This window comes from Vanellus vanellus (genome assembly GCF_965231255.1).
Source record: "Vanellus vanellus genome assembly, chromosome: 22".
NCBI lineage: Eukaryota > Metazoa > Chordata > Aves > Charadriiformes > Charadriidae > Vanellus > Vanellus vanellus.
This window is the reverse complement of record NC_138927.1, coordinates 2,067,566-2,207,403: the sequence shown is the minus strand read 5'-3', so window position 1 is coordinate 2,207,403 and position 139,838 is coordinate 2,067,566. Positions and strand designations below refer to the sequence as shown.

General features: G+C 56.3%; 7 protein-coding genes across 8 annotated transcripts in view; 2 read left to right on the top strand and 5 right to left on the bottom strand.

Moving 5' to 3' along the window:
• Positions 1–6,988, bottom strand: part of PUM1 (pumilio RNA binding family member 1) — an 84,116-nt gene extending 77,128 nt beyond the window's left edge. Inside the window, exons 1-2 of one of the 2 annotated variants that reach the window (XM_082494355.1) lie at positions 6,898–6,988; positions 2,199–2,572 (exon numbers count right to left, since the gene is read on the bottom strand). In XM_082494355.1, coding sequence (XP_082350481.1) covers positions 2,199–2,561 — 363 coding nt within the window. In that variant the 5' untranslated portion in view covers positions 2,562–2,572; positions 6,898–6,988. The remainder of the gene's footprint in view (positions 1–2,198; positions 2,573–6,897) is intronic. The other variant, XM_082494356.1, reaches the window with a different exon arrangement.
• A 23,107-nt stretch (positions 6,989–30,095) lies between these two features.
• On the bottom strand, positions 30,096–62,840 carry NKAIN1 (sodium/potassium transporting ATPase interacting 1; the record flags this gene model as incomplete). The annotated part of the gene is made up of 6 exons (XM_082494034.1): positions 30,096–30,181; positions 32,896–32,956; positions 33,738–33,935; positions 36,176–36,256; positions 36,461–36,598; positions 62,787–62,840. The coding sequence occupies 6 exons, from the start codon at positions 62,838–62,840 to the stop codon at positions 30,096–30,098; spliced, it is 618 nt and encodes a 205-aa protein (XP_082350160.1).
• Positions 62,841–72,592: 9,752 nt separating this feature from the next.
• SNRNP40 (small nuclear ribonucleoprotein U5 subunit 40) lies at positions 72,593–83,607 on the bottom strand (the record flags this gene model as incomplete). Its single annotated transcript, XM_082494192.1, has 10 exons — positions 72,593–73,201; positions 74,977–75,080; positions 78,361–78,422; positions 78,853–78,935; positions 79,691–79,811; positions 80,811–80,933; positions 81,429–81,594; positions 82,208–82,301; positions 82,887–83,016; positions 83,383–83,607. 10 exons carry the CDS (start codon positions 83,605–83,607, stop codon positions 73,152–73,154), a joined length of 1,158 nt encoding a protein of 385 aa, XP_082350318.1. The 3' UTR covers positions 72,593–73,151.
• A 352-nt stretch (positions 83,608–83,959) lies between these two features.
• Positions 83,960–100,493, top strand: ZCCHC17 (zinc finger CCHC-type containing 17). Its single transcript, XM_082494354.1, has 8 exons — positions 83,960–84,136; positions 84,321–84,425; positions 84,977–85,034; positions 86,478–86,578; positions 88,228–88,319; positions 89,086–89,186; positions 90,456–90,604; positions 99,673–100,493. Exons 2-8 carry the CDS (start codon positions 84,384–84,386, stop codon positions 99,850–99,852), a joined length of 723 nt encoding a protein of 240 aa, XP_082350480.1. The 5' UTR covers positions 83,960–84,136; positions 84,321–84,383; the 3' UTR covers positions 99,853–100,493.
• Positions 100,494–101,499: 1,006 nt separating this feature from the next.
• FABP3 (fatty acid binding protein 3) lies at positions 101,500–105,310 on the bottom strand. Its single transcript, XM_082494207.1, has 4 exons — positions 105,122–105,310; positions 104,224–104,396; positions 101,937–102,038; positions 101,500–101,817 (listed from the first exon to the last, which is right to left on the bottom strand). The coding sequence occupies exons 1-4, from the start codon at positions 105,192–105,194 to the stop codon at positions 101,764–101,766; spliced, it is 402 nt and encodes a 133-aa protein (XP_082350333.1). The 5' UTR covers positions 105,195–105,310; the 3' UTR covers positions 101,500–101,763.
• A 4,946-nt stretch (positions 105,311–110,256) lies between these two features.
• On the bottom strand, positions 110,257–110,563 carry LOC309680546 (cAMP-dependent protein kinase inhibitor beta-like; the record flags this gene model as incomplete). The annotated part of the gene is made up of 2 exons (XM_082494191.1): positions 110,257–110,339; positions 110,419–110,563. The coding sequence occupies 2 exons, from the start codon at positions 110,561–110,563 to the stop codon at positions 110,257–110,259; spliced, it is 228 nt and encodes a 75-aa protein (XP_082350317.1).
• A 25,834-nt stretch (positions 110,564–136,397) lies between these two features.
• The window catches only part of SERINC2 (serine incorporator 2), an 11,354-nt gene continuing 7,913 nt past the window's right edge, over positions 136,398–139,838 (top strand). Inside the window, exon 1 of the mRNA XM_082494305.1 lies at positions 136,398–136,493. Within this exon, the coding sequence (XP_082350431.1) occupies positions 136,455–136,493 (39 nt within the window). The 5' untranslated portion in view covers positions 136,398–136,454. The remainder of the gene's footprint in view (positions 136,494–139,838) is intronic.

The window sequence follows — 139,838 nt, the reverse complement described above, 5'->3', positions numbered from 1 at the left end:
TACGGTATCAAAGAAGACACACGAGAAAAGGGTTACTGCCCCATCTCAGATTTGACTTTGAAGAAATTAAATGCAAAGATTTGTTTAAAGATGCATGCTGAACATAAAACATCAGAACTATGCGACAAATACATTACAGCCGATGTGAAAACCAGCAGGAAGGAGACCAGATAAGTTCCCAATGTTAATTATATTATAGCGAGTATTTCTTGAGCTTCAGATCACAGGACACATGGGAGAAAAAACAGAGAAAGCATCACACAGAACCTTGTGAGCTTAATCCTGCAGGTATATTTTGTCCATTCTCAGAAGTGTTCTGCCTCCATAGAATACATGCATTATTTTTTAAAAGTTCATTTAAACAAGTGTAAGCTAATGAGCTTTTCTTTCATTAAGTGGTACATTTATTAGCATCATTTTGTTCAAGAAGTTACTGAAGAAAATCAAGCTGAGCAAGAGCACCACATCTACCAACATCCGGTCAAGTCTCTGTAAGAGGTCGGATTCTTTCTTCGACTGAAAGTTTAAACCTTCTGGTTATTAAAGAATGCAGTAAAAGAAGTTCAATACCGGTGCAATTTTTAATGACTGCAGGATTTGAGTGCTCCGTCCCTGCCCCCTCCCCATCTCCAGTGAGTTTTGTTGTCTTTGCTTTTAGGGATGTTCAGAGAAAGGAAGATGAAAGTATGAGTGGGAAGCAAAAGAAAAAAAAAATAAATCAAGAATTTTATGACGTTCATTTTAATTCATGAAGTCATTCTTCCACAAAATGTCCAAACAAGAGCAGTTCCAGCCTAAACACCTTCACACCAGACCGCATGACGGCTTTTATTTGAAAAACCTGAAAGTTTCAGCATTTCAGGAAGAAGATTTGCTTATTGTTTCTTACACAACTTAAAGTACATTAAGATCCCTTCCATCAATGTCTCTTGAAATAAGTTTTGCATTTTGTGACTGAAAACTTGGATAGTTAACAGAAAAATTGCATCCCATTTCAATGCAGTTACTTCCTTTAAAGTGATAACTAAATAGTATGTTTCCACATAAGGGAATAACAGTATTCCTCTAGCTGCTTAGTTCATATTGCCGTATTTTATGCGATTTTTCTTCCAGAATAAATGAACAGGGCACTTGGGTTTACTTCTTTGTTGATGTACACACTGACTTCAGTGAGGTTGCAAAATTCACTGCAATGTTTGCTTTTAAATGGTCCGGATGGCAACACATCCCCTGGGGAGGCACAGCAGAGGAACAAGCCCTTGTTCGCTTTTATTTGAAAAACTAGAGGCAGGAGTTACTCATAAAGGTTGGAAAAGCTTTCTGTCTGCTGCTCTGACAATATTTGCGGAAACCATTTGTTTTTAAAATGCGCTTACGCTTAAGTCCTGCTCCCTTAGCAGAGGAAGCACATCTTCTTTGACGAGTTACTTACAGGTCACAGACAGAAAGGTAGCGTGAGTCATGCGCTCATTTAACTCGCAGCACATCTGACAATGCAACTACTGAAAAGACTTCTAGTAAACACTATTCCCAAGACACATTTTGGCCCATTACCCTTTTAGAACCGTTGAGTCGCTGTAAGAAGTTAGCCGTGTTTCTAAAGCCACTGTTTCATGACATTCTTAAAGCTGTTCTCTTCTCAGTTCAGCTAAGCACATTAATAGCACCTTCCCCTCCCAATTATAACCAGAAAAGCTCAAACTCAAAACCCCAAACCAAACAAGCAAAGAAACGCAGGAAAACACATTGCCAGCAACTTCCTGAACTGTGTTTTTGAATATTGGGAATGGTAAAAGCTCAACCTACATGCATTGGCAGTTTTGTAATACCATTACATAAGAATTATTTAACTACAGCAACAGATTTGAAAAGCAGCAGCAGTGACTGCTCCGCTGGTTCACACATCCAAAAAAAAAAAAAAAAAATCAATGAAGAGAATGATAAATTTTGCAAACATGCATTTGACTGTCACAGAGAGTGGATCGGGGATTTCAACACCCTCAAGAGCAGAAATGTTTCAGCTTATGGCTACCAAGGCACTGCGATCCTGAAAAGAGAAAACAAAAGGTACAACTGTCGCCATTCCAACCACACAATAACCAGGGTAAGCTTTAAAAAACGTCATTAAAAGCATCTATCATAAGCCCGATGCGTTCACGTGTTTTGAGTTTGGAAACATTGAACTTTTTTTTTTTTACCTGATGTTCTGCATGAATGTTATCCCCAGTAGGCCAGCGATGTTTGCTGTTATTATAGCCGCCTCCACCACTTCCTCCTCCCCCAAGCTGCTCACCATGCTGCCTCTGGAAGAAGTAATCCACCATAGCGTCGTCCTGAGAGCGGCCTGCAACTCCTATGGATCCGGGAACAGGACTGGAGTGTGTCCCTGCTGCAAGTGCCTGATTTGCAGCCGGCTGTTGCTGAGCCTGGGACCCTGTTCCAGATGTCAATACAACAGGCATGTTGGGATTAGCTGTATCTTGAGTGTGCTGTTTCAGGTGGGGGCTGAACGAGTCCTGCCAGAGTACTGCTTTTCTCTTCAAAACACACGCAACGCTCATTCCACCAACACCTACGGGGGGGTGAGGGGGGGGGGGGGGGGGGGGGAGAGACGGCGAGAAAGAGAGAAGGGAAAGAAAACATGAAATCCTTACAGCTTCAGCTTTACCTATGAAATAACACACCCATCTTGCGACTGGCAGGGAGACATCACGATGCCAAATCTGACTTCTTTTAGCACAGTTATTTGCTCCATTCACCTAGTGACTAAAATATGGTATGAAAATGAACGCTAGCCAAAAATCCCACATTTTCTGCTGCAAAGTGTTATCAGTATACGCAAGCTTCACGTAAGGTGCCCATTACACCAAAATCAGAATGCCAATTTATGCAATGGACAAAACGCCAACTGGAGTGCTGCCACAGAAGACTGCTAGAAAAAAGCCCCCGAAAAACCCGGTGGAACGCAAATTACACCATCAGTGCCTGCCGTGCTTGTTTACACCCGACAAATTACGAGGTAGATCTTCAATCAATACACGAGTCCCACCGTATCACGATGTGTTCAGTCAGTCATACAAAACATCAAGGCAACAGTGGGTTGGCTTTTTTTTTTTTTTCCCCCAAATGCAAACTTAAAATGCTGAATTTCTGCTTATACAGTTAATTAATTCCCAAACACAATGTGCACTCTGCCTGCAAACTCAGAAGCTGGCTTCAGTCATGAGTTGGTAAAACACACCGGCGTGTTTTATATGAGGTTCCCTGGAGAAAATGCAGCTAACCTCTCAGCGCCCGGGATCTCGGGAGAACCTTCCAGAGCCGGAGCAGCCTGCAGCACTGGTCCTGCTCTCACCAGCACAAGGGGAAAGCTGGACGAGTCACAGAAACCATCCAACACTGAAAATACCCCAAACACTTTGCATACACCCAAAATCATCTGCGTGCAGGAGGAAAAGAAGCAGACTAGGCTGAGAGCAACTCACTAATTTACTATCCCCCCCAAATATTTTGACAGCATCCCAGCAACACAAAACCGCACAAGTTTGTTATTTTGTTGAAGATAGTATTATCAGGTGATCCCGAGAGCAATAAAAACATTAATGTGTGAACAGAAAAGTGTTTTCCCTCATTACGTAACGCTAACCCAACACAGAGCAAAATCAAATTTGTTTCTAAAGGCACACTCTAGTCAGAATTATGATTATTATTTTTTAAAAAGATTGCTAGTTTATGACTTTGGTTACCTAAACGCAACCCCACAAATACCACAAAGAGTGGTAAGGATGAAACCAGAGGTGGAGCTGAGCCGGTACGGCCGCCCAGCACAGCTGCATAGCAGCACGAGAGCGCTTTTACTCTCGCACCTTGGTGGCTGTAAACCTTGGCCCTGATCCTGCCGGCAGCTCCAAGGGCCTGAAAGGCGGCTCTGTTTCCTCTCCGCTCATCATAGTAGTTTTGAACAACAGTCAACTACTACAGCAACTTCCAAGAACAATTTTTTAACAGCAGAGAGAGAAAGTTGTCACAAAAAAAAAAAAAAAAAAAAAAAAATCCAAGTCCTATCTCTGATCAAACTTACTCAGGTTTGTCCCACTAATTGAGAACAGTGTTAACATTTAGAAGAAAATGACTATAAGAATTGCGGAGATAAGATTTTTTTAATTGCACCGTCAACACACATTTGTTGACACACACACACACCCCCCGAGCCACCACGGCCACGTAAACAAGCAACCCTGCAAGGCTTTTTATACATTCAAAGACCTTCACAACTTAAATACCAGTAAGGTTTAACAGAACTCCTCTGTCTTTCAAAAAGTCTGGAAATCACTACCTTCCCCAAATACTTCATAAAACACTGTGACAACGCCTGGTATTGCTAAACCTTCACTGATTTTTAAGAACACAATACTACCATTTAATGGCATTTTCCTCGCTTTCCTTTAATAAACACTCTCAAAACCCTCCAGTAACATGAAATGAAGCAATAAAGCTCCTCTATGCAAAAAAAAAAAAAAAAAAAAAATTACTGGTAAGAAATTCACATATCGCCAAGTTCGGGTGTATATTCATTGCACACAATGAAATCAGTCCCTGTGAAAAGGGGGTTACAAGTTAGCTCAGGGCACACTTTAAAAAAAAAAAATATAGGAAGATACTATGAATCCACACGGAGTTTCAGGTATCTATATAGTGGGACAAGCCCCGGTTACCAGTGGAAATACCACAAGGTACAAAGTTGAGAGTGGAAATCTGCATAGCCACAACGTTACTTTCCTCCCTCAAAAGGCAGCAGGGCTGCGAGGTCCCTCCGTTCTGGTTTAATTTGCACGCAAATCATTAATAATCACGTTACTATAAACACTTGGGGGGGTTCTGAGAATAGAAAATCTCTGTCAAGGTACTATGAAGATCTGCACAAGTACCTCCTGCTCCCAGCCGCTTCCTCTTTCGTCTAACAGAGGAGGCAGCTCCAAACACGAGAGGAAAAAACTTGGCAAAGGCGACATTTTGAAAGGGAGCAAAGGGGAAAGGAGCATTCTGGGTAGTTCAAGTTTAGTTCTAAGCCGTGTTTTTATAGAAATGCCGTGTTAAATGTAGCGGACAGCTGAATCCTGTCATTCAAAGCATACGGAGCATCAGAAATATGTGAAGTCACCTACACAACGCGCATTCATTAGCTAACCGGCAGCTGCAAGGCTCATCGCTGCTAATGGCTCCAAGGACCCTTCTCAGTCCCAAACTCCACGTAAAAATATATAATAAACTTTTCCCAGATAAACCATTCGCTGGGAAAAGTTACGTATTTACACACAAAGGCTCCTACACTGCTACCATGCGCTCCAAGCGGACAATCTTCCTTCTCCCTTGATAAAAACACAGCATGTAAATAAACCGCTCTGTGTTATCATTACAAGCAAAATACTTTAGATTATGGGATGTTCCACAAGCAACAAAAACTTCGGAGCCATCCCCAAGCAAGTTTTAAGCCCAAGTGGCGATGACGCTGAATCAGGCAGCTTTAATCCGCGGAGAGCACAGCTACGCGTTCAGAGCTCTACCGCTCTTGCTCAATATTCCTCTAAAAATAACAGACGATATTAAAAAAAATTAAGTCCGTGGAAGATGCACGTGTCAAAAAGTCCAATCGTGAACTAGAAGAGAGTTTGCGTTGGGTGGGTTTTTTGGTTTGGGTTTGTTGTGTGTTTGTTTTTTTTTTTTTTTTTCCTTTGGAAAGTTAGCCTGGAAATTCAAGCACAGCCATTGTTCGAGAGCTGTGTGGCCTACCCGAACTTTTTAACGTTTAAACCTTGTGTTTTCCTGAAAACCTGGGAAGACGCAGCAGGAAGCAGGTAAATTGATCACCGACCGGATTGCTGAACCCAGCATTAAACCACGGTAAGATAAATGCGACCTCATAGCCCACCTCCCTCCAGCTTAATAAAGGAAATTCCTTACTCATGATCTGCCTGATTAAAAAAAAAAAAATCTCTGCTCAGAACAAAGTTATTAAACATTGGAAAAAAAAAAATCGAGTATTTCTCAGGTTGGGGCAAGAGACAGACTCTTAAAATTACAAGTTTGCAATTAAAAAAGGCCAAACCCTGTTACTCAGAGGAAAAAAAAATTAAAAAAAAAAAAAGAGGGGTACCAAAAAAAACCCCACCCCACCCCCCCAAAAAAAAACCCAAAGCAACACAAACACAACCCCCCCAGGGTCACCCAGCACATCAAAAAGTATTGTCTGCATTTTCCTTCCCTCCCCCTGCCCGGGCCCCCTCCCTCCCCTCTGCCGGAGACACCGAGCCTCCCTCAGCCCCACCGAAGCCCCCCCCCAAAGCCGGGAGGGGGTCGGAACGGACGGACGGACGACGACCCAACCATCCCCCACCACACACACACTGCGGGCCAGCGCCGGGCCGGGCCCCCCGGGGCAACAAAGCGGGGCCTCGGCCCTCCCCGGCAGACCGGGCTGAGTCCCCCCCGGCGAAAAGGGGGAGCCCTGGAGGGGTCCCCAGCGGCGGGCCGGGCCCTCGGGGTGGGGGGGAAGCAAGCGGGGGGCGCTGCCGCCCGGCCGGGATGGGCCCCCGGGCCCCCCCCAACAATACCACCCCCCTCCCTGCCCGGGCGCGGCGGCGAGCGGCCGCGGAGCCGCTGACGGGAGGCGGGGGCCCGCCGCGCCCCCCCTTTCCCCGGTAACAATAGGGGCCAGGCCCCGGCCCCCGAGCGCCGACAAGGAGCCGGGCGGGAGAACCGGGCGCAGCGCCCCCGCCGCCGCTCGCCTTCGGGTCGGCCTAGCGCCGCTCCGCCTGCCCCCCCTACCAATATGGCCCCACCGGCGGCTCCGCTGAGGTGCGCGGCGCGGCGGGGGCCCGGTCCGGTGCCGATACTCACGGGCGGAGCGGTAGGATGAAGACGGATCTCGGCCCCCCCCCCGGCCGCTCGCCGCCTGCCTCTCCCCCTGCCTTTCACTCCGACAACATGGCGGCCCGGCGGGGACGGGCGCCGCGCTGCACGCCGGGAAGGCGAGGCCGCTCCAAGCGGCGCCGGGCCGGCGCTCCCCTGGCCGGGCCGGGCCGGGCCCTGCCCGCCCCAAACCCGCACCGCCCCGGCCCCGCTGAGTGCCTTGGGAGGGGGACAGGCCGTGCCCGGCGCGGCCCTTCGCGGGTGTCGCCGCTCCCCGGGCCGGCTTGCGGCCAGGCCAGGCCCAGGTTGAGGCCAGGCCCGGGCCGGGGGCCTCAGGCTTAATCGCGGCCCCTTCCCCGGCTGCGGGGCACTAGGCCGTACTCGGCCCCAGGCTGCCGCCACCAACGCTCCCTCTGCTACCGGGGCTGTGGTTGAGCCCCTCCACGGCCACTCCGCCCGGCCTTGGGTACCCCCCTTGGGCCACCAGCCCCCCTGCCCGAGCCATCAGCCATCCACCCCGCGGCCTGCTCCCACAAAGGCGATGAAGAACCGCACCAGAGGCACCAAGCGTGGCCAGGGAGAGCGGCTCTTGCTCACCCTGCGCCCTCACAGGCCCAGCACCAGCAGCCAAAGCACAATTTTGGGGGGGGGTGGTTGCCTTCATGTCCCCCCTCCCTTCCCCACAAAGCCAGGGCTGGGGGGGGAACTACACACCCCAGCCTGCGCCGCTCCGGCGCCAGCCAGGCTCGCAGTCTGGACATTAAAACAAAGCGCTGTACTCTGGGAGCGGTAGTTTCTGCAATAACTCCTCCATGTTAAAGGGACAGCTCGTTCGGGAGCGGCCACTATTGGTTTTGTGGCACCCTCCTGCATCGGGGTGTTGGGCTCATATGTTTTAGGGGGGATTTAGCGCCTGCACCAGACGCTTAGATGTAATATTTTCTCTCCCTCTTGACCAGGCAGGAGAAGCACGCACGAAAAAACGGGAGGAAACTGCCGTGGCAAGGCAGCGGCTCAGGGCATGCCCTCACACGCACGCAGAGAGCAAACAAACAGCGGCTGCAGCGTTCCAAAGGATTTTGGCAGGCAACGGGGTCCCGCAGACTGCACGGGGCTCCGCAAGAGATTTCCCTGAAGTCTGAGCTTTTGCGGGCGAAGCAAGCGGGTTGTGGTTTCAGGTACAAGAAGTTACTTCAAGCCGGGTTTATCACAGTCACTAAAGCACAAGCAGGGCCGGATCCAGCTGAGATCTGGCTGTGTGGCTTGCATCTGTTTTCTCCCCAAAAGGGCTGCCGAGGTGATGGGTGTCTCCGCTGCCATGCTGCCTTTTCCAGGCACCCGCGCCGCAACGGAGCGTGCAGCCCAGCGAGCCAGGACTTGCGGGACAGCGGGGACTCACCTCGGCCGCCCCCCAAAACCCTGGGGAAATGCAGCTCGTGGCTGCAGCCTGGGAGGTGCTGAGTACCCGAGGCCGAGCACGACAGGGTATCTTCAGGATAAAGAGTTAGCAAAGGCTTTCTCTGTTGATGCTGCTTTTTAAGCCAAGCCTTGAACAGCCACTCAAAGCTTTCTTTGGCCAGCGCCGGCGTGGCTTATTTGACCTGGCAAAACCCCGCCGTGATAAACTCAGCTCTGCTGGGTTCAGCTGCCCGCGCCGCAGGAGAGTGTTGCCCAAACGCGTGCGTGGCACTTGGCATGGACCCCCCCTGCCCTGCTACCGCTCAGCCCTGCCAGGCCCTGAGCACCCCAGGAATGGCTGTGATGTGGATCCTGTGCAACGAGTAGCTCCTGTTAGCGAGGCCTGGCCACCCCCAGGCTCTTCACTGGAATAGGAACATCAGCAGGTTCTTCTGGCGAGCGTCCCTAACGAAGATGCAGCTTATTCTGCCGAGCTGCGCTGCCCTGTTACAAGGAAACTGCCTCGGTGACGCAGTTAGCCCATCAGAAGCACGTTTCTGAGGTGAGGCCAAATTAATTCTCCACCTTCCAGCTGGTAGAGCCCTTAACCTGGCTCTGCCATGCCATGGTGGACCATACAACATCCCCCAAACACCGCTGGTGTGAGCAAGGCCAACCTCTTGGTGTAGCAGAGACGTGAATAGTGAAACTGTGTCATCTTGGCACTAGAGCAAATAAATTTGTCCTGTCACCCTTCTCCTTCGGTTGAGTTCTGCAACATCTCCTGAACGTCCTGGGCTGGTACAAGGCATCAGCACTGACTCTTGGGTGACGAATATTTAGGCTGCGAAGCGTGAGAGGTCAGGAGCTCTTTCCCACACCGTGTCCTCACTGTGGAGCCTGGGGGTAGGAGGGCTGGCAGGTCCCTACCTGCTTCTGCTAGCCAAGTTTTGGGGTGCTGTGCTTGCAAACTGGCAACCTCAGTGCCCCACCTTGCTGGTGGGGCCGCCTGGCCCCAAGCTATCGTGCTGGCGGTACCACAGAGGTCCTCAAGCTGCGCTGACCCTCTGCTGTGAGCCAGAGATAACAGCTACGCCGTGGCAAGTTCCAGCACACACCCAGGCTGCTTGCTGACACTAGAAACATGGTTTCTGTTAATTATACATGGGATAATTACATTTATACCAGTATAATGAGAGGGGGAGGGAAGGAGTCCTGCTGTGGATGAAGTATTAGTGGTTAAAAGCCGCTTATGCCAGTTAGTTTATTCAGTTTAGGAAGAAAGGCGCAGAGAAATGGCACGTGGGGACACGCAGACCCGTGGCTACGGGGCTGAGTCGGAGTTTGAGTCTCACCTCCAGCAACTCCGTCCCTCCCACAGCCTCTTCTGCCTCCCACTGCTGCCGTCCTCACTCTTGCCCCTCAGACCTTGCCCAAGCTCCTGGCTGTCCTGGGCTTTGTCTTCAGTCTACAAAGAGAAAAAGGTGCCTCCAGAAGGTGGTTGATGTCCTCCTAACCTCCAAATGACTCACTAGAAGTACCTTTCTCCGTCTTGACTACAGAAGGGGCTTCAGTCAACTGCGCTCTTCATTAAACATCAAAGCTACACATCCAAAGCCAAATGCCCAAATCCAGACTCTCCATCCACGCTCTGCCCAGACTCTGTTCCTGGTGGCACAATGCCCAACAAGGCAGTATCTTCTCTTTGAAGGAGCCTTCTAGTCTAAGAGCAAATAAACCCAGCACTGCTGTGATTCATACTCCTCGGAGCAGAGCTTCCCACAGCTCAACAGAGAAGACACGTGCGCAGGACAGGGGATTCAGCTGGAGAAGAAAATAGATTGAGTGACTTCATAAATCAGAAATGAGTGGCTTCAGTACTGTCCCCCAGACGGACCTGGCCATCCCCAGCCTCAGGGAAGCATAGAGAGCTCCAGCACTTTTATTTCAATGACAACTTGATCTCTGAAATGAAAAGCCAGGTGGGATGAAAGGGTGTCTCCCCCCCCCCCCCCGCCCAGTGCCAAGTTCTTCAGTGAGGCAGCAAAATTTTGTTGGCCACCAGAAAAAAAATCCACTGAATTACTCGATTTTTTTCTAAACCAAGCCAAAACCCGCTGAGATTTTCACGCAGGATACTTTCAAAACGTGCAAGTTTGACCAAAAGGCTTCAAGAGCCAACTACATCATGCAGCTTCATCATTGAGACAGTGTTTCATCAAACCGTGTTGCCTTGAGACAAAATATAATGACCAGCCCCTGCAGCTGGACAGCTTTAATACTTGTTCTTGAATGTGGGCTGTGTGCTGACCCATCCATTGCTCCATCAGCTGCTTTGCAAGGATGGCCAGAGACCTAAAATTGTGGACCTTCCCCATGGGACCTTCCTCGTAAGAGCCCAGTTGCACATGCACACAGATTCAGGGCACGCACATGAACACTTTCCGGACTGGACTTGTCGTCATCAGTGGACCTAGACGGGAAACGTCCCTTCGTTTCTGCAGCAGCTTTCAGCGATCAGATAAAAACCGTGGTTTTCACCGACGTTTTTCGCCTCCGGGTTTCCACGCTCTTGTTGAGAAACCCAGCGCAGACATTTTCAGGAGGCAGCAGCCAAGTTTCTAAAAGCGGCTGGTGAAATGTTGCGGTTACGGCATGCTGAAGAAAATTCTGGCTGCGGACCCACCTCACAACAGTAAAGTCTGAAAGTTTAATTTTGGCTGGAAAGGCAATTTTTCTTGCAAAAATACACCCCCCTAAAATTAACATTTTTTAGCAACTCCCACCAGTCGCTTGTGCTCAGGGTTGTACCGAGCCCGAGACAGAGCCCCCGATCCTGGGTACAACGGCAGCTCTAGGTGATGTCCTGAGGGTCATTATCAACGAATCCCACTATTTCCTCTCTGCGTGCAGGAAGGCAGCTGGCAAAGCCATGCCACACCTCCCACGGTTAGAAAACAGCCGTTTCAATGCCTTCCTCTGCATCCCGGTGATGTCCTCTACTGTCCTCCCTCCGGTTTGTCACGGCTCACAGAGCCACCACAGAAGAAGACAGCCAGAAGCAGGCAGCGAAAAATGCCCTGGACAAGTGGAAGTAAATCCAGGATGGATTTATGGGATCCAAAGTGAGTTAAATCCAGCACGAGAAGAGACACACAGGACTTCTCACTCTTATGGGGGTCAAGAAGGTGTTTTCCCCAGTGACCAGGCAGCAAGAAATGTTTTTGGCAGGGTCACTAGCACACAGGCTGAGTGCCATTGGGAAGCACCCTTGGGTGTCCCTCTGCCACCCCGCTGATATAGTCTATTAACGAGAAGGTACTTGAGAAAACTACAGAAAAAACAGCCGCACAAAAAAAACTGGTAACAGCTATAAACCAGGAAAAAGGAAATTCTTGTTTGTTTTATATACCGCATGGGTTTTCCCCCTGGACCTCGCTGATGAGACATGTCACAGCAGTGAGGAGCGGGGCTGAGCCCTGCTCCACGTTCCTACCTTTCATCAGCTTCTTTAACCAGGTGCCAAACCCCGTAGGGACCCGGACACCAGAGCTGCAGAGAAAACAGGAGCTCTGATAGATGCTGGTGGAGAAAATAAATGAGCTTTTGGGGTATGAACAGCCTTTGCCCCCCCAAGAGCCTTGCAGGCAGGTAGGGCTGCGCTTTGCGGGGACAGCAGTTGGGTTGAGTGCAGCTCCAGGAGCTGATGCGATCCGAAAAATCCTACAGCTCAGCAAAGCAGCTGCAGGCAGGAGAGTTCAGGTGGTGGCATCTTCCTCCAGAGAGGGAGGTGGCAGTGGTGTCCCTGCTGAGCCCGGGCTGCTGGCCAGGGCTTGGTTGATACCCAGCTGGAAAGGAGCTGGCAGGCTCCAGGGCTGCTCTTGGCCAGTGCTTGCCAAGTCGTAACGGAGACTTGTCCCTGCTCAGGGTGTCCCACTCACAGTGGCTGTCCCTCCAAAGGTGTCCCAGGCCAGGCGCAGCCTGGGGAGTCATGGGATTGTACCTATATATGGTCTAGCTAGATCACCCCAAGATCCAAGCTAGATCCTCCCTACCTCCCTGCTCTGTGGGCCCCCAGGAGGGTGTGGACTGCCACCAGGACCAAGGGGATGGGGTACAGGGGTCCCTCTGCCAGTGCTGCCCCATCAGTTGGGCAGGTAAGCTCTCCCTGGGGACATTTGACGTCTGCTGGTGGCATGTTGTCCCCACATGCTGTCACTGGTAGGAGCAACACCACCTCCTTGGTGAGTGCTCATGAGGCTCCTCTTCTGGGGGATCATCCCCCACACCGTGTCTCATCCCGATTTCTAATCATTAGAGCTCCGAAGCAGGAGGCTGATTAAGCTTTCCAGCTTGTTTGTTATCATTAAATACATCAACGCTGGATTTTCTCGATGGGCAATTACATGACTAAGCCCTTTGGAAGCCTGCTACCTTCTCAGTCCGCATGACTTCTTCTTGCAGTCCCGTAGCCTGATTGCATTTTGCGGGGAGCGATTTCCTTCTCCCAGCTCCGCGTTTGCTATTTGCATTGCATCCGCTCTTGGTACTGGAAAACGAGCGGGAGGGATGCTCTGACTTTCTCCTGCCTCTCTAACATCTCCAGAGACAAGCTGGGCTGGAGCACAGCATCAAGACCGGCGTATCCTTTCATTAGAGACAGAGCTATTTATTGGAAAATATACATATATGAAAAATATATATTATTACTGGAAATGTACAGACTGCATATAAAGGCAGAGTCGTAGGGCGGCAATGCTCAAACAGGAACATGGGGATGAGCGGTGACTTTGCAGGGGGTCGGTCAGCCAGAAGGTTTTCCCAGTCCCCGACCCCACTTCTCCTTTGCTTCCAGCTTTCCCAGACTTTATTTCTTGGGGTTTAAGTTGTCCAATTTGCTCTTGTCCTTGTCATCCCTGAGAGGGTGACAACGTGCTGCTGCTGCCAGCCTGTCGTGGTGGCCTCCCGGGGCCCTCCCCAGGGCCCAGCTATCTGCATGCCGCACGTTCAAGATGTGTTTCCTGTTATGTTCCCAGTTAAGAAAAAACAACAACCCGATAAAATTGTCATGTTTAGAAGAACATCATCCCAGCTGCGGACTCATACACTCAAATTTAGGAAATACCAACGTTATGTTTGCCTGCGCAACCTTAATTCAGCCCCCTTAGGCACATGCTTTGTGATCCAGTCCTTAATTACAAGTTCACAGACGAGGTTTTTCCCACGACACCCGTGACCCAATTAGGGCTGGCACTGCCCCGGCGCATAGTGATGGGGGGGATATGGATGTGGGACCCCCGTGTCCCCTGCTGGGCAAGCTGGAAGGAGCGTGCGGTGCGAAGGACAGAGGTCTGATGCTTTAAATGCTTTTGCGTTTCCTCTTTCTCATAACCCAAGTAATTTTCCTAAAATCTGGGGTGCAGCAGGAGGGTTTGCTGAACAAGAAAAAGTGAAAGGTGAAAGTGGAACCTCTCCGCTCCCGGCTCCAAACCCCGCTGCCACCAGCATCCAGCATCCCCCCAGACCTCCTCGCCACCACCTCCCCGAGCTGCCCCGGGCTCCCTGGCTGCCTTCTCCCTCTCCTCCTCCTGCACAGACAGAGCCCTTCTGTCAAGCCAAGCTCCACGCCGTCCCTCCGCCCACGCACACCTTTCATTTGGACAGTGAGATGTGCCTGGGCGCTGGGTGGAGGCTGCTTTCGCTCCGATTTCCTCCTTGCAGAAGGCAGCCCGGAGGCTCTGGTGGCTCTGCCTAATTTGGGCAGCTGTTCCTCCTGCCTGCCCCAGCCCAGCCCGGCGTGACAGCCCAGGGACCTGGATGCCTCCTGCCTCGGCTTGCACGTCACCATTTGCCACAAAGCTCCACGAACCGCTTAACCCGGAGGCGAGGGTGCTTTGCACGGCAGGGAGCTGGCTGGGAAGCGATTTGGGACCCACGGCTTTGATGGTGGAACCTCCCAGCACGGCTCGTTTCGCACGGGGGAGGCCTGAGCTTTGCTGGGGGACCAGAAATGATGTTTCCCAAGTGCTGGTTAAACTCACCCCACCGGTGCCTTGTCTGAGCAGCACTTGGCTCCCATCTCCTCCATGCACCAGACCTTGCACAGCCAGCACCGTGCTTCCCGGCCGTGAGCTCCCAGCTCCTCCCCAGCACTCCCGGTCTGATCTTCATGGAGCAGACAGAGGCTCAGACGTACCCGGCAGACACCCAGCTTAGAAACCCCATTGCCCTTGGCATCATTTGGAGGCTGTGAGCCTCATTCACCCCCTGGACCTGCCCCTGCTCCTCCTGCGAGGCCAGCGGGAGCCGAGGGCAACGGAGCAGGTAAATTGATGGCAGGTGGTAAATTGATGAAGAAACACATTCTGGACCTTATTTTTCCCCCTCTGATGAGTGGTTCTCCAGTGGTCCCTGCCAGGCGGAAGACACAGTGGCATCCCCAAGGGACACCCTCCTCCTGGCGTCACATTGCCCAGCAGACCTGTGCCACGGTATGGGTGCGAGGCTCCCGAAATCCCTGGCTCCACGTCTCAAAAAAGATGCTCTTTTTGGTACTCCCATCACTTCAGGTCCCAGCTGGGGAGTGATCCATGGACGGGTGTCAGGCAACGGAGGTGCCGGATGTGGGTCACCCCAGGCTTCAGGGTAGTGGTGACCCCTTCCTCAGGGTGCCTGCTTGCAGACCAGGATTTACCTGAGCAAAGCTGCAACGGGTGTCAGCAGGAGCCGAGCTTTACACGCAAAGAGGGATGATGTGTTGCAGAGACCTCGGAGACGTCTGATTCAGAGGGTCCTGAGCATCGGCTGCACTTTCAGCCAACCCCAGGAGGTCGTTTGCCCGTTGTGCTCTGTTCTTGCACTCATCTTGACTGTAACTGCGTGGATTTACTCCAGATCACACCCAGGCATTGTGCTCGCGGTGACGAAGGGATGTGCATCCTTCTGCCAGCACTGGAGCCACCAGCCCTGAGACCTTTCCCACTCCCTGCATGGGAGGTGATGGTTACGGCTAGCTGCATCTCCATCGCTTTCACATGCAAAACCCCACTTTTCTGGCTGTGCAGCTCTGGTTGGAACCCAGAGGGGTGAACGGGGTCTGCGGGGGGGAGTTTGGGAAAGCGGCTCCACTGCATGCATGGATGAGGCCCTGGCGATGCAACCAAACCGCTCGGAGCAAGAGGCACGGGTGCCAGGAACAACACGGGCAGTCCCATGGCAACGGGGCAGGGAGGCAAGTTCGGGGAATGGTGTAACATGGCTGGCACCCACCCCGCTTGCAGGAGCGAAACGGAGCTTTATCCTGCCTGGCCAGCTGCCCACGCCGGCTCCCTCCTTCCCCCTGGACGCGTCCCCTCTCCTGCCTGCCGCTGCTTTGGGACCGGCGTGCTACTGGCAGCAGAGTGCCCCGGCACCAAATCCCTCGCAAGCTCCATCCTCATTGCCCCCACCGTGCCTTGGCTTTCCCCTATGTGTTTTCAACTCCAGCGCTGGCTCCCACGCACGCTCCAGCCCGTCCTCCACCCTTTCTTCATGCTCTGGAGCTCAAAGCCAGTTGAGTTGGAGCTGGTTCTGGTGCAGGACTGGAGTATGATGTTGCAAAGGCATCTTGGCTGCTCCCCTGGGGAGTGATGGGGCCAGTGGTCCATATATATATATATATATACGTATATACGTGCAGCATCTTTCAGGAGGAGCCGGGTCCCGGTGCAAGCAGGCAGGCTGCAGGGAACTCGTAATCTCTGCCTGGGATGAGCCATGTGTTGTGCATCCTGAACCAAAAATTGTGCATGTGCCCGCGGATGCGTTACAGGCGGCAGAGAAAGCCCTGGAGCTCCCATCGAAGCAGCCGTCACCTCCAGTTGACGTGCGTCTGGGCAAACACCCGCCCGTGGATCACCTCCCAGCTGGGACTGGAGGTAACGGGAGCACCGAAAAGAGCATCTTTTTAGGGACGTGGGGCCAGGGGTTTCGGGGTCCTCGCACCCAAACCGTGGCACAGGTCTGCTGGGCAATGTGACGCCAGGAGGAGGGTATCCCTTGGGGATGCCACTGTGTCTTCCGCCTGGCAGGGACCACTGGAAAACCACTCATCAGAAGGGGAAAAATAAGGCCCAGGATGTGTTTCTTCATCAATTTACCACCGAAAGCAAGCGATGAGCTTCCCTCCAGGCAGGAAAACATCCTTGTTCCCATTCACCCACCGCATCCTACCGGCCTCACTCCTGCTCCCGCTCCCATTGCCCTGGAACCGGCCGTATTTAACTCGGCACACCTAGGACTGCGGCAGCCGGATCTACACATCTCCTCAAGGCCCTGAAAAGCGTCTCTATGCCTTTGTTCGAGGTTGTGAAAGCGGCTTTTTTACTCCTTAACATCTGTGACTCGCCGGGGTCCCGCGGCTGCGGGAGGGAGCTGCCGTTTCTGCGCGGGGTAAATTAATCCTTTGTTGCTCCTCAGCCATTTCTTTGCTCGGGTTGGGATGGAAGAAAATCAACTCGTTTTTCTTCCTGCCCTTCCTGTTTACGGTGACACAGAGTTTCTTCACATGATAGCGGCAAGAGATGCTCGGACTCTGTAATTACATCTCAGCCGCGGGCAGGCAGGGGACGGTGGCTGTAAGGAGAGACTGGCTTGGCCCAGGGTGTACGGGGTTCAAAGCAAAGCCCCCCAACATCCCCCCTCGCCATGGCTGTGGGGAGCGGTGCGATGCCCCCGTTTAAATGCTTTTGAAATTTGAGGTGGCCTGAGAGCATCGCTGCGGGGGATGCTGCACCCGTGTCCCGGCTTCAGACTGGGGTTGGAGGAGGGGGAACATCTCATATCGGGGACGACCGGTGCCATCCAGGTGATCATTTATACCATTTTTATTTCGAAGAATTTCCCCTGCCGCTCTGAAAATCAAATAATGGCTGTAAAACCGTAGGAAGCTGGTGAGGGTGATAAACCCTTCGTCTCTGGGGACCTGGGGGAAAGGCACCCGCTCAAGTGCCGAGCATCCTCCCCGCTCGGCGAAGGATGCACCGCCTGAGAACCGGGAGGAGAAAGGAGTCGGGCTTTCCTGGGGAAGGCAGAAAGGCAGGAGATATTTTAATAGCCGTTTCCCAAGAGGAATGAGTGATTTGGGAACGTAACCTGCCCAAATAACAGAGTAGATGCGGTGATGCTCCCAGCCAAGGTGTTGCTGTTCGCTGTCCCCGTGAGTCACGCTGGGGTGGGAATTAAAGGTTGGATTATCGGATGCTTTCATCTCCTCCGCCGGGTGCGTGCCAGCACCCAGCCTTGCCCGAGGACCCCGGGATGGGTGCGCGGCACCCGGGTTCGGCTGGCAACCAGCAGCGATAACTGCCGCGGCAGGCTGGCTTTGCTGGGAGCCACCCAGTGATGCCGGTACCGCTGGTAGGATGCGGCTCCGGCATGGGAGATGCTGCTCGGGTTGCAGGGGAAAGGAGTTGGGACACCCCCAAAAAAATTCACAGTTTGATTTCCGGCAGCTGGTCCTAAGCTGGCTTTGCCGTTTCCAAACGATCCTGCTCAGACAACCCGGCTCTAAATTTGCAAATAGAAATTTGGAGGGGAATTCCTATGGGAAAAGGGGTGAAAAGGAAACAGAGAGAAGGGAAACGCCGGGAAGCGGATGGTTGGTTTTCCTCTATATCCTGAATTTTTCCTCTGTCTCGGTGTGGCGACGGCCGGGATGCTGTTGGCTTTGCCTTGGGGGGACACACATGGACCATCCTCCGAATTTCCAGGCCTAAACCCACGGGGTTTGTTACCTGCGAAGCAAATCTCAGCCCTCCCATCCTCCTGGGGCCGTCCCGCTGGCCACCAGCACTGAGCAAACAGCACAAAGCCTCCCCCGAAATGTGGTTTTCCCACACTCAGGTTGGGAAAAGCCTTTAAAACCAGTTTTTGCAGGCTGGCAATTGGGTTTAAAAAAGCTCCTGTCTTATAAGACCTTAAAATCTGAGTTGTTATAACTCCTGAAACCCCCCACGTACAGTTTTACCCTTTGTCTATGGATGCAGTTTCACGCTTTCCCTTTTACTTATTTATTTACTTTTTAAACTTACCTATTTATTTATTTACTTAATTTATTTACTTATAAATAAGTAAAAAAGTTACCATGAACTTTGCTTATAATAAATAAATAATTTTATTTACTATAAATAATTTAATATATTTACTTATAATAAATAATTTTTATTTCCTGTAAATAAATAAGTTAGTATATTTACTTATAATGAACAAACTATTTTATTTACTATAAATAAATACATCAGTTAATATGCTTACTTATAAGCAAATAAGTAAATCAGTAAGTTTTAAAAGTAAATAAATGTTATTTAAAAATAATTAACTAAATATTTAAATTTTAAGTAGGTGACCCCAGGCTGGACCAGCAAAACCCATTACCTTCCTCGCCCCGGAGCTGGAGGCAGGATTTCCGGAGGAGACGCGCTGCGGAGCGGTGCTGAGCCCCGTCTGCGGCCCCGCGGTGCGTGGAGCGGCTTCAGCTGCACCCAAGAGCGCCCACATCCCACATCCCGGTCGGGGATGCCCAGAAATAAGGCACTGCCCCCAGCCAGGATGGGATATTTCGTTTTGAAAGCAGCTTCGCAAGTATTTTTCTTTCTTTTTCTGTGCCGTGGGGATGCTTCGGAGCCGGGAAGTGTCTCCCTCGTGGTGGCCGCGGGTGGGTGACAGTGGCCGTGGCTGCTGGAAATAACCTCATCCCGGCGGTGCCGTGAGCCCAGGGCTGCGGGGAGCCGTCGCCTTGCTCTGACTGAGGGTCGGTTTAGTTACAGCAATAAATTCCCCCTCCCGGAGCCATCCCCTCGCATTTCCCAGTCCCACCAGTGCCACCTTCCCGGTGTGCCCAGATCCCTGCTGGGAGGCAGCTTACCAGCTGTGCCATGGCAGCACCTGCAGAAAAAAAAACCCCGACGCGTGATCCGGACCAGTTTCTGAATTATTTCCAGTTGCAGCCATTATCCAGCCAACACGGGCGGGTGCTGTGGGTTTATTTCCCTCACGTGGGTGACGTCTCGATCCGTGTCGGGTAAAGGACAATAAATTTTATAACCACAAACACTGTGCAATAAACTGGAAGATGCCTCCCCAGATTAAAGATTTTAATTGAAAAACACTTCAAGAACCCTATTTCAGCCTCCAGTTCGGCGCTTACCTCCCCTTACCAATCCCCTCCGAGGTACGGGAGGCAGAACAAGAGGCATGGTGAGGCCGAAGGCTGGAGCGCTGTTACTGCCGGAGGGTTTCCCGGCGTGCCCGGGCGGGCTGTCAGAGCCAGGACAGGGCTGGGCAGCAGGAGGGTGTTTTGCGAGAGGTAGATCAATGGGGGCGGGCAGGGAAACAGGGTTCCTCCTTCCTCCCCAGCTGGGGAGGAGGAGCGGCATCCCAGCTGTGGGATGCTCAGGCAGCACAGCCATGGATGCTCCATCAGCACGGCCACAGGATGCTCCGGCAGCATGGTCATGGAATGCTCAAACACCACATCTGTGAGATGCTCTGGCAGCATGGCTGTGGGATGCTCAAGCACCACAGGCATGAGATGCTCCAGCAGCACGGCAACGGATGCTCCAACAGCTCCACTGTGGGATGCTCCAGCAGCACAGCTGTGGGATGCTCCTGCAGCATGTCCATGGGATGCTCCATCAGCATGACCATGGGATGCTCCATCGGCATGGCCATGGGATACTCCAGCAGCGTGGCCATGGGATGCTCCTGCAGTGTGGCCGTGGGATGCTCCAGCAGTGTGGCCATGGGATGCTCCTACAGCGTGTCCATGTGATGCTCCATCAGCATGGCCATGGGATGCTCCAGCAGTGCGGCCATGAGATGCTCCAGCAGTACGGTGATGGATGCTCCAACAGCTCCACTGTGGGATGCTCCAGCAGCATGGCCGTGGGATGCTCCTGCAGCACGGCTGTGGGATGCTCCTGCAGCATGTCCATGGGATGCTCCATCAGCATGACCATGGGATGCTCCATCAGCACGGCCATGGGATACTCCAGCAGCGTGGCCATGGGATGCTCCTGCAGCATGGCCGTAGGATGCTCCAGCAGCATGTCCATGGGATGCTCCAGCAGCATGGCCGTGGGATGCTCCAGCAGCAAGTCCATGGGATGCTCCTGCAGCATGGCCATGGGATGCTCCTGCAGCATGGCCATGGGATGCTCCTGCAGCATGTCCATGTGATGCTCCAGCGGGACCGTGGGGATGCTGACCCACTTCTTCCCTGGTCCATGGGGTCCAACTGGCCTCACTGTTGTCACAGAAACAGGCCTCCATCCCTGCTCATCCCCCCAAAAAATAATCCTCACCCCTTCCCTGGTACCTGCCTACCAAGATACCTCTTGTTTGATCATGCTTCACCCAAACACACATCCTTACCCACGGTGGCAATGCTGTCCCCCCCCGCCCCAGCAGCTGCACACACACCAGAGGGTCCTTCGGGTCCCTTCCCTGGGGACTCACTTGAGGGTGGGGGCTGCCCACCTGCCCCCACGCACGGGGAAACCCCTGTGTCCCAGTGGGGGCCACCTGCACCAACCGCACCCACCGCTTTGGGGCAACACCCACCTGTCCCCGAGGTGCTGGGACACCCCACTGTCCCCATGGCCGGGGGTGTCCCCTGTGGCTTCTCCATCCCCAGACACCCCCCTAAAATCCATGGATTTTAGGTCTGGAAACCTGCTTTTAGTGTTTTCTAGTAAAGAGCAGATCCTGGGGATGGGGTCCCACAGCAGACCTGGGCCAGCAGGACCTGTGGGTGACCTAATGAGATATACTTGGGGCCAGCAGGACCCATGGGTGACCTGGTGACACATACCTGGGGCCACAAGGGCCGCCGGGAACGGCACCACCGTGCTCCAGTCTCTCCCCATGCCAGCTCCCGGCTGGGGACAGGAGGACCCTTACGTGGGTGAAGGCTCACTTCCCACAAGGACAGAGATTTGGGAACAAGTGGCAACAAGTCAAGTTGGGCACTGTGTCCCCAAAAAGCCGGTGACAAAACGCCATGGCAGGGAGTTACCGAGCAAAAGCATCACCGGGAGCTCAGCCCCGGGGTGGGGGGGAAGGGGCATCCAGCCTCTCTGGTCCCCGATGTCACCGAAGACACCGTATGTGTTGCCCTGGCCTCGCCACGCTTCCATTTTGATTTCAAAAATAAGGTTTAATTTAATGTCGCCGTCCCCCTCCTTCTCCCACTGAGCTGGAAAAGGCAGCCAAGGGGGAAAACCAAAGGCAGAGGATGGGAGCAGGAGGCGACCGCGTCTCGTCTGGAATCAATTAAAAACACAGCAACCGAAATGGCTTTGGATACTTCGAATGAAACCACGGATGAAGCAGACATCACCCCGAGGGGTGGCATCGAACTAAATTAAAATTGCTGCTCCGGTGATGGAAAAATGTGGAATATTTGGAGAGAAAAGGAAATTTTTCCCACAGGTCTGCAGCTGCGACCCGGCATCTCCCGCCAGGGAATCCCTACCCTCACTCCTCGCAGGGCTGGAAAACTTTATTTCAGGAGATCAACCTGAAAAAAACACCCTGGGAGGGGGAGGGGGGCAGTTCTTAATATTTTTCTTGGGGGTTTATTAATATTTCTTTGGGAATTTATTAATATTTCTCTTAGGGGAAGGGAAGCTGCAGAGTCCCCTGGCCGCCCCCGTGCACAGGGATGGGACGCACCGACCTCTACCCAGCCCGGAGGGTGCTGCTTTTCTGCATTTCTGGGGTTTTTTTTTTTATTATTATTATTATGATTATTATTTTCTATGATTTTACTACCAGGGAGGAAATTACCTGTGCAGGCAGTGAGGGAGGAGGCAAAATCTCAGCGGGGCATCATTAAAAAGAAGCGCTGGGTTATAAGGCAGCGGGAAGCTGGGTGATGCAGAGCCCACAGGAGTGAGCTGGCAGTATTAATATGGGGGAAAAAAAGCAAAAATAATAATAATAAAAAAAAAAAACCAAACCCACCACTTTTTAATCGATTCAACTGCACAAGGAAGGGAAAGACCCCAAAACCAGAACAGCCATCAGATGAAACTTTCCTTTGACTTTTATAATTACAGAATAGAAAAGAAATCCTCGGTTCACGTTACAAATACAGTCTTATATAAAAACAAGCCAACGGAAAAGAGAAGAAAAGAAAAAGGTGGCGGAGCACCGGTGCCTGACTCCTGCCGAGCTCCGGAGGGAGGGAAGCTCTTGCGAATGAGTTTTAAACGACGGCAAGCTTTTCCTTCTGCTTCTCGCCGGGTTTGAGAAGGGCTTTGAGCGGGCGGGTGTCTGCCCATCCCATCCCACCCCATCCCATCCCACCCCATCCCGCGGTGGGTCAGCGAGAGCATCCTTAGTCCTGGAGAGGCAAATCAACGCTGGCGATGCTTCTGTCCCCGGGGCTGGGCAGCGCTTGGGGATGGGGATGCGTTTTGGGAGCCGGGGGGGGGGATCTGTTATCTGAAAAACACTATTTTCTTTGGGGAGGGGGGGGGGGAAAGAGGGGCAAAGGGTGAAAAAATTATTGCCTGTAAAGTTTGCGGCTTGGCTGGAGGTGGCAGAAGGGCTGGTGGGGGGACGCAGCCCGTCCCCTGCCCGGGGTTGGGGCTCGGGCAGCGTCGGTTGTTGGCACTTCACGGCTGCTTGTGGGGAAGGACACCAAAAAAAAAAAATAATCACTCCGGGGTGTAAAAAAAAAACTAAAATAATCCCCAAATAATCCCCAGGACTGGAGGAAAAAAAAAAACAACTGGGAGGCAAAATACAGGTGACTCCCCCCCACCCCTCCCTGCTCCCAGATGGAAAGGGTGGGATGGGGCCAGATCCCGGGATCCAGGAGGAACCGCATCCCACCGGGAGGAAAAGGAGAACATGCACTGGGACGTGTTGGGAAATGACTTTTTTTCCTTCCAGCTTCTTCCGAGGCTTCCCAGCTCCTCTTCGTTTTGCAAAGCGCTCGCTGCCCAACGTACCGTGCACGTCCCCCCCCCCCAAAAAAAATTAAGCACTCCCCATGTGCCGACGTCACCCCTCTTCTGCCGCCGAGTCTGATGGATGGATTTGTCTCTGAGACCCCCCCTCCCCGATGGATGCAGGGGCTTTGGGGGGGTCACGGAGCTGCCCCTGGGGATGAGGGGTTGGGGGGTACCGGGGCAGCCGTGGGGTGGGCAGAGCGTTTCGGAAGGCACGATGTCAGCCTTGGGGGGGGTGGACGGGGGGGCCCGGCGCAGGCTCGCCAGGGGGGTCGTGCTCAGCCAGAGTCTACTCAGGCACTTTAAATTAAAAAAAAACAAAAAACACCAAACCAACCCAATAATAATAATAAAAAAAAAAAAAACAAAAACCCAATAAAATCAACCCAAAACATTCATTAGATTCATTAAAACAGCCGGAAAGGGGCTGTGTCGAAAGCAGCGTCAGTATTGCCAAAGTTGAGCAAGACCCCCCCTCCCAAAATGTGGCAGGGATGAGGAGGGGGCTCACGGGGGGATTTTGGGGGGCTCTGTCATGTCCCGTCCCACCCCCCCCTCCCCTCCTGCCATCCCCAGGTTTCAGGGGGGCAAGAAAAGATGCTGCCAGCCGGATCCAGCTCCTCGGAGCGAGGGGAACATCCCGCACCGAGCCCCTTCGACGCTGTTTCATCCAACTGGGGCAGGAAGGGGGGGGTTGGAAAATTCCTTTTGGGAACAAACCCCTCATTTTTGAGGCCAGCCCAACTCCCAAACCAGGTGTTTGGGGAAAATGTCCCGACCCCGCGGAGGACGAAGCTGCTCTCTGTGCCCTTCTGTCCCCAAAGTGGTGTTTATCCCCTATCCCAGTCCCAGTTTGCTCCAAACCAGCTGTTTTTTGCCCCAATCCCACTCCGGGCCCTCCCCCCCCCCAGCCGGGCACGCTGGGAAGGGCTCCGCTGCTCCAAGGAAAAACCAGGCTGGAAGAAACAGAAGAAAACGGTGTCCGGCGAGCGATGCCACCTCCCCACGTGTCCCCATTCCAGGAAGGGGGTGGGAGCCTGGGAGCGGGGGGAGGTGACACAGCTTGGGGGGGGGTCCCCCGTATCCAGCCCCCCCCTCGATCCCACTGTGGATGGGTGGTTTGGGCTTGGAGACATCCAGGGTGGGATGGATGCGCAGCTCCCGGCTCCGTTTTTGGGGTTCTTGCGGGATGTGGGGAGGCAGGAGGGGGACCGGGGTGGCTCAGTGTTGTGTGTCCCCCCTCACCGGGGGTCGTGTCATCAGGTGTGGGACAGTTCGCTCTTAGGGGGGTCCTGTGGCCTCTGGCCCCCACGCCGGGCCGGGGCCGGATCCAGGGCAGGAGGAGGTTACCCAGATCTGGGGAGAGAAGGGGAGAGGAGGCGTTAGGGGTGAGATCGGGGTCCAGGACATCATCCCCGCTATGTGGCCCCATGTGGGGACAAGGAGTCACGGCCATAAGCAGCCACAAGCTGCACATCCCGGGGGACAGGGACCTGCTGGGGTGACCCCGGGTGGCTCTCACATGGCCATCGCCCTCGTTTCACACACTCCCCCCCCCCCCCCCCCAAAATGTGAGAGACCAACTGGGGTCCTGCTGGGAAGCCCCAAAGGGGTTGATGTCCCCCACTACCATGGTGACATGGGGATCACCATTGGGGCTGCCCCACTCCCCCATCCCCGACTGCTTGTGAGCACCGAGGGGACATGGAGGGGACACAGAGGGGACACAGGACCCCCGACCACAGAGGGGTACATGCTGCCCGTCCCCCCAGTTTGCTGCCAGCCCCCTGTCCCCACAGGATGCTGGACATCTGGGGGATGCTGCACACACCGCTGCTCCCTGTGCATGTGCAGGCGTGTGCAGGCATGTGCAGAGGCATGTGCAGGCGTGTGCAGGTGTGTACAGGCATATGCACGTGCATGCAGGCATGTGCAGGTGTGTGCAGGTATGTACAGGCATGTGCATATGTGTGCAGGTGTGTGAAGGCATGTACAGGCATGTGCAGCTGTGTACAGGCATGTGCATGTGTGTGCAGGCGTGTGCAGGCGTGTGCAGGTGTGTGAAGGCATGTACAGGCATGTGCAGGTGTGTGCAGGTGTGTACAGGCATATGCATGTGCATGCAGGCATGTGCAGGCATGTGCAGGTGTGTGCAGGCATGTACAGGCATGTGCATATGTGTGCAGGTGTGTGAAGGCATGTACAGGCATGTGCAGCTGTGTACAGGCATGTGCATGTGTGTGCAGGCGTGTGCAGGCGTGTGCAGGTGTGTACAGGCATATGCATGTGCGTGCAGGCGTGTGCAGGCATGTGCAGGTGTGTGAAGGCATGTACAGGCATGTGCAGCTGTGTACAGGCATGTGCAGGTGTGTGCAGGTGTGTACAGGCATATGCATGTGCATGCAGGCATGTGCAGGCATGTGCAGGTGTGTGCAGGCATGTACAGGCATGTGCAGGTGTGTGCAGGTGTGTACAGGCATGTGCGTGCAGGTGTGTGCAGGCGTGTGCATGTCCATGCGTGTGTGTGCAGGCATGTGCGTGTGTGTACAAGTGTGTAGATGTGCATGTGTGTGCGCAGGTGGGTGCAGGAGTGTGTGTGGGCATGTGAGAGCGTGTCTGCACATGAGTGTGTGCGCAGGCAGGTCTGTGTGCGTGCACATGCGTGCACATGTGTGCACATGTGTGCATGCACGGGCATTGCTGCGCACCCCGGTGCGTACGTGTGCACCTTTGCAGTGCGTGGGGAGAGGCGGTGCCACGGGAGGCCGGACCCCGACCCCACCACACCGGGGGGGTCACACAGCCACACCGCACACAACCGCAGCATGGGGCACCCGCGCAGCCCCTGGAGAGAGGAACAACCCCCGTGTCCCCCAGGAGAGCGCATGGGGGGACCCTCTGCAGACCCTCTCCCCCTCACACTCCTGTCACAACTGCACCGGTCTCAGCTATGGGCTCCCAACCTGTGTTTCCCCCCTGCCTGTTGGAGGGATTTTGGAGGGGAGAGCCCCCGTCCTGGGGGGGGACGTGACACAGGTGGGGACCCAGTGCCACCCTGGCCGGGCAGGAGGGACCCACGGGGATGAGGAGCGGGTGCTGCCATGGCACATCCTCCTCCTTCCGCTGGGTGGAAACCCTCCCCTGCGCCTGCCGTTAATCCAATTATAGCTAATTACTAACTGCAGAATAAGCTTTAATTTCTCCGGCCAGGACAGCAGCGCCGCGTCCCTCCTGCCTGCGCTGTCCCCTGGGGACACGAGTGGCCGCATCCCCCCCACACTGAGCCGGGACAGCACCTCATACATCCTCTCACCAGTGAGGGGTGGCAGTGACCTCCCCTGTGTCCCCCCCGGGGGGGGGTTACCGCTGCCCCAGCACACCCCCAGGTCCTCCTGGGTGCCACCGTGGGACCCGGTGTCTCCCACCCCGGGGACAAGCTTCGTCCCTCTCGAATCCATGAGCCTGACCCGCCTCCGCTGTCGGGGTGGCGGAGGGGCCTTGATATAAATTAGAGCTGCATTAATTAGGTGGGGGGGTTACTAATGAGCTGCTGGAGTAGGACGGAGGGGGCTGCGGGCGGATGGGGAGCTGGCAGCGTGGTGGCAGGGTCCCAGTTGTGACATGTCCCCCCCAGGCCCTGCCTGCAGAGAGGCCCCACGGGTGTGGGCGGCCTGAGCGAGCTTGATTACTGCCGTCCAGAGGGACCTGGGCAGGCTGGAGAGGTGGGCCCGTGCCAACCTCATGAACTGCAACCAGGCCGAGGGCAGGGGCCTACAGCCGGGTCGGGGCAACCCCAAGCACAACCCCAGGCTGGGCAGGGAATGGCTGGAGAGCCGCCCTGAGGAGAAGGCCCTGGGGGTGCTGATGGACGAGAAGCTCACCATGAGCCGGCCATGAGAAGGCCGACCGCATCCTGGGCCACATCAGAAGGAGTGTGGCCAGCAGGGCGAGGGGGGGATTCTGCCCCTCTGCTCCGCTCTGGGGAGATCCCCCTGTAGTGCTGCCTCCAGCTCGGGGGTCCCAACAGCAGAAGGACACGGAGCTGTTGGAGCGGGGCCAGAGGAGGCCCCGGAGATGCTGGGAGGGCTGGAGCCCCTCTGCTGGGAGGACAGGCTGGGAGAGGTGGGGAGGGTCAGCCTGGAGCAGAAAAGGCTCCAGGGAGACCTCAGAGCCCCTTCCAGTGCCTAAAGGGGCTCCAGGAGAGCTGGGGAGGGACTCTGGATCAAGGAGGGGAGCAATGGGACAAGGGGGAATGGTTTTAAACTGAAAGAAGGGAGATTTAGATTAGATATGAGGAAGAAATTCTTTCCTGTGCGGGTGATGAGCCCCTGGCGCAGGTTGCCCTGAGAAGCTGTGGCTGCCCCATCCCTGGAGGTGTTCAAGGCCCGGTTGGACGGGGCTTGGAGCAACCTGAAAGATGCTCAAAAGATGTCCGTGCCCATGGCAGGGGGTGTGGATTAGATGATGTTTGAAAGTCCCTTCCAACCCAAACCCTTCTGTGATTCTATATTGGAAGTGTTCAAGGCCAGGTTGGACGGGGCTTTGAGCAACTTGGTCTAGCAGCAGATGTCCCTGCCCATGGCAGGGGGGTTGGAGTAGATGGTCTCTGGTGGTCTCTCCAACTGAACCCGTCCTGTGATCCTCTGATTGCAAGAGGGCAAAAATGGCAGCTGCTGGGCAAGATTTCTGGTGTAATACTGCAGCGGGTGGGAGGGTGTTGAGTCAGGGATGCTCTTCCTGGTGCCCAGTGCTGCCCAGCTGGGACGCAGGAGGGATTTCCAACCTCAAAATATCAAATCTGGTGAGGATGGGCCGTGAGGGAAAGTGCTCCCTGGTGTCTGTGCAATCCTCCCGGCTCAGCCGGAGCAGAATTCCTCTCCCATCTTTGTCACATGGATTAAAAAGGACTGGGCTGATGAGAGGTGTCCCTGCCCAGGGCAGGGGGATGGCACTCGATCATCTTCAGGGTCCCTTCCAACCCAAACCATTCTATGATTCTATGAATGAGGAAGCAATCTAATTACAAGGAGGGCAGCCCCCAGCACACGCTGCCCGCAAAGGGCTTTGGGGTTTGCCCACCCACGGGTTGTCGCAAGCACGGAGCGAGGCCGGAGGTGGGATCCGTGCTGGGGAGCCGGGCAGCACCGTCCGCAGCATCACCTCGGGACAGGATGCTCCGGTACCTGCCTGGCTTCACACAACCCACTCCCCTGCCGTGCAACCCCACACCCCCCCATCACCCCAAAACAGGTCCCAGGCAGCCGGGGGAGCGGGGCAGGGGGGGATGTTGGGTTTTGTAGAGGATACAGGGCTGGGTGAAACATCTCCCCAAAAGGGAGGAGAGGGATTTCCCCAGCACCTCTGCACCCCACTGAGGTATCTCACTGCCAAGTTTCTCTGCCATCAGCTTTTGGGGCCCCTGTATATCTAAAAGTGATATTCGCCCCCACCTAAAATTGATATTCCTGCCAATATCCCCAGTGGCTGCAGCTCTCAGCACTCATCCTGCAGCTGTCAGGGAGCACTGGGCCCACTTCATCCCCCCGGCAGCCCCCAAGAAGCCTCCTGTGCCCCCCGCACTGCTGGAGGCTGCAGGCAGGAGAGGGTCCCGTCGTCCCCCCCCGCCTTCCCCACTGCCCGTCTGTGCCACAGTGGCTTCGCCCTGTCCCACCAAGGCAGGTCTGAAGGTGTTCCCTGGGGGACACCATCCATGGGCCACGTCCCATCCATGGGACAACGCATTCCTGGGTCCCCCCCCCGAGGGTGGGCATCCCACTGGGGGAGGGGAGGACACCCACGCTGATCCCCAGGATGTGGGTGGTGGCACCGCTCCCACCCCGGGGTGACACTGCGGTGAAACGCCAGTGCCACCACCCGTGTCCCCATGCTGGGAAACTCCCGTCCCGCCATGCCCCACTCACACCCGGAAGGCTGGGGGGGCTCCTGGGGAAGAACCAGCTCGATGCAGGGGGGGCACAGCACCCACGGGTGCTCACCCACACCCATGCATCAGGGTGGGCACACGAGAGACTGTCTATGTCCGAACACCCAGGGAGGGCCGAGCAATGCCACAAATACATTTGTTCCACCGCAGCCCCCTCTTTGCATCTCTAATTGCGTGGCGTGCCCTTGAATTTGCATAGAAGGCTTAAAATATAATTAATTTTTGGCACCCGGCAAAGCCTGCACGAGGCTAATCCCTTTAGATTTTGCAGCCTTATCTTGTTTGAGCGTTTATCTAGTTAAGCTTAATGGGTAAGGGAGAGGGAAAAAAATAAAAGTCAGCTGCACTTATCTGAAGAGCTGCTGCTCCCCCCGGGCAGCCCCGGCGTGTCAAGGCGCAGCAAACAAAAAGCAGCAGAAAGCAAAACAAGGGCACGACCTCCCTAAAACTGCCCAGCCCCCGCCCTGCCAGAGCCTCTGGGCTCGATATTGAGGCCGAGCAGACTCATAGACCCAAATCTTTTGGGTTACGACTGTGCAATGAAGCACCTTGGAGGGGCTCCCGCAGCCCTGAGCATCCCCGAGCATCCCCAAGGACCCCCGAGCATCCCCGAGCATCTCTGACCATACCTGAGCTCCCCCAAGCACCCCTGAGCATCTCTGACCATCCCTGAGCATCCCCGAGCACCCCTGAGCACCCCTGAGCATCCCCGAGCATCTCTGACCACACCTGAGCATCCCTGAGCATCCCCAAGTACCCCCGAGCATCCCTAAGCATCCCTGAGCATCTCTGACCATCCCCGAGCACCCCTGAGCATCCCTGAGCATCCCTGGCCCAGCCCAGACTCACGTGTAGAGCGGCTGTAGCTGTAGGTGTGATGTCTTCTGTGGCGCCTGGTAGCCGTAGGAGTCAAACCCGCCGATGAAGTCAACTGGGGAGAGGGGGGAGAGCAGCGAGATGAGCTGGGGAGAGCAGTGGGGTGATTTCCCCGCCTCCTCCCACCCCGATGGCACCCACGGGTCGTGCAGCATCCCAGGTTGCAGCAGCACCTTGGGGAGGTGGAGCATCCCAAGTTGCCACAGTATCCCGGGGAAGTGCAGCATCCCAGGTTGCCGCAGCATCCTGGGGAAGTGCAGCATCCCAGGGAAATGCAACATGCCGGTATGCAGCAGCATCCTGGGACACCACAGCATCCCGGGTCACCACGGCATCCCAGGTCCCGGCAGCATCCTGGGGATGTGCAGCGTCCTAGGTCACTGCAGCATCCTGGGACACCGCAGCATCCCGGGATACTGCAGCATCGCAGGGAAATGCAGCATCCCGGGGAAGAACAGCATCCTGCGTCGCTGCGGCATCCCGGGTTGCAGTGATATCCCAGGGAAGTGCAGCATCCCAGGTCATGGCAGCATCCTGGATTCCTGCAACATCCCAGGTCACCGCAGCATCCTGGGTCACCGCAACATCCCATGAAAGCGCTTGTAAGAAACATAGGAAAGGAGCCGGACCAACCTGCAGAGATCCCTGCGGCTCCCTTCTCCTCACCACAACAGCCCTTGCGTTGCAGGCTGGACAAAGTGGGTAAAATTACCCTATTATTGTCTCCAGAGTGGGCATTTAAGAAGAATTATGGGGGAATTACATCTCGTTTAAAGCCTGTCATTTAGGAGAATTGCAGACACCAATATATCAGTTTTCACTGCTGCGCTTTCCAGCCCATCACCCACCCAACGACCACCCGGGCACTCGCTGGAGGGACGGCAGCGGCAGATCCCAGCCCTTCACCCCGGCTCGATGTAGCAGGAGCGATGGGTGTCTGGGAGCAGCCAAACTTCCCTGCGATCATCCCATGTGCCCCCACACCTGACCCCTCAACCGGCTGCTTGGCCAGCCCAGGACGGGCACCACGCACAGCCAAGCCAGGCTTTCCAAGCCACTACGGGAGCCGTAGCACAACCCATCTCCCCCAAACAAATATATTAATCCCCACGGAGTGGCAATCTGGGTGGGTTCGCACACGGGTGTCCGAGAAACAGTGGTGAGCTCGAGGGGGGAGCCCAGTTCTCCCAGCGTATTTATCTTCCTGACTTAATATTCAGCCAGCTCTCAATTTTGACGCCATCCATCCATTTCCAAATCTAATAAGATATTCCATTAAAAAAGATGCATTTGAATCTTGGGCTCCAGCAGCATTAATATTAAAAGTGTATTGAATGTGGGAGTTTGTTTGAATGCAAACACGCTTCAAAGCCGGCGGCGGTAGATAAACCCTTTTGCCAGCTCCCCGGCTACAGAAACAAGTTATTACCGCAGGCAGTGTCCAATTTCACACGGAGATTTTCCTTTTCCGCTACACCGGTTCCCGGCAGCGCAGGGATGGGGGAAAAAAAGGGGATGCTGAACCCCCCGGCATCTCCCGGGCTGGCCTGGACCCATTGCTGGGTCCATGGCACCGGCAGGGATGCCGACCCCGATGCTGCGGGGAAGGAGCCCGATGCTGAGCGCGTCTGGGTGGCTTTTGCCGCACCGGCGGTTATGGCACATCCCTGCCTGCGGTGGGCTGCCGGGAGCCGCCAGCTGGCGCGAATTAATTAATGGCAGATGAGCATTTAATGCAGTTGGATGGCTCCAGCCTTAACCGCCTGGTTAATTGGGGCCGGGGTGCTCAGCGCTTCTGGAGGGGGGTTTGCAGGGACCGTTGTCAAACTGGAAAGCGCAATAAAGATTGTATAAAAATTAGCCCATAACTTTGCTTAAATTGCTGGGTTTCCCCTTGATTTAGGGTGAAAAACCTCGAGACGGGGAGGAGGGCACTGCCACCCTGCTGTCCATGGGGATGCTAGCTGGGGGGGACGCAATATGTCCCATTTCATCATTCCCAAGCCCCAGGTGGCTGTCGGAAGGGGGAGGCGGGAGATGGCTGGCTCTGGGAGACGTGGACGGGAGGACGGCTCTCCCGTAGCCCCCATGGGGCCGGATCCGGACCAGGAGGAGCACTCACCATGAATTTATCGGGGTGTGGAGGTGACTTTTTACAGCAAAGGCGATTCTCCCTGGATCAGGGATATAGGGGAGATGTTCTGTCCCAGAGGAGATGCTCTGAATTCGGGTCAACAGGGAGCAGCCAGAGCAATGCCAGCCCCGAATCCGCCCCTGAGCAGCTGCGTGCGGGGATGAGCATCCCAACTTCAGCGGGAGCTGGACTTGGTGCCGTGATGGTGGTGTGGGGACTGGGGACCACCTCAACCTCTTTGTGGGCTCACAAGGGGACAAATCCCAACCCCATGGTTGAAACCGGTCCCGTTCCTGCACCCAGAGGTTGTGAGTGCTGCAGTCCCATGGGAGACGTGACAGCTCAGGGCTCACTGTCCCCGTCCCCCTCCTCTCCCAGCCCTGCCCAGGGTGCAGCACCCTCCCCGAGGCCAGCAGGGGGGTGGACTGCTGGTGATGTGTGATGTGCCACCCTGCCCCAGCGCATCTGCCTCCCTGGGGATGGAATAAAGGGGCAAAAACGCCAACTAAAGGGATCCCTTCACCCGCATCCCAGCATCGCTCCCCCATCCCCGGCGAGGCGCCGGCCGGCGTCAGCCGAGGCCATTTTGCAGCGCTGCGGCTCTCCCCCCCACGACTGATGGCGAAAGCACTTACAGCTGTCTTCTTCCTCCAGGAACACTTTGCTGACGTAGCAGGCGTAGACGAAGCCAAAGAGCTGTGAACAGGGCGGAGAGAAGTCGGTTATCGGGGTGATGGGCACTGGGACCGGTGCGGTGTCGGTGGGGGGGACGGAGGTGGGTGGGGGGAGGTGGATGCCTGGGAGCATCCCGGGGGAACCCTGGGCAGGATCAGGGCTGGCGGTGCTGGAGCCCATCTCCGGTGGCTGCTGGTTTGGGATGCAGTGAGGTCAGATGGCTTCAGCTGCACCGGGGGGACAAGGGTGGTGGCTCTTGGGGGTGGTGGGGGGGATGAGGTGGCACCATACTGGGATGGCAGTGCAGAGGGTGCTGAGCCCCCCACTGTGCCCCTTTGGCGGGTGCCTTGCAGCTGCTCTGGACCCCAATTCCCTTTAAAGCTTTATTCTCCTGCAGCCCCCTAAGGCTCCCCAGGGGCTTTGTTTGCATCCAGGTATGTCCCCTTCCCACCTCCGCATGGGGGTGACAGCCACAGGGAAGGGGGGACCCTCCCTTTGCAGTGGCTGATGCTCCAGCAATGCAGTGCCTGGGTGCGTGACACCGAGAATCCCCCATTCCTGCAGTCCCCAGCCCCCCGCCTGCCAGGTTTTGGGGTGGGCAGCAGCACCCCCGGGGTGCTGGCACGGGATCTGTCTGCACCCAACCCTGAGCCAATGCCACCCCTGATGCTATAAAATGGATGCGTGATGGTGGGACATCTCCAGCCGGACCACGGTGGCTCTGCCCACCCCGCTCCCTCCTCTCTCGCTTCACAATTTGGGATGAGGGATGAGGAAGAAAGGTGCCGGCAGCTGCCCTTACCGCCAGGAATATCTGCGTGGCGCTGCTCACTACCTCGATGTACTGGTAGTCAAGCAGGCAGCCGCTGACGGTGATGACGTGATGGTCCTCGGGCGCCAGGTTGGAGTTCATCACCGGTGTCACCAGGCAGCCCGGCCCGTTCTCCATCCACCACGAGCGATGCAGTGAGGTATTGAAGGTCATGATGAAGTCTCGGTCCTGCGGGAGGGGAGCAGAGGAGGAGGCACAGATTGTGGAGCTGAGTTTCGTTGCAGGGGAGGTGGACAGAAAACGGACTTTTTCAACCCAAGGATGCCCCGCGAGCATTGCAGCCAGCCAGACCATGTCAATGCAGCATCTCCCCGACCCGCAGCTGGCGTTCCCGGGGTTTGCGGCTTCCTCCCATGCCAATGGCACGGGCCATGTGGTCACGCAGCACCCAAGTGCGCCTCAGTGCCCAGGTGACATCACGGATGTCACAGAACGGTCACCAGTGCGGCAGCTTGGGCTTGAGGCGGGGAAGCAGCCACTCGCGATGCTGCCGGCCGCATCCTGCCATCCGAAAGACGGGACCACGGCATCATCCAGGGATGCAGAGCAGAGATGGCTTTGGGGTGTCACCCCCCCAGAGCCTTGCGGGGGCTCTGCTGACACGCGTCCCCCTCCTCGTAAGCCCGTTACCAGGCTGTGGGACTCTCCCTGTCTCATCTCCATCAGCTTTTCGGCGGCAGTGCAGTAGGCAGCAGCCTCCCCGCTGCGAGACACGGCTGCGGGCTGTCACCGGGGTGGCATAAAGGCACAGGGCTAATCCCCCAGTGCCCCCCACCTCCCCCCATAGCAGGCTCACGCGAGGCTAAGCTGGAATTTAATAAAAGCAGCAGGACGGGGTCTGGGCTCGATTCCAGGAGGCAGCATGGCACGGTCGATGCCGATGCCTCTGCCTACGGCTCTGGCGGGGAGATGGGGGTGGCGTGGGTCCGGATGCAGCCCCTGCACAGGGCTCTTGTGGGCTCCCCCATGGCTGGGGGAGCACCCCACCTCCTGGAGGGTCCTCCTGGCTCAGCTGGGTGAGCACCCACCTCATGGAGGGTCCTCTCAGCCCCTCTCTGCACCGCCGGCCCAGGGGCATGCAGGGGGGGGCTGGGAAACCCCCAGAACAGCCCTTGTAGGAAGTCACCGATCCGGGACGAAACGATTTTTGTGGGTGGGGGTGGAAAAAATAGAAAGAAAGTGGGTTTCGGCTTCTAAAACCGAAGGATGTGGGTTTAGGTGCTGGGAAACACAAAGAGGGGGTGTCCTGGCTATGCAGCGTCACTGCGAGATTGGGGATTTCCACCGAAAACGCTTGGTGGGAGTGAATCCTCCCCTGGCACATCCCCCGCGCCTGCTGCGCGTATGCGGCATTTCAGCTTTTTAGAAGAGCCTCAAGCGTCCTGTAGCAACACAGGAAGGTGGGTTCGTCCTTGGGAACCCCCCAGGAAGCCCTTCTCCCCGCTGCGGGCAGCCGCATAGAGAGCCAGAGCCTGGTGCCCTGGAGCCCTCCATGATGCTCCAGCGCAGGGAACAGCATCCTCCAGCGCAGGGCACGTCCTCAGCACGGGTACCCCGACCACGAGCTGAGGATGCTCGAATCATGTAGTGATGCACCATCACTACATTAAGTTTGGCTTTTTTTTGTGTAAGAGCTATAATGTAATAGCCCGGGATGGGGCGTAGAGATGCGGAGAGGCACAGCCCCGCTCCCATCCCCACCTCCATCACCACCAGGATGACTTCTCAAAGCCATTAATGATGTCCAGGTGCTGTCACGCGGCTGCCGGGTGCTCCGGGGCCAAGCAGCGCCTGCAGAGCCCCAGGACACCCCAGAAAATTGGGAATCTGCAGCGGGGGTGGGGGTGGGGTGGGGTGTCTCCTCCTCCCACCCCCTTGCCTTGCCCACCCCTGCCTGCACCGCGAGCTGAGCTGCAGGAGAACCTGTCCCACACCTTCCCGTCATTGCTCGCCCCCGTGTCCCTTCTCTGCTTTGTCCCCTCATCGGCGTGTTAGGAAACAATGCTCTCCGATTTCTGCACCCCATAAACCCCGGCAGCGCCGAGGCCCCACCGGTGCAATTCCGTGCAATTCCCAACTCATTGGCCTCATTAATTTTGCTCTCCTTCCAAGCCTCCCCCCCCGTCACCGCCACCGTCCGTCTGTCCGTCCCACGCGCGCTGGGGTGCTCGGTGCTGCAGCCAGGACCCCCCGGGGAGGCACCCCCAGCACTCAGGCGGGTGCTTTGCCACCAGGGTGGGGACACCCACAGGCTCTGGGTCCCTTTTTGGGGGGCAGAGCTGTGGGGCAGGGGAAGGAGGAGGAGGACGCAAGCGGCAGGAGAGCGGGAAGGATGGAAAGATGGAGGGGAGGAGGATGGAGGGAGGGAGGAAGAGGAGGCAGCCGGGGGTGCCGGGAGGGGTGGTTACCTGCGACAAGCGTCCGACCTCCAGGTAGAAGCAGATGATGAAGGCGTTCCAGCCGACCCACAGCACCAGCCATACCGCATACTGCCGAGAAAAGAGCCGGTCAGGGCATGCCATGCCCAACCGACCTTCCCCGCTCCATTCCTCCTCCGCCCGGCTCGCTGGATCCTGCTGGATCCGCAGGGATTGGGGTTTGGGTACGGGAGGGGACTTAGGGTTGAGCCATCCTTGGGGGGGTGACGATGCTGCACCCGGACGTGGGCAGCAAGCATCCGCAGCGGTACCTACCATCATGAGGTATTTGGATCTGTACTGGATGGTCCCAAAAATACCCAAAATAACAGCCATGATGTGTAAAAAATTCGCCAGGATGGGTGCCCACTGGTAGCCCAGGAAATCAAAGATCTGCCTCTCCAGCGCGGCTACCTGCAACAGAGCAAAGGAAGGGTCGGAGCATCGGTCACCGCAGCAGCTCCTGGGATGCTAAAGGCAAAGAGCAGCCGGTAATTAATGGTAAATCCTACGGATAATTAGTCGCAATAGGCTGAAACGTCTGCATGATGCATTGGGCGGCGGCGGGGGAATGCGCAGCGGCGAGCGAAGGGTTATTATGAACGTTTGGAGCAGAGAAGGGGGAGCAGGGAGATGTCAACTTGTCGCCCCTGCCTCAGTTTCCCCATCGCTCAGGTCTCGGGCACTGCTGAAAAATCACCCTCCAGGTTTGGTTTAGCCCTGAGCTCAGCTTATCCAGGGAAAACCTCCTGCTCAGGTCATGCACGGGGTCCCCCCATATTTTACAAGTGATTTTTCTGCTCGTCCTGTCCGACTCATCGCGTGCCTTCCCCTACTTAATGCCATTGGGGTTTGACCGCTGTTACCGTTTGTAATCCATAAATAAGGACGTGGTGCAGCTTAATAAATCGCACGGCACGCAAAATTAGGGATGGTAGCTGGTGTGATCCGCCTGTTATCCCAGCGCTTATTTATGGCTCTATTTGCTGGTGGCTCAGGGTCTATTACTCTTAATTACTGGATTAGCTTAAAGAAAGGTGGTAGAAAAGGGGAGGGAGGAGCGTGGAGCCTTCGCTGATGGGTTTAAGTTAAAATATGGAGATTTGACGAGGCTATGGTTCTTTAGGGGACTTTTAGGGAACTTTGGGGTGCATCGGACACTGCACTCCCCAAGGGGCGGGGACAGGGCTGCAGTGAGATGTGTCACCAGCGGCATCGCAAACCAAAAAACCTCTACGTTTCCCTTTCTGACAGCCCAACCCTGTCTCGTTGCTCTTTGAGGTGCCCCAGATTCGTCCAATAAACCCTGCGAACTCCTGGGCCCCGAGTCCTCCCCACGGCACCGTGCCTCAGTTTCCCTTCCTGCTGCAATGACTCTCCTCCTGGCAGAGAAGTGGGAGTTTATCCTGAAAATCGCAGGAGAAACCAAGCTGTACATCCCTCCCTGAAGCTCCCACGGGGGTTATGGCCGCGGGGCTGCCCCGGGGCCTCGCAGCGTCCCTGCCCATCCAGCCCAACTTAATGTGTCCTAATTACAGGGGGGGGGTTGGAGAGAAATGAGGTGGCAAAAGCCCTTCCCGAAGTGTTTCGCAAGGATGAGGCACGGCTAACGCATCTGTGCGGGCGCCTGCCAGCCGTGCCTCAGTTTCCCCATCCATCAAGCATCACCCCCTCACTTGAATTGGCTCAGCGAGGGCTTAAATCACCATCTTTTTCAGCCCAGCTCCATCCCGCCAGCGGGTGGAAAGCCAAAGGCAGAGCCGAGGATGGCGGTTATCCCAATCCCCTACCTCCTCCCTGTCATAGGAGCTGCTGGATCTGTGCCGGCAGGACCCCGGTTTCAATTAAAGGCAATGCAAAGCCCTGGAGCAGCCGAGCCCCCGGCAGCCCCCGGATCCGCAGGGTCGGGACCAAAGCTGTTTGCATTGAGGCTTAATTCACTTCCCTGCTATTTAAACTCTCCGAGGAAACAGCCTTTGGAATATACTTACAACCGGGCCGTAAATCTTTTAAATTGAGGAATGTAAATAATAAATGATACAAAGAGCGTGGTGCTCGGGGTTTTATAGCCATCCATCGATCTGGTGGCTGTTGACAGAGCTGCTTAGCAGGAGCCAGATGGGAAGGCTGTGAGTTTTGGGTACCGGTGAGTCTCCGAGCCAAGGGATGGGGCTGGGAAGAGGCTCCGAGAGCATCCCATCGAGCCGGAGCGATGGGCTTACACCCGGGGGCTGTGACACTGCACGGCTCCTTAAATCCAGTCCATCAAGCTGGGAGAGGAGCTGGGGAAAAGCCTGCTCAAACCCAATCCTTCTTCATCCCAAGGAGAGGCAAAATTAGGGGCAAACACCACGGTCTCCCTGAGGATGAGGGAAGGCTGCAAATCGCACCGAAAAGCTTTGCCGGAGCCACCCCGGCAGGTAAAATGCCGCTTTGTGCGCACCGTTATTCCAGTTTATCCCCTCCATGCGAAGAGCAAATCGTCTGTTTTTCAGCCTCGTCGGATCCCCTGTTTACGGTTCAGGAAAATACGGAGACACAACAGAAACACGGCGAGGCTTCAGCTCCCCCGGCACTTGCCGCCTGCGAAGCCCCAAGGGCATCCCAAGGGCAGGGCAGCCGCCTTCCGCCCGGCTGCGCAAGTGGGGAAACTGAGGCACGGCCACGCTCCGGGAGCAGTGGGTGGCACAGCTCTGGCAATCCTCGCACGGGACTGAACGAGCACAGTTTTCAGCTCAGCCCGATGCTCCTGGCTTGCTCCAAACGCTTCTCGCCGCTTGCTCGCTTGCCGACCCCAGGCTGGTCCAGCACCCGGAGCATCCTCGCCAGATCCTTTGGGAGTGAGCTGTCCCCCAGCAGCGAAGGGGACACCCCGGCCTTTCATGCAGCCACTGCCAGCCAAGTCATCAACGGTGGCTCTAAACGGAGCAAAAGCAGCTCCGTGAGCTCCCGGCGCAAGAACCGCAGCTCCCGGCACGCTCCGTAAGAAACCTCTGAGCGTCTTGGGGACCAGCGGCATCCAGCCCCCCCTCCCCAAACCCAGGTGACTTGTAGAGCTCAGAGCATCCTCCCCAAGCTGTCCTCCTCCCCTAAGAGCTATTTCCCATGCTAATAGCAGCCCCATTAATGACCCACCCTCATTAACACCCTTGCTCTCCCCTTTTCAGCTGCTCCACCATGGAAGCCACGATGCTCCTGGGAGCGCGGGGCCAGGAACAACACACCATCCTGCCGCTAATTAAGATAAACCTGCGGCTGATCAATGCAACGAGTTTTAGGGCTCCCTCTTAATTAAACACTCTCTAGTTTATCGATCAGCCCCAAAAGTTCCCTTTGCAGCAAATCACATCAATTTGTCGGGGGCAGGCGCGCATCAGAGTCCTGCTAATTGAAACGCGTTGCCTGCAATGATTTTATTTTAATCAAGAAATCGAAGCGGGCGAGACGAGGGGATCGGGTGGCATCGGTGCATGGCAGTCCCCAGGGAGGACCGCGGCAGGAGGGGACGCGTGCACAGCCCCGTGGGGACAGGGGGCTGCCGGGGCTCAGCCCAGGGATTCTGGGCAGGCAGAAGCGGCGAGGCAGAGCTGGAGGAAAATCATAGAATCATAGAAAAATGGGTTTTTTCAAGGGTGCTGGCACCAAATTCAAATGGGAAGGAGCTCGCCTGTCCTCAGATGACCCCTTGGTTATGGCACCTTCACCTTTCTCAGACCCATCCCGTTTCTCGGTGGGGTTTTCCCAGTCCTTTTTAATCCCTGTGACAAAGATGGGAGAGGAATTCCGCTCCGGCTGCGCCGGGAGGATTGCACAGACACCAGGGAGCACTTTCCCTCATGGCCCATCCTCACCAGATTTGATATTTTGAGGTTGGAAATCCCTCCTGCATCCCAGCTGGGCAGCACTGGGCACCAGGAAGAGCATCCCTGACCCAACATCCTCCCACCCACTGCAGTATTACACCAGAAATCTTGCCCAGCAGCTGCCATTTTTGCCCTCTTGCAATCAGAGGATCACAGGACGGGTTCAGTTGGAGAGACCACCAGAGACCATCTACTCCAACCCCCCTGCCATGGGCAGGGACATCTGCTGCTAGACCAGGTTGCTCAAAGCCCCGTCCAACCTGGCCTTGAACACTTCCAATATAGAATCACAGAAGGGTTTGGGTTGGAAGGGACCTTCAAACATCATCTAATCCACACCCCCTGCCATGGGCACGGACATCTTTTGAGCATCTTTCAGGTTGCTCCAAGGCCCGTCCAACCTGGCCTTGAACACCTCCAGGGATGGGGCAGCCACAGCTTCTCAGGGCAACCTGCGCCAGGGGCTCATCACCCGCACAGGAAAGAATTTCTTCCTCATATCTAATCTAAATCTCCCTTCTTTCAGTTTAAAACCATTCCCCCTTGTCCCATTGCTCCCCTCCTTGATCCAGAGTCCCTCCCCAGCTCTCCTGGAGCCCTTTAGGCACTGGAAGGGGCTCTAAGGTCTCCGCAGAGCCTTCTCTTCTCCAGGCTGACCCCCCCCAACTCTCCCAGCCTGTCCTCCCAGCAGAGGGGCTCCAGCCCTCCCAGCATCTCCGGGGCCTCCTCTGGCCCCACTCCAACAGCTCCGTGTCCTTCTGCTGTTGGGACCCCCGAGCTGGAGACAGCACTGCGGGGGGGTCTCCCCAGAGTGGAGCAGAGGGGCGCAATCCCCCCCTCACCCTGCTGGCCACACTGCTGGGGATGCAGCCCGGGTTGCCGGTGGCTTTCTGGGCTCCCAGTGCACGTTGCCGGTTCACGTCCGCCTTTTCATCCCCCAGCACCCCCAAGCCCTTGTCCACAGGGCTGCCCTCAGTCCCGTTCCTCACCCAGTCTGCACGGACACCGGGGATTGCCCCGTCCCGGGTGCAGGGCCTCACACTCGGCCTGGTTGAACTTCGGCCCACTCCTCCAGCCTGCCCAGGTCCCTCTGGATGGCATTCCATCCCTCCAGTGCATCAACCACCCCACTCAGCTTGGGGTCATCTGCAGACTTGCTGAGGGTGCACTCCACCCACTGTCTACGTCACTGATGGAGATATTAAATAGTACTGGTCCCAGTATGGACCATTAAGGGACACCACTCGTTACCTGTCTCCACTTGGACGTTGAGCCATTCGCTGCAACTCCCTGGACACAGTTTTCCAGCCAACTCCCTAACCATCTAACGGGCTATCTACCAAACCCACATCTCCCTCCAATTTAAAGATGAGGATGTCGGAGGGGACCTCTTACTGCATCCCACCCTCTGGTTTTGGGATAAAACCAACCCTGCCCCGCTCCGTAACACGGCAGTGGACAGGCTACCTGCAGGCACCAAGCCCTCCCTCTGCACAGCAAGATGGACACCACATCCACAGGGTGGTCACGAGATCCCAGCATGGCCCAGTGCCATCTCCACCGGGGACAGGCTGGAGCCACCACAGCCCAGCCCAGGTCCCTGCCTGGGATTTATGGCAGCAGATCCTCCCATTATATCTGTCACACCTGATGGCTCTTAGAGACTTCCATTAATTACTTAATTACCACCAAAACTGAAGGGACAGGAGGACACGGCCACCTGTGCACACAGGTGACCCCAGGGCACACGTGTCTGGGTGCTCGGTGGTCCTGGCAACTGCAGGGACCATTTATCCACGTCCTTCTCCCGCGGTGCCCGGGGCGAGTGACGCTCGTGTCACCAGGGCCCGGGGCGAGGACGCTGGCCTGGCTGTGGCCCCCGGTTCCCCCGGGCTCTGTCCCCCCTCCCTGCGCTCCGTCCTCTCGCCTCGCCTGAGATGGAGATGACACGTTTGCTGACACAGACGCATAAATATATTATCGCATCCCTAAAGCCTCAGTAATTAAGGGGTGGTGAGAGATGGGAGCTCGCTCCGACGCTGGCCAGGGGTCATCTCTTGGGGGGGAGGGGGGACGGTCCCTCCACCCTGCTCGAGGACGGTCCCTCCCGTCTCTCCCTGACCCCCCTCCCCAAAGGTACAGAGCCCCCCGGTTGGGTGCTGGGCGATGCTGTGGGGACATCCCTGCTCATCACACTCTTGCCCAGCCCAAAGCCCCCCACCCCCACCCCAAAGCATCACCCCAGAGTGCAGCAGGTTTGGGGACACGGGGAAGTGACCCCCCCCGTCCCCCAGCTGCATCCCAAGCTGTGCCACCCCCTGTGCCCACGCAGTGATTTTCCCGGGTATGTGATTATGCATTTAATGACCACCGACCCTATCCCGCGGGCAGCGGGTGTGCGCAGGGCAACAGAGCTGGCAGCAGGAGGAGGCAGCACGTGGGCACGCACGGCCTGCCTGCACTCATGGTCACCCTCTGCCTGCACTCACTGCCTGCCTGCACTCACCACCTGCCTGCACTCACTGCCTGCCTGCACTCACTGTCTGTCCGCACTCATCATCTGCCTGCACTCAATGTCTGCCTGCACTCACTGCCTGCCTGCACTCACCGCCTGCCTGCACTCACCATCTGCCTGCACTCACTGCCTGCCTGCACTCACTGCCTGCACTTAGTGCCTGCCTGCGCTCACCACCTGCCTGCACTCATGATCTGCCTGCACTTACTGCTTGCCTGCACTCATAGTCACCATCTGCCTGCACTCCCCACCTGCCTGCACTCCCTGTCTGCCTGCATTCACCTCCTGCCTGCACTCATGGTCACCCTCTGCCTGCACTCACCATCTGCCTGCACTCAGTGCCTGCACTCATCGCCTGCCTGCACTCACCATCTGCCTGTACTCACTCTCTGCCTGCACTCACCACCTGCCTGCACTCACTCATGATCTGCCTGCACTCACTGTCTGCCTGCACTCATGGTCACCACCTGCCTGCATTCACCATCTGCCTGCACTCATGGTTACCATCTGCCTGCACTTACGATTTGCCTGCACTCACTGCCTGCCTGCACTCACGGTCACTGCCTGCCTGCACTCACTGCCTGCACTCACTCACCACCTGTCTGCACTCACTGTCTGCCTGCACTCACCGCCTGCCTGCACTCATGGTCACCCTCTGCCTGCACTCACTGTCTGCCTGCACTCACTGCCTGCCTGCACTCATGGTAACCACTTGCCTGCACTCCCTCTTTGCCTGCGCTCACAACCTGCCTGCACTCATAGTCACCCTCTGCCTGCCCTTACCGTCTGCCTGCACTCACTGCCTGCGAGCACTCATGGTCACTGTCTGCCTGCACTCACCGCCTGCTGCACTCACTGCCTGCACTCAGTGCCTGCCTGCACTCACCACCTGCCTGCACTCATGGTCACCCTCTGCCTGCCCTCACCCTCTGCCTGCAAACTGCACCCCCTGAGCCACCCCCAGCCCTGCCTCCCCCCCCCCCCCCCGCCCCTTCCCCAGCCCCCGCCGGGACGGGGCGCGGGGGCATCACCCGCGTAGGTGAGCGGGGCGCACGCATCATGTGCCGTCACGCGTGGGTACGTGGCAGTACCTTGCGCCCTGTGCCGATCCCCAACCACTCGATTTTCGGTGGGGCGGGAAGCGCTGTGGCACAGCACCTGGATACGGGCCTCCGGGAGCCTGTGGGGGTCCCAACTTGGGGGGGGGGGGGGGGCAGAGGGGTGAACCCCTAAACGGGACACCCCACAACCAGGGGGATTCTCAACCACGCTCCAGCACCGAAGCGGCACACTCGCCATCCCCGATGGGTTCTTGCTCCAGGTTTTTTGCGGAGGGGGTGATGCACCAGGAGCCAGAAGATGCCCCCGGGGGCGGGGGGGTGGGGTGGGGTGGTGTCAGAGGTTGGGAAAAAGGGGGTTTTTAGGGGATGGGGTTTTTTCCACATCACCAAACCCACAGCTTTTCTGCTGCCAGCTCCCCGGGGATGGTGCTCTGAAATTTGCAGGCAGGAGCAAACCTGCCCATCACCCTTCCGAGGGTCTTCACCGAGCCATGCGGGCAGGGGAAAGGGATATTTCCCCCCCCCTAAATTTTTTCCCAAAGAGGGGAAAAAAATAATAGAATCATAGAATGATTTAGGTTGGAAAGGACCTTGAAGATCATCCAGTCCCACCCCGCTGCCCTGGGCAGGGACACCTCCCCCCAGCCCAGGTTGCCCAAATAGATGGGAAAGAGTTTCCATCCCAGAGAAAAAGGGATGTTTCTCCCCCCCCCCCCCCATCCTGGAAATATTCTCCCTCGAGATTGGGAAGCCCTGATAATTTAGCTGCAGGGTTGGTTTGGTTGTTTTTGCGGTGCCAGCGAGGCCGGAGCGGGCAGCGCAGGCAGGATGCTGCTCCCGGCTGCCTGCTGCCCTTCAGCTCAACAGCAGCATCTGCGCGTCGGGTTTAAATAAACCCTCTGCCCTCCCCTCCGCGCCGCAGCCTGGCAGGAGCGGAGCGGGGCTTCGGTACCCCCCGATGGGTTATTATCCTTCAGCCGGGTGATTTCCTCCCGCGCACCATATGCCTGGGGCTCGCCGGGGATTTAACTTTTCATTTCGCTGCGTTTTGAAGAGATTCGGGGTTTTTATTCCGTCTCCAATTCCCCTCTGGGTTGCGTCCGAAGATGCTGCGAGAGCGTGACGATGCTCTGAGCCCGTCCTGGTTGGTTGGGGCAGAAATGTCCCATTTCTGGGAGTTTTGGTCAATAAAATGTTGGGGTTTGGGGAGAAAACACCCCTTGGGCAGGATCCGGCCCACTAGCGTGATGCCCGATGCAGTCGGTCCCCATAAGGGATGTTTCCTGCAGCAGATGGAGCATCATTGGGGCAGACGAAGCACATGGGGCTCCCGGGGACCGGCCAGATCCTGCTCTGGTCCCCAGGAGGGAAAGCAAAGCCCACATCCCCACCCCATTCGCAACCAAAGGATGCTACAGGGCCCCGCATCCCCACCCCGAGCCCCCCCAGCACCCGCACAACCCCCCCCGGCAGGCTCACCCACCCCCCCGCAACCCCCTTTTTTGAGGCAGTTTAAGGCATTTTGCTGATTTTTCGTTCTGGGAGAACCCGAGGAGCTGTCGGAGGCGTTTCCATCGTGCGGTCCCCGCGAGCTGCCCGTCTCCACTCGGGGAAATTGGCTGCGATTTAAATGAACGGCAAGCGAGCGAATTGACTATTAAGAAGGTGCAAACACCGCTGTGAACCCAGGGACTTCATTTAATGACTTGGAAACAAGTTCTTGACCTACTTCCAACTTGCAAAAGCCTTCGCGAAATCGCAAAGGAAAAGAAATTAAAGGCGCCGGAGCCTCGATCGCTCTGCGGTGTGGGGCGGCGCCGAGCAGGATGCGGCCCTTGGCCAAGAAGATGCTCTGGGACTGAGCGGTCCCCATTGCAAAACACGGCAGGAGGAAAAAGCGGGGTGAAAGAGGCACGAATCGGCCGTTGCAACCCCCTATTGATGCCAGTGGGTTTTGGGGGGTCTCTGCACAGCCCCTTTCTGGCCCCCAGCGCCGTCATCGCTGGATTTAGGAGCTCCCGGCGCATGGCTCAAGCATCCCATATCTCCGGGATGCGGCTGCGGGCACTGGGGGCACAGGCAGAGACTTGGGGTGCACGGGGTCCCTCGCTACAGCTCTCCATCACCCGCTCAGCCCCCACCACCCATCCCATGGGCTTTCCTTCTTCTCACTTATTTTTTCCACCCTTCCGTTCCCGGTTATTTATTTCATTTCGCCACATCTGGCGGCGTTGCCATGGGAACGCGGCGGCAGCCCCGGCTGGATGCGCTCGTCTAGACTCTACGCCCCAGGAGCCCAGCGGCGACCTGGTCCACGGGCTGGATACGACCCCCACCCGGGGTGGGCTGCACCCCTGGGTGCGAGGTCACCCATTGCACCCCACCCCCAGGACCCCCAGGAGATCCCAGCACCCATATAGCTGGGTCCCTTCCAAGCCCTGCACCCCAGCCCTGTGCTCCTGGCTCCATCCATCCCTGGGGGATTCTGTACAAGGAGGGGTGGGAAACGCAGCATCAGGGTGGTAACGGCTCTAATTAATAATGACAATATTAAAAATAATAATAATATGCCCTAAATGGAGCACAAGGCTGGCAAAGTGCCCTTCCATACGGCAGATTAAACTCAGGTCTCTCCTACTCTGGTTCCATCATGGGGAAGGGAAACTGAGGCACGGCCCGGAGAGACACCCCCCAAACCTTCGCGGTGCTCCGAGACACTGGGAATGCTGAAAGCCAGGGCAAGGGGTGTTCCCGTACGGAGAGGGATGCTCCATCACCCCCCCGGGCTCCCCCTGATGTATACCCACTATAACAAAGCCCTGAGCCACCGCTGGGCCTGTCGGCTCCCAAAACTGCAGGTTTTGGGTGGATTTTGCTCTCAGCAGCTCCGATGTCCCCAGCGAGGATCCGCAGTGGGTCATTACCCCCGGAGGAATTTTTATAAGGTTGTTTGGTTTTTTTTTTTCCCCAGCAAATATCACCAATTTCAAATTTCCCCGCGAGCGGGCTGGTTTAGCTCGAATGCAATATTCCACCTGTTTAGCTTTAACACAATATCACGTCTATTTAACACAATGTCACACCTATTATTTGCACCACCCCGTAAAAGCTGAGACGAGACTTTTTCCTTTCTCTCGCCTCCCAGCAAGGCAACATTTCCATGCCGAGGAAAAGCCGAGGAAGTTGAGGCGGCTCAATCCCCCCGTCTTGTCCGTCAGAGGTCGGCTCCGGAGCAATGCCCTCCCGCTTTATTCCCATGGGGAATTGCTCCATCCCTTCAGGAATTGCTTCAAACCCATTTAAGTCTCCCTGCGAGAGGGGAGCCGGGATGATCCCGTGAACCTCGAGCTCGTACCACTCTGCGTCCACTCAGCCTGACCTTGCAAACGACCTTGAAACACCCCAGGGCCTTGGGGTCCCCTTGGTGGGGAGGACATGGGGTGGTGGTACTCATGGGATGGGGTAAGGAGGTGCCAGCAGTGTCCCTGGTGGGGGGGACAATGTGCACTGGGGACAGCAGTGGTGCCCGAAGAGGTGCTTGCCATGGAAGGGGAAACTGAGGCACTGGGCAGCAGCCCCAGCAGGACCTGGCCATCCATTCCCATGAGGCTGAAGTGCCTTCAAACCTGCAGGACCTCAAGGTCACCAGGAATGGCCAGGGGAAGGGCTGATCCTGCACCGCCTGGGTGCTGCGTGCTGCTTTGCCGTGCCTCAGTTTACCTGGAAAATGGGCTAAGTCTCACCCGGCCCTGCTCAGCACCGCACCGGGGAGCGTTTGTCCTCTTCGTCAGGATGACCCTCTCCATCAGAGCAGGTCTAACAGGGACACTGAGGCACAGAGGGGGGGTGGAGAAGACCAGAAGCTCAAGCCCTGGGGAAAGGCTGTGCCCTGAGGACACTGGGCTGAGAGTTGCTCCAAACCCACCAGAGGAGGGCTGGGACCGCTGGGTTGGCACGGAGAGATGGGATTTGGATTGAGTCCTGCTGAATTACAAAGTTTAGCCTAAGTTATGCCACGAGGAGAAATCAAGAGATGTGGGCAATAGCCCGTGGCACGGGGCTGCGGGAGGAAGGGGTGCAGGGGAGCGATGGGAGCTGGGGCAGAGCCCGGCCACGCTGCCCCGGGCAGCCCCAAATGGAGAAGGTAGGCTGCGGGTTGGAGCAAATCCAGCTGGAAGCGGAGGGGGAGATAAAGGGGCCGTACAGCCCCGTGCTGTGCCCGCATAACCCAGCTGTGTGCCTGGGATGGAGCGTGAACAGGGGACCCTGCTGTCCCATCAGCCCCATCCATCCTACCCCACCCCAATCCATCCCATCCCATCCCATCCCATCCCATCCCATCCCATCCCATCCCATCCCATCCCATCCCATCCCATCCCATCTTTTCCCTTCCCTTCCCTTCCCTTCCCTTCCCATCCCATCCCATCCCATCCCATCCCATCCCATCCCATCCCATCCCATCCCATCCATCAATCTGTCATGGTTTGGGCTGAGCTGGCCACTAAAACCCGGATGGAATCCCATCTCATCCATCCTATGTATCCCATCCATCCTATCCATCAATCCCATCCCATTCATCCTATGCATCCCATGCATTCTATCCATTTCATCCATCCCATCCCATCCCATCCATCCTATCCATCAATCCCATCCCATCCCATGTGTCCCATACATTCCATCTATCCCATCCATCTCATTCTATCCCATCCAACTCATCATCCACCCCACCCCACCCCACCCCACCCCACCCCACCCCATCCCATCCCATCCCATCCCATCCCATCCCATCCCATCCCATCCCATCCCATCCCATCCCATCCCACAGCCAATAACCCCCCTGCCCTGGTCCGACACAGATCTCCGATCCCCGGCTCAGCCTCGGAGGCACTTTCTGTCTCCGAACCATTGGCAACCGCCCCCCCCGTGCCAGCCGGCTTCAACAAACAGCCTTTTGGATAAAGAAAATCGGGATTAATCAAGCGCCTCAATTAGCCACAATGAGCCACGGCTCGTCATCACGCCGGAGACTCCCAGCAGAAAGCACATTAGCGGCATGGCCACTGAGAGGCTGAGAATTAATTAAAATGGAGAAAAAAAACCCTAAAAAAATAAAAAACTAAAAATGGGGAATTGTTTGGAGTGGGGGGATTTGTCCCTGCGAGTCTGGAGATGCCGAGCGGAGCCCCAGCCCTGGCCCCAACAGAGCATCTCCAGCACCCAGACTGGGCGGCATCTCCTCCGGTGTTGGTTTGCCCGTGGGATGCAGTGACAGAGGGGACATCCCCCCCCGCCAGCGGAGAGACCCCACTGCTCACCCAACCCCTCGTCCCGCGGTCAGGGGGGCGAGCGAGAGCCTCGCAGGCGCCCGGTGCTCGATAACGATGGAGCCATCAACACACCGGGACTGGTCCTGCTCCACTCCAGCTGGGGCCAGGGAAGCTGGGGCTTAAATTTGGGGGATCTTGGGTTTAAACCTGGGAGATCTTGGGCTTAACTTTGGGGGATCTTGGGCTTAAACTTGAGGGATCTTCAGCTTAGACCTTTGGATTAAATCTGGGGGATCTTTGGTTTAAATTTGAGGGATCTTGGGCTTAAGTCTGGGGGATTTGGGGCTTAAATCTGGGAGATCTTGGGTTTAAATTTGGGGGATCTTGGGCTTAGATCTGGGGTACATTGGGCTTAAGTCTGGGGATCTTGGGCTTAAATTTGAGGGATCTTCATCTTAGATGTGGGGGATCTTTGGCTTAAATCTGGGGGATCTTTGGTTTAAAATTGGGAGACCTTGGGCTTAAATCTGGGAGATCTTGGGTTTAAACCTGGGAGATCTTGGGTTTAAACCTGGGAGATCTTGGGCTTAGATGGGGGGGATCTAGGGCTTAAATTTAGGGGATCTTGGGCTTAAGTCGGGGGATCTTGGGCTTAAACTTGAGGGATCTTCAGCTTAGACCTTTGGCTTAAATCTGGGGGATCTTTGGTTTAAATTTGAGAGATCTTGGGTTTAAATTTGGGGGATTTGGGGCTTAAATGTGGGAGATCTTGGGCTTAACTTTGGGGGACCTTGGTCTTAAACTTGAGGGATCTTCATCTTAGACCTTTGGCTTAAATCTGGGGGATCTTTGGTTTAAATTTGAGGGATCTTGGGCTTAAGTCTGGGGGATTTGGGGCTTAAATTTGGAGGATCTTGGACTTAGATCTGGGGTACGTTGGGCTTAGATCTGGGGTACGTTGGGCTTAAATTTGGGAGGCACAAAGGACCAGCAAACAAGATGGGGAACCAGAGGAGATATGGGGAGCCTGACCCCCTAAAAAACAAATCCTGGGGGGAAGCCAGAGACAAACACCGGGGCCGGACCGGGATGGGGAGTGAGCAGGAGCCAATCGCTTCAGGAACAGCCGCTTTGGGTCGTTGAAAGAGGAGGAGCGGGACAAACCGCTGGCCAAAAATTTCCAGAAACCCACCAGAGCCTGTGGCAGGTGGAACGGGATGGATCCTGGTCAAGATGTCCCCACCAGCCCGTGGTGGCCGAGCCTGTTTGGACAAGGATTAAGCCGCAGGCAATTTCGATGCTAATTCTCCCAGTTAAGTTCTTTAGCCCGACATCTGTGAGAAGCAAGAGGTAATTTCCCCCGGATCTCAAACGGTACCTCAAAGACGCCATTAATATAATCCGATAGAGGGGAGAAAAAAAAAATAAAAAAAAAAAATATAAAAAATCCAATTTACTGACTTATTTAGTGACACCTTTCGTAATCAATTCTCCCAGGAAAGAAATACTGATTAAAGCCAAGCGCATTGCTATGGAAACCGGCAGTCCCTCCTCCCACGACCCGCAGGCTGGGAAGGAGAAAATCGGGTGAGGAAATCTGCCTGGTAACAACCCCGTTAATGAGCCGGGGAGCAAAAATAATCCCTCGGAGCGATGCCGCCGCGAAAGGAGCAGCCGGCGGCAGCCGGTGGGGAGGCGAAACCACGCACGGCTCCCAAAATATTTATTTTTATGGGAGGGTAGGGCTGTTTCGGAGGAGGAGGGGATGCTCCTGCATCCTGGAGGGATGAAGGGGGCATCCGGAGGTGGTACCCATGGGTGAGCGGGTACACCCACTGAGCGTGGGTGTTTCTTCCAGCACTTATCCCATTTTTTTAGCCTTAAAATAACAGGATAAACCCAATCTGAGAGGCGGATTTAAGAGATCCAGCTGCCCCGCAGCCCACGAGAAGGTAGCTGCCAGCACAAAAAGGGATTTATACGATAAACCCCGTGGGTTTCCCTCTCCTTGGGGTGATTCCCCACCCCACGGGCAGCCACGACGCCTGGTGAGGGGCACCGCTGCAGGGCAGGGCTGTCACGCCCCCGGGGGGAGCCAAACACAGCCAGAGTTTCTTGGAGAATTGGGGCGCTTTTTTTCATATTTCTACCTCGATTAATAGCCCCAAGCTCCCGCAGGGTTTGGGGGTCTCCTCCTGGCTGGATGTGTTCCTCACCCCGGCACCCCGCGAGGTGAAGACACCCGAGGCACCCATGGGTGCTGCAGAGACAAGGAAAAATCTTCCCACGGGCTGAATATAAAAGCAGCCGGGTGGTGGGAAGCAGCCAGGGCTGGCAGTGAGCGCCACGGAAGGGACTTGGCTGTATCCCCGAGCACCCGCGATGCTTTTTTTGGGTGTTTTAAGGAGCGAAGGTCTGCACAGGACATCATTAGTGCCGCTCGTTATCTATTGAGGGATTTAATGACAATCCCATCCGGCATTTTCCTTAAATTCCCGACATCACCATCACTGTCACCGCGACCAGGGATGGCAGCGGAGCCTCACCGCTCCAGCAACAGGATCGTGGTCCAGCCCAGGGCTGCGATCCCGCAGGATCAGAGCATCCGACTGCTGCCATCTCCCCATCCACCCCCAGCCCAGGACGATGGCAAACTGGAATATGGGACCTGGAGAGGCATCCAAAGGGATGCGCCGTCCTAATAAAACCAGAAACCTGAATATTTCGAACAAATCCTTCAGCAAAAGAGCCGGTGCTGTTAAACCCGCCGATACCTTTCCCATTCATCGCGCGGAGGATTTAATAAGGCGCCTTAGCAGAGCGTGCCGTGACCACCGGCGCATTATTAAACGCGGCGATTAGCAGCTGCCGCGGATGGGAGCTCATTAGAGACTTCTTAAACATCCATAAAAATTGCTTTTATTAATTGGTTCATCCTCTTTTTATACCCGCTGCGTTCGGGAGGGGGGTTTTGGGGGGTTGCTTTTTACGAACCCCTTTGTTGGACGGTGGTGGACGGGGAGCTCCCGGGGCCGGATCCAGCCCAGCACCCGCCCTGGAGCCTTCCCGCTCCGCTCGACCGCCTCCTTTAACGACAAGGCGTGACACTGGGATGTCTCGATGGGTGACAATGCCACAGCTGAGCAGGGGGGACAATGCCACCCCAAGCATCCCAAACCCTGCAGCGGGGCCGGCACAGCCGGCAGTCCCCCTCTACCCACGGGGATGTGAGCCCATCCCCTTGGCGTCAGGGCCAGCCCCACACCAGGGAAACTGGGATTTTCCCCCAAAGCATGTTTTTTCTCCCCATAACCACATGGGATGGCTTTGTCCGCCAGGAGATGGGGTGTTGCCCCCAAATTTGGCACCCACAGGGTGCTGCCCCAAGCCATCCCCCTTTTGGGGTGCACCTGCAGAAGGGGATGAGGATTTCCATATCAACATTTTGGGGAAAAAAATGAGCCCAGCAGCACCCATGCCCCAGCCACAGGGCTGGGGGGGGGGGACTCCTGGGGTCCCCACGTGTGTCCCCCCACGGCCTGGACACAGAACTGATGCTCCCACCACCTCCTGGGGTCTCCACATGGGTCCCCCCGAGGGAAATGGGGCTCCAGGGCTCTCCCCGTGTCCCGCTGCTCCATCCCCTCCTCTGCTGGGGGTGACACCAACCCCACCACTGACCCTGCTAACGAGGGCGCCACTAATTGCAGGGCAGGCAGCGAGCCCGCTCCCCATGTATAATTCAAACCCCTTCGTTAGGGCTGGGTTTGATTTGTCTGGCAAGTGCCATCATCCCGTGGGACCCCTCGACCCGGCCGCCACTCAGCTCCTTCTTTGGGGGTGGCTTGATTAAAAATAATTAGGGCTTGGGGCTGCTGCGAGGCAGGGGGCAGGGTCGTTAGCGGCGTCGGGGTCATTAGTGGGGTCCCCCCTGCGGAGGAGAAGATAGAACAGGGGGACACGGGGAGAGCTCCAGAGCCCCAGTGGGGTGCAAACTGGCCTAAAATGGGTGAGGGTGTCCCTAAATACAGCTCTTGACGCCCAGTGGAGCCCCAGGTAGACACCCCAAATTTACTGCAGCATCACTTGCCCACCCTCCCCGGACCAGCCCTCCCCAGCGGCAAGCGTGGGCATTGCCAGCATCAGCGGTCCCAAGCTCAGCCCCGCAGCCCGGGGCCGAATCCAGGCTGGGCTAAAGGGGCAGCAGCCCTGGGGGAGGTTGGTGGCCCCCGGGATGGGATGGGGATGTCCTCCACCACAGAGCTGGAAGGGAACGCGGGGACCTGCCCCGGTCCAGTCACCCTCCGCTCGCCATCCCCCACACAGCTGTTGAGCTTCAGAGGGGCAAAGAAAAAAAAAATGAAAAATATATAAATATATAAGCCTTTAATAATCAATTGGTGTTTATCGAGCAGGTCGGAACAATGCCGCCCTGCTGCTGCCAAATGAAATCCCTGTTTGGAGTCACCGAGTCAGAGCCGTGATGCAAATTCCCAGGAGGGAATAAAACAGGTCCCGGCACTGATCCAACACGTGCTTCCCCGTCCCTCCGGGCTCTGCCCTGTGTCCTTCCCAGGGAAAAGGCTGGGGGGTGACATCCCGGGTGTCCTCCAGGAGCAAAAGGGCGAGGGGACGTGACCCCGTTCAGGGCTGCAGTGGCAGAGCCGGGAGCCGGAGGGGACGGAGGCATGGCCAGGCTGGGCACGGGGACACCCCCCCCCAGTCCTTGGGGACCATCCCCGCTCCCTGCGAGCCCCGTGCCCCAGTCCCAGCTCTGCAGCATCGTCCCCACGATGTCCCCTGGCTGCAGCACCTGCACCCACAGGGCTCCTGATGGCCACACCAGGGGGATGCCACCACCAGTACACACATGCCACCCTCCAGCAAGCCCCCAGTACCATCTCCAGCCCTGGGGAGCAAAGAGACACCCCCAGAACCCCCCCAAACCTCACCGTGCTCTGACCACCCCACCAGTCGCCGTGTCAACTGTCCCCACACCGCCGCGCGGGGACTCGGTGCCAGCCCTATGCCACCCCCGGTGCCCGTCACAAGGCTTTGGCTGTGTGTGTGTCCCCCCCCTCACCGAGCCAAAGGAAAACTGTGCCAGATGCTACGAAAAGGGGCCGGGGAGGGACGGTGTCGCCTGAGAGTCCCGGCAGCTGCCGAAGGGAATTGGCAACCGGCCGGTGACGGTGATGGGCTGGGAGTGGCAGAAGAGGAGGGGACAGAAGGGGACAGGAGTTGAGGGGGGGTCCTGGTGGCGCAGATGGGGATGCTGTGCCCCCGGGGCACATCAGGCTTTTGGGATGGGGAATGGGGACAGGGCTGATTCCTGAGCCTAAATAAGGGGGGGGGGGAAGAGAGAAAACACAAATTGGAGCTGCAAAGGGTTTGTGCAGAGCTGCCCACCCCGTGCCGGGCTGCTGCACCCGCAGGGTGGATGCCGGGTCCCTTCCCCGGGGCTGGGGGACGCGGGTGAAGGCAGCGGGGGACGCCGGCTGAACCCCACGGCTACGGCACTGCCTGGCCTCCCGTCGGCCACGGCCGTTCGGTGGAGCGAAGGAGGAGGGAGAGGATGTGCGTGCGGGAGAGAACCCCGAGGGATTACCAGGGACGGGGACAAGGACTCTCAGCTTGACATTTCCAGGCAATAGCTGAGGACCACCATTAATCTGAGCCATTACTGCGCAGAATTAGAGAGCCGACAGGTTTTCCCTTGGGCTCCTGTTAGCCTCAGCATCCCTCCCTGTGCTGCCCGAGCATCCTCAGTGATCACCATGAGCATCCTCCGCTCTCCCTCCAAGCATCCTCCACGCTCACCCCGAGCACCCTCTACACTCACCCTGACGTCCTCCACGCTCACCTCAAGCACCCTCCGCTCCCCGAGCATCCTCCATGAGCACCCTGAGCACCCTTGACTCCCACCTGAGCATCCTCCATGATGACCCCAAACATCCTCCACTCCGACCAGAGCATCCTCCGCTCCCACCCGAAGGATCCTCCGCTCCAACCCTGAGCATCCCCCTCTCCCCTGGGACATTTCCCAGCTGGGGCCTTTGTACCTGTCTGTCCCCACGGGATGGCACAAGCACACCCAGGGGACAAGGTGCCAGGCAGAGACACACCACTCCAGCACCAGCACGATGCGCCCACGGCTCCCTGCAACCTCCCAGTCCCAAACTGGGACGGTCTCTTAGGCAGAACCAGGCCACCCCCGGCCCTTTGGCTTCCCGGATCACTTCCACCAAAAGTCTTCACATTTTCCCTCCCCAGAAAGGGATCGAGGGAAGCAAATCCGCTCTGCTCCAGCTCCTCTCCGGTCCCCGGTGCCACACTCCCGGTGTCCCCAGGACATGGGCTCTTCCCCACGCACCCGCGGTGCGAAAGGGCTGCGCTATTGATCAGGTCATGGGAAGAGACGGGAGTGACCCAGAGTGCTAATTAGCCCCAATCAAAGTAATTAGCCTGAGAACCGAGCAGCAGGGCAGCTCTCAGAGCTTGCTCCCTGCCCTGCCTTTGGTTGTGTTCCCTGCGCGACTGCGACACTGCGTCAGACGTGGCGGCTGTGTCCCCTGCTTGGATGACACCCAGTTTGGGCAGTGAGGATGACGAGGGTGCTGGGACACGGCCAGGCTGGGAGCCCAACACCTCGGCCGCTGCCGGTGGCTTCGCAGCGCCATTGCTGTCACCGCCAGCCCCCAGGTGCCCGAGGGATGCTCAGCGCCGGGGGCTGCGCCATGCTGCGGTGCCACCTTCCCCAGCCTCCCCCCGAGGGGACGTGGTCCCTGCTGGCGGGTTGGAGCCGGGATGCGGCACTGCTCCTGCACGGCGAGCAACTTGCACACGCGTGTGACAAAGGGCTGTGTGGCAAGTCCCCTGTTTGGGTGATTCACGTACGACTGTGTCCACCGTGGGCTCCAACCACCCCCCAGCCCAGCTCGGGGGTCCCACCAGCCCCGGGGGGTGTGGGGGGGTGCAGCCCGATTCACCGCAGCCCCCCAAATACTTGTGTTTTCTCGCACGTTTTTGGGCATCTGAGCAGCTCTGGCTTCTACTCCTCCAAACCCACCCCGCACCCTCCTGCTCCTGCTTCCTAAACCCTTCCCAGCATCACCAGGACGTGCTGAGCCCCCCAACACCCATACGGAGCCCCCCGACTCCCTGCGGGCACCCAGCAGCTGAGCCCTGATGGGGAAGGGGGAAACGTTACCCCAACATTAAATAATAAGGAAAACGTGTAAAAATCACTATTAAATAATAAGGAAAACGTGCCGGTGTACGACCCCCATTGGCGCAGGGCAGGAGGGATGGCTGGGGGGGACGGGACCTCATCCTGCCCCACCGCTCCCATCTGGGTGCTGGCAAAGCAGCACTTGGGCAATTGGTTTTTTCTCCCCCCAATCTCCTCTTGCCGCAGGGCGAAAACCAAAGGCGGGGGAAATTTCCCAGCCCAGCACATGGGAGCCGTTATTCATCTTATTAATAAACCACTCGGGGTTTAACGTCCCGTTTAAATACAACCGGCGCTGCTCTCTGCCAACTTTGCCTTCCCGGTTTTCCAGGCCGTTACGTATACATTTTGAAAATTGAAATAATTGCTTTCAAATAGGAGGGGGAGAAAAAAAAAAAAAAAAAAAACCAGACGCCAAAGGGCGCCAAAGGTCCTGAGCCCCTCTGCCCCTCCGAGCATCCCCCCAGGGATTCGGGCAGGCTATTTTCTCCCCACTCAACACTCAGCGCTCCATCACTTCCAGCCAAAAAACTGTCCCCGCGGCTCCACGCTGCCATGGGGACGAGGACATCCCCGGGCATCCCGGGAGGATGAGGGATGGGGGTACCGCCTGGAGCGGGGGGGATGTGGGGGGTCTGAAGCCACCCTCCCGCCTGTGCCTCGCCTCGGCCAGACGCCGCAGCGATCAATACGTAATAACCTGCATCTCGCCGGCCGGCGCTGGAGGAGCTGTTAAGACGTACGGCCGGCGTCGATGGGAGCGGTAGGGTTTTGTGGGTCTTTCATCCCTGCCCCGTGCTCCTGGAGGTTTTCTCCCCTCTCCATAAAGCCTCGGGACCCAGCGACGGCTGCAGCATCCCGAAGGGTCCCCAGCCCCGGGTCTGAGTTCCGGAAAGGGTTTCCCATCAGGAATTGAATTTCTCCGCGATGAGTTTTGAACCTTTTGAGCCCTCGATCCTTCTCCCCGCTCTGTTATTCAGCCCCTCCAGGTCCTCCCCGTGCCCTCTCTCCAGAGAAACCACCGGGAGAGCAGCCGACAGCTCCGTCGCAGGGGGGAAATGCGGTGGGAGCCACCGGTGCTTACGGGTTGGGGGAGAGCATCCCTCGGGGCTCAGGGTCTATAAACACATAAAGCCACGAGGAGCTCGGCCGAGATGTTCATTGATCCACAGGTCCGTGCCCGACTCGCCCTGCGCCAGGCGATGCTCATCACCGTCCCATCGGTCCGACCGTTTTCTCCGGCGATGATTTTATTCCTTCTTCCTTTCTATTACTGAAAGGAGCATCATTGATTTTTTATAGCGCTAATTTTTTTCCTAACAGAGAGCCACCTGGGATTAAATCAAATTGCTTATCGGCATCTAAACGCTATCGCGGCAGCTCAGTCCCCGTCAGCAGCCAAACTTGGGAAGCTCGATAAGAGACAGGATCAAGTTTGGCTGGACGAGACTCATTTTCCCACGCATCTATTAGGCCACCGGCTTTTAGGTTTTGCCGATCACATCACGCATCAACCTTTCCTTCCCGTGCTCTAGCAGCTTCGGTGTCGGGCCAGGATGCTTTCTGGCTCATCCTCTTTATTTTCTGTACAGCCCAGCTCTCCCAGACATTTATTTTCCAGTCCCCATCACTCCCAGCTCTGTTACGAACCGGCATGAATGATTTAGAGAGATCTTCAACCGGTCTCGTTAATACTCTTGGGTGCACATTAGCTGGTCCTTGCAAATTTAGACGTACTGCACTTTAATCGCGGTTTTAATTGCGAGCTGTAACACTCTGCCTTCCCAAACGTGTGCCAATAAACCTTTATAGCGGCCTGTCATGCAAAGCTCTGCCTGTGAAAAATGCGGATGCACCGGAAGATGCACGGCCACGCGGAGGTCTGACCGGACCGGGATGCTTCTCCACAGCCATCCCGCATGGGCGGTCCCTCCTGCGGCTCTTGGGGTGGTCACCCGAGGAGGTGACAAGGTGGGTCGGGGTTTTTCATGCCACTTAACACGCGCAGTTCCCACCCTGGGGTTGCCACTGGATCCTCGGCGCTGCCCATCCCCGGAGCATCCCCATCCCTCCGCGCCAGCGCCCACCACCCCGCGGCATTCCCGGGTGGCGGAGGCAGCACCGCGCCCAGGGTGTCCCATCCCGCCGAGACGAGACGGGGTGCGGGGAAACGAGGGGCTCCGCCATCCCTGATGCCGCCGTCAGCCCCCCATTTCCATGGCAACCATGCAAATGTGAAAGCTTTCCATAATCATTAGGGAGCGGAGTGGAGCAGTATAAACAGTGACTGCAGTAGATTACATGCCTATTATGAACAGTCGCGCCTTCTGAGCGCTGGTAATTATACCTAATTGTGCATTTAATTGTGTAATTGAAAACCCCCATCCAGAGTTCAGCCCGGGCTCCTTTTCCCCCTTTCCCCGGCGGTGGGAAGGCGGCCGAGGGGCAACTCCGGCCCCGCTGTCCTCGTGCCGTCCCCGCGCCGGGGATCGGGGCACGATGGGAACCGCGCGAGGACAAAAGATGCCGGCAGATGTTGGAGGCGACTGACTCTCACCGGTGCTGGAGCCGGGGGGTTGGTGGCCAAAAATGGGCAAACTGAGGGCAGGAGGGGTGATGGGGACAGCAGGGGACGGCAGGGCCATGACGCTCCTGAGGGTGCAGCGGGGTCCCGCTGGGGAAGGGGATGTCACACCGGGCTGGTGGGTGGTTGAGGGATGCAGAGGACGGGACCACCCTCTCCCTTCGCCCATCCGTCATTAAGCCGAGCACATTAGCTCCTTCTCCAGGCTCAGCGATGGGGGGTGAGGGTCACATCCCAGAGGCTCTCAGTGCCCCATGCGAACCCCACAGCTGGGGCAGGCAGGATGGGATGGACCCGCGGCCCCTCTCCCTGCACCCCGACCCCGGGAGGAAGGATGCCAGTGCCGGCACAGCATCGCGTGGCACAGCATCGCGTGGCACCGCACGCTGGCAGGCTCAGCAGGGCGGGGGGTGCCAACTGAGCTTTGCTTTTTCAGCCAATTAAAGGAGAAAGAGAGAAACAAAGAAAGAAATGAAACCCCGGTTCGGAGCGATGCTGAGCTCTGCCGGGCAGAGGTGGGAGTGCTGAGCATCTCCTGTCCCCACCCAGCTCCGGGGGCTGGAGCCACATCCCACCCCCCGGGGAGCCCCACACGGCAGGGGAAGGCAACAGGGTCACCGCTTTGGGATGGAGAAGGAGCCTGCTTGAGCAAGCCTGCCCTGCGCCAGCGCCCGAACACGGCCCCAGGGTACAGAGCAGGATGGTCAAGGGGTGCAGAGCGGGATGGTCAAGGGGTGCAGGACAGCAGCTGGCCGGATCCAGCCAGACCTCAGCTTCCAGCAGTCTGCATCCCGCTATCCCGTATCACTGCCTCCCAGGTTGGGTACGCTCCCCCCGCAGCAGAACCACTGTCCCAATCTGCCAACCGACATCATTAGGCTTCAGAGTTAACAAGAGTCATGGTTTGCAGCTCTCTCACCCCTTTGCCAGTGCTGGCAGTGGCGAGCAGGGCGGTATCACCTCCGGGTTAATTCTCCATCCGACCACCTCAGCAGCTCTCATCTTCGCATAAAGAAAAGATAAATCCTCCCGACAACAACGGGCATCCCAGAGAAAGGTTTCCTAAACCACCGCGAGCTCCCCCAGCCAGTTATTCAGTCTCCCAGATGATGGGGAGGACCAGCAAAAACCCAAGAGCTTTGATTTCATCCCACCTCATCAGCATAAATATCTCCCGGCAGCCCCTCTCGCGGCGGGGCAGGGCCACTGGGTGTCCGGCAAGTGGGTTCCTGGGGTTTTTCCAGAGGAAAAGCACAAACGGATGCAAAATCTGGCAGGTGCTCCTTGTCCCCTGGGAACCGAGACAGCCAGCGCTGGCAGCACCGCCTGGCCGAGCGGCGGCGAAGCAGCTTGTAGGATATTTGGATGCTCGGAAGAGGCTGCCCTGGCTCCCTGCCGTGACATGGCCTGAAAACCAGTTTCCCAAACTGGTTGAGGCGCAGCCGCTTCCCCGAGGTCTGGGCTGCGCTGGGTGGAGCGGGCAGGGCTCTGCCTGCAGCAGGCAGGGCGCGTTGCCTTCTCCCACCCCGGCGTGGGGGACCCTACACGTGGGTGCCAGCAGCACCCCGGCACCCTACAGCCGTGGAGCATCCTCCGCCACCACGAGCATCCCCGGTGTCCAGGGTGACGAGGGACCGGGGGCACATCCCCCGGGGACCAGGTTGCAAATATTGGTGAAACCAACGGGGGTGTAAGAAGGTACCTACGGGGTCATGGTGACACCCGGGTGACGTGGCAGCGAGGACCAGCCGGAGGTGGTGGCATCACCCCGGGGTGGGCTGAGACTCACCCACGCTGCTCCGTTTAGGGGAAACTGAGGCACGGGCTAGCTGCTGATCTGGAAGTGCAGCACGCCAGCGCGCTCGCTGGGTCACCCCGCTGTGGGCACAAGCTGACCCCGTAGCAACGGGGCATGGCTTTCCAGGCAGCCCCAGCACGCACCAGTTCAACCCCAGCCCCAGTTGTTGGGGGCACTGGGAGCACGGCTGTCCCCTCCCACAGTGCAGGTGACCCAGGACAGGCGTCAGGGGACACAAGCCCCGCGGTGCTCACCCCATGTCGGGGGTGGCACAGAGCAGCCAAAGCAGCAAAGAGGAGCTGAACTGGGGTCTGGTGTCATCCCCGCTCCCCATCGTCCCCTCCCAAACCATGGCGCTACCTGGTCCGCCCACCCCGGTGACGCCACCTCGAGGATGAATATTGGCCTCGGTCACCCAGGGGACACCCTGGTGGCACCCACCACCTCCACCAGCACGGGACTGGCTCAGCCCAGGGCTGTGGGTGGGCACCCAGCCCCCCCCACCCCGGGCAGGGCACCCAGCAGCACCTTTCCCCCATGGGGTGGGTGGGTGGCAGTGCTGTGGGATGGGGTGCTGGGGGGAGCATCTCCCCACGGCCGGTGGGATGCAAGCTGGGGAGGAGCTTGGGAGAGCATCCCGCAGGCTGGGAGGGGATGTGCCGAGGTACGGGGTGAGCCTGGGCTGGAAAGGCCACCGGTAAGGGACAAATTTTGGAGCCAAGCCTTTGGGGACACCAGCAGCACCAGGACACAGAGGGTGAAGGGTGGAGAGGAAAGCCTGACCCCAACCCGCCGCACAAAGTTTGTCTGGGTGTGAGCAGGAGCTGCTCTCCCAGCCCGGGAGCTCACCCCGATTCAGTTCTTCCCCCAAAATAAACAGATATTGAAAATCTCTCTGATCTGGGAGATCTCAGGGAATTAAACAGCAACAAACCTGTCTGGGAGCTGTATGGTAAAACAAAAGTGACCGAAAGCCAGGAAACTCCTGCACACCCGAAAAACCCCCGTCGGATTCATCCCGAATAAGGAGGAAGGCGAGCGAAGCGCAGAGCAAGATTTTACAGACCGAACTGGGGGGACAGCTGAGGACACGAAAGGCCATTCCCGCTGGGAACGGCGGCACTTCAGCCCCGGGATGAGCCCACCGTGGCTCTGCTCCCTGGGGTCGAGGACGGGCTTCAAAGCTTCCCACGTCCCGTCCCCCCCCGGGGAAGTCGGGTCCCCCCCCTCTGTCCAAAGGTGGAGACCCCTCCCCGCTCGCTGCCTTCCGAAGGATGGAGAACGAACAAGAGCAACGCTGGGAAGAAAGTGCCCGTCAGCAGGACGCCACCATCATCTCCAGAGCGGATCCGGAGCCCGTTCCCATTGCTGCCTCCAGCCACCTCATCACCCCCCACCCCCCCCCCGCCCCGATCCCCAGGGGACACCACGGGCTGACCGCCACGCGTTTTGGCACACCCCCCCCCCCCCGCCTCATTTTCCTCGCTGCCATGAGCACCGGCACAGCCGCGGGGGCAAATTGTGGGATGCTGATTTTCCGTTAACTAACTACCCAGTCGGGATAATTAATCGTGACCTCATTGGCACTGGTTTCAGCAGAACACCCCCTCCACCCCCCAAATACCCCACACGCTCCCTTCGCCTGCCCCTCTCTCAGCAGCCTGATGAAGATTGATTCACGGGCACAGCAAGCACGGCACCTAGTTATTACGAAGACCAACAATCCTATTAAAATTAAACCTCTCCCTTCTCTCTGCTCCAACATCCCGGCGTCCCCCCGGCCGCGGGCAGACTGGTCCCGCTTGAAAGCGGGAGAGTTTCCAAAGTGCTGGCAGTGGCTCCAAGTTTCCCTCTTGCCCCAACTCGGGGGACCGGCACCCCAAGAAACACCCTCGGAGTCACCGGGATGGGAAACCGCCGGCGGGAGCGAAGTGGGAGGGATGCGATTGCAGTTGGGAACAAAGCTCACACCTGCTGGAGACGCATCCCCGGGCGCTGACAGCACTGGGAACCGCTTGGCATCCATCTCCCCAGCCCCAACTCCAGCCAGTGCCGGGCTGAGGCGGAGGATGAGGGTGGCATTTCATTCCTCCTTGATTATTATTTTTTTTTTTTTTTTTTTGGTGGTGTGGGGGGGGAAGGTGGTGGGGTGGCAGTGAAGCATCCCCAAGCTGGTCCCGCAGCAAGGTCACCGCCGAGACGGAGTGGGGAGCGGTGACAGCCAACATTTCGCACAAAGCACAACCCGGCATGCTGATGAGCGCAGACGGCCCTTCGCCTTACCAGCTGCAGGCAGCAGAATCCGACCAGCGTACATCTCCCATTGCATCTCCCCATGGTTTCCCAGCCGGAGCCTCGGATTTTCCCCCACCGTGGCCTCGCGTCGCCGTCCTCCAGCTCCTCACCAGCCTCCCCTTCTCCAGCAGAGCCGCCACCCGGGGACCATCAGGGGGGCACCGCCACCATGTCCCGCTCTCCAGCCTCCGGCCAGCCCCGCTACTTTCTTCACAGCAGCCCTGCCGGCTCCCGCATCCTGCCAGGTTAGCACAGAGGCGGGCTGGGCTCAGAAAGGGGCATCGCCCCCCTTCTCCGCCTTCCACCCCCCCCCCCCCCCTACTCCTCCCCAAACCCACCCCACCCCCCCGAGCCCGTTACAGCCCCATCCCCCGGTGCAGGGACCCCGGGGCCGCGCACACCTCGCCATCCATCCCCGGGGCGCGCAGGTTTGCGCGGAACCCGCCCGGCCCCTCTATTGTCTCTCCCGCACAGCCCCGGGGGCGGGCGGGGAGGCGGCGGCGGGTGGGGTCGGGGGCGCGCCGGGCAGGGCGGGCCGCGGCCGCCGGAACAAGGCGAGACGCGCTCCCGACGGGGCCCCGGCGGGCGGCGCGGCCGGGCGGGGCGGAGGGGAGGCCGGGCACGCCGCGCCGCGCTGAGCCCTTAGCGGCTTCCGGGGGCGCTGGGCAGCGCGGCCCCGGCGCTGCAGGCGCGGCTGCCGGTCGCTCCCGCCTTTCGTTGTTAGCAGTATTTGCTTTTTTAATCGCAGATTATTCCCTCCTCCCCCTTCCCCCCCCCTGCTCCGGAGCCAGGTTGGGGTTGGGTTAAACCCCAACGATTTGCAAATGTAAAGGGTTGGTGAGCTGCTGCCCTTCCCTTTCCCCCGGCCCTGCGGCCCTTGGGTGGTGCGTGGAGCCGCGGCACAGGGACCCCGCAGCCACCTCCTCTTTGTTTGTGTGTGTGGGGGGGATATCCCTGGGGTGGCCCTGCCAGGGCAGCAGCTGAGCTTGCAGGGAGGACAGATGGCCAAACCCCGGGAGGAAAGTCCCCGGGATCCCCCCCTGCAGAGCTCCGCTGGCCGGAGGCGAGACAGCACCCAGTCACCCGCCTTCGGCTCTGCGCTCCCGGAGGGCTCCCCCAGGCTGGGATCCAGCGGGTCTGGGCAAGGAGGTGGGTGCAGGCAGAGCTGGCAAGGGTACAGCCCCAACCCGCCACCCACCCGGCTCGCCTTTGTTCTTTTTTTCACAGCACACCTTCAGGGGGATCGGCGAGCGCACATCTGCCAAGGAATAACCGGGATGCTGCTTCTCCGCTGCTTTACAAACCTCCTTCTGAAATGCCACCCAGCAGAAGGACTTGGGAACAGTTCGCTGCTTTTCACTTCCATGATTTCTTAATCCTCAGCCCTGATTTTTATACGGAAGCGTCTCCTAAATCATCCCGGCGCACTCTTACGCGTTAGAGCAGCTCTGCACGGGATCCGAGGGCTGCAACCTTTACAGATGCATTTGTGTGCAAGCGTCGGACTGGCCATGGTCTAACCCGGCCCGTCCAAGCTTGGAAGGGATCACACGTCCCTGTGCGCTGCTGGGACCAGTCTACAGCACCCACCACAACTGGAGCTCTTCCTTCGTCCTCCGTGGTGGGAATTTCTCTCCCTCCCAAGCTCTTCTGGGCTCCCAGGAGCATTTTGAGAGGCCCACACACAGGTGAAGGACGGGGCTTTGCAGCAAACACTTGGCTTCCATGAACGCAAAAACCATGCTGCGTAAATACAGTGGGTTCACCAAGCGATGCTCTTACTGGGGGCCCTGGGAGAGGTGGTTGTACCCAGACTGAGCCAGTGGGTGCTTGAAATGTGGGAACCTCTGCATTTATTCCAGGCTGTCTCGGGCTGTTTCAGGGGGTGCACGGTGAGCTGCAGTCCCCATCAGCCCCGTGCCTCGCCATGGAGGCTGCCAGGGATCCCACCCACGGACCTGCCTCCCCTGTGACATCCCCACTGTGGTCTTGACTCCATCACCCCCGGTGCTCCCGGCTCCATCATCTCCAGGTCCTTGCCAAGAGCCTGAGAGAAGTCCCATCACTTTCATCCCGGGTGTCCCAGGCTCCTGGGGGTTACCTGGGTGCATAAGGGGGGGGACACCAGCCCCATCTCCAGCACTGAGCTTGTGGGCTCCTCTTGGATTTAAGCACAGCAGAAACCTGGAGCAGAGGGACTGGTTCCACGGGTCAAACAAAGAGGAGGATCCAACTGCCCCATAGCATCTAGTTGGCAATGGCCGGGCAAATCCGCTCGGCTCAACCCTCCCCCATCAGCTCCAAAAAACACCAGAGAAAGGCAAAACACGCCGATGGAAAATCATGAAAACGGATACAATGGCGCCGAGATCCTGCCTGGCTCTCGACCAGGTGGAGTTTCACGAGGAATCAATTTTAGATTAAAAAAAGGTCAATATAGCATGTCAAAGCGCTTCCTTAGAAGGCGAGGAGATAACTTCATTTGCGAGCAGGTGGGAAAGGAGCCCAACATTTTGTCTTTTGTTCCGCTCGTCACCCACCACCCTCCGGACCCCACAACCCCTTGGCTTTTATTTTCCCAGAAAAAAAAGCCCAGATGACCAAAATGACGGAGGAAATATTAAGAGGAAATTAAACTATGGGCACGTTATTTATTCATGGGGATGGGAGGGGGCTGCGAAGGTACATCCTTTGATGTGCACTCAGAGCTGTCACCGTGGGGCCTCAGTTTCCCCGACACCCATCGTGATGGCGATGCTGCAGCCTCATCCCAAATCCCGCATCCCTGCCCTCCAGGAGCCTGGACACGGTTTCAGCCCCCATCCCGCCCCTTTGGGATGGAGATGGGAGAGGAACCATCTCCCCCCAGGGCTGAGCCTCTGCTTTGCTGCCACCCCGCATCCCACTGGGGGGGTGACAGGAGGTGTCCCCCACAGCCACAGCGGAGGTCACCAGCCACGGGGACGTCCTCACGCACGGCTTTTGCACAGCGGTAGGTGACCTCTCTGCTCACCCAGGGGCTCTGGCAGCCCCCCAGGACAGGCAGCAGCACCGAATCCCGCCCGGCCGAGCGCTCCATCCCCAGCGCAGGAGCAGCCAGAAGGGATCGCTTCCCCGGGTACACGAAATCATCTCCTTCCGCCAAAAAGCAGTGTTTTAAGTGAAAAAAAAAATCACATAGATCTTTATGCCAGAGAGAGCTCTCTCTGCCAGGGCTATAAACAGAATGCATGAAATTGTTTTTTGGGTTGGTTTTTTTTTTTTTTCCACTAAACTCATATTTTTACCCCAAAATGTCTATTTTTTTTCTCAAGAAAACCAACACAGGGATTGCAGTTTGGTTTTGTTTTTTTTTTTTTTCCTTTTTCCCCCCCTCCAAAAAAAAAAAAAAATTCTGGAGCAGAAAGAAATCACACCTTTGGCAATTCCTGCTTCCCTTCTTCAGCCACAGGCAGGGATGCGCTGAGCAGTGCCGGGTACCTGCAGGGCCACCAGGACTGCGGGCACTTGTATCCAGCACCAGAATTATTCAATATTTCCAAACAGAACCAAAATATAAAATATACTTTTCCCAGGATGAGCATCAATAACACTCCTGACGCAGCCAGCAAAGCTGCTGCGGGGCAAGCTGGGTTGGGAATGCTGTTTGCTGCCTTAAAACAAGGCAAAACCAGGAAAAAAAGGAGGTTTTAGGTTAAGAGAAAACACCTGAGGGACATCACAGCTTTGCAACCCTGAGCTCTGGCATTGGGGTTGGGATTCCCCCCCCCCCCACCCCCCCCCTTCTTTTCCTCCTGGGCTCTTGGAATTGGTTTGGTTTTGGTTTTTTTTCCCTTCTTTGGGGCTTGAAATTGTTGCCCGGGCTTGGTGATGGTTCAGAGGGTGAATTTTGGGGGCAAATTTATACCGAAGCACTGAATCTCAGTGCGGGAATGTCCCGGGAGAGGCCGGCGGGGGTGCGCCAGCCCGCGGGAGCTGCTGCGGAGACAAAGCCAAGGGGGGTCACGAGCATCCTTCACCCACTCAGGCGGTAATTAATGACACCGAGTTGTCAGGACAAGACAAAATGATGATTTTTGGCGTGTTTATTGGCAAAGAAATCTTTGAAGGGGCCCCATCTATCTGGGTTATGGTGACGGGGAAAAGATATTTATTCTGATGCATTATGTAAATCAGTGTGGGGTAAATACATGCAAATCATCGGCACAGGTCGCGTAATTAAGCCCGTCAGGTAATTCCCCTTAATGGGGATGGGGTTTGCGCTTGACTCAGGCTAAATCCCTCCAGAGGCTGATGGGTAGCTGGATTTTGGCTGAATGATACGCACACCTTTGCTGCTCAAGGGCTGAAGGTCTCTAGGATTCATGTTAATGAGCACCTAATTAACAAGCAGCAAGAGTGGCAGAGCAGCCCTTTAAGGGGGAGGGAGAAGGTGACGAGGTGCAGCCCAGCACCTCACCATGGGGCAGCTGGGCTGGAGTAGGCGATGGGGATGGACATGGCTCCTCTGGGCTGTGCTGGGCCGGAGCAGCCTGGGGAGAGGGACATCCCCATCCTGGGGTCAGGGATGCTCTGCCCAGGGATGCCCTAACCCTGCGGTCAGGGGTGTTCTATCCCTGGGTCTAGGGATGTTCCAGCCCTGGGGTCAGGGATGGTCTGCCCAGGGATGCCCTAATCCTGGGGTCAGGGATGCTCTGGCCTTGGGTCTAGGGATGCTCCAGCCCTGTGGTCAGGGATGTTCTTCCCAGGGATGCCTTAACCTTGGGTCTAGGGATGCTCCAGCCCTGGGTTCAGGGATGCTCCAGCCCTGGGTTCAGGGATGTTCTTCCCAGGGATGTTCTTCCCAGGGATGTTCTTCCCAGGGATGCCCTAACCTTGGGTTCAGGGATGTTCCAGCCCTGGGTTCAGGGATGCTCTGCCCAGGGATGCCCTAACCCTGGGGTCAGGGATGCTCCGGCCCTGGGTCTAGGGATGCTCCAGCCCTGGGGTCAGGGATGCCCTAACCCTGGGTCCAGGGGTGCTCTGGCACTGAGGTCATGGGTGCCCCAGTCCTGGGGTCAAGGATGCTCCATCCCTGGGATGAGGGGTGGTCTCTGTGATGAGGAGCCCAAATCTGCGCATCAGGCTCACGCTGGGACCCAGCAGGTCTGCTGCTGCCCTTGACCCTGAACCAACCCCCCCTCGCTTCACCTGGGAGCAGCCTCGAACCCCACTGACTCGGAGCCCCGAGGGACACCTCGTGTCACCCCACGCAGGGCATCCTCCACCCACTCAGCCCCACAGGGACCAAGGGAAGGGCCCCGATGGAGCAAACCGAACCAAAGCAACTTCCCCAACCACCTCCAGCGATAAACACACATCTATTTAACCAACCTTTCCCCCGTTTTAACATAATTAGCCATCGGCCTGCCAATCAATGTCAGCTCCTGCAGATCACCCTTAATGGATCGCTGTTCAGCCGGCTGTTATTGAATCGATATAGAAATTAAAATGCATTCACACCATTCTTCCTCAGTTGTCATCTTATCTCGGCGTCTAGCGAAAAGCGCGGCAGATTACAGAATCCATCATCATTTAGCCTTTGTAGCTCGCAAAATTCATAATTAACAAAAAATTTCTATTCACTTGCTCATGTAATTTAATTAGTTTTCCATTAAATAGAGACTAAATATCATCTAATCCCCCAACAGAGCAAATAATTGTTTTCCATTCTTTTAGAAATTATCACTCGCTTATTGTAACTATCAAAATTCATTAGAAGCCTCCGAGCAGCGGTGGGGAAAGGTGGGAAAAGCGCTGGAGGAAGGCCGGGGAGGTAATTAGAGGGGATGGCGGGGCCAGGGCGGCTGAGCCGGGACCTCCCAGTGATATCCCAGTTGTGCCCAGCATGGGGGTCACCAGCACCCAGTGCAGGATGCGCCCCACAGCACCGTGCTGGGTTGCTCTGGGTACCGCATCTGTCTCTGGTTGGGATAGCAGCCGATACCGCCGTTGCTCATGGGTCAAGGAGTGGGATGGGGACCGGGATAACAACAGCCATGCTGGGCCACATCAGGGGGGCACTGCCAGCCCCCCCACGGTCACCACCAAAAGACCGGGAAGCCGCAGGGAGCCCCCCCACCGGGGCAGCTGTATCGCACAGAGGCCGTTTATCTGCATCCTGGGACAGATTTAATTTATAGTGGAAATCTCTCAAGCAGATACCTCCCTTGGAGGAATAAACCTGTTTAAGAAAACAATTTTCTCTGCGCTCGGATTATGCCTTTAACGGTTTGCTGCTGCGATGCCCCGGAGCTGGCACGGCTCCGCTGCGGGATCAGAGCCAAGAGGGGCCCATGCTCGCCCAGGGGGAACCGGGAACTGAGGGGAAACCGGCCCCCGGGGCTGCCCGGCCCCAAATCTCCCCAGATGCTGCCCAGTGCGGGTCCGGTGGCAGCGCCGGCCCTGGCAGTGTCTGTGGGTACATGTGGGTGCATATATGCGGGTGCATACAGCTGTGATTGTGCGTGTGTACACACGTGTGCGTGTGCATGTTTGCACTTGTGTGCACGCAGCTGTGTGCACGTGTAAGCACGCATGCATACACACACGTGTACATGCATGTGCGTGCACACATATGCACGTGCGTGCCCGTATGCACACGCAGGGCGCAGTACTACCTTTGCCCAGCACGGATTTGCCCTGGTTCTGCGCCAGCCAGCCCCGTGGTGGGTGACACCCCCCCATGGTGGGTGCCAGCCCCACAGTGGGTGCCCGGCTCTCCCAGCAGGTCACCCCCTGGCTCAGCAGGGAGCGCAGGGCACCACCAGGCTGGGGGGAAGGCGCACGGGGCTGGCTGTGCTCACCACTGCCCGGCTTGGACCCTGCCGAGTGTTAAACTGCTCGGCTCTGAGTAACCCCTCGTAGGAAATTAAATTAAATCTACATTTTGTCCCGACGGGGCCATAGTTATGATCCACCAAACACGTACCCCGTTAGAAGCAGGTAGGTGCTTCTCCTAAATCAGATTTTGGGCTCTCCTCAGGGGCTGCGACATCGGCACACAGTCCGATCGGTCACCAATGCAGGCGGGCGGGCATCGATCCGGCCCTAATTGCGGACAGTAATTGGCAGCGGTTACTCAGACCCATGACCACCCAAGTCGCCCTCCTCACCCTCTGTTGGCGTCAGATGCTTATTTGATCCACAAGTTCCCCAGCACTGGGGAACGGGGATTTCTCTCGCAGGGCTGGGCTGGGTACAAGGACCTGCCTGGGACTCTGGGCTGGGCGCTCACTGCTGCAGCGAGTTTGCCGGTGCTCGGGTGGCAGCGGTGCATGCAGCGGGGACATGCCCTCGCAGCAAACCAGCCTCCTGCGCCGCCGGCGGGCTTGCCCTGCCCCAGCTACTCCCTCGGGGCCAGGGGATTTAGCGTTAATCCGGATCATTTCCCAGATCTGGGTCACGGCTCCACAGCCACCCATGCTGACGTGCTGGAGGAGAGCCTGGGGGCAGAGGGGGTGGCACCCGCTGGCCCAAGTGGGTCCGACGTGCCCAACGCTGGGAGCTGCCGGCTGCTGAGCATCCTGTGTGACACCCCCAGGCTCTGCGGGACCCCCGGGTGCAACAACCGCTGCCCAACAAAAGCCTCCAGGACCCAGCGAAGGGGGAGAGCGATGCCCGTCCCTGGCTTCCCTGCCCATTCCTGGGTCAGGAATTGGGAAAAAGAAAGCCCTTTTAAATTCTTTTAAAGAAGCAACTTTCAGAAAACTGCAGGGTTATCCTGGCACCACTGGCTCAGCCCCAAGAGTCTCTCCTCCCTCTGACACTTGGGCACATACTCAAATAAAACCATAAACCCTTGAGGATTATAACAGTGTCTAATTAAGAACTAAATCCATGTGCCGGCACCCTCCTTGCCCTCCAGCCCTCGGTGAGGGGGCACAGGCACGGCGTCGGTCCTCAGGCATAGGGCTTCTGTGTTGGTGGCTCTGGGGAGGTCCATCCCGAATCGCGGCATTCCCGGCTGGAGTCCCAGCTCTCATCTACATGCGTTTCAGGGCATGTTATTTAATACTCTGCAGAGTTAAAAATAAATCTTCCCCCTGCTTCCAGCTCTCTCCGCCCACCTCTTCAGCCGAAGGGTGATTTGTTTGTGTTCGGATACATTCGTTCACCACGATCTGGCGATGGGTCTTCCTATGTCTGCACCATCAGCTGCCCGACGCCTGGCTCCAGCCGTGCATGGTTCCCCCCCCGCAGGGACAGAGGGACATCGAGAGCAGTGACAGGGATGACCAGAGAGTCCCGGGGCTGCGGCAGCCATTCCTGTGGGCTCTGGCCTGCCATTCCCACTGGGAGTTGGGGAATGATGGGAGGTGGATGTTGGCAGCGGTGATTGGGACCAGACCTGCTCTGGTGAAACTGATCTTCCCTGGATTTGATCCTGGAGCTCTGCTGAGTTTGAGCATTCACACCTCATGCTGGAATCCATCAACCCGTGGATGAAGAGGGTCAGTGAAGGAGACACAACTGGGGTCAATGGTTTCCCGTGCTCTCCAGCCCACACCTGTCTGCTCCCGAAGTCCCTTTGTGATGATGTAGGAACCAGGAGCAGAGACCAGCTCTGCTCCAGCCCCAACGGCTTCAGGAGAAACACCGTGGTGAGAGAGGTCCCGTGTCCCCGAGGGACACAGGCAGCCTGCAGCCATCTGCTGACAGAAGGACACGTCGCTGGGACAGGAACCATCCCAGGTGAAGGGGGCTGGGGACAGTGCCACAAACCCCACACCCAGGAGACATCACCATGCCTCCTGGGGAACACAGCCACGTTCCCCTGCCTCCTTAAAAGCCGATGGGTTTGTTTTGGCCCTGAGCGTGCCATCCTCCAGCTTTTTTCTTCTGCCCACAGCAGAAAAGCAGGGCAAGACACGTTCTCGAGGGGACCCTACGCTAATTCCCTTTTCACTGCACAAGCTGTGCTGATTTCCCAGCTCTCAAATACCTGGCGGCTGCAGCAGATCCCTCCTGGTCAAACATTGGCCACGACCGCGCAGGACAATCCTACGGCACGGTACTGCTGGGGTGGGAGCATCGCGTGTCCAAACTCCATCGTCCCAGCTGAACTGCAGCCCGCAGGCAGCCTCCTTTGGTACGGGGCAGAAAAGCAGCGAGAGGCGAGAAACACCCGGTCCAACCTGAGCCAAGGCAGCAAACGAGGGGAAAAAAGGATGAAAAGTCTAATAACTGAGACAGTTCTCAGAAGAGAAATGCAGTAGGTACTCTTCACAGCAAGTTAATTAACATCAGACAACGACCCATGACATGGGGAACCTCCCTTGCGTGTTCTCACAAAGACCAGCCGAGGCTCAGCCCCGAGTCAAGGGCTCGAGGCTGGTTTCAGCCTTGGCAAAAAAAAAAATCAGGGCAGATCATTCCCTTCTGGCCTAAACTCTGGGGCTGGAACACAGCAGGCAGAGTCAGCCCAGGGCTGTAAGGCAAGATCTGGCAGAAGCACCCCCATAAATCCCCCCCTGAAGCTGAGGCAGGATGCATGCCGGCACCCTTGCGCTGTCCCAGCCGGCGGCCACGGGTCTACGAGGTACAGATCTAACCTGCTCGAGGACCTGCCGCCATCTCCCACCACCCTCCTGCTTAGGGAGAGGGGACACGCAGCCAGCGCGGTTCCGCCACTGCTGAGCACTGAATACACGGTGCCTGGCATAGAAAACTCACTCCCTTTACATTTATTTATAGCAGGAGGCTGGATTTTACTCAAAACATGAAAATAGGCTTCAGCAGTAGCCCAATAATTATTTCAAGTGTGGTCATTTTTATTGCCATGAATAAAAAATAAAGCTGCTCTTCTGAAGTGAACGTCTATGGTTTCCCCGGGTTATATACGAGTGAAGGCCTTGATTTAGCATTGTACAATAGAAAAGTAAACCAGAACAATAAATCCCATCCACACAGTTCTTGTAAAAAGCTATCTATTTCAGTTTTGACCGTATAAAAAAAACAACAAGAGAAACTCAACAGGGAATATACAATCCACATGTGGAATTTAAACAAATTTTACCAATTTCAAGTGATCTGGGTAAGGGTTTAATAGTCGGTGGGACAGCCAAAATTAAAATCTTTCCAATTCCAAATTTTCCTTCCTCCCCAACGAAGGGAGGGAAAGGAAAAAAGCTGTTCAGCAAGACCACGCAGACAGCGCAGCCTGCGAGAGGGAGGCTTGTCTCATCAAGCTGCTTCAACGTTTTCCTACTGCCACAAGCACGAGGGGGGCTGGCACCGGTGAGAAGAAAGTCAGTATGACTTCTGTAAACCGAGGATTGCAAGGGCACGAATCCCACCATCTCCTCGTCAGCTTCACTGGATCTCCCCCATATACAGTCTTTTGTCGCTGGATGCGGAGAGTACTGCGGGAGAGAGATGGGGCGGAAGGGAGGAATATGAAAATTAACCACAACAGTCTGAGACCTCCACTAATGACACATCATTTGAATTGAACTACTCATTTCGCTTACTGGAAGTGATCTAGAAAGGCAAATTTCATTTGCTCCCCCAAAAACACTTCACGGAATTTACCACTCTGACACCTAATCACATGCTGCGCGTCGTGGCTGCCATTCCCCTGTCCCAAGGCAGGCATAACCGCACACTGCCTGTAATGTCTAAGCATTAAAATGGTAAAGAGAGGCGTATAAACACGCTGTTAAGGCTCTCGAGCATCCTGAAGCGTTATTTCCATTGCAAGGAGCATTCAAAATGCGAACCGGGCACTGCCGTCGGGACTGCGTGCCGCTAGAGGGCACAGGCAGGCCAGGAAAGCCTCGCCGGGACCCTTATTATTTTATCAGAAGAGGCAAAATGCTTCTGGTACCCAACTACAATGAGCCACTGAACCATCTTAACTCAGAAAAGGCTCTTCAGGGGATTCAAGACACAAGCGTCAAAAGAATGACCCAGAAGCACTGCTCTTGACACTGACAAGGGTTTCATTTGAGTCCAGGAGAGATTTGGGGGATTTCTAAATGAACTTGCAGACTGGTGTCTGTCATCTTGCCGCATGTTGGCTCCTCACGCACCCTCCCGTGCAGATGAGTATTGTGGAGCGGGTGCAGCGATTTACAAGATTAACGTTCCCAGATGTTAAATCAATTGCATAACTCGCATGCAATGCCTGGATAGGTTTTTAATTTTTATTTCAAGCTGAGTGATTGATTCACAAAAAGGACCTCAGCAGAACACAATTGCAAACGATCTGCTGCAAACCGGAGAGGAGAGATTGCTCTGCTCTTCCAGCATAGGCTCCGATCTGAAGACAGGGCAATGAATAACCAAGGAACAAACCCATAACTCACCGCCCTGCTGCAGACACTGTCACCCTCGGCACAACCAAGCTCTTGGCTTCGCTTTGGGGTTGACTCTTGTCAATTTTTGGCTGGAGCAATGCGGTGACCCGGCCGATGGTGCAAGTGTTTCCATAGAAACAAAGAGCACCCTGCGGTCCCGCCTGGGCCGCACGCTACACCAAGAAACTGATATGAAATCTGGTCTCAGCTAGTACACAGTGGTTAAAACGGTTTTGAAAAAGCCACCGTGAGCATTGCCTCACCCAGCAGTGATACGTGGTGCCATGTGCTGGACGCCTCTAGAATGGGGACAAAACTCACTGTGCAAAGAGCCGCCTTCGCTTCCTACAGCTTTGGGGTAAGGGAAGAGATCCCAGGCTGGAGATAAGCTCCCAGGTTGTCACTGTCCTCACATAAGCACCAAATGTATGGTTCTACCCCTGGCTCGAAACCTTTTTGCACTGCCCTTGACAAGTCTGGACAAGCCCTAGGCAGCAGTGGCCAAACCACGGCTCACGGCCACCCACAGGTGACCAGCAGCCCCAACCACCAGCAGCCCCACTGCTATACAGGTCCACCTGGGCAGGACACGTGGGCTGTCTCCGCCTGGGCAGGACACAGAAGTAGAGCCCCTGTGCTCAGCACGGGACCCCCAGGGCACACCCAGCCCAACTCCTGTCTGCAAGAGAGGAGCAGGCAGGAGCCTGCTACCCCTACATTTGTCTCTGATACTCGGGGAACTGGGTCACGGGCAATTTCGGGGCTGCTTTCCAGAGGATCAGCAGTTCAGCCAGCCCTGAAACTATTTTTCCAGCTAACTTGAGGTGGGGAGGACTTACTAATGGGTTCCTCCGGATGGAAAGCAAGTTCGTTCACCGACCCGGCGTGGCCTGGCAGCTTGTACAAAATCCTCCTGGATGTGGTGTCCCACACATAGACAAACCTACAAGAGAGTCATTATGAGTGCAGGCATTTGAGAAAGGAAAGCAGCTGCCCCCCCCCCCCCAACAGCTTATTCCTGCAGCGGTTCACCACGCGGGCTGAAACAGACGGAGGTCTTATTGAGGATAAACGAGGAGCTTCTCAGGAGTAAAATGCTGCACTGCCCAATCCAGAAGAGCAGAGGGCTGAGCACGCAGGAGCTAACAATTTGGTATCAAAAGCCTCACCGCCGTCACAGCACAGCAGCCCCATTTCACCTCTCGTGGCACAGAGATGGATTTGAAACCGTGAGGCCATAGACACCCTCAATACAGCAGCAACACAGTGGGTTAAGGAAGAAAATTAGCGTTGGGAGTGGGGAGGAGGGTTCTCACCCTCGCAAATCCTTGTCTGCAAGCCCAGCGATCACCCTCGGTTTGGGCTGGCTGGCAAGCAGTGAGGAGGAGCCCACGTGCTCGCCCAGCCCCTGCTACAGTGTAATCCTCCACAGCCAACAGCTTTATATATGGATTTCTTCCTGCTGTGCCATTAAAGTCATAATGCACTTCCCATCATTTATTAGGGGGCTGATCAGATTGCGCCGAGCCCTTTGATTAACCTCCTGCAGGCCTTGCCGTGGGCTGCCACCGCTGCTGGGTCCTGCCTGAGCACCGCACTTTGGCTGAAGGGCAGTGCAGAAGCCACCGGGATCCTTAAGGCGAGGGGTCAGAAGGAAACTGCTGGCACCAGGCATGTATCAGCTTTCGGATTACTCTTATAAATGCTCTCAGAGAGTGGGGGAAACGGTGCCTTGCTATAAATCACACTGTACCGGAGATCACTGCTTGTCCCCCACGGGTGTCGATTGCTGCCTGCCTGGTGGGGTGGCTGCACACGAGCTCCTCCGGGAAGCAGAGCGATGCTTTGATGCCGGTTATGGTGAGCACCCGTAGGAGTGAGGGGGATTTTTTTAGTACATCAAAACAAGAAGAGCCCTGAGCAACATCCTAAAACCCAGGCAAGGCGATGCTGCATCCCTCCCTTCCAAACACAACGGCCTCGCCACACGAAACGGCATTTGTTCCAAGGTTCACAGATCTGCAAAAACAATTGGTGGCTAAGGATAGTTACCAGTTCCGGATTACACTCGCTCTGCCTTCTCGTTTTACTCTTTAGGGAGGTGGCTGGCAGCTAAAATGAAATCTGCCGGGGCAGAAAAGGGAAGCGGCAGGGCAGCAATTGGCTGGGTTTGGCGTGAAGGGCAGCTCTGCTGCCCACATGCCCCAGAGGCATCACTATGGCTATTTACGGTGGACTGCAGAGGGCGAGAGCACGGGGTCAGCCTGTAAAACGTGTAAAATCAATCTACTGCATTGCACTTCACCAAAGGACAGTTGCTGTGAATGCCACTGTGCATCCCTGTGTCTCGCCCGCACAAATTCAAACATACTGGGCGTCAACAGCCCTTTCCTCAGCCCCACACGCAGCCCAAGCTCTGAATACCAAAGCCGAACCGTTTCAAGCTTACGCAACACTACCAACAATGAGTTCCTCAGTTTCACCTGTCCCTTTCCATTTGTCAGGGCTTTGCAGACCGGATGAAGAACAAGATTTGCTTATACAATTAGCCTGTCTTTTAGTTGAAATAGAACTGAGCTTCTTCCTCCCCCCTCAAAAGCACTGAATAATTTAAAACACTTGCTGGCTAGGTAGAGAGGACACTGGATACCAACACAGGGCAGACCTGCTTCGTTAGGAGCATTCCTTTTCAGGCTGGTGCTATTCTTTGACTTATTTTCTTGAAACATGTAAAAGGGAAAAATGCAAACCTGCAACTTCAGTCATGAATGTTACATAAAGCAGCACTTCTTTAAGCACAACCGTTTTATCTAGCAGGCAAGAACTGTATCGAATGCTTTCTCAAAGCACTCTGTTGTTGTTTTTAATTTGGTATTGCAAAGCAAGCAAGCACTTTAAGTAGTTGATTTTACTATAACCTGAAGGGCTCAACAGCAAACAAAAATATTCAGGTAATTGTCCCTCCAACATACACACACACTCCATGTATGCAGAAGAAGACAGTAATCATTGAGGAATTATTTTGTATGCAGACAAATGAAACACTTGTTTAATCTTTCTTTGCTTTCCCAGCAGATACTCCTCAAAAAAAAAAAAACAACATTAAAAGCTCAGAGACAGCAGAAAGATTTGAGTGGCCTCATCTAACCTGCCCCGGGGTCTGGCTGCATGCTCTGCCCCATGAATGTCACAACAAAGTTGCTGTCAGACCACAGAGCTACATCAGCATCTGCAGAACCAACCTAATGGCCTAAGACTTCCAGCCACACTTCGCCACTGAACGGATCAGCCACAGCTCGGCAGGCTAACACGCCGCATTCCTCCACCACATGCACCGCCGCTACTGCCCAGCAGGACTGGAAAGGAGAGTCACGTCTCAGCCACTTGCTGTGACAGCTGGCCCCACTATATCTGGACAGCGAGAGCTAAAGTTCTCCCTATCCTCTATCAGAAACTCATTAATTTGCTGATTACTACTGCTCCATGCCTTGGACTCCGGCCTGCAGGAATTCCTGTCTCGATGTCACTAAGAGTGCGTCTGGATTTGCTCCAGCGGAGGTTGGTATCCTTCATGGTGACCTTCAGGGTCTGGCACGGACCCTCTGCTGGCTTCTTCCCTCTACCCATTTTACTCCTCAATTGCCTTAGTTTACAGAATATCTTATTTAAAAGTCCAATACACGCTAATTTAGTCAGATCTTTATTTCTTCTTACTCATTAAGGCTCAAGAATAACCATTGGAACGCTACTGGTGCCTCCTGCAATCCACCACGCAGCAATTCAACTGGTATTTGTGGTCATTATCAGTATAACCCCTCACTACACACACTTTGCCAGACTCTCTGCTTCTCAAAGACTCTCACAAACATCTGCCAATATGGCTGCAGGGACCTAGTCCACCGACAACCAATGTTCCTGTCATCTGCTGGTCCTACCCTTGGATCCAGTGGTTGAACATAAGCAGTAATGCAGACCTCTAGTCAGCTTTTGACAATAATAAGAAGACTTTACAACTCTACGGTTCTCCTCCACTGACACAAAGGCAATATAAAGCCATCACTACTGTAATCACGGCAGAGATGAAAGGTTTTTTTCGGGTCTTCGCACCTCTATGTACAATTCTGAGTCTTCATATTAATTTTAGACATGATGCAAATCATTTCAGGAGGGCTTGCAAAACTGTCTGGGATTGATGGAAACGGAGAAACACAGTGGTAACTCACCTGTCAGCCGATCCCCCTGCGATTTTACTCCCATCCGGGGACCAAGAGCACCTCAGAAGATTCTAAAACAAATAAAAAAAAACACGCACAGATCTATTTCCAAAGAAAGATTTAGTTTTCCCCTTCTACTTGAATTAAAATCACCCTGAGACTTTAAATATCATGAGCATCACTTTAATGATCTCCCTTCAGAAGTTGAGGTGGTAATTACAGATTTTATTTTATTGCTGGAAACATCCAGTGCCTTGTTATTTTACACAAAGTAGATAGTAAATGTAGAAAACACTTAATTTACAGCTAATTATAGCTGAACCACGCAAAGAAATCTTGTTACTGCAGCTTTAATTGGAATCCCACTTTGTGCATTAATCTTTCTTTGAATTCTTATTAAAGCCTTTCTGGTTTAAACTTGAACTTAAAAAACAATTTACAGAAAAGTTAATAGCTGCAGCATTTTACCAACAATCATGTTTTGGTCTGCAGTATGCTTACCTTTTCAAAATTATGGACATTCCCCTGGAAAATCTTTACACATCTCTCTTTAGGGGCAAACGGTCGCACATCCCAGATGCGAACTGCAACAAAGAGCTCACAGTAATTAGCTGAAGATGGCAGAGGCATGGGGGCAAGGTCAGCTTCTGGAAACGTTTCTTTTCCTAAGACATGCTGCTAATGAGCAAAGACCTGGTCATGCTCCTTCTTCTCTTTATACTTAGCTTTCCTCAGAAGCAAAAGGAAACCAGCAGCTTTCCCCCACAGAAAGCTTTGATATGAAAGGTCAAATGCAGAAATTTATAATTACACCAAGACCACTGCCAACAGGAGGGGAAAAATCCAAAACGATTACACAAATGAGCTACCATCTCCTTACATGAACATTTGCTTCATTCTAACGTACTCCCTGATCACGCTTCTAATCAGATCAGCTTCGCTGAGCACCCCCACACAGGAGACAGGCAGTTTGGAAACCGTGCTGTCATTCCCTGCTGCAGGGAAACAGCCAAACCGCCCTGACAAGAGCCAGACCGAGACTGCGTTCAACTGTCTGCGCAAATAACGTGTGCCATAGCTTGTGTCCTCACTGCCCTTCGGGAGACGTGACAAACCCTTCTGATGCAGCTGCTCCCTCCCTGCAAAGGACATGATTGTCACGGGCATAACAAGAATTCAAGCTTTATCTCTGGAGCCAAAGTCCCTTCAGCCTATCCCCACGTGTGGCTCTTGTTTTTCTACGTCGAACAATTCAAGCTGTTCCTTCCTAAACGCCATGCCAAGCTAGCGTAAGAGAGCAGCGCCTGACAGCTGTGCTCTCACATCAGGTAGGACGCACCTGTGTTGTCCATTGCGTTGGAGAGCAGGTAGGAGCCTTCCGAACTGAGACTGAGGCCTGTCACCGAGTCCGCGTGTCCTCTCATCGTGTAAGTGAGCTTGTTCTGGCGAAGGTCCCACACCTTTCAGACACAACATTACAGTTTAACAAAAAGACAGCCAAGACTGTTGGAACTGCTGTTTCCGAAATGTTTCACACTGGTAGTGATCAGTCAGCTGATGACATCAGCTTTCAATTTCAGTTGGTGGGGTCTGAATGGCTAAAACACGAGGCTAGAATTTTATCTGCGTTGTAGGAAAAATGGAATTTGCCCCTTAGAAGACTTCTTACCAAACGTGTCCAACCAAGGAGCTAAATGTCAGCAGCCTCACGCATGCAGGAATCCCTCTCTACCTGTCTATAGCTCCCCCAGCTCCCAAATTCCACTGACTGATGGCACAGAGCAGCAGTTGTCCAACGTCCAAAATTTCACGCTGTTCTTTCCCAAAGAGGGGCAGTCTTTCAAGGGGCAGTCAGAACAGATCTCATGTCAGTGCTACACTTCGCGATGCCTCTCTGATAAGCACATGCTCCCCACGCCTAGGTAATGCTGGAGCCCGAGGCTGAAAGGACAGCAAGACAGACTGAACCGTACAGCTATCAGGAGAATCTGAGTTACCAGCTGAATGAAACATTGAGCTCGCTCTCAAATAAGAACTTTCCACACTAGCAGGTGACAAAGTAAGTTGCAAACTGGAGCAGAGGGCAGAGAGCGTGGATGCGTCACCACATTTTCTTTAGTTTACCTCATATATGGCTCTAGAGCCTCCGCGACAGGCACAGGCTGCCAGGAGAGCCAGCATACCGCATCGGCTCCAGCGGGTGACAGCAGTGCTGGGACGCCTGGCCAGGAATGCCAGGGCTGCCCAGGCTGTCACATGGCAAACAGCCCTGGAGCAACTCCCTCAGAGTTTATTGGCCCTATATCAACAGTGAGGTCGGGCACAGTGGGTCCGTGTGGTTCTTGTGACTGTAAAATTAACCAACAGGCTTCCACATTTGTCCTTGACCAACGCAAGATGTGACGGGATGGAAAAGGTGTGCGCAGTCGGAAAGGCACATGGGGACACAGGCATCCTACCTTAATATCGTTGTCGATGCCTCCAGATATGATCTGATCACTGGTGTCATTGAAAGTTACAGCCAAGACCTGGTACGTGTTCTGAAACGTCTGGACGGCAGCTTTTTTCCTGATATCCCACAGCTAAAAAGACATGGCAGTTGTAAAAGTTGCATGGAGATATTTAATGATAAAATTACAGGAAATTGCACACACGCTTGGCAGAGACTCAGGACACTCTCCTGAAATCCCCTTATTTAGAGCTCAGGAGATCTCTATCAAAAACATAACAAAATTCTGGCGTGGTTGGAGCACAGGAGTGCAGGGGACGGAAGAAGGGGCTGGAATGCGAGATTTCATTAACTGCTTGCCTTTCTCATGCATTGCTAATGCAATTCAGTAGGAAAAGTACAACTGAACATGTGAATCTTCTTCATCTCCCACCAGAAAATTAGAGAAAAACAGGAGCAGTCAAGTTTTACTTATTTTTTTTTTCTGAAATCAAAGTTATTAGATAATGATATTATAAGAATAATGAAAGGCTGAATTTAGCCCACTTAAATGGGAAGACCCCCAAAATTCTTTCAAAAATCCTATCTTACTTTCATTCCAGACTGTCTCCTTACACAATATACTGACCTTCACTGTCCCATCATCGCTGCCTGTACAGACAAGCTGGGGTCCTCGCCTCGCTGGGTAACAGGAGTTAACAAACGAGGTATGGCCTTTCAGTCTCTTCACTCTCTCTCCAGTCTCACTATCCCACACTGCCACGGTTTTGTCTGTGGATGCCGAGAAGAGCATGCTGCGGAGAAGAATCGCCGTCAGGTTCTCTGTTTTAGAAACATTTCTCCCCTCCCACCTTTTCTACTCTCAAGTTCTGTGATCAAAGCTGAAAATATTCAGTGGGAATATGCCATGGAGAAGAATTTCCCCCATGGTGGCGTTTCAGAGAAGGCTGATTGACAGTGAGGCAGCTACAATGGAGGCACTCCCATTAACACCCATTTCTAAATACACATAAATCAGTTTTCTGCCTCAAACACTATCTGGGATGAACAGAGGAAGGAAAGCTCAGTGGCAACAGCTCAGATGCAATAGCAGAATGGCTTTTTAAATTAACAAATATCTCATTTGCTTTCTTTCTCTCTCCAGTGTCTCCCAGATGACTAACATTAACTTTCCTCTGTTCCTCAAGATTGAAATCAAGGGCACGGGGGGCTCATGGGTGACTACAGACCCATTTTCTCAATCTCAAGCAGGCACCACTCCTTATCTGAGAAAGCCACGCTACAAGCATTCGCTGTACGTGGACTGAGCAGGGCACCAAGGTGCTCTGAGGGACTCCAGCCAGCAGAAAGCACCTTCCTTCAGAAAGAGCTGGGCCTGAGGCTGAAAGCCATCTGCATGCCACTTACCTGCCATCTGTGTTATAGTGAAGCTCCATAACCGCCCCGCTGTGTCCCTTCAGGGTGGCATAGTTATCGCAGTCCCCATAGACATTCCACAGCACTGGGGGAAAGAAAGGAAGATGTAAGTCCAGGAAAGATGGAAACACTACAGGAAACATGGAGACACGTCCCTGCTGTGGATGAAGCAATGATCTGGGAATACAACAAAATGAACTATGTAGCATCACCGCTATTGTCTCCAGTCCAGGATGACGTGTAACATTAAAGAAGCATTATGCGTGCCACGGAAGGACAGACAGCTGTTTTGAGCTGATTTATGCTTTTAGATCAAGCTGAATTTGTAAAGAAAAATACTAATCTTTACCTCAGCAAACCAAAGCATTAAAAATTGCATTTCTGCAGACTGCTGCAGTCCAACACAGACCGATGGTAACCTGTGTGAGGCACCTGTGAACACAGGGCTGTAACCAGCAAGGTATGTTACTGGTCCCAGCTGAGGACCAGAAGCACAGTGACCTGCCAGAGGAGCTGGAAGTTTCTTCCTCCCTTCCCTGTGAACCACTTCCTGCTCAGGATCCAGCAAGCTGTGGGCTGTGATAAAACCCCATCACCACACAACGGCCTGAAATCATATGAGCCCCAACCCCGCTTAGTGCTGGCTGGGCTAGTGGATCCTGGTACTCACAGATGAGCCTGTCAAAGCCAGCGGAGGCGAGGGTGTTGCCGTTGGGGTGGAACTTGCAGCAGTACACCTCTCCTTCATGCCCGGAGAGCAGCATGATGGGGGCCTGCAAGGAGGAGCAGCGCGGTGGGCCCTGTGGGAGGCAACGGGTGAGCTGGGTGAAGGGATGACGTGGAGAGTAACAAGGGGTACAGCCAGCACCCCCTGCCCCATCTTACAGACCTTTTCCTCTCACCCTTTCACACCCCCGGGGCTGCTTCTCCCCGCTAATCCCCTCACGGGTTTTCTCCCCCCCCCGCCCCAAACCTCACCATCCCCTCACGGGCCTTTGCCCTTCACCACTCTCTCCCCCGCGGGGCTTCTTCCCCTCACCATGCTCTCACGGGCCTTTCCCCCACCCCAAACTCCGCCATCCCCTCATGGGCCTTTTCCCCTCACCCCCTCCCGGGCCTTCCTCCCCCTGCCATCCCCTCATGGACCTTCCCCCCACTCGCCGTACCGCCTGCAGCAAGGCCCCGGGGGGGGGCTGCCCGCCGCCGCCGCCGCCGCCCGGTGTCCCCGGCAGCTCATGGCGGGGCCGCTTAGCCGCCGCGGGGACGAGCGGAAGGTCGGGGCTGGGGGCAGCCCCTGGGGCGGGAGCTGGAGCGGGGCCGGGAGCGGGAGCGGGAGCGGGGCCGGGGCCGGGGCCGCCGCCCGGGACCTTCCGCTTGTGCTGCTCGATCATCGCCGCCGGCCGCGCGCGCCCGCCAGCTCCGCCCCGCCCTCCCGCTCCCCCATTGGCCAGCCGCGCCGCTTCCTGCCGCGCCGACTGGCGGAGCGCGGCCGGATGGCCCGCCCTTCCCGTCCCTACTTCCGGCGCACAGGTGACGGAAGGCGGGCGCCGGGTGCCGGAGGGCATTCCCCGCACGGATTGGCTGATGGCGCCGGTGGGAGGGCGCCACAGGGAGGGCTCGGCCTAGCAAGGGTAGGGCTGATTGGCTGAGGGCTGCCACTCGCCATCATTGCGCGCGACGACTGGCGGAGTGAAGAGATGACGCAAGGTGGGGGGGGTGTGGAGGGAGCAAAATGGCGGCGGCCGGAGGGGGCGAATGATGGCGGTGATTGAGTGGTGCCGCGCCGGGCGCTGAAGGGCCCCGGCTTCTCTGCGGCCGCCGGGCCGGGGCCTCCAGCCTCGCCTCCGCGGGTTGGGCCCGCAGCGGGCACCGGCTCCGCGGCCTCCGGCCCTGGGCCGGGCCAGCCGACCCACCGAGCCGGTGAGAGCCGCGGAACCCCGCGGTGTGCGGGCAGAGAGCGTTGGGGCGCCTGTGACCGGCGCCTAGGGGCGCTGGGCGGTCGGTGCCGGGCTGCAGCCTCAGTCCAAATTAATTCCTTGCCGTTGGCTGCCAATAGGGTTGGCCGCAGATGGTTTCGTGCGTTAATTAAGTATTTCTCTTCAAGGTGTCTCTCAATTCAGCCAGTGTTGGGACCCTTTCTCGCCTGGAGCCAGCGAAGGCTGCAGGGATGGAGGCACTGCCCGAGCTTTACGCCATCTTCCAAGGAGAGGTGCGTGGGGCTGCTGCTGGCATCGTGCCCCGGGAGGTGTTACAGGCTGTGACCTGCCACTTTGTCTCCTTATTTTATTGTTTTAGGCACAGCTTAGTTCAGTGGCAGTTTGGGTAACTGACAGTTCTGTAGAAAATAAATACACGCCTGTGTACGCCTGTCTGTGTGTTTACATACATACGTATAGATATGTATGCATATACGTATAAGATACTTATCTGACTAACATAGGAGCGGTTGGCAGACTACACCTGCTCCAGAGTTTCAACCATTGCAGGGTCTGACCTGCCTTGAAATCTAAAAATGAAGGAAAGCAGGAGATCTGTGTAGACTTTTTGTCCATCCCTGGGGGTGTTCAAGGCCAGACTGGACGGGGCTTTGAGCAGCCTGGTCTAGTGGAAGGTGTCCCTGCCCATGGCAGGGGGGACTGGAAGGAGATGATCTTTAAGGTCCCTTGTAACCCAAACCAATCTGTGATTCTAACCTGTGGTTCATAAACAAGTGTTTCGTGAAGGGCTTTGCCTTAGGTGTTGTATTGATTTTCTTCACAGGTTGCTACAGTGACAGATTATGGGGCATTTATAAAAATTCCAGGCTGCAGGAAGCAAGGTTTGTTTCTCTTATTTTGTTCAGATGTTGTTTCATGATAGTGTGTTCAAGCCAAGCAGTTGTTCTCGGAATTAAATGCTTGCTAGCTTTTAGAAAAACCTCAGAAAAATGTGTTGTTTTTTTTTCCTAAATTAGGAAGAAATTGAGTTTCTCAGAATGTATTTAGAATACGTTTGTATGAATACCAAAAATATTTGGAGGGTGTCAGGATGTTTTAGAGAATCATTTTGAGGTATTGGACAAACTGTAGAAACTTTCTACAGTTAGATAATTTGTCAAATTTACTACTATTATGACTGATACAAATAAAGCTCAAATAAAAAAATAAACCAGAAAAGCTGACTTAAAGCTCTTTCTACGTTTGTGGGAAACCTGCAGTCAAACAAAGTTGTACAAAAGAAGCACAAGTACAAACGGTGGCTGTTCTGTGAGGTGCTGGTAGGCCCACAAATAATCCCTTCTCCGCTCTCCTCTTAAAGTGCCCAGTCACTGTAGTGCCAGTTCTAATAACAGTTTTTGGACAGAAGCATGGCTGCTGGAGGGGAGTTGCTTTGAGACGCAAATGGGCCCTGAAATACAAGCTTGAACAGCAAGGTGTGTTTCCGTATTTATCCTCCCTTATGCAACCCTGTAGCCTGCGTGTCATTCGTGCAAATTCAAAATACAGTCTTGGGGCTGTGTCACCTTGCAGTTACGGGAGATCAGGGCAGCCTTGGTGTTTCACGCTTTTGCCTTTGCCAGCAAAGTATTGTGCTGCTGATGCGTGAAATGGGCTCTTTATTCTCTGGTGCTTGGGGTGGCCTCAAAGGACGGGCAGGAAGGGAGAGGTGTTAGTGCCTGCTACAGTTTTCTGTATGGGTGTCTGATATTTTGAGTGAAAAGGCTGCTTTGGCGACTTGCTTTTCTGAGTTAATTTGGAGCAGATCTTGATAAACTTATAGTGTCTGATTGATGCAACTAGTTGATTCTCACCTGCATAATGTACTGGAGGAAAGAAATGGCTAGTTTTGCTTAGGGCAGCTGCTCAGTGTGTTCCTTGTCTCCCTGAGTAGTGGTCTCCAAACGTTTTTGATTGTGTACCCCCACTGCGTGGTCAGTTAAAATCAGTTAACCCTATCAGTTAAAAAAAATTTTGAGCACGCACCCGTCAATGTGGGTATATTGTTTTATAAATTATATACGTCTAATACTGTCTTAATGTTATGTGCATTTTAAAACATACACAAAACCAGAAATTAAAGAAAGATGAGCTCAAGATAAAATAAGCACTATTTTTTTTTATTTATTTTATTTATTAATGATACAAAAATTTCTTCCCACACCCTAAAGGGTAGTCTTGCATCCACCCCACTTTGGAGACTGCTGTCCTAGAGGGCAAAACTGAAATTCAGTGGAGATTTGTCTTTATTTTTCCCCTTTCTTCTCTTCCAAAACCATGACCAGGCCTTGTCCATAGGACTCACATGTCCTCCTGCCGCGTGGATAAACCCTCAGAGATAGTAGATGTTGGAGACAAAGTATGGGTGAAGCTTATCGGAAAAGAGGTACTGTTAATTCTTGTTTTAGTGCTTGTGTAGATGAAGTAGACTGCAAAACCACTGAGAACTTCTGCACAAAGAGGCTGTGCGTTGCTGTCGCTTTGTCGGGGTCTTACAGGCTCTGTTTTACAGACGGGTGAATTCTCTTTACCCCCAGATGTGACTTTGGCCACATGGCTTCTGTGACTTGCAACAATGCAGTTCAGAAAAAGGGACTTCATAAAATCTTTTGGCTTAAAAGCAACAAAAAGCTTCCTTTTTTTTCCCCTGCACACCCCTTTGCAGCTGTATCACCTTAACTGTGTGATTTGGTGGCTAAATGAGCAATTTGAGAGGATTGCAAGATAAGAGCTGATATAAACACAGTTCATTAGCTGTTTCTAGAGACAGCCGTGTTCTTAGAAGAAGCTGAGATTTTTATTCGTTTGATTTCAAGAAAGTATCAATGGCAGTGCATTATGCCTATGAGAAAATACAGAGGCTTTTTGTTTCTTTTGAAGTAAAAGCATTATACATTTTTCCCCTGTATAATCTACATTGCTTTTTCTTCTCCAGAAAATGTGACAATGAGCATATCGTTTGTATTTAAAGATTACTTGAAACAAAATCTGAAGTCTTTCTTTGGTGAGCCACGGAAACAAAGCAAGCTGACTGTATTTTGTTGGGATCGAGGTGGAAGGATTCAGTTCAAAGACACACAGGATTTGGCCATAAGTGCTTTGCATGTTTTTTAGAAAGAGATAATCGGGTTGATGTACAAAACAAGGATTCATTTTGTGTGAGATAAGGGAAATAGGCTGAGAAACTTGGTGTTATTTACACAGTGTATAAAAACTGTATGAAAGACTTAACAGCTTTTTTTTTTTAGCCATCTGTGGTGTGCTTTTTTTTTTAAATTTTGTTTGTGTGAATTTTTATTAAGACACTGTTTTCTTTATCTGGAACACAGTTGTTGTCTTCCTGGCCTCTTTGCTGTAGAGACAAGGGGCAGAAGCACCTTGGAGAGGTGGACAGCGGAAGAGTTCATTGTTAGATTGCCTGCTAATGACTATATAAATGTCATAGACAAAACAGAAATACCTTCGATAGCAGCATTGGTGAAAAAGCAGAAAGTTCCAAGAAAAGCTTAAAAAAGCTTGCTTCTAAAGCAATAATGTGGCAATCAAGGACATACTAGGATTCAGAAAAGAGTAAGACCTTAACAGAGATACTGAAAATATCTCCTAGTTCAATCTTTTTAGGAGACTAAAAGAAGGATATCAAGTTTTCTTTTTCAGGATGCAAGTTGGCCAAAGTACTGGTCCAGGGGGAACTGCCTTGGGAGTGGATGATTTGAGAATTACAACAAAGCTTCCAAAGATGCACTCGGGTTTGGTTACATCGAAAGCAGAATATTAACCTGGACGGACCTATAGTTTGATCTTGTCTTATTACTGAGATAGCTGCTTAACAGAAGCTATTTCATTAGCTAAAATACTCTAAAATGTAAATGCAGCTACGAAATAATAGAAGAAAAGCACTTTCATGTAGTGTCTTTTGTAGTGCTGCTCTTTGCTGTCTGACGGTTTCCTTCCTTCTCTATAGGCCTCCAGACACGGTGTATTGATTAACATCATTGTCATTTATTCTTCTCATTCCAAGTCTTTCTCTTTCAGATGAAAGATGACAAACTGAAGCTTTCCCTCTCCATGAAGGTTGTTAACCAAGGCACAGGAAAAGACCTCGATCCCAACAATGTTTCTCTTGAGTAGGTAAATCTACTGAGCAGAATATAACAGATCAGACAGGTTGCTACTGCCTGCCTTTCCCTGCCTTGCATCCCTGGCTTTCCTGCCATACTTATTCTCTAGGTCCCCCCTCCTTTGGAGGGTGAGAGGAGCTCTTCCTGAGAGCTGAAGGGTTGATTGAAGGCACTCCCTTGGTTTTGCTGCCCGGAGGCAGGCAGGAGCAGGTGGAGGGCTGCAGGGAGTTCAAGCCCTTCACACCACAGCCAGATTTTCATTCCTGCGTTGTGATGGCCGTGTGCTTGTGCTGGAAGGACTGTTCATTCCAGCTGGGGATTTGTCTCGCTTTTGCATACTACGAAATCAAATCTTAACTGCTTGGATGTTTCAGAGCTTCCTTGTCTACCTTTCTTTTTTTGGTTGTATCTCTATCAAGTCAAATAAAATTGCTTTATTTTCATACTGGGCAAGTATATATATGTGTGTCTAATCACATACAAAATACAGATGTTTGTGTAAGGACGTAAGTACAGCTCCCCGCATTTGTCTGCTTTGTGTAGAGAGTGCTCAGTTAATCTTAAAAGTAGAAATGACAGGTATTATGCTCTTAACAATGTGGTTTATTCTAATGAGCAGTTGGTTGGTCAGCTTCATTCATTGGTTTAGCTGATTAAGTGGTGTTTTTAGAGCAACATTTGAAAAAGAACTTGTGTTTAGGTTGTGTCTTTATAAATATACAGGGTTAATGATGAGAGTGGATTGAAAATGGAACTGTCCTTCTCTTTGCAGTCAGGATGAGAGGAAAAAACGCATGTTCAGAGACTATACTAGTCAGAAGATCACGCTTGAAGCTGTCTTGAACACTGTGTGCAAGAAATGTGGTTGCAAAGGTACGTTCATGCAGTGTTGTCTTGTTCTTTTGATGTAGCCTCGGTCTAACCAGGTAGTGACCTGTAGATAGGATTGTATTGACATCTGTCTCATGGTTGTGTATAAGGACTGAATTTTGCTTCCACATGTCTCTCTTAGAGGAGAACTACATTTTCTATCACTTGTTACAAAAAGGAAAGACTTAACTGATATTCTTTTATAAAGGTTTGTTTCTTAAAATTACATCCCTTTGAGCTTCCTGTGAAGAACCCTCTTACTGAGTGCAGGTTCAGTACAAATTCCCTTCTTGCAGTATTTCTGTTAATAAGTCATAGCTAAGGTCTTGTTCCAGTTTTGCATTTTAAGAAATCATGTAATTCTGAAGAAAGATCAGTGGAAACTACTGATGGGTTGTTGGGAACGCTATGTTAGCTTGTGAGCAGTGTTTTAGAGCTGAAAACAAGCGTTTTGTTTTGTTTTAACCTGGTGAAATGTTTGTGTTTTGCCTAGTTCAGCAATATGAAGTTCTCTTATGTGATGCCTTTTCAGTAGCTTTCTGCAAGTTGCTGAGGCATACAGTAGTTTTTTGTACATGGGAGTTTTTGCTGTACCCTACTTGTTTTATGTTATTTAGCCATAAATAGTTAAGCTGGAGTTAATGCTAATCTGGAGAAGGTTAATAATGAATATGGTTCTCTGTAGTGGTAGATACCAATCTTTAAAATACCATTTTAAACAATCCCCAAAACTTTAAGCTGGATTCTGCGTATTTCCAGTCTGATTTTTAATGATGATGTCTACTCATAACAGGCAGGCAGATGCTATCTATCTGCAGCTTCCGCTATGACTGTTCATAGGTCAGATTTGATGTCTCCAGAGTAGAAAGGCTAGAACCAGAATGAGCCGATTTCCTCTATGTTTGTGGCTTTGGTCTCATTTACCAGGTGCTTGTCACACCAATTTACTCCCTTTCCCGTATACTTTTCCATGCTGTTTAAGCCATTGCGTAGACATGTTTCTACCAGTTGCCCTGTTCAGACACAAGTGTCTTAGTTTTTTGCCTAACTAATCTTTCCAGAATGCCCTGGGTTGCGTTTGCTCCCCTGGCTTGTTTAATCAGCGCACGTTAAACTAGCTGAAATGCTAGGACAAAAAAATACAGTGTAGATTCTCTTACTGTGACTAATAATAAAAAGATCATTGATGGCACTTCAGGTGTCTGAATTGCAGTTTTTTAAGAAAAAAAAAAAAAAGGTGGGTGGGTTGCTCCTTCAAACACTATTTTACAGGTCATTTTGCCAAGGAGTGTTTCGTGCAGCCTGGAGGTACCAAATATAGCCTCATTCCAGAAGAGGAGGAAGAGGAGGTGGCAGCAGCAGCATACGAAAGAGATAAAAAGACGAGCCTGACTGACGATTCTTCAAAGAAAAGGAAAAAGGTACGCAGTGCCCTGCTGCTGGCCTGGAAAAGTGAGCCAGATAATTTATTCTCTATAGTTACGTCTGCGATCTACTACAGCAACGTGGTTATGAGTGACTGGTTCTGGGCTGAGAAAGTGGCTCAGTGTTGTGCAAGTTCTGTAGCAAAACCAGGAATCTCCTCTGTGGACTTTTTAGTAATTCTTATACTTTCTCCCTGTATTCTTGTTAAATTGTCTTTTGTCCTATAATGCACAGTCCTCAAAAGATATTCCTTACAGTGAGAAAAGAGTTTGGTGGTTTTGTTGTTTTGTTGTTTTATTGTTTGTTTGGTTGTTTTGTTTTTTGTTTTTTTTTGACCTGGTCTTTGTGAGGCTGTATAGAAATTGCTTCAGTTTCCTGAATTTCTGTGATTCTTGCCAATAACCCTCTTTCCCCTCCCTCCTCTCTGCTCTTGCCCTGACACCTTTCTTTCATCTGCACTAAATGCCCTGCTGCCTTGCTCCAGGGGGTATCCTGACCCAGTCAGTGTGATGTGAACTAGGCTTATCTGCACATGCCAGAGGAAAATAGCTGGTTGTATTTGCACAGGGAGAGTACTCCATTTCCAGGCTCTAAAGCAATTTTTGTCGATGTGAAAATGTCAAGAGATAAGAGACCTTTTATGTCCAGTGTTTGAACTCTGGCTTCAGAGCATGCTGCTGTAAAATGTGGGGGAGACCTGAATCCAAAATGGGAGTGTTTGGTGGTCAGTCTGTTTATACAGCAATGAGTATTCCAATTCTAGACTTCAGTAAATAAACTGTTTCGTCTGCCCCTTCACAACTGGACTCCAACTTTAATTACACTTCCAAAGCCTTTTTTTTTTTTTTTTTTCTTTCTTTTTTTTTCCTTTCTCACTCCAGCTCTGTGGCCTGTGTGTATCCCTGGAGAGGGGCAACAGGCAGGAAGAGTGGTGGATTTCCTTTTCACAGGAGAGGGACAAGGATGGTGTCAACAATTGCATAGTGAGAACTAACTTCTGAGGATTCAGTTCTCCCAGGCTCACTGTGGAGTTGCACCAGTACTAGTGCTAGTAGGAGAGACTGCAGATGCTGGCAACAGGGAACAGAGGAGTCTGTTTTGATGGCAGCGCTCAGAGCAGTCCAGAGTGACACTGGTGTAGCTCAAGTCTCGCTTCCAGTCACGTTTTTCACTGGTAATCTGGTTTATGGCACTTTGTACTCTTATTTAAATGAGAGGAGTAGCTGGGGCTGTTTGTGGGATTGTAGGTGGCCACTGCACTAGGGTAGCAGTCAGGTGTGTCATGACTTTCCTTGTGTTAGTCTCTGCCCTGTGGTATAATTGTTTCTGCCCTACAGTCAGTACAAAATGAAGTTAGCGTTAATTCGATTTCTAGTCTGCAGTTCTTGCTTGCCCGGTAAGCCTCTGGATAGCTGATCCAGTAGCGGAAACGGGATCTCTCTTGACTGTAGATCCTGTTGCATGGTTCCATCCCAAGATGTGCATTGCTTCCCCGCTACATAGGCTCTTACTCAAGAATGTCTTGGACTCGTCTGCTGAGTGTTGTTATGCTGCGATAGAAAATAGATGTACTCTTCTTTCTATTCTGATCTCGGAAGCACGCGATTGAACCGAGTCATCTCTCAGATCCCGGGCTAACTGCGACTCTGACCTTTCTGGACTCCAGACGTTGGGCTTCTCTCTTGCCATGGAGCAGAGTGAGGGCAGGCCATCGGTAATACCCCAGCGGGGCTGGCTTCTCCTGCCTCGGGTTCTCTTCCCTCTAGCAGTGACAATGGTTTGTCTAGTAAAGGCTCCTGTAAGTGTTATTTAAATGCTGTGGGGAAAAATTACACTAAGAGGTGCACAAACAGCTCATTATCATATCAGTGACCATCCTTTGGGGTGGGGAGTCCCTGTGGAGTCTTGCCCTGCTGAGACTACAGGATATGTGGGTCACTAATTTTTTGGGGGGCCTGCAGATTAACAGCCTTCCTTTAAATCTTGCTTGTTCTTTTGATCTTCCTCCCTTCTCAAGGAGGAGATCAAAAGTTTTCAGATGTTTTCCAGTGCTGGAAAATGAAACTTTGAGCTTTTTGGAGGCAGGATGTGGGATCCTGGAAATGAATAGCTCCCTTGTTGTCTCTAGTGCCTGCTGTGATCTTGTCTGGGAGCCACCGTGTGCTTCCCTGCTTGCCTGGAGTCCCGCAGGGATTTACACAAAGTAGAAATAGCTCAATCTACCTAGTAACAATTGCCTTGCTGACCCCATCTCATCTCATGTTTGTAACATAAATGCAGAGCTTATATTTTTAAATGAGTATATAGGGAACTGCTATCTACCGAGCATCCATTTAGTGTCATAGCAATGGTATTAATGTTTCTGGTTGTTCATGATCAACATTTTCCGTTTCCTTGATCTGATGCTTCCTGGCAGTTCCTGGGTGCTCTTCACTCTCCCCAGAGACTCCTGTCCTTACAGAGAGTCTCTGGGGTCCTCACTCCCTTTTTTTCTTGGCTTTTCTTCCCAGTGGTTCCTCGCTTTCCTCCTGTCTGAGCCCCACAGCATTTACAGGAGTAAGACAGCTCGAGGCTTTAGGTGTCTGCGCTGGCCCAGGCTTCTGGTGTGACCGAGGGCACAAGTCTTTCTAGTGACAGATCACCCTGTTAGTGCTCTGCACATGAGAGCGCTGTCCTGCCTCCTGTAATCCCTGAGAAAATAAGCAACTTGAGGGAGAAGCAGGGATGCTGCTGGTGCAGTGCTGCGCGGAAGTACTGGAGATCTTCTGAGGAGTCACTGGCAGCTGCGCAGGCACAGAGCTGCATCCCTTTCACTTTTACTCTTTGGGTCGCAGGGTGAGGGAGCTCCTATGGGAATGCGGCAGCGTGCCTGTGCTGAGCTTGTGTGGGAGGGAAGCGTGCTGAGAAGAAATGGACCCTTCCAATTTTTCTCTCCTGTGTGTCTTTCAAGAAAAGATCTGCTATTTCAACTGAAGGAATAACCCTTTAATTTGAACTCTACAAAAGCATCCAATTTTCTGCTCAGATACATTGATTAATTTACTTATTCCTGGGTCAGTTTTGCGATGGTCCTTGGAATTGCATAGTAAACGTGATGGTGATGGTTTTTCGCCAGACTTTGCTGCTCTTTCTCCCACCATGTAGAAGATTTCCAGGCAGATGTTGTCTCTTCATGTAAAAACCACACCTTCTTAATTGTTGTTTGTTCAGTGACCTGTAGTTCATCAAGCCTTAATCCATCCTCACTTGTAGCTGGTACTTGTTTTACTAGTTCTTAAATGGCATTAGTTTAAGGCACGGCTCTTCACGCACTATGCTCTTCTCTTATTGTCCTTATCTGGGCTTTTCTGAACTGTGCTGTATCGATTTAATGACTGGATTCTTCTCATCAGATTAATGCCGACTGATCCTCAAACAAGGGATGCAGTAATACCTTTAGACTTACATGATGAATCTTGTTTGGAATTAAATTGGGTGGTGGAATTTCACTTTTTTCTTTTGTGTTTTTTTTTTTTTTTTTCTTTTTAAGAATTAAAAAACTGTAGAAGGAATACGGGCACCTCTCGGTGATGCAGGAAGATGCGTGTCTGGAAATCCATTCTAATTTTTCACAAGGGCAGACGTAAAGTCTCCTAATAAGACCATAACTCCACAAAAGGGTCTGGTGAAAAATATTTATACTTCTGGACACTCCCCTCTTATCTCAAAATCAAATACCTTTAGAAGGAATGAACTGTTGTAACTTTCTTAAAGCATAGCCCCGAGCAACTTTCTTTACAAAGGACAGGAGAGAGCCCAGTGCGCTCATGTGGTCCCCTCTTAGCGTCAGCTTTCTAAAAGTAACTGGAGCAGTAGGAGAACCGGTGCTATCAGGCTCTAGCCCTGGCAGTTGCTCTTCTGCATGCCAGCTCCCAATACGGGTTTTGTAAATGAGAGAGTTTGTTCTGTTTTGGTAGAGTTGTAATCGTTACATAAATTGGACAGGATGTGCAAGAAACCGTAACGTGCAGGTCTTCATACTTGTTGGCCCACTGCTTCTTTACAGTGGGAGTCTGCTTGGGCAAAATCTGCTCAAAATGTTTACACAAATGCAGTGTTTGCAGTTTTGTGGGAGTGCCTGGGTGTGCCTGCAAGCTGAGTTGAGCTTCATCCATCAGCAGCCATTGGTTCTGGAGACCAGTTTGAAGCTCTGGGTGCGGCAGGGCTTTGCTGCTGTTGCCGGAGGCAGAAATCTGGCCTTTGCTTTGGCACTGCCCTCTCTGATCCGAAAACTAGAAACGATCCAAAAACTAGAGAAACGTTCCTGCTTATGCAATGGTGAGTCAACTGGTAACCAGTGGAGTGTGTGTCTCCTGGTACCGGGATGCAAGAGTTTAAAGAAATCTGTGGCCTAATAGAAGGATGCTGCTTGTGCAGAATGATTTTGCAGCAGCACTGCCTCCTGCTACAGAAAACGTTAAGCTCTTCTGTCGCTGGCTTGCTCCCTGCAGTATTTGCAGTCCAGTGTGTGCTTATGCTGTGGTGCTTGCTGTACTGCACTGAAGGTGCTGCTTACGTGTTGGTGTGAGCAGTTTGCCTGTTAGAAACCCCCAAAAAGGGGAGACTGAGGTTTGGTTGATTTTCTTTTCTTTTTCTTCAGCCAGCACAATGTCCACGTGTGTATTTTTATTTCCCTTGTAATCCTGAAGGGACTGGTGTGACATCCTGTCCTGTCTTCAGCCTTCACGTGCTGAGAAAGTTTCCCAAGCTCTGGAATGAGACTCTGTTAGTTGTTAAGGTCTTGTCAAACTTTCTCACCATGTGCACAGGCTGGAAAAGCTTGAGAAAATTCTCCTGGCTGCATCCCTTTCTCTAGAAGATTTAACTCTTCACCATCCTCCTCTTCTAAAGACTGTTATGATTTGCTTCTGCCCTTAGTCTGTGGGTAGGGGACTTTGAAGTGAATCTGGTATTATCTCACAGAAAAACGTAGACGCTCGAATTTTGGGTGACATCAGTGATCATAGTCCTGTTGCGAAGCTGTAGAAAACTGATACCTGCCCAGGGTCTGCTAGGTGTGGAGTCCTCTGCTCTCTTCCCTGGAGTCCCAGAGGATTCTGCTTGATGTTCAACTCCAAGCCAAGTGTTTTCTTTGCTTGTCCACCTCCCTAAAAGTGTTGTTCCGTTTCACATTAAATAAGCTACCAGCTCTGTTGTCCCTAATTGATAGCCTGTATCTGGTGCTACGACGCACAATCCATGCTAAATTGATGTCTTTAGCTGGGCCTTTTGTGTCCCCACTGTTACAGGAAAATATGTTGGTTTTAGATGAAAAGTAGACAGACTCGGCTTGTCTTCCCGTAAGCCAGTGTATTAATCTTCATATGGAAACTGCACTTGTCTGGAAGTTAATGGAAGAAATGTCTCTTGGGAGGAGGGGGGAGACCCAGCCTTCTCTGTGCTCTCTGCATTGGGATGCTTTTCCCCAAGCAATTTTAAGAAAACTCACCCTTCAGAGGAAGGTTGTGGGTGGTGCTGGGGGGCTACCAGCCCCCCTGTTCCCTTGCTCTTAAGGCACACCTAAATACAGCATGGGCTTGGCTTTAACGAGCTGGCCTGCCTTGGTGAGCCACCTGAGCACCTCCAAGCCTACAGCAGATGATGTTGGGATGTAAAAGTCAGTTACCGCAAGGGATTATCTTTTTCCCCTTTCTTTGCCTCATTTTTCATCCTGTGCTTAGCAGCTCCTTTTGGCTTTTGTTTCGAACAGGTGAGTGCTGGTTTCTTAGCTTGGAGTCCTCTGGGTGAATATGCAAATGCTACAGTGTCTTCGGCTTCCTTCTGTGAAGCCAATTTTCTTTATGTGGATGCTTTCCAATCCATTTCTAGCCAGGGTTGTTCTTTTCCCTTGGGTGGGGTGGATGTATAACAGGCCTTAGGCAACATCTGTGATGCTCAAGGGAGTATCTCATGCCGGACTCACAAAGCTGGTGTCAGCACTAGGTTCAGACCTTTAGCCCCACGGCCAGCCCAGTGCTGCACCTGGTTGTGCTGGAGCAGGTGGAAATACTTGCCCACACCACTCCTTCTGGTTTTGTACAGGTATCTCATGTATCTGTGGCTGATTGCCACTGTTCCCTTCATCTAATCGTGTGTTCATTTTCTCTCCCTTGGCTTAGCTTCTAGACTGGCTGTGGATGTCCACAGCAGCTGGCCAAGAGGGTGGCCTCCCCGAGGACTCATCCTGCCTGTAGTCCTGTGACTGGTGTAATTGTGCCCTTGGGCTTGCTTTCTACTTCCTCCTGAAATGAGTGCATGGCACTAACAGCCCTGCCAAGGCGGGGGTGACTTACAGCAAACCTCTCCCAGTCAAACTCTCTGCAAGCCCAAGGGTGGCCTTGAGGTCATTTGGAACACTCTTGGCAAAGAGAATAAGTGGCATTGTTGGCTTGGGGGCTCCAGGCTTCTCCCATTACACTCCTTTCCGTAGTGGAATGTAAAACACGTTTGTGTGTTATGTTTGGGGCTGTCATTTGACTGCTGTCTGTCTCCCGTTGTGCTGCTCCCCAAAGCCTGTGCGCAGTCACGTTCTGAACAAGCCATCATTCAACCTCTTTAAATTAGGGGGGGGGTGGGGGGGTGGAAATACGGCTTTTTGTCTGGCTTACCAAGAGCCCTTTTCCTGGTCCAGTGATGTGTTGAAGTGAATGCCCTGGGCTTCTCCAGCTGTTGGTGCAGGTTCAGCAGACTTGTTAGCACTGCTAACAGAGAACTCAGCCCTCCAGAGGTGGTGGTCGGCACAGGAAGCACGGCCATGGCTCCTTGCTCATGGTCTGCTTCGGGAGCTCCCTTTGACCCCAGCTGCAGTGCTGCTGTGCCATCTCAGTTGTGTGACAACATAGAATCCCAGACTGGTGAGGGCTGGAAGGGCCCTCTGGAGCTCCCCCAGTCCCACCCCCTGCCAGAGCAGGGGCACCTCCAGCAGTGGCACAGGACACGTTCAGGTGGGTTTGAAATGGCTCCAGAGGGGGAGACTCCCCCCCCCCCCCCCCCCCCCCCCCCCCGGGCAGCCTGTGCCAGTGCTCTGCCACCCGCACAGGAGAGAAGTCCCTCCTCAGGTTGAGATGGAACTGCCCATGGTCACGTTTGTGCCCGTTCCCTCTTGTCCTGTCACTGGGCACCACTGAACAAAGACTGTTCCCATCCCCCCGGCACCCGCCCTTGAAGGATTGATAAGTATTGATAAGATTGATCCCCCCTCAGTCTTCTGGCTAAAAAGCCCCAAGTCCCTCAGCCTTTCCTTGTAAGAAAGATGCTCCAGTTCCAGAGCAGTGAGCACACGTGGATCACCCGGGAAGGTGAAGCTCGCTTTAAGCACAAACGCTTAAAAAATGGCTTAGTCGAAGCAGCAAGCTTTACTCACTGGGCTGCGTTCCTCACTGGTGGTGTCTGTCTCTCGCAGGCAGTCACACAGGGGCTTCAGGAAACCCTCTTTTGCTTCTTTCCTTGTGTCCTCTTTATGTCCATGAATAGAATGAAAATTCACGATAGCTGTTTGCACGGGAAGGTGTCTCTTTGATGTTGATGTGGCCATGGGAGAAACTGGTGGATTCTTGTTGGAGGCCAGTGTTGCTGGACTAAGACAGAAAACTGAAGCTTTGTCTTAAGCATATGCAAAATATTAAAATAATTATAAAACTTCCATCTTGTTCTGAGAGTTGATCTATGCGGTAATTTTGTGGGTATTCAGGGAATTAGAAAGGTGAGTTAAACCGGGATCAGACTGGGATGTTTGCTTATTTGTGCGCAAAAACTGACCACTCCGGCTGATCCCTTCTGAGCCTCTTGCGTTCCTGGCCCCGGGACCGCTCGGCTCGGCGCTGGCTGCCCAGCCTGCCTCTTCCGCCGGCCGCTGTGGCCGGAGGGTGGTGGTGTACCCGGCCGTTGGGCTCGCTGGCGCTCAGAGGGCACGACCGGCTCCCGAGAGCTGCGGTCAGCGTTTCTCCTGCTCCTTGCTGGAAGAGGGGGGAAGCGATGGGCGGAACGGGGCTGGCAGCTGGGCTGTGCGCACTGCCAGCACAGGCAGGTCAGATCCTCTCCCCCAGTACTGCTTTCTAATTAAATATACATAAATTGCTATACTGCAGCATTAAATAGCCTTTCTCTGCTTTGGGATGCTCTGCCTGATGTGATTCCAGTGGAAGGTGTACCGCAGCGCTGATCTCGGGGTAATCTCCGCTTGGGTAATGTCAGATGCCTCAAAATGGAGGGTTTAGATCCCTTGCAGAGTTCCTTACGAGCTTTATTCCAGCACCAGCTGTTCTTATTCTGCGTCTAAATGTCAGGTCTCGAGCTCTGCGTGGCTGTTTCTTCAAGGCTTTGCAGAAACCCAACCCAGGGGGGCTCGGTGCTGCCCCTGGCCTCTGCCAGGGTGGCAAGCTGCGAGGGCAGGCGGGTGTGTAATCTGTTTTGAGATTGTGCAAAGAGTTACTGCTTGCAAAAGGGCGCTTTCCTCATCCCGCCTCCCCTCCGGGGACGGCTGCAAGAAACTCTGACTGGCATCGCTCAGGCTTTCCTGCAAGGAGAAGGATGTGCTGTCATTAGTGCTCCAGCGCATCAGCGTTCGTTTCCTGGCAGTCTGTGGGCTGATGGTGGTGTGGGGAAGCAGGGATGGTGCTCACGTCCAGCCTGGCTATTTTAGAAACGCATTTTGTTGGCAAAAAGGCTTCATCCTGCCAATCTCTATTAATAAAGAATAGCCTTAAATAATGGAGTGAGCTCTGACCGTGGAGGGACGGCAAGGACTCTCTTCTCGTGATTTAGCTAATGGTTTTCAGACTTGGATTTACATTTTGATACCCCCATGCTCTGGTAGCTGCTGTACCCTGCCTGGTGCAGCTGTGGACCGACAGCGGTGGTTAGAATCCTGACTGGTGCTGTGTGCACCTTCTGTGGTGGAACAGACTCGCCCCTGTCACAGTTTGCAAGGCGCTCATTACCGAAAGTGTCTCACTACCCTGGTGAGCTCAAGTGATAATTTTTCCACATGCAAGTTTTTTATTATTTATTTTCCTTCATTTGCTAGGAGAAGAAAAAGAAAAAGAAGCACAAGAACAAGCAGTCCTCTGAGTCGGACTCGGACAGCTCGGACTCAGACAGCGATGGGGCTCAGCCGGCCAGCAAGAGGAGCAAGCATTCGGGGAAGCCCAGCAAGGCTCAGAAGAAGAAAAAGAAAAAGAAGCATAAGAAGAAGCCCCGGGATTGAGCGGGCAGGCAGGTGGGGGTACTGGTGTTGAGAGTCCCCGGTGCACACCACAAGGAGCGAGAAGAACTGAACCGGCTCCAGGGACCAGGAGTTTCCCCTCTCCTAAGAGTACCGCTCGGCGCGTGGTGTTACAGGTGGTGACTCTGATACAAGTTGTCCTCTGTTACCTTAGGCGCGGGCTGCCGTTTTCTCCCACCAGTAGGCACTCCTGCCAAAATCGGCTAATTACACCCCTTCGTCGGCACTTCTCTCATCCTGTAGCCTCGTGTTTCACCGGGGAAGCTGCCAGCGCTCGGCGGCTCCCCTGGCCAGTGCGCCCAGCTGCGCCCAGCCTGCATGACATCAGCCCCCGACCAGTTGCCTGTGGAGGTGCGCAGCCGTGCTCTCCCTGCCCGTCCCCACACAGTGCTTGGGGACAGGGGTGGTTGTTGCTGGGCCCTGCGATGGGGCTACGTCCTCCCAGCTGGTACCGGTGCAGAGCCTCGGCTTTGGATCGCAAACTCTCCCCCAGCCTCATTCATCCTGTCTGCAAACATTGGGAGTGGAAGAGTAAGAAGCAAGTGGGGGAGTGGAGATATATTAAGTAAACATTAACTGTGGTATGTTTGCCGCCTTGGTAAGTGATGGAAAATAAATCTCTCCAATCTCCAGTTGTGCTTTGTACTGGGTCTTTCCGTTTGTGTGCTCCACACTTCGTCTTGGGCAGTGAAAAGAAAGGGCGAGCTGCAAGGAGGGGGTGTGACTTACACTAAAGGGTGGTGTGTTTGTGGCTTTTTTGGGTTTCGTTTTTTTTTTTTTTTAAATCTTGGCTGCTTTCAGTGGTTCCCTGGGGTGAGAAGGGGGTGTGTGTTGAGGTGACCCCTACGAGAAGCTTGGTGCCTTCTGGTAAGAAGCAACCGGAGCATAAATCTTGTAACTGGAGCTGAAGGTCAAGGGGGGGAAGGGATGGCGGATGGCTGGGCTGCCCCGCACTGGGTCCGGGGTTACTCTGGACTGCAGCAACCGCAGAGGAAGTCTGCGGGGAGCAGCTCGTCCCTGCCAGGGTAGATGTACCGAATGAGGGGAGCTGAGTCACTCCTGGTGCCTCTGGAAGCGAGTGGGACTGGCGTCTGCCTGTGTGCGTAGCAGGAGGAGAACTTGGAGCTGCTGGAGGCAGTCTGCCTCTCCTCCCTGCGCTTGGACTTTTCCAGTGCTGCTCACCCCAGTTTCATGTGGCTGAGTCCCCCTTTTGGGCCAGTTCCCTTCCCAAACCCAGACATAAAGTGCTTGTGACCTTGATTCCTGGCTCAGCCTGCTGCTGGGCGTGCACCGTCAGCTGATGCTTTGGCAGAGAGTGCCTGCCTGTACTGGTGGTGGAAAGATCGCTCTTGCTGGGATGGAGCGTGTACGGATCCTGGATGACTGAGCTACTGTGGGAGCAAACTAATATTCCCCCTGGAAAAGCACATTTCTAACCATAACAAACTCTTATTTCCACAGCTCCGAGAACTGGCTGAGATGGGATCACTGGTAGTTTAACCCCATCGCTGCCTAGGCTGAATTTAACCCCCGTGCTCTTCCCCACAGCCTGGCTGAGACCTGCGTGGCTCAACACTACAGGTGAGCACGTGCCAGAAAAGCCTTTTTGCAAGTAAACTGATCACAGAGTTGTAACAACATGGCCTTTATTATTTTTCCAGGTGGGTTTTCCCATTATTAATAAAAAAAACCAAACAACCCCAAACCGCGAATCCACCACCCAAGCCCCAAGCAGCCCCACGAGGCGATGGGGACGGGGGCAGCAGGCAGCCCCGGTGGGCGCAGCGGGCTCCGAGACCACGGCAAGCCGTGCCCGGCGTGGGGCGAGGATGGAGGCGATGCGGGGGGTGAATGCGGCACCAGGTGATGGGTGGGGAGAGCTGGGGACGGCGTTTATGTCGCCTTCTCGTAGGTGCGGGTGGAGACGACGTTGCCCATGGTGAGAGTCTGGTGGCAGAAGAGACGGTGGGGAGGTCAGTGGTGCTGAGCTGGTGCAGCTCCCAGCTCACCCTGTTCCGGGCTGAACACCTCCCCCCCCCATTTTAAAACCATTTCTATTTTCTTACCAGAACTAATTTCCCATCCTTCAGCTCCCGGACCAGCGATGTCTCCTTCCCCTCCCATTTCTGCACGTGGACGAGTTTGCCTCCATCCAGCGTGACCACGGACTGCAAGGAGAGACCAAGAGCCGCTGTTACCCTCCTCCCTGGGGTTTCTCCGCTCTGGGGGGCTTTGTCCCTTGGAGGGGACAATGCTGGCTGTCCTTTGTGCTCGCCCTGGAGCCCCACGGTGCTTGAGGTCAGGCAGTGGGTGCCACCCTTGGGATGCCCATCTGGCAGCATCCCACCTGGCTTTATCAGCCCAGTTCACAGGCTGGATCCCACTCTGGTCACTGGCTGGGTCGTGGCCTTGGCTGCCCCTCAGTGACCCCACCGTGGCCACCGTCACGGTGACCTTGCCCTCTCTGACCCAGGGCCAGCACAGGGAGCCCTGCCCAAGGCTGCATCCCACTCCAGGGCCACCAGGACTTGATCCTGGCTGCTCCCAAGTACAGCTTGGCTCCGGAACTGGAGGGGATCAAAGAGGTGGGGCAGGTATCGGTGCTTTAAACCAGAGGGCCCGGTAAGGGTTTTTGGAGGGGCTGATCCGACAAACATGCCTCTGCTCACCAGGGCTGCTGTTTGCACAGCTGCTGCTGTTGACTCAGCCCCAAAAGCCCGGCCGGTGCCAAGGTTAGTGTGACAGCGGGCTGGGACAGGCAGCGGCACCCACTGCCTGCCCCCATCCTGCCCTGCGCCCCCCACCCAGCTCCTCGAGAGCTGGGTGCTGCCCCTCGGGTGCCTCTGCAGCTTGCGTCTCCCCACGGCTTGGGGGTCCCATGGGTTGGGACCTCCCATGGCTGGGGGGGTCCCCATCAGTTTGGTGCTCCTCACAGCTTGGGTGCCTCCATAGTTTCAATCTCCCCACAATTTGGGTGCCCTCATAGCTCAGGTGGCTCCACAGCCCAGGTCTCCGCAGTGCTTGGGTGTCCCCCATGGTTCAGGGTCTTTCCCCCCCAGAGATCAGGTCTTCCCACAGCGGGGATATCCCCACTGCTCTGGTGCCCCAGGAGCTCGGGTGCCCCACATCCACAGTCTCCGCGCACCTTGGGTCTCTCCACAACTTGTCTCCCTGCGCTGCTTGGGTGCCCCACAACCCTGGACCCCACACCTCCTGGGTGCCCCACGACTCGGCATACCCCATAGCATGGCAGATCCTCCTTTGCCACATGGCTCAGACAGCCACCCCGGCCCTGCTGCCCTGTTGTGTGCCCTCTGGCCACCATCCGAGGGCCACCTGAAGGGCACGTCCCTGGGCTGCAGGCAGGAGCTGGTGGCGGGTCACACGTCCCCTTTGAACATAGTTTCCACCAGCTCCGGCGGATCCGAGCGGCGGCAGCACTGCAGGCAGGGACGCGCTGCCCTGCGTCTGCCCGGCACTGCCGCCTTGCTCGCACTTCGCCCCATTTCAGCCCATGCTCGCTTTTGCATCCAGCCCTCGCGCTCGCTGCTTCAGGGCTGGGAAGGGGTTTTTTTGATCCAAGGATCCTCGAGGTTCCCCCCCCTGCCCCAGGCCAGGCGGGGGGCTGCCAGCTGCTCCATGCGTGGTGTATTTAATGGTGCACGGCAGCTGGGAAACTGGGAAACAGCAGGGGCTGGATCAGTCCTGCAAAGGAATGCGTCTGTAGAATGGGAGAAGCCATGAGAGAAGCTCTGACTCCTCTCAAAGCCTTTTTTCCTTGCTCTTATGAGTAGGAACAGCCCAACCGTGGAGGTATTGGCCCCCCCCAGGGACCCCCCTGAGGAGGCATCAGCCCCTGGGGAGGCATCGGCCAGGCAGGATTGCCCAGCCGCTCCCTCCCTGCAGAGCTGCCTGCTTTGGAGGGCAGGCGAAGAGGGGGCTCAAAAAGTGGGTCTCGTGTCCCTCTCCCTGCCCACAGCGGGGATAACGCTCGCTGCCACCCCACCACGTTCCTCTCGCCTCTTCTTGAGCAAGTCCCTGGGCGGGCAGTTGGTGTTTGCAAGTCTGCTTCTTGCACAACCTTCCCAGCAGCTCCGGTGGGGCCCCGTGCTGGTCCCCGGGGGGAAATCCCAGCTGCGAAATGGGGGCGAGGGGAGGGGGGGATGGCTGGGTGAGACCAGGCTTGAGCACCAGCCCCAGCGGGCAAAGCGGCTTTACCCTTCCAGAGGCAAAAGGGATGGAGCCTCAGAGCCGAGAGCTGAAGGTGGGATCCAATAGACCCCACAAACCCTTTATGGGGGGTCCGATGCGGGAATGGGGGGGGGGGGGGGGGGGCAGGCGCTGGGGGCTCACCTTGACGTGCCTGTCGTCCGCCGTGGTCTCATCGAACTCCTCGCCCAGCTTGAAGCTGATCTCCGTGTTCTTGAAGGTGCTTTGGGTCTTCACGGTGATCTTGTCACCCGCCACCTCGATGATGGTGGTGGGTTTGGTGAGACCGGCCATCTGCCGCGTGGCGAAGCCCACGCCTGTGGGGCAGAAGGGTTTTGGGGGGCTGAGGGTGCGTGGAGGGGCAGGATGTGGCCGTCAGCCCCCAGTCCCTGCAGGCTTCACCCTGGGGCTCTTCTTCCCCATGGTGTTGGGGGGTGACCCTCAAAACCGCTCTCCACCCATGGTCCTGGGGTATCCCGTCTGTGCCCACCGCGCTGTGGGGGGTCCGGGGCGGGAGCAGGGACGGGGAGCCTGGGAGCGCTGCCGTTGCTCGGGGACGGATCCTGCACCAGCACCCACCAGCTCCAGGGCTGGGTGGGGTGGGGGGACACCGGTGTCACCCCCCCCTCTGACTGCTCTTGGGTGGGGGACCCACCCTGCGCAGGAGCTGCAGGGGGGTGGGTGATGGGGGGCTTGGGGGAGGGGGGATGGAGGCTGGAGGGGTCCCCGGCAGCTCCCTACCCACTCTCCCGGCGGGGGCATCCCCTCCCCCCACCAAGGGATGACCCCGGGGGGGCAGGTGATGGATGACACCCCCTCAACCCAGCCCAAACCCCCGGGGAAAAAGCCCCAGAGCCCCCCCCCGAAACCACCCCACCCAGGCAGCAGCGATCCCCCCACTGCCTGCAGCCCCCCCAGCTCCATGGTGGGCAGGGGGGGCTCTGCCAGGCAAATGGGGGGGTAGGAAAAAAAAAAAAGGGGGTGATGTCCTGACTCCATCCCTCCTCCCCCGCAGCCCCCCCCCCCCCCCCCCCCCACTCACCCAATGCCTTCATGTACTCATCGAAATTGGCCGTATCCACCAGCTTCCAGGTGCCCACGAAGGCGTCGACCATGGTGGGGGGGTGCGGGAGGGGGGGGATACACACACACAGCGACACACGTGTATGGGGGGGTCCGGCGAGCTGTGAGCGTGGCACCGCACCGCCCAGCTCGCAGCTGCCTGCCGGCCTCGCAGCCGCCTTAAATAATGTCCTCATCACATGATTGGAAAGAGCACAACCGCGCTCCAGAAATACTTCTCGGCAGCGCTGCCAGCGGCCACCTCAGCCCCGGCCACCCTGTCACCCGTCATCGGCCACCAACCTCTGCCCAGCCCCCCTGGTCGCGGAGGGTCAAGTTGGGTCGGGTCAAAGATGGGGAGAGCAGAGTGGGTCAATTGTGTCATGAGTTGTGTATGGTCTCTGCACCGGCGGTGCTGGGGTGGCCAAAGGGTGCAGGATATGGGGAAACTGAGGCAGGGCAGAGCTGGGCACAGCGGGCGTGTGCCCACCCCATGGCAGCCCCAAGGAGGGGGGGGGGACAAAAGGTGCTGCCCGTGGTCTGTGGGTGGTGGGGCACTATCAGGACCGGGGGACACCAGCAATGGCAGTGTCCTTCAGGGGAACGTGTCCTGGGGACAGGGAAACTGAGCTGGGGAAACTGAGGCACAGGGAGCAGCAAGTACCGGGGGGGGGGGGTGGGGTGTCAGGCATCCAGGGGAGTGTGGGGACATGTGTGACCCTGTCCTGGCCCTGTGTGTGTGTGGGGGGACACACGTGTGACCCTGTCCCTGCCCTGTGGCTGTGGGGACACACAAGCATCCCCCCAGTGATGCTCTGTGTGTGTGACACTGGGGACAAGGACAGCCGCGGAGCCATGTGACCCACAGCATGTGCCCCCCCAAACATCCTCCCTCGCTTCGGGCTCCGGTGGCAGTGGGGTCAGGGCCAGCGTGTCCCCCGGTCCCTTCCCAGCACACCGGGGGTCACTTGTGGCCATGGGATTCGGTGTCCCCTGCCCCCTGGCTCCCTGGGGACGTGCCTCCGCCTGCCCCCATCCCTGGGCAGCGGAGGGTCCCAGCCGGGGGGATCGGGTGTCCCCCAACCCTGTGGTCACAGTGTCCAACCCCCCCATCTTGGGGACGTCTGGGTCAAAATGACCGGGTCCGAGAGGGACACGGGGACACTTTCTCCCTCTCCCTGGCCCCAAGGTGTCATCGCAGATGCCCAAAAATAGCCGAGAGCTCGTGTTCAGCCTCCTCCTGCGGCACTGCCTCCGAGCGGGACCCCCTCGCCTCGTGTCCCCAAGAGGGGGGGACAAGCACCAGACCCCATGGGATGGGGGTCCCCCCGCCCCGGCTGGGACACCCCGCAGGACACGGCTCCCCAGGGAGAGACGGATGATTTATTCCCTGAACAAGTCCCCGGGGAGTCAGAGCCCCCGCTCCCACCCACCAGCATGGCCCTGGAGGGGACAAAGAGGGCAGGGGCTGTCCCCAGTCCCCCCCCCCACCTTCCTGGGTGTTGGTGTCCCAAATCTGCACGGCCCTGGTCCCCACGTGCGCTCCCAGGCTCCCCCCAAGATGGTGCGACCGTGACATGTGGACGTTCCCACGTATGACTGCCCGTGCACGTGGACACCCATCCACATGTACACCCACGCACAGGGACACACCCCCCCCCCCGGTGACGCTCGTCTCGAGGGGGACGCACGCCCGTTGTCACCCATGCTGGCAGACACCCGCCATGCACACGGGTACCCGTGCACGTGAACACGCATGCACACGGCTGCCCGTGCACTTGGACACCCACCCACAGGAGCATCCACACGCATGGACACCCACGCGGGCGCACAGCCACCCACAGCAACACCCCCTCCCAGACACCCCCGCACATGGACACCCACCCACAGGAGCAGCTCCCGTGCATGAGGACGCCCATGTTTACAGAGCCCCACCGCGCACATGGGTGCCCACGCGCACCAGCACCCACGCACACAGACACCTACGCGCATGAAAACGTATGCACGCAGCTGCCCATACACGTGGACACCCACCCACATGGACACCCACACGCAGGGGCACTCACGCATTAAGACACCCACCAACCCACCGGAACACCCATGGACACAGACAGCCATGCTCACAGAAACCCACCACACGCGTGGCTGCCCACGCACACGGACACCCACGCACACGGACACCCACGCACATGGACGCCCACCCACAGGAGCACCCATGCACAGAGCCACCCATGCTGATGGAGACTCAACACACACATGGATGCCCATGCACAGGAGCACCCGTGCACATGGACACACATGTACATGAACACCCACGCACACGGACACCCACACACACGGCTGCCCACACACACGGCTGCCCACACACACGGACACTCATGCACACGGACATCCACGCACACAGCTGCCCACGCACATGGACACCCACACAAACAGACACTCACGCACACAGCTGCCCATACACACGGACACCCGTGTGCACGGACACCCACGCACACAGACACGCACACGGACATACATGCACACGGCTGCCCACGCACATGGACACCCACGCACACGGGCACACATGCACACAGCTGCCCACGCACACGGACACCCACGCACATGGACACCCACGCACACGGACACCCACCCACAGGAGCACCCATGCACAGAGCCACCCATGCTGATGGAGACTCAACACGCACATGGATGCCCATGCACAGGAGCACCCGTGCACATGGACACACATGTACATGAACACCCATGTGCACGGCTGCCTGCACACACAGACACCCGCACGCACGGATGCCCATACACGTGGACACCCAGGCACATGGACACCCACGCACACAGACACCCACGCACACGGCTGCCCACCCACAGGAGCACCCACGGACAGAGCCACCCATGCTGATGGAGACTCAGCACGCACATGGATGCCCACACACATGGCTGCCCATACACATGGACACCTGCACACATGGACACCCCCACACACGGACACCCACACACACAGACACTCATGCACATGGACACCCACGCACATGGCTGCCCCCACACATGGACACTCACGCACATGGACACCCACACACACGGACACACATGCACACAGCTGCCCATGCACACGGACACCCACACACACAGACACGCACACACACGACTGCCCACGCACACAGACACCCACACACATGGACACCCACATGCACAGACACCCATGTACACAGCTGCCCACGCACATGGACACCCACACGCACGGACACCCACGCACACGGACACCCACCCAGAGGAGCACCCATGGACAGAGCCGCCCATGCTGATGGAGACTCAACACGCACATGCGCAGGAGCACCCGTGCACACGGACACACATGAACACCCACAGACACACGTGTACACGGGCTCCCACACGCAGGGACACTCACCCACAGGAACACCCACCCAACAGGATCACCCACACACATGGCCGACCCCACACGGTGACACCCATGTGCACGACACCCGCACACACGGACGCGCAAAGGCGCCCCCACGTGTGGGTGCTCCATGCACAGAGGCAGCCATGCACACAGACACCCGTGCCCGTGGGTGCCCGTGCACACGCACACGCGTGGCTGCCCACGCACATGGATGCTCATGCACACACGACACTACGTCTCGACCAGGACTGGTCTTCACACCATGGGCTGAGTGGCCGGTCTCCTTGCCCAAGAGCTTGGGGGTGGCCAGGGCCACCCTGGGGTGCTGGTGATGGGTGCTGCTGGACACGGCCCCGTGTGCTCTCCTGGACCCGGTCACCACCCTGGTGGTGGCCAGAGTGGCCCCCGGGCTTTGGGATTTATTTGCTGGTCCCACAGCGACAGCTATAGGTGACCATCCATGATGGAACCGGGTCCAGCACCAACGTCCAACCACTCCGCCCAGCAGCAAACCCCGAGCTGGCAAACTGGCCCTCAGCCTGGGCAGGATTTTGGGTACCCCACATCCCTCCCAGCCCCTCGCCTTCCCCGGCCCCTCTGTGCCCGGCCAGGAGGGTCCCCGTCCCACCAGGCGGGAGCGGAGGATTTTGGGGAGCATGGCCAGCTCCTGGAAAAAATCCCCCACTCCGTTTCGTGCGCATCCCCGAAGCGCGGCAGGACCCGGTTGGCCCCGTGCGCTGCTGCTTCCCCCTCCCTGGGTTCCCTCCGGGGATACGGGGGGTGGGGGTGTGTGTGGGGTGTGTGGGGGGTGCAGCCCTGGGGACCCATGGGTGACCCCAGCACGAAGGGTTTGGGGGATGCGCGGGGCTGGGGATGCCCAAAGAGGCGTCTCCCCGTTCACCCCCTCCGAAATCACCGTCATCCCCCCCCCGCCCCCCGCCAGAGGCAGAGGTGCCATCCTCCCGCGGGGACCCGGGGCCAGTGGGACACACACACACACACACACACACACAAACACAAGGAGCAGAGATCCCCACACCCACGGGGCAGGGACCACCCTGGGGTGCTCCAGTCCATGGTGGGACCCCCCAGCAAGGGCTGCTGGTGTGTGGGGGGGGCATTGCTTAGGGGCTGTGGGGGTTGTGTAGTGCTTCCACCCCCCCCCCCCCCCCCCCCCCCCCCCCCGGCTTCTTCTTGGGAAAGGCTCCTGGATGCGGCGGGAAGGAAGGCCACGAGACGGAGTGGTACCCAAAACATCACAGTGAACATCACACTCAGCCAGAAACACCCGCGGGTGGCTCCTGCGACGAGGAGAAAGTCCCCCCCCCCTCCCCGCCCTCCCTTTCCCACCCCCCCCGGCGAAGCCCCTGCGCTCAGCTCTGCCAAATACCCCAGAAGAAAAATATTCCTTCCCCCCCCAACCCCAATCCTGGGGAGGGGGGGGGAGGCAAAAAATTCCTCACCCCCCCCTACCCCACCCCCCCCTCCCGGGTCCTCGCCCAGGGCGCGGGTGGGAATCGCCCCTTCGTCACGGCAGGTCCCCGCCACGCGATGTCCCCCCCCATGGCGGTGGGGGGACGACGCCCCATGGTCTCGCCGCCGTAGCACCGAGGAAAACCCAGCGGACTGCGGCCGGGCCAGGAAAGCCGGGCTGATGCTCCGCAGCCTCCTCTTGCCTCCGCTGGTCAGCAATGTCCCCCCCCAGCCTGGGAACGGGGTTAGGACGTGTCCTTCAGCTCGGGGCTGGGGGGCTGCGGAGGGGGGACCTCCGCCGAAGGCGACTGCATCTCTTGGGAGCTGCCTGCCAGGAGAGACGAGGGTATGAGCCACCTTCGTTCCTGCCAGCTCCACCGGTGTCTTCCGTCTTGTCCGTCACCTACCTGCGCTCAGGGACATCTCGGCCAGCTTGAGGGGTAGGTCGGAGGGGCTGACACCGGCCGGCGAGCCCAGGATGTCGGGCAGGGCATTGCGCCGGCCCGTTCTCCCGGAGGATGCGAAGTCCAGCACGGGTTCCACCTCGGTCATGCTAACCCTGGCGAGACACGGTCCCCTCCTTGTCAGCCCCGCTGAGCACGGAGGGCAATGGAGCCCCGGCTCTTGGTCCAGGCAGGATGCTGTGGTCCAGGGCAGGCAGCATCCATCCCCTCCCCACGGATTCCCCGGGGAGTGGGGCTGACCCCTCTACGAGCCCCTCTGCCCACCCTGAAGGCAGGATCTCCAGGAGCGAAGGCAGGGGACACCCCCGTCCCCAGGGCTGGCACCTCCGGGGGCTGCGATCTTCGCTGCTCACAGCATCATGGAAGAAGAGGGGGGGGTCCGCAGGGGTCCCACCAGCACCCTCCCGCACGCCGAGCAGCCTTACCGGGCACCCTCCAGCCTGGCCTGGCGCTGCGTCTCCCCCGTGCCCAGCGTCCCGCTCCGCTCCCCGACCTGGCGGTTCCCACTCCCGATGTCTCCCAGCCAGCGAGGGACCTTGTGGGTGACGGATGCTCCGGGCTGGGTCCCCTCCGGCTCCGACCTGGGGTGGGGGTGGGGGGGCAGAGCAGAGGGTGAGCGATGGCTCCTGGGGCTGGTGCCAGCGGGGCGGGAAGGAGGGAGCAAGCCCGGGAGTGGGAGAGGCTGTGTCCCCATGGCAGGGGCACCCATAGCACCCAGCGCCATGGGTGGTGGCACCATGCCAGGCTGTGAAGGGCAGGTACCCCTCGTCCACGGTGGGCAGGCAGGGGGAGATGGCAGCCAGGGGGGGATGGGGAGCGGGGACAGGGACACGGAGGTGGGGGAGCAAGGGAGGCTCAGAGGACACGGCGGAACCGGCTGTAGGACGAGGGCACATTGTCCCCAACCTGGGGACCCCACCACGTCCCTTGGAGAGCAGCTCTGGCTGAGCCGGGGCAGGCAGTGGGGACACTGGGGGTGTCCTGGCTGGGTGGAGGGGGGGTTCTCCCGAGAAGCCCCCGGCACCGCGCAGATCCCGCCGGTGTGGAGCCGGCCCCGGTGCACGCCGCTGATGGGGAGTTTGCTCAGCGCTGATAACTATTTCGGACTTTTGCAAAAGGGTTTTGCAGCCACAGGTGGGGGGGATGGCACAGGGGTGGCATTGCACCTTGCAGGGACGGGGGTGGCCTTCACCCTCCCCAAACCCACTCCCACCCACTCATGGGACACAGGGACATCCCCCCCCCCCAGGCCATCACCCAAGCAGCCCAGTCCCTTCCAGGCCGGAAGCTGGTGGCAATGCTGGGACTGGTGTCCCCAAGGTGGTGGCGGTGGGAGCTTGTCCTGCTGCGGGGGGGCATGAACTCACCAGCGTCCTCCTGGGAATAGGTCTCCGGTGGAGGACGAGCCAAGGTCCCCAAGTCCTTGGGCGCAGGCGCTGTGCCGAGCGGGACAAGTGACCCGGGCTGCGTGCGAGGAGGAGAAATGAATGATTAACTCGCGAGGTGATTAGTCACGGGGCAGAGGCAGGACCCAGGCCCTCTCCGGGTGGGGAAACTGAGGCACAGAGCGAGGCTCAGGTGCGTGATAAGGGCAGGGTGGGTGGCAGAGACGCAGCGGAGACGTGATGTTCCCTGCGTGGCGGTGCGTGCACACGCGCACCACCTATGGCACTCCGGAGCTGCATGCGTGTGCCTGTGCATTGGCACACGTGTGTGCGTTGGCACATGGATGTGCATGTTTGTGTGCGTCACCCCTGGCTGGGCTGTAGTGTGTGAGTGTACGTGTACACGCGGCTGGAGCTGAGTCCCAGGGTGTACGTGTGCGGTGCCCTCCGCTGCACATGTGCATGCCTGGTGACATATGGCACATGTATGTGCATGCTTGGCATCGCTTGGCACATGTGTGTGCATACGTGGTGCATTGTAGCACATGTGTGTGTTAATGCACGGCATCCCCTGGCACACACATGTGCATGAGTGGTGCTCCATGGCACATGTGTGTGCGTGCATGGCACCCTCTGGCACATGAGTGTGCACGTGTGGTGCATTGCAGCACATGTGTGTGTTAATGCACGGCATCCCCTGGCACACATGTGTGTATGTGTGGTGCCCCATGGCACATGTGTGTTAATGCATGGCATCCCCTGGCACACATGTGTGCGTGCCTGGTGCCCTATGGCACGTGTGTGTTAATGCATGGCACCCTCTGGCACATGAGTGTGCACGTGTGGTGCATTGCAGCACATGTGTGTGTTAATGCACGGCATCCCCTGGCACACATGTGTGTATGTGTGGTGCCCCATGGCACATGTGTGTGCATGCACGGCACCCTCTGGCACACGAGTGTGCATGTGTGGCTCCCTCTGGCACACGAGTGTGCATGTGTGGCTCCCTCTGGCACACACGTGTGCAGGCATGCTGCATTGTGGCACATGCGTGTGCATGCATGGCAGCCCCAGGCACACACGTGTGCATGCCGTGTGCCCTGTGTGCACGCCAGCACACGTGTGCACCCCTATGTCGGTGCGAGGGCTCCCGCCAGCTCCCGTCAGCACCAGAGCTGTGTCACCCCCCGGTCACAGAGTTTCTCATCGCACACCACGTGTTCACATCCATGTTCCTGGCGTGGCACTGAGCGCCCCACAGCACCACCCGCTCTCCCAGTGGGACCCCTGGGCCCTGCAGCCCCCGCTCCGGACACCGGGACATGGGCAGATGGCGTTGTAGCATCCGTGACAGCACCCACCGTGTCACCCCGGCAAGTGTGTGGGAACAGGGGCTGGGGCTCGCTGGGGCTCCCACGCCGGGTGTGAGCACGTGAGTGTGCATAGCACACGTATGTACACTCATGTTCACACACACATATGCATCAGATCATGTGTGCATACGCAGAGGCATGCGTGCACGTGCGCAGGCACGCATGCAGAGACGCCTATACACATGAATGCACACACACACACACACACACACACACACTCTCACACAGCGTGACTCTTTGCACGCACAGCAAGGCTGGATCCTGCCCATCTCCTTCCTGCAGCTAAACATCTCCAGGGACGCCGGGGACGGGGTGGCTGGGATGCAGGCGGGGGGTTCCTCCCTGTACCCTCACCCAGCGCCCCGAAAAGCCGTGCGGAGAGATCCGGGCTTCCACGTTGGCACAGACAGAAAAGCTGTTGGGACCCCAGAGGGGACCAAAACGCCTGGGGGGTTGTCACAGGCAGGGGGGACAGCGTTGCTGTCACAGGGAGCCCCTGTCCCCCGGCATCCCTGGGCCCCCTTGGGAACACGGTCCAAGGTACCAATGCCCACCGCACGCTGAGCGCTGCCGCATCCTCCCAGTCCCGCAAACGGCAAATCCAGCCCAGCGCTGGGCAAATAACGTTGCATAAACACCGGTCCTCTGCCCGGTGAGCGGGGATTTCCCCCTCTAAGCAGGGACCGTTTCTGGGAGGCTTAGCGTGGTCTCAACTTAAAAAAGCTCCTGGAGTCACATGGGAGGTCCTCGCGGCCACTGGCTCCCACTTTAATGCCCCTAATGGGATGTAGGAGGGTAGGGCAGAAATAAACCTTAATCCCTCCTGGAGATGGGCTGGGGTGGAAGATACTGGGAAGAGGTGGAAGAGGCGCAAGAGGCCACTGGGATATCAGAAAAACGTCCTACAAGGTCAGAGCCGGGCTGGGATGCCCCCAACGCTTGGACATCTTCACGCAACACAACGTCCTCCCAACACAAGAGCTCCATCCCCATGGCTCCGCTGAGCCCTGACGCTCTCGTGCCACACGGGCGAGAACCGTGGGCACAGGCTGAGCTGCTCGCTACGGGCTGGGGGTGCTCAGTACCCCAAGTTGGCTGCGGTGGTGATCAATTAAAGCACAAGAGGGGGAGGGGGTGGTCTGGCTGAAGGCCAGCGGGCAAGACACAAAGTCATCACAAGATGCAAGAGAAGAGAAGCGCTATTTTGCCGTCCCACCACGGTCGGGGTGCGCTGCTCCCCATCACGTGCCGCTGCACATCCCCACCCCATGCCCAGTCCTGGCTGCCTGGGCAGCCTGTGCAGGATTAGACCTTGCCTTTGGCATCCAAGCTCCTTGGAGGATGATTTTCTGCAGGAAACATCTTCTGAGCGCTGTTTTGGGTGCTACCTCACTGCTCCTCTTTAGTGTTTGGAGCCTGGAGCAGCCTGGGGAGCTCCTGTACCTGCGGGCAGAGGGAGGAAGGGCTCCTGCCCCAGCCCCTGCCCCCTGCTTGCCCGCTCTTTGCTCCAAATCTCCTCATCCAAGCCCCCAAAAGCCCAAATCCATGACTTGTGAAGGAGGTGCTGCAGCTGGACACCCCTACTGAGACCCAGAGCATCAGCCCTGGGAGGAAGAGTGGTTTGGGGTGAGAAGTACCCAACCCCCTCTTCCTCCTCCTTTCCATCTTTGGGTCAAGGAAGGTGTAAGACGGACCCAGCCCAGGGAATGACTTGGGTTGGAAACCGCCACCTCTTTCCCTACCACCAGCAGGCAGTGACACCAGGCACCGGCAGTGACACCAGGTGCAGGCAGTGACGGGCAGGGACACGCTATGGCCACCCCGTGCCGTGGGCTTTGCCATCAATGGGAGGAAACCAGCCAAGGACGTTAGCAGGAGCTGGGTCCCGTCCCACCGGCGTTTGGGTGGGATGGGCAGCCGGGTTTGGTGGGAGTGGTTGTCCCTCTTGGCGTGGCGTCATTCCTGCTCGAAGGTTTGGTGTAATCTCACCTTTCCCTGGATATAAAAGCCCCGGAGGAAGGAGGGAAGATGCTGAACGGGCAGAGAAAAGTGTGAACCACCCTTGGGGTGGAGCAGCTGAAGAAAGCAAGGGTTGAGTTTGGAGTTGGACACCTCCATGGGCAGCTTGTCCATGAGTCCTTCCCAGCGGTGGAGACAGGGCTGTCCCCTCTAACACAATGACGTGGGGAGGGAGCAGACCGCGCTCACCCGAAACAGCACCTGTAGCTGCTGCCAGAGCCAGCGCCTGGAGCATGGGGACCACGGGGCACCTCCCGGTCCCCACCATGGTCACACAACCCTGGCCAGCTTTGCCAAACGCAGTCCCCCTCCTGGGACACGTGAACCAGGAACGTTCCAGGGTGTTGAGGACCAGGGAGATGTTACAGTGATGGCTGTGAAGTTTTGTTAAGGATTCCTTTAACCACAGGCACAAGGAGGTGCTTTTTCAGCTTCAGAGTGGTTGATGGGTTGTCAGCTGATTTGGAAGTGTGGGTTTGGACCATTAAATGTTCCTGGCTTTCTTTATAAGGGGGGGGGTCTTCACGCTCGTTTAATTCAATGTGTTATGGAGTCTATGCCATGCCCCGCCGCTGACAGCCTGGGAAACGCTGCAGCCCGGTGCGAGCTCTCGGAAAATCCGCCGGCAACCCCACGATGTTGATGTTGTTAAGAGACGATGAAAGTGATGAAAAAAGGGAAGGATTTACCAAAGCGTAACTGTAATGTTGACTTAAATGAGCGTTGCAAGCCGGGAAGGAAAGAGCTGCCCCGGATCAGAAAGGGATGAGAGCATCATCCAGGAAAATCAACGATGAGTCTACACGGGAGGAAAATCCAACAAGGCTGATTTAACCAGAGACCGACAGCCACCAGACAGACCGAGCAGCCCCTGGAGCCTGGAACAGCAGATGGCAATAATTAAACACAGGATAAAATCTGGAGAGCTGAGAGATCTCCCACGGAGGCAGCAGGTTTGGTCCCGGCGGTTTCATCTTGAGGGATGCGGCTGCAGGCAGCAGTGTTCCTGCCCGACGTGGTGGCAGCGCTGCCGGAGCCGGAGCCCGGGAGATGCTGAGCAGGCACCCACTGCCACGTAGAAATGGGCTTTGTCAGCTGTCAGCAGCCCATAAACAGCTCCCGGGATCCAGGCGACAGGGAAGGATGGGAATAAATATTGTCCCAAACTCATCGCCTCCAGGGCAGGGGGAGAAAATGAGAAGGGAAGAGGCTCCAGGGCTGTTGGCTGGTGCAGGAATATTTAACATGGAGATGCAGAGCCACATGGAGAACGGGTTTTGCTTCAAGCCCAGAGCATGGGGAAGTCCCAACCCAAGTGCCTGGAGATGACGATCCCTGCGGGAAGGGGTGCCGGGAGGGATGCAGCTGCCAGTGCCTTGAGATGCTGGCACCCCGCTGCCTGCCCGCGGCAGCGAAACCTCTCCGACCATGGACCAGCACTTTTGTCCCTAACTCGCCAGGTTTCCAGGCAGGCTGGGAAGGTGCCTGGGCCAGCTCAAATCCTGCCTGGCACCTTTCAAGTGGCGGTGACACAGCATGGAGTGAAGCAACGCAGGGACCCAAGAGAACCTGCGCACGGATGCTCGGATCATCGTTGAGGTCTCACACTATTTTTTCCCCCTTTTTTTCTCTGGCTCCTCCTCACCGCATGGCTTTAGCTCCTTCCCAAAGCTTTGCGGAATCTCTCCAGCAGGTTTTCAGAGAGGAGGTTACACCGGCAGTTCTCCAAATCTCTGGTCCAGCGCATCCTGGTGCCCGGGGCGTTGGCCCCTCCACGCGATGCACTTCCCAGCAAACACCATTGCCCGAAAGGCACCCGACACGTGGGTTTCCGCCACCTCCCCTCGCCGCTGAGCAGTGGATCTTCCTCGTTAGACTAATGTACTTACAGCGGTAATTCTCGTTACCCTCTAAGCCCCTGTCCTGCTTTGCGCTTTGACCTTCCTCCCTGCTCTTGCTCTTGCACACCCATCCTCCCAGCCCGACCTGCTTTCCCCCTTCTCCACGGTTCCCGCTTGTGCTTGGACTGCCTCATCCATCGGTTCAGGGCACGGCGAAGTGTCTTTTCCTTCCCTCCGTCATCCTTACATCCCTCTCATCATCCTGGCATCCCTCCTCTCCCTTTCCCCTGCTCTCTCCCTGGTCCCCATCACTGCCTCGCAGGTGGGCAGGAGCAGGTCTAGGCTCAGTCCCATCCCTGCTCATACCCCAGTCCTGAATTATTCCATCCAAACCTCTCCCTGGGTTACGAAGATGCTTTTAAAGATCACCTTTCACTTGCATTTCTTCATCCTCCGTTTCCTTTTTGCATGCTTTAGGGCTGACTTATTTTTTTAGGATTTTTTTTTTTTTTCTCCAGCTGTAGGACTTAAAAATGTCTTTTTTTCATGCTAAAAACCTGAGATGTGTCCTAGCTAATGCCAACCAAGACCGAACATCAACCCTTCCCTTCACTGGCTCTGCAGCGGGGCTCGTCCAGGCTTGTTGGGTATTGGTACCTAAATTCCCATTCACGGCAAAGAGTGAGAATGGACTCCGGAATGGGAGATTGATAATCTTCATTCCCCGTAATTCCTGGATGCCAACGGGGAGATGAGCACCAGAGGGGGGTTTTGCCGCTGACGTCCATGGGATGGAGTTGCTGGGAGAAACGAAGGGCGCGTTATTGCTCCATCAATCCCGGTCTCGTCATGCTCAGGGATGACAGCAGAGTTCAGCTCTGTTTAATACCCTCACGAAAGCCAGGAAAAAAAAAATAAATTAAAATCCAACCTGAGTCTCTCCAGACAGGATTTCAGGCTATTTGTATAAACTGTCACTTTGGCTTATAATGCTGCAAACACAAATCAGAGCAAGTCCTGCTCGAGGGGAAGAGTGAAACCAGCTCATGCGCTCGCTGACATCCAAACCCAAAGTTTCCCTGAGCGCCCGCAGGGCAAACCCCGACGCCGCCAGCCCGAACCTGGGTGCCTCCGGACCTCGAGGTGCTCACCGCCGTGCCCCCAAATCATGGCTTGGCTTGCCCAAAGGGCAGCGACCGCAGAGAAAAATTGCCTTTTGATCCCGCAGACCCGGCTTGGGCTGGGAAAAAAGTGCTCCAGAGGATTCGGCAATTTAATCCCAACGCAGCCCCTCTGAGCACAGCATCTCCTACAAATCCACGCATCGAGAAAATTGAGGCATCTTTTCCCGTGGGAGCAGTGCGTGGGGCATCCTGGGCAGATGCCGAAAGCACCGGGGAAGCCTGAATGAGTGATGCCCTCTGGACTGTCTTAATTTCATTCCCGGACAAGCCTGAACTGCTCTTATTAAAGAGCAAAGCGCTAAAAGCTCAGTGGACAGAGGCACGAGGACGTGGGCTGACAGTGCGGCATCGCTGCCAGGCTTTGCTGGGAACTTACCCTGCACCCAAAAGCTCCCAAAATCCCGGCGCGGGAGGGAGGGGGATGGATAACCCCAGCCGTGTTGGCCGTGGGGTGTGCATGGTGCCCCGCTCACCCGGAGAGGGAATAATCATATCCCGGGTCCTCTTCTCCATCCTCCTTGGAGCCCGGGGCTCCCAGCGCAGCGCACATCGCTGCTTCCCATCCCGCCCAGTCTCCCCTGGGTTCCCAATTCTCCCCTGGGAAACTCAGACAGGACAATTTTTCCTTTGCTTTGCGCTAATAACAAGCACCTCCGGCCTTTACTGTCACATAGAGCAGGGCTCCTGTTCCCCGGCAGCCGGGAGGTGCGAGGTCCCCGTGCAAAGATGCCGGTAGGACTCCGGGAAAGCTGCCGCTGCCAAGGATGGAGCTGCTTTGCAATACGGCATCCCCGAGGAAGGAGCCGGGAGGTCCTTCGTCGGGGTCTGACACACGGGCTGGGGCAGAACACCGGAGCAGGAGCAGCTCTGGGACAGCAAAACGATCCCATCCCTGTGCTGCAGCCACCGCCAGCCCTGCCAGCCCGCCCGCTCGCCACCGTTAGGAAAATGAAAAGCACCCAAAAAATCACCAGCGATATCCCAGTCGTGGCTATTTACTGTGGGAACATGGCAAATCCTTAGGGGCCAGCAGTGCTGGCAGCTCCTGGCTTCCCGGTGACAGCAGGGAGGTGACAGCTACGTGACCCAGCTCAGCAGTGCCACGCAGGAGGATGCATCCAGCAGTGAGACCCTCACCCGCGCGTCGGTTTGGGTGCAGATTGGGATCACCCATTAAACAGCAGCTCCCCTGGCTCGCACCCGTCCCCTGCCCACGCACCAGCAGCCCGGACCACCGGCTTGTGTTCCCCTGCCCAAACCTCCCAGATGGGAGATGCTGTCCTGCATCCCAGGGAGGGATCCCACCGCATCCCAGGAAGGATGGAGGGAGGGATCCCAGGGAGGGATCCCACCGCATCCCAGGAAGGATGGAGGGAGGGATCCCACTGCACCCCAGGAGGATGGAGACATCCCAGGGAGGGATGGAGGGAGGGATCCCACCACATCCCGGGAGGGATGGAAGCTGCTCCAGCCGCTCCCAGGCCAGCCCAATGTTTGCCAGCCTGTGGGCTGTGACCTCTTCCAGGGCTCGTGAGCATCCCTGCCTACACCCCCTATCAGTTAATTACCTTTAATTGCTGCCTCGGTGGGAGGAGAACAGGAATTTCCCCTGGGGGGGTTCGGGTGCCCATCAGGGACCCTGCAAGGGTGCTGGGTGCTGTGTGGGAGGGCTGAGCCCTTCTCCCCCGCGCTCCTCACCCCATGGCTCTGCTCTCCATCCCATCGGCTGCATTCGGGTCCTTTTTGAGTCCAAGGGGGAAAAAATACATCAACTCCTTTCGCATGGACGTGACAGAAACCCACCCGCAGCCCTCCCGGAGAGGGATGCGGCACCGTGGGTAAATCAGCGCTTGCTCCCGTAGCCAAGGGAGGTAAACAGGAGCTTCCCCTACCGCACGTCTCGGTTGCAAAGCAGGTGATCTAATGGGAGGTAATTACGATGATTGAGCCCTGGGTAATACAGCTCCCACCATAACCTTTAGTTAGCTGCTCCAACGACGGCGCAAACTATAATTTTGCATAATAAACGTGTCACCCACATTTAAATCGGTTTCATTCTATAGCAGTTTCACAGGCTCCCTCCTCCCCAAATGGCTTTTCATCAGTCGCTCCGGCCTGAGCATCCTGGGTGGGATCCGATGGACCCAATCGGAGACGCTGGGGACGGGGACATCCTCGATTCTCCTGGCTGCGGGCGCGGAACGCGTGGGTGGCACGGGGATTTGTGCCAGGGGAAACCCAAGGAGCCGTGAGGATGCTGCAACACGGGCCGTGGGCTGCGAGGGACAGGGGCTGGGAGATCCGCGGGGGCGCAGGGTGCCAGCTGGGTGCCACCAAGCGCACGCTGGGCTGTGCCGTGCTGGGAGCACCGTGGGCTGGGTGACATGAGGCATTTCTGAAACGCCCCGGCTTCGGCTGGGCAACGCGGGAGCCTCTTCTCCCAGCGCAAGGTCCCTTTTCTCCATCTGCCACTGGTCGGCACCAGGACGTGACACCATGCTGTGGTGGGGGGTGGTGTTTGTCTGCTCCCCCGCCCTGTCCTGCTGCAATCAGGTCGGGGTGAGCGATGCTCCGCGTTGCCCATCCCGGGGCACCATGTTGGCACCACGTCCAGGGGCCATGCAGGGACCCACCCTGCTCCTCTTTCCCCCAGGTCACCTTTCCTCCAGGTCCTCACCTGCCTGGCGAATCCACAGACCCATCCGATCCCCACAAAGTTTGGACTGGTGACACCAGGGAGAGCCCAACGCGCCCACCGTGGGCTGCTCCTGCATCCGGCTGGGTACGGCGGAGAGGGCAGTGGGGTGCCCGGGGGGGGAAGCGGCGCTCGGTTCAGAGGAGGCTCCCCGCCTCTGGCAAAGCAGCAAGACATGTGCAGGCACCCGGATAATTAATTTTGGGGCGCGGAGCCAGCTGACGGCTTCCCAGGCCACGTGCTGCAGCCGGTACCTCCGGCTCCCTGGGGAGCCTCGGCATGTGCTTCCCCCCGGGTCCCTGGCAGCCGGCAGATTTTCTCCTTCCCACTGCAACTCATCCAAGAAGGGAGATGGAAACCTTCCAGGCTGTCCCACTCCCCAGGCAGCATCCCCTCGGGAGGGAGAGATGGGTTTGCCCTGCGGTGAAGCCTTGCACAGAGGTGGTCCAGATGTTTTTCCCCATCCCTGCGCAGATGCTGGGAGCATCATTGGGATTCCCCGATGCGGTGGCTGTCACAGCACCTTCCCCGCCACCCAGTGACACCTGCCTGGCCCCTGGGGAGCTGGCAGGGAAGGGACCGAAAGCCAAGGATGGAAGAAATCTGCGCGGGCACTCTGGGATCAGAGGCACGGCTTAAAATCCCGAGCCCCGATGGAGCAGAGCCGGATCCATCGCCCCTTGGCTGAGCCAGGCACTAGAACCGCCTGCCCGAGGAGCCAAGGTCGGAGTAGGACTGTGGTCCCTGTCCCCATCTTTCATAGTACCGTGTCCTTGTAGGAGATTGGAGCACCCCATCTTTTGAAGGGCCAGGGCAGGAACGGGTGTCAGAGCTTCCCTGGCTGAACCGGGGGGGCTGAACCCCACGGCTTCTCCCATGGGTGGCTGCAACCACAGCCTCCCACCGAGCATCCCCCCCGCTCCCAGCCACCCCAGCCCTCTGCCCTCCAGCCCACCGCTCACCATCTGCCTTCAGGGACACCCAGCACAGGGTTGGCACAGCCCTCCACGAGCCACCGAAGCTGCTGGCAGCGCCCGGTGTGACTGGCAGGGGCAGGGCTGGGAACGGCAGCGCTTTTAGAGCTGCAAAAATCCCAACAGCCAGTTTAAAGCATCCTGAGGTCTCTTGCTCCAGCCTGGCACAGTCCCCCGGGGGGGACGGGGGATGACAGCTTGGGCACAGCCTCCCACCTTGGGAAGAAACACTGTGGCTGCCCCGGGGTTAAAAATATGCGGAAACCCCTGGCTCTGCCATCACCTTTCTCCCCTGAAAAACTCCTGCTTTTTGGAGGGTGATGCTGCTGGCAGATAAGGGGTGGAGGCAGTGGTAGGGCTATTCCCCCCTCCCTGTTATATTTCCCACCTCACCTGCCTGGCCATGATGAGGGGGGACATCCCCAGAGGAGTCCAGGCAGCCCCCCCTGTGACAGCAAGGGTTGAGGTGGCCCTCAGTGGTGGACAGCCCCAAGGTCACAGGCTGGGAGTATTCGGGGGGAGCACAGGTCATCCTGCCCTCTGCCACCCCTTCGGTGGCACTGCCACCCAGCCAGGGGACAGGAGCCAGCTCCGGGGACCAAAGGGACCCGATCCAAGCATCTGCAGGGGCAACCTGCCAAAATAAAGCCCTGAAGGCAGCGAGGAGGGGTTGTCCCTGGGGAAGCCCTTTTCTCCCGAGAGGATGCCGCCCGCCCGGGGAGGAGGCACAAGATGAGCGTGGTCCCTGCACGGAGCGGTGCTCAGCCCCATGCCGACTCTTGCTGCCTGGGACCCCCCCAGCTCCCCGGGGCCCAAAATCACCAGTGAAGCTCTCATCTGGGAAGCTGAGGGCTGGAGCTGGGGGGGTCAGGGTAGCTGAGATGAGGACGGGGCAGGATGGAGGGTGGAGGGGCCCAGTGGTGACCCCAGGAGCTGGCAGTGAGGAGGGGGAAGGGGGTGTGGGGGCCAGGGGTGGGTAGCAGGATGGGATGGAGGTGCCACCGCTAGGTTGACCTGAAATGCCCACCCCGAGATGGACAAGCCTTGCTCAGTGCCTGACCGCTGCTCACACCGATCCTCACAGGAGCCACCTGTCCCTGCTGGGATGGGACGGAGCCCCCCCAAGCCCTCGAGAGACACCCCACCGCCCTACTCAGCACTGCAGCCTACTGCAAACTTTCATCCCCTCCAAAACCCCTCTGTCCCCCCGAAGCCACCGCCTTCTCCTGAGCCTCCTGCCTCTCCACCCTCCCTTTGCTCTGCTATGCTGCCATGGAGGTGCCCAGGGTGGGCACCCGCTTGCCGGGGCGGGCACCCGGTCCCCACAGCCGGCACCCAGTCCCCAGCACCCGTGAGCACAGAGCATCCGCCACCCGTGGCCCAGGGCCTTGGTGCCACCGTGTCACCTGCACCCACCACCCATCAGCTACTCACCTGGGCTCTGCTGGGGCTGGTGCCAACGTCGGTACCGATGCTGATACTAGTGCCGGTGCTGCTGGTGTCGATGCCGGTGTTGATGTTGATAGCGATGCCGGTGTTGATGTTGATAGCGATGCCGGTGTTGATGCCGGTGCCGGTGTCGATGCTGATGTCGGTGTCAGCGCTGATGCCGGTGCTGGTGTTGATGCTGATGTCGGTGTCGGTGCTGATGCCGATGTTTCTCGCGGTGCCGATGTTTCTCCCGGTGCCGATGCTGCTACCGGTGGCGGTGCCGGAGGAAGGATGCTCCGCGCTCGGCGGGAGCCTCGGGGAAGCCTCCGCCTCGCAGCCCGCCCTTGGGGCACCCGGGGCCGCGCCGCCCGCCGCCGCCCGCCCAACGCCGCCGCTCCCCCCGCCCGGCCCGGCCCCCCCCCGCTCCTCTCCGGTCCCCCCCCTCCTCCTCCTCCTCCGCCGCCGCCGCGCCGCCCCGCCCGCCGCTCCCCCCGCCGGGGGCTGCCGGGGCCGCCCCCCCCGCCATCCCCGCCCCCCCCCCTTCCCGCCGGGAACCAGACACCACCCCCCCCGGCCCCACACTCGGGATGCCAGCGTGCCCCGGGGGCTGTGTCCCCCCTGTCGTCGTCGTCACCCCCCCCCGCGCTGAGACATTTGGGGGGGGGCTGCGACATCCCCGCCCCAGGGGCACATCTCTTCCCCCCCCGCATAAGGCTCCATATGACATCGCACTGGGAGGACCCACCAGCCCGAGAAGGGGGCTCGTAGCGCACCGTGGCTAGCAGCTCCGCTCAGGCCAGGAGCCCTGCCAGCCTGCTCGGGGAAAAAAAGTGCAAAACCTCCAAATTTCTTCTGGATTAGGGTCCTGGGGAAGGAGCCTCGTGGCCCCCGCAGGGGGGGTGAGGAAAGGTCCGCTCACCCGCGGGGACAGCTTGGTCCCAGCCCACACACCTCCCTGCCCATTTATGTCAGCCAAAACCAATTGCCAGGCTCAAAAGCTTTTTTTTGGGGGGAATAAAATAAAATAAAATAATAAAATATGTGGCTACATCCCTGGGGTGTATGGTGCCCGGATGGACTGGGAGACCTTGGATCCAGCTACAAAATCCCCCTCATCGTGTCATAACCCCGTGTTTTGCCCGCCACAAGGACTGTCCTCGCGGCAGAAGGACGCCGGGCAGAGCTGGGACACAGAGCAGATGCTGCCATCCCGCAGCCCAGGCTGCCCTCGGCCCGACACCAGCATCACCGCAAGGAGTAGGGGGGGGACAGCGAGTGTGTGTGATGTGGGTTCCCCACCTGCACCCCTGAGCTGGGGCAGAAGAGGGAGGGAGGGGAGAGGCAGCGATGAACAGAGCTGCTCCGCACATGCATGAAGAGCAACTCCAATTTGCAGGCACGAGCGATACCCCACCTCCCCGGGCTGCCGCTGGCGCTCTCTCCTGCGTGTGCCACAGGGAAACGGCACAATTTTGGTGAGATGCTCCGAAATGTCCCCTCCTGGCTCTCCAGGTGCGCAGGTGACATCCTCAGGGTGGGGGAAACGGGGTGCACCCGCACCATGGAGTCCCTTCCCCCTGGTCCTGCACCGGGATGCTGTTCCCGGTGAGAGCGGGGCTGGGGGCACGTTCCCAAATTCCTGCCTCTGGCCAACATCCTCTCCCTGCTGACAGTGAGGGGTGATGCTCAGCACCCAGAGCAAGGTGCCCATCCTATCCCTATCCCAGGGGAGCTCAGCGCCACCCGGGACTCGTGGGCCATGGGGAGAAGCCGGCGGCTCAGCCGGGCCCGGCCGGGGTTGCCGACCCGGGAAGGACGATGCTTTCCAATGCACCGAGGCAAATTCGGCCATATCTCGCCGTGCCAGGGCTGTAGAGGAACAAGAGCCACCGAAGCAGCCAGGACTTGTCTGGTCCCATCCCAATGCTTGTCTCCGGTACCCCCATACCCACAATAGCTCAAGGTGGGGGGGCTGGAGCCACCCGGCCCCGCCAGCCAGCGGGAGGGACATTTATCCTGCCTGCTCGCTCACGCGTGGTGACGGGCGACTGGCAGCTCCCGCGTGGCCGGCGGGGAGGGGAGCCTTCGCCAGCCGCTATTTTTAGCTCCTCACGCTCCGTTTTCTCCTTGACTGTCTCCCCTCTCCGGAGCAGTCTCGGGCCGAGCATCGGCGATGTTTATCCTGCCTGGCACCCGATCGGATGTGACACTGGCTGTGGTGGGCGAGGGGGACAGCTGCCATCCCTCTGCTCCAGGAGATGCGTGGGAGCAAGGGAGGAGATGCTGGGGGGACGGGGAGGGAGAGGAGGGATGCCCAGGGTGGTTGGGGAGGGTCCTGTGGGAGCACCCTGGGGTGGGTCTCGCTTCTCCTACCTCCCGGGTGCCCCTGAGGGATGCTCTGCCCTGGCACGGTCCCCATTTCCACCCATGCTGAGCACTTCCCTCTGCCAGTGTGATCCTTTGGGGATGCTTGGGCTAGGGGAGCTGGGTAAACTGAGGCACGCAAGGGGTGCCTGAGTCCCTCCATGTTCACCCAGTGCATATTTGGCACCGAATAACCTCTCTGAACCTGCCTGCATCTGGGACGTGGTGAGTGTCGGGAGCCCAAACTCCCAGCTGAAGCTCGCAAAACTCTTGGGTAGAAGCCCCAGCGATGCAAAAGCACGGTGACGTGGCAGCTGGGAAGGGAAAACTTATCCCCTTATCAGGCAGCACCCGTTCGGTGTCGGTACAGGGCAGTGCCGCAGCGCACGGTGCTGTACCGACATGAGAGCAAAGGTTGCTCTGCTCTTCCTCTGCTCCTTCGGCGCCTGCGCTCGGGCTCTGCAGACGTTGGGATCCTCTTCCCAGAGTTCTCCCGGCAGGGTGAGCATCCCTGCTGATGGGGGACCTAAAATATACTCTCTGTGCCCTCCCAAGCACCGGGAGAGCCCCTGCTTGATCCATCAGGGAGGAGAAGCCAGTGAGGATGGCGTAGGACCACTCCCTGCGCTGCCACCTGCTTTAAATCCTATTTTCTCCTAAAAAAAAGGAGTCCGGAATGGGGAGGACGTGGGCTTGGGGTAGTCTATTCTCCTTCTACTGCTGAGCTGCTTTATTTCGCTCGTGCAGGAAGGTCATTAAAAGTCACCGACCCTGAGCTGCCGTAGGGCTGGGGCAGACCCCAGGGATGGAGGCAGCACCCCCCAGGGATGGATGGAGGCAGCACCCCCCAGGGATGGATGGAGGCAGCACCCCCCCAGGGATGGATGGAGGCAGCATCCCCTGCCCGGGGGTGCAGGCAGGGAGGGAGCAGGGCTGTTTTCCTCTCTCCTGCCCAGTGCTGCGGGCTCTGATCTGGGCTAAAAGTCACCTCCGAGGGAGAGCAGCACTTGGCTGTTCCTCTTTTAGAAGTATCTTCCTAATTTCCAGTCCCGTTTAGACCCTGGTTTCTCGCTGGGTTATGTAGGTGACGTGGAGGAAAGGTTATTCCTGAGCTGAGTTCGCCCCTGGGCTGCGTCAGTCCCTCCGTTAAAGTGCTATTTCGGGACACGGGTCACAGGGTTTGGGGACCTGCAGGTTGTTCCCTGGCTGGGGACAGGGACTTTCCATGAGCCGGGGCAGGACACAGCCTCGGGGCTGTCCCTGCGTGGAGGGTACCAGCCCTAGAGCGATGGAGGTGGCTCTTGTGGGATGGATCTGCAGAAAACGTGCTCAGCCTGTGGGGTGAACCACCCTGCCCATGAGATCTCGGAGGCCAGAGACAGCGAGAGCATCCCATTGCCTGGAGGATTCAAAACAAGAGGGAAAAATGCCAGCAAACACCTCCCAGGGAGGTAATTTGTCACCAGGCAGGGTGGAGCGTCACGCCGAGACGAAAGTCTGGACATCTCTGCCTCGACAGGAGATGTTAAGGTCACGGCAGACAGCAATGCCCTTCCTGGGCATCCTCTTTGCTCCACGTACTCAGCCATCTGGATCTGAGCTTGCTGCACCGTCCTTCGCAGGGCACATCAATTATGCAGCACCTTTTCCCCCCCCGCCCCCCCCACCTCCCCAAGCACGACGTGATGGAGGTGGTGGAGATCCTCCCCCAGTCTGCGCCATGCCATGCGATGGAGCAGCCCCCGGGTGCACGCTCAGCCCAGCGCATCCCTTCCACCACGGGGGACAGACAGCACACGAGCTGCTTTTCGTATTTCTGGAGGTCAAGGCGGCTTGAATACCTGCAATGAGTTGCACAGGTCTTTGCAACTCAGCTGCCACTTTGCTGTTCCCAGCAGGATGGGAAATTTCCACCAAAATAATGTGGTTTTTTTTTGTTTTGTTTTGTTTTTGTTTGGTTTTTTTTTTCAGCAGCAGCAGAAGCTTTTTCCAGACGCAAAGGTATGGTGGATCGCACGGCCAGATGCAGCCACAGCTTGGGGCTCATCCTGCTGCCAGTTCATCACGGGAGCTGCGGTCCCACCAGGGAAACGAGGTCCCTATTGAATGATGCTAAGTGCTGCTCTCGGGGCCCAGCCATCGAAACGCTCATCACGTGCCCCAAAGGACAAGCAGAACGTGCAAATTATTTCTGGGACAACATAGATACTGCTCGGGAAACCACCTTTCTTATGTATTGATTCCTGTCTGGGCTTAAATCTGATGTTTCTGGGCAGCAGCCTGGTTTACAGGGGCAGGAGGTGAGCCCAGACAAGGTCAGGGCAGTGGAGGAGAGCCCAGAGCAACGCAGGAGGGTTTGGGAGGAGCCGGGACGTGGTGGGATTTGCCCAGTTTTTGCTTTAAGAGACCAGATCGGGGCGGCGAGGCGAACCTTTGGAAGAAAGGTGTGTTCAACTTAACTGAGCATAAATAAAGCATCCCCAAAAGACGTCTTCACGGGAAAAAAAAAAAAAAAAAAAAAAAAAAGAAGCTCAAAGCTGTTGTTCATGCTCCAGTAACTTCCAGATGCCTGGATGGGGATGCGGGGAGCCTCACCGACACCTCCCGGCTTGGGGGAGGAGGCTGTCCCTCCTGCCTGCCCCCGTCCCCTGCCCATGGAGGGGCCTGCCTGCCCTCAAAGCGCTGGGATTTAACCAAACCCACCAAATTTCAGGCCCTGCTCTCCCCTGGCAGACCTTCACCCTTCGGCTCGACTCCAGGATGCTGCAAACCAGCCCAAAATCCCCCCAGGCAAATCGCCAGCCGGGTGGACAACGAGTAGCCATCACCCGGTGCCACCACCCAGGGGGGGGACGTGGGTGCTGCCTGCAGCCCTGCCTGCCTGCCTGCCTCCACTTCCAGCAGCGAGAGGGATTTGTGTAAAGCTCCCAGCGCCCGGGTTGGGCTTTTTTTATCCCTGGCTGCTCTTACGTTGACATTCTTAGCTGTGCCACTGGCTCCGGCGCTGCTCGCTAACCCCTTTTACAGGCAGCTAAATATAGCCCAGGCAGCTAAGCAAAATCTGCTCGGCAGAGCCACGTGGGGTTCGGCAGCGCTGCCGCAGCCGCCGGTGGGGTGTGGGGTCTGCCAGTACCCCCGGGGGGACAACATGGTCCTGGCCTGGTGGCATCTTTCACCCCGCGGTGTCTCATCCCCATCCGGGTGAGCGTCGCCGCTGCTTTGATGCTCCCAACAGCAGCTCGTCGCTTCTCCCCGCCTTGGCGGCCCCATTCCTCTCCCAGCCCGGGGTTTCCTGGGGTCCTTCCACCCAACTCGGGATATTTTATGCTGGAGAGCATCTGGGCTTTATTAGCATCCCTGATCCTACAGAAACACGGTGTAAAACCTCAGTTCGCCGCTGTGCTTAATAAAAAAAAAGCCACGCGGCTCCAGGCATCCACGGGGGTGTTGTGTGAAGCACCCGGTGCAGGGAGCAAACCCGAAACCCGGCGAGGCACCCCCTGGGCTCACCTGCACCCCACAAAGGGTCTGCAAAGAGGGGGTGACACAGTTCCCGCCCCACGGCACGCTCACCCATGGGTGCAGCTTGGTTTCTGCCTCTCCTGACAAAGACAGATATTTCCGACGGAGCCATGAACTCATTAAGGAGACACTGATCTAATTGTCTCCACGCCGGCGCTTGTGGGGTTTTTGTCTTTTTTTTTTTTTTTTTTGCTTTTGAGTGGCAAGGAACGAGGCAGAAGCGTGACTGGAGAAATCTAATTGGATCCCCACGGCTCATTAGCCATTTCTCCGAAAGGAAGAATCGTTAAGGCTGAGAATGAACAGGCTCCAAAAACGCCTGCATCATACGCGGCTTTCCATGGGCATCCCGAATTTGTGACCCCCCCGGCATTGCCCTGGCTGGGATGCCTGGGTGGTGCTGGGGACACCCTGGCACCCCGGGGATGGTGGGAACGGCAGGAACGGGGCTCAGGGAGGCTCCTGCTGGAGTTTGCAGGAAGGCTGGAGCCTTTGGGTGCTGGGAAAGCAAACTGGGGGGGCTCAAATGCAGAGCTGGGGCAAGAAGCAGAGCAGAAGCACCCGGTGGCACGGAGGCTGCAGGCTGGGAATGATAGAAGAACCAGGTCCTCCTGCCAGCTGGACCAAGGACACCTTCAGATCAAGTTCTCCCCCTGCTTCTTCCTCCTCCAACCTCCCTACCCCACCACCTCTGTTGACTCAGATCCTGGTACCGTGGGGAGGACGTTCAGCTCACAGTGGAGTCACCTCCTCCCCAAATTTTCCACCCTCGCAGTTGTGACAGTGCAGAAACTCCTGGGTGACACTCTCATCCATCACCGTCCAGGCATCTGGCCACCGCCACGAGGAAGACAAACAGCATCTGTCCAAACTCAGCGGGGAAACGCCGAAGCTTTTCCAGCCAGTCGCTAAATGGAGCTTCAAGGACGGAGGGTGGCCAGCAGTTCTTGGCCTCGCAGCCTTTCTCTCATCTGGCTGGGAGAGGCTTTGAGGACAAGACCCCAGTCTGTTAGGTGACAAACAATAGGTTTGGGGATGGACCATTATGGAAACCACCAGCTGTGTCAGCTCCACATCGCCCCACTGGCCTTTAAGACATCTCCAACTGGCAGAAGGTCCTCGAAGAGGGTCGCAAATGCAAATCCCGATGCTCAGTGGGTTTCCCAGAAGCAATGCCAGCAGGTGGGATGCCCATCACTAGATTCAGAGGGTTTTCTTGGTCTCCATAAGGCTCCTCTGTTGCACTCGTCTCAGGGGCTGATGCTTTTGAGATGTATTCGGCTGCTAAGCCTGCGGTATTGCAGGACGGGAAGGTCCCAGCAAACAAAAGGGACAAAGTAGGAGCTTAAGTGGTTCAAGCACAGAAAGTTCTGCAGGTGTCCGCAATGGTCCTCCTGAAAATCATCCCTTTCCTTTCCACTGGCTTTGAATCCCGGCTCCTGTGACCCTGAACACCCTGCCTCTGCCCGTAATTAAAGGCCATGCAATCACCCATCGCTGCTCCTCCCGGGCCTCTGTTTATTGCGGAAGAGCTTAGCGGAAAACTAATTCCCTGACTCGAAGGCGTCCTTAGACAAGGAGGGATGGAGATGCTTAAATCTCAGGACTTTTGCATTTGTCCTTCCCATCCCAAACTGGCTTTGTGCCTGTCCCCCTTCTCACCCGGGGGCTGGAAACCCCAAGAGAGGTGACACAGCTGAGAAAATATACTGTGGGCAGTAAACGGGGGTAACTTCATTCCTGGTCTCCCTCGCGGCCCGGGAAAGGCAGGGGGATCCCCCACACCTCACAGCGAGGATAAGCAGCACCCCGAGATCTTGAGGCAGTTCCCCAAAGCACACAAGGCTGTGACGTGCTTGATGGCAGCTTGTGGCTGTGAAGATGAGGTCCGGGTGCCCTAAAAGCCCCATCTGGGAGCGGGACCAGCCCCCAGGGCGCTGGAGGTAGGACAACCCCAGGGACCAGGGGTTTGTCAAACACTCATCACCCCAAAAACACACCTTGTGCCATGCCTGCCATTGCCTGCGCTAGGCGATGCTCTGGAGGAAAGGTGCTTGAAGGGTTTAGCTGGTTTTCCAAATACAGACTTGATTATTAATTATTATTAATTACTGTAATGTGGTTTTATCCATGAATAGCATTGCCTGGGCTCAGCTGGAACCCTTCTGGTTGCGCCCACACTAAGCCGGTATTGTCCCAGTTACAGTCACATGAGATCATTTGTTTCCCTCCCAGGTCCCCGGGCATCCTTGGCAAGCTGTGCTCGGTCCCGCTTGCCTCTGGTCTGGTGCCACCCCAACCCTATAATCCCCCCACGGCGGGCAGCAAACGATACCCTGACCCCTAATGAACCAGGCGGCAGGGGGAGAGGGGAAAAAGGATGTCCCCCTTGTGCCTGAGGGATGCAGAAGGGGCGCAGGGGTAAGCAGAGCAGAAAAAAGGTGTTTTATTGGGGGTACACGGGGAAGGATGCTGCCAGCCCCGCTGAGCAGTGGCACGCGGGGTGGGGGGGTTGTGTTGCAGGGGGGTCTGTAGGCAGCCACACATCCCTGAGGCAGCATCCCTCATCTCCCGCTCCTCATCTTCCCCACCTGCAGCGTGATGTAAAACCAGTGTGTCCTTTGGTGCATAGGGGACCGTCACAACTCTGTCACTTGTGACATTGTTGGGTCCCGCTTGGGCCCTGGGGGCAGCTCTCGCTGCTGACGAGCCACGTCCTGAGGAGGGGACGGCGAGGGGCTGATGCTGGGGGTGGTGGCGGTGGCATGGCCTCTGCTCACCAGCAAACGCCAGGCGTGAGGACACCCCTGCGAGACGGTGGGGACCCCTCTCCCTCCCGGCAGCCGGGGCCCTGCTTGGCCACCCAGGAGCAGGCAGGGACCGAGCCCGGCCACCGTCCCCACTGTCCGGCAGTTGTGTGCACTGGTCTCATACCGGCACTGCCATCTGGCGGCACCATCAAAGGGGACGAGGGGACAGCGTGGGGAGGACTGGTCCCTCCAGTGTCCGTGGAGCTGGTGGGAATTCTGCTCCTGGCACTCCAACGGGCTCACGTCCCTGCGAGGCACAGGGGGACAGCAGGACCAAGGGGACAAATCCCCCTCGGGCTGATTTGCCCTTCCCAGGAGGACGGGGATTGAAGGACAGTCCTGCTGCGGGTGTCACCGGGCTGTGATGTCCGGCCGGGGAGCGATGGGAGCCGCCAGAGCCCCCACCTCCCAGCGGGGGGCCGTGCCCGGAGCCAGCCCATCATGTCCCTGGGGCTGGTGCCCGTCCCACGGGCGCTGCCAGACGCGTGCCCGCACACGGCCAGGCCGGGCACGACCCCAACGCACACCCCAGCTGCCTCCGGAGAGGAAAAGCAACCTGAGACAGCTGAGATCAGCGAGCAATTTATGGGTGCTGACCTCTCCTCCTGCAGGGCTGCGACCAGCCGGCAGCTTTTGGGAGCCCACGGAGGCTTAGAAAAGCTTTTTTTTTTTTTTTTTTAAATTTGTGCCAACTGCTGATTAGAGGCCAGTCCCTGGAGCTTTACCTCTGGGCCACGAAGCGCGACATCCTCCTCTTCCTCAAGGACACGGGGGACATGTTGGGTCCCCATCTGCCCCAGCCCTGTGTCCCCAAAGGCTGCCCACTGCTGCATACTCACGTACTTTCCCCGCTGTCTAAATTTAGGGTCTGGAAGTGGGCTAGCACAGCCCGGTTTATCTCAGCCCCTGAATAATGCATGCCAGCAGCAGAGCAGCTCTCACTGCTCCAGGCGGACGTGCCAGACTCCGGTCGGGCAGGCGGAGCAGGAAAATCTGTCCAGCCCTGGCTCCCACCCCTCATCTCCGTGAGGGCACATGCCCCTCACCCGGGGTTTGAACCTGCAGGGGGAGGGGGTTCAGGTGTAGGTAGGTGGGCTGGAGCTGGTGGGTCTGTTGGAGTTGGAAGGTGCATTGTCAAAGCCAGAATGAAGGGCTGCTATAGGCAACAAAAGGAAGACCAGGGAAAATATGGGTCCATTGCTCCATGAGATGGGAGACCTGGTGCCACAGGACATGGGAGACCTGGTGCTGCAGGACATGGGAGACCTGGTGCTGCAGAACATGGGAAGGGCTGAGGAACTGAATGCCTTCTTTGCCTTGTCTTTCACTTGAAAGACTGATCTTCAGGAATCCCAGGTCCCAGAGACCACGGGGAAAGGCAAGGAAGACATACCCTTGGTGGAAGAAGATCGGGTCAGGGGACACTTAAGCAAACTGGACATACATAAGTCCATGGGCCTTGTGGGGATGCATCCATGAGTGCTGAGGGAGGTGGCTGATGTCATTACAAGGCCACTCTCGACGACCTTTTATTGATCATGATGACTGGGAGAAGAGCCCGAAGGCTGGAAGAAAGCAAATGTCACTCCTATGTTTCAAGAAGGACAAGGAGGACCCAGGGAACTAGGGCCTGTCAGCCCTACCTTGATCCCTGGGAAGATGATGGAGCAGCTAATCCTGGAAACCATTTCAGGCACATCAAGGACAAGAAGTCAGCATGGCTAGGCTAAGGGGAAGCCATGCTTGACCAGCTTGATAAAAAATGAGAAGACTGGCTTGGTAAAGAGGGGACATCAGTGGGTATTGCCTGTCTGGACTTCAGGAAGGCCTTTGATGCTGTCTCTCATAAGATCCTCATAGAGAACCTGTTGATGCAGATGGATGAGCAGACAGTGAGGTGGGTCGAAAACTGGCTGAATGGCCAGGCCCAGGGATGGTGACCAGTGGCACCAAGTCTAGTTGGAGGCCAGGCAGTAGTGGTGTACCCCAGGGGTCTGTACTGGATCCAGTCCTGTTTATCATCTTCATTAACAATCTGGATGATGGGGCAGAGCGTAAGCTCAGCAAGTTTCCAGATGGCACCAAACTGGGAAGGGTGGCTGATATGGCCATAGAGTTGTGCTGCCATCCAGAGGGACCTCGTCAGGCTGGAGAAATGGGCTGACAGGAACCTCAAGAAGTTCAACAAGGCGAAAGGTAAAGTCTTGCCCCTGGGGAAGAACAATCCCAGGCTCCAGCACATCAGCACTGATGAGGCCACAACGTGGAGTGCTATGTCTGGTTCTGGGCTTCCCAGTACAAGAGAGACATGGACATAGCGGATAGAGTCCAACGAAGGGCCACAAAGGTGGTTAAGGGATTGGAGCACCTCATATATGAGGAAAGGCTGTAAGAGCTGGCACTGTTCAGCCTGGAGCAGAGAAGGCTCAGGGGGACCTCATCAATGTATATAAATACTTGACGGGAAGGTTCAAAGAGGACTGATCCAGGCTCTTTCCAGTGGTGCCCAGTGATAGGGCCATGGGCACAAACTGAGACACAGGAAGGTCCCTCTGAACATCAGGAAACACTTTTTTTACTGTGGGGGTGACCGAGCACTGGCACAGGTTCCCAGGGAGGTTGTGGAGTCTCCATCCTTGGAGATATTCAGATGTTGTCCGGACACGATCCTGGGCAACTGGCTCTGGGTGGCCCTGGTTGAGCAGGGGGCTTGGACCAGATGACCTCCAGAGGTCCCTGCCAACCTCAACCATTCTGTGGTTCTGAGCTGGTGGGTGTGCTGGAGCTGGTGGATGTGCTGGAGCTGGTGGGTGTGCTGAAGCTGGTGGGTGTACTGGAGCTGCTGGGTGTGCTGGAGCTGGGTGGTGTACTGGAGCCAGTATTTATGCTGGAACTGGTGGATGTGCTTGACTTGTAGAACTTCATGGCCAGGAACAGCCCAACACTCTGCTCTTCCCAGGCCTCGAGCACAGTCACTGACCCCATGTGTCCCCTTGGCAGCTCTCAGCAAGGCCACATCTGGCTGCACAAGCAGCATTCAACTGTGAAAAATCACAGGGCTTCAGTAATTTCTCTCCTGGAGCCAGGTGCCAGCTGACTCCAGGCTCCCCACAGCATCATCAGCTGCTCTGGGGACAGGCGTCACTGGGGACCCGACCTGACCTTTCCAAAGGAACCCAGTTCACAGTAAACACTCAAAACACCTCTGGGGACCCTGAGCTTCCCTCAGAGGAGTCGAGCCCTTCCTGCAGGCTTCACCGAGAGGAGGGAGAGCAGTGGGGACCTGGGAATCTTCCCCAGCCCTGGGGGCATCCCAGGGTCCCCACTCTGCACTGGGCTCATGGTGCCGGTGGAGTCCCCTTGACGGTAAATGGTGAAGGGGGGTCTGGGACTGCCAATTCCCCAGTCTGAGGGGCTCGGGGAGGGATACGAGGGGCTCTACGGTGGTCATAAAATCATAGAATGGTTTGGGTTGGAAGGGACCTTGGAGACCATCCAGTCCAACCCCCCTGCCCTGGGCAGGGACACCTCCCACCAGCCCAGGTTGCTCCAAGCCCCGTCCAACCTGGCCTTGAACACCTCCAGGGATGGGGCAGCCACAACTTCTCGGGGCAACCTGCGCCAGGGGCTCACCACCCTCACAGCAGAGAATTTCTTCCTGATATCTCATCTAAATCTCCCCTCTTCCAGTTTGAAGCCATTCCCCCTCATCCCATCACTTCATGCCCTTGTAAAAAGCCCCTCCCCAGCTCTCCTGGAGCCCCTTTAGGCACTGGAAGAGGCTCTGAGGTCTCCCCGGAGCCTTCTCTTCTCCAGGCTGAACCCCCCCACCTCTCCCAGCCTCTCCTCCCAGCAGATGGGCTCCAGCTCTCCCAGCATCTCCGGGGCCTCCTCTGGCCCCACTCCAACAGCTCCGTGTCCTTCTGCTGTTGGGACCCCCCGAGCTGGAGACAGCACTGTGGGGGGGTTTCCCCAGAGCGAAGCAGAGGGGCAGAATCCCCCCCTGGCCCTGCTGGCCACACTGCTGGGGGTGCAGCGATGGGGGTGGCTTTCTGGGCTGTGAGCGCACATTGCCGGGTCGGGTGGAGCTTCTCACCCCCCAACATCCCCGAGTCCTTCTCCCCGGGGCTGCTCCCCATCCATTCATCCATTCTTCCATCCCTCCATCCCTCTCTCCATCCTCCGCCCAGCCTGGCCCTGCGCTCGGGCGGGCCCCGGCGCTGCTCCCCCCTCCCCGCCGCCGCAGGGGCCGCCCCGGGGGAGGCGCGGCGGGAGCGACGCGGCCGGAGCTCGGTGCCCCGGGGGTGGCCCGGGCGGAGCCAGCGCGGCGGCGGCGGAGGGGAGCGGGGAGCCGGGAGCTGGCGGCAGCCGCAGCCGCAACATGGGGGCCTGTCTCGGCGTCTGCTCCCTCCTCAGCTGCGTGAGTGCCCGGGCCACCGGGTGGCGACCGGGAGGGCAGCCGGTGGCGACCGGGTGGGGAGCGGGTGGCGACCGGGAGGGGAGCGGGGCTGCTCCCGCTCCGAACGTCGCAGCGGCGGGGGCGGCCCCGGGGGCGGGGGAGGGAGTCCGGAGGAGGGTTTAGGGGAGGCCCGGGGGGGGTGTGTGAAGGACACCCCGGGGATGTGCCCCGGTACAGACGGAGGAGACGCGGGGGGGTTCCAAGGCAAGGCCGGAGGGTTCGCTGCCCTGCGCCCGGGGGGATGGAGAGGACCCCCGGGTGATGCAGCCCTGTGTACGGGGGGATGGAGAGGACCCCGGGGGGATGCAGCGCTGTGCCCGGGGGGATGGAGAGGACCCCTGGGGGATGCAGCCCTGTGTACGGGGGGATGGAGGAGACCCCCAGGGGATGCAGCGCTGTGTATGGGCAGGATGGAGGGGACGCCCGGGGGATGCAGCGCTGTGTACAGGGGCATGGAGGAGATGCCCGGGGGATGCACCCTGTGTACAGGGGGATGGAGCCCTGTGTATGGGGGGATGGAGGAGACCCCCAGGGGATGCAGCGCTGTGTATGGGGGGATGGAGGAGACCCCCAGGGGATGCAGCGCTGTGTATGGGCAGGATGGAGGAGACCCCCTGGGGATGCAGCCCTCTGTGCCTCGGGGGATGCAGGGGACGCCCCTGTGTTGGCTGGGCATGCAGGGGACCCCAGGGGGGTTGCATCCCTGTGTACATTGGGGATGGAGGGAACCCCGGGGGGATGCACCCCTCTGTGCCTGGGGGGATACACCCTGAGAGATGCAGGACATACCCGGAGCAGCGCATCGCGCTGCACCCAGGGGCGCTCAGGGGAGACCCAGAGGGTTCACCCCAGGGAACTGGGGGACTCATGAACATTATGGTCAGGGGGATCCTGGCGTCTGAGGGTGCCCAGGGTGGTGCACCCCAGTGTATGTGGGGGATGTGGGCAGCTGGAGGTGTCATGCCCTGCTGCACCCGGGGGAATAAGGGTGTCCTGGCCTCCCTGCCCCGATACATCAGTCCCATTGCACTTGGGGGAAGCTGGGGCTGACACCCCACAACACCCGTGAGATGCCAGGGGGTCGGGGGCCCCACCTGGTTCTCACTGTGGAGCCCCGGAGGTGGGGGCTGGGGCTGGGGTGAGTGAAGGAGCCGGGACAGGGGGTGCAGGATGGTGGGTGGGGGCTCTGCGTGGGGTGCTTGTGTGGCCCAGGGCAGGCGCAGGGTGTGTGATTCGGGGTGCCATGCCCGGTGGTGACGTAGGGTGCATGGCTTCAGGGTGCCGTGCCCGGTGACGCAGGCAGCTGCCCACGGCTGTCTCTGCCATGGCTGGCGTTGCCTCACCTGCGGGCACGGGGCCAAGGCAGGGCTGCGAAACCAGCCCGGGAGCTGCCGGCCTAGAAACCTGGAAACAGGGCCGGTTTCACAACTTGACCTCAAAAGTTTTGGAGGTTTAGTGAACGGGAGGTTTTTGAAACGTAAGATCGGACGGAGGGTGGTCTGTGACGCCTCTGTCTGTAACACATGGATGATACTTTTCCTTATGGGCAGGTATCGGAAGAGTGGGGAGTTACTCTGGAGCAGGGCTGGAGAGGTTTCTGGCCTGATTCTGGATTTTTTCCCCTAAAAACCTCTTCTGGCCCAGGCCGTGGTAACAGGCTGGAGTTGCTGTATAGATTTAGTTCTCCTCTTCCTTCCAGTGGAGCTGGTTGACTAAAGGAAATGCTTTAGCTCAATTCTGAACTGAAAAACCACAACAAGGGGAAAAAAACACAGCCCCAAAATAAAAGAAAAAAACACCATAATCTTTGCTTTTTTTTTTTAAGTTTTAATAAGAAAATCTGAACTAACTCCTCCTTGTCAGCCTGCATCGTTTGACTCAAAGCAGCATGGGATTACCAAGCCATGTCTTCAACACTGTCCCATTAAAACTCTACAATCTGTTCCCGAGTGAAATTTTGCATCGCACCAGAAAAATTTCCCTTTCTCTGCCTCCAACCATTCACCAGACTGCCATGAGCGGCGCGGTTGTCTCAAGCTGCCTTCCCTGGGGGTCAGGGTTGGTGTTTGCCAGAAGTTGCTTGCCCAAGCCAAAGCAAAACCCCGGGGGGTGCGTGCAGCTCCCTGGCATGGTTTGGGCACCTTGTGGGGACTCTTGGCCTCGTTGTACAAATGCAAAGCTGCCTACCAGACGTGAGAGTCACCAGCCTCCTGAGCCCGTGCCTGACCCGGCTCCTGGGGGTTTGGTACTGATTAACCAGCCGGGTCATTCATTTAACAGGAGATAAAAGACTGGTTGTACGGCATTGCTTCTGGTTGACTCAGGCTTTGCATCTGTGGGTTTGCTGGGGCGTGGGCAGCTTGCAGTAGATGTGTTGTTGGGCTGGTGTAGTTGGGTTGGTGGTGTTGGGTTGGTGTAGTTGGGCTGGTGCAGTTGGATTGGTGTCGGGCTGGTGTTAGGCTGGTGTAGTTGGGTTGGTGTGGGTGAGCTGGTGTAGTTGGGCTGGTGGTGTTGGGCTGGTGTAGTTGGGCTCGTGGTGGTGGTCTGGTGTTGTTAGGCTGGTGTAGTTGGGTTGGTGTGGGTGAGCTGCTGTAGTTGGGCTGGTGGTGTTGGGCTGGTGTAGTTGGGCTCGTGGTGGTGGTCTGGTGTTGTTAGGCTGGTGTAGTTGGGTTAGTGTGGCTGAGCTGGTGGTGTTGGGTTGGTGTAGTTGGGCTGGTGGTGTTGGGTTGGTGTAGTTGGGCTGGTGGTGTTGGATTGGTGCTGGGCTTTGTGGTGTTGGGTTGGTGTTGTTAGGGTGGTGTGGATGGGGTGGTGTGGTTGAGCTGGTGTAGTTGGGCTGGTGTAGTTTGGCTCGTGATGGTGATCTGGTGTTGTTAGGCTGTTGTAGTTGCGTTAGTGTGGCTGAGCTGGTGTAGTTGTGTTGGTGTAGTTGGGTTCATGGTGTTGGGCTGGTGGTAGGCTGGTGTAGTTGTGTTAGTGTGGTTGATCTGATGTAGTTGGTCTGGTGTTGTTGGGGTGGTGTATTTGGGGTGGGGTAGTTGGACTGGTGTTTTTGGGGTGTTGGTTTGGTGTAGTTGGTCTGGTGGTGTTGAGGTGGTTGGTGTAGTTGGGTTGGTGTTGTTGGGGTGGCATTGTTGGGGTGGTGTATTTGGGTTGGGCTGGTGTTGTTGAGGTGTTGGTTTGATGTAGTTGGTCTGGTGTTGTTGGGGTGGTGTAGTTGGGCCGGTGTTGTTGCAGTTCCCTGTGTTGGACTGGGTGGACAGTGCTTGTCTGGCTCTGGCGGTGTTCTCCCAGTCAGCAGGCAGG

Coding starts and splice junctions, on each gene's coding strand:
- FABP3 (XM_082494207.1), bottom strand. CDS start 105,194: ATGGTCGACGCCTTCGTGGGCACCTGGAAGCTGGTGGATACGGCCAAT. Junction 104,397..105,121: donor TGAGTACATGAAGGCATTGG/GTGAGTGGGGGG, acceptor TCTGCCCCACAG/GCGTGGGCTTCGCCACGCGG. Junction 101,818..101,936: donor AGGATGGGAAATTAGTTCTG/GTAAGAAAATAG, acceptor TTCTGCCACCAG/ACTCTCACCATGGGCAACGT.
- ZCCHC17 (XM_082494354.1), top strand. CDS start 84,384: ATGGAGGCACTGCCCGAGCTTTACGCCATCTTCCAAGGAGAG. Junction 86,579..88,227: donor TGAAGCTTATCGGAAAAGAG/GTACTGTTAATT, acceptor TTTCTCTTTCAG/ATGAAAGATGACAAACTGAA. Junction 89,187..90,455: donor CAAGAAATGTGGTTGCAAAG/GTACGTTCATGC, acceptor ACTATTTTACAG/GTCATTTTGCCAAGGAGTGT.